The following is a 144,179-nucleotide window of genomic DNA, read 5'->3' on the forward strand; positions in this document are numbered from 1 at the left end:
CACTCACTTCCTTAGGTCTTTTCTCCTTTTCCTCCTGCACAACTTCAAAACACCCATTTACAACCCTCAACTTATGGTTTTCAAGGAATATAGGCTGTATGTACTCAGTGTTTTTGAGGGGCAGGGGTTCAACATCAGTTAGGGAAATACCAAAGCTTTCAAAGACATAGGTAAGGAGGTTACCATATCCCACCTTCCATCCCTTAGGAACACAGTGGGAAAGGTGTTGGATCATGATGGAGGGAAAGTTGATTTGGATCTTTTTGGCTAGGCAATAGATTAGGACAGAGTCAAGCTTGTTGGCACTATCTCTCTTTTGAGAACGAGGGATAATGTCATTGAACACGAATTTTAACAGGATTTTGTCAAGAGGGGTTAGGTCATTGTGGTTTATGTAGGTTTCCTCCGGGTCACCTCCTAAGTACTCCACAATCTCATCAATATTTGCATCAGGAAGAGGGTTTCTTATCATATTGTTCTTAAAATAGATATCATAACCAGTGTTGGGCACATCAAACAACTCAGCCAAGTACATCGCATCAAATTCAATGTTTTTCTTAAGCAACAACAATGAATTACACCTTTAGAATATTTAAAGCTTTTACAGAAATCCTTCATAGCATCAACATACAAACTCCGATTGAAGCATTCACCCAACAAATTTACCCAATTTTGAGCCTCAAATAAATCTAGCAATTCATACAACTTAACAGATCTACACCAAGGTAAATTGAGTGCCAAACCTGTCACAAAGTGGTCACTGATCTTCTCCAGCTTTTTCATGGAAGCCGGTTTGTCTCGAAAGTTGACACCCATCTCCGGAATGTTCTCGATTTCTTCTTCATGTCTTCAACTTTACTCTTGCGAGAAGAATTAGATTCAGTGGGGGATTCATGCTTGGAGGCTTCGGGATTTTGAGATTCCGGAATGATTTCCATGGTGATGTCTTGGGTAGTGTTTGTGTTTGCTTCGGCTTCAACTTGGGTTTTTGGTGAGACAGACATTGGTGAAAAGTTTTGATCGGAGTGATGAGAGAGAAGGTAATTTTTGTGAGGTGTAAATTTTGGTGAGGCTGACATGCTTTTATGGTGGAGGTAACTTGAGGGAGTGAATAAATGAGGTGTCGTTTGGGAGGTGAGGTGAATTTAGTTGATTTGACACTCCTATTTATTGCTTAGGGAAACGTAAACCGTGTTTCAAGAGAGTAATGGATGTGGGCAACTTTTGAACAAAAGATAATGATGAATTTTGATATATTCATCCGAATTTAGTGTTTATATAAAAAAATTGGAATTTTGAAGATCAGATAAACACAACAATTTTATCTTTTGAATTTAATTAATGAAATCACTTGCAAATACAACTTGATACACGGAACAATTCAACAAGGCTCATGCAATCAATTTTGGACTTCTAATATCTATGACTTTTAAATTTACATGCCCATTAGTAAATGTTTCTCCTGCTCACAACTTGCCTTAACTATGTAATTAAACATATAACACTTGTGCACAGTATACAATAGTTTAAGCACGTCAGTTTGAGTTTCATACCTGAGGGAACTTGATGCATTTTTCTTAGTATAACTTAATCATCCCAAGTTCCATTCTCATCTTCTCATGCCTTTCTCTATTCAAGGGCTTAGTTAATATATCTGCAGTTTGATTGTCAGTTTGGCAGAAATCTAACTTAATTAAACCCTTTTCAACATTATCCTTAAGGAAATGATGCCTTATATGAATATGCTTGACTCTTGAATGATGGACTAGATCTTTAGATATGCAAATTGCACTAGTGTTATCACAATAGATAGTAATGCAATTAAATTTAATACCAAAGTCACGCAACTGTTGTTTAATCCAAAGGACTTGAGAGCAACAAGCAGCTGCTGCTACATACTCAGCCTCTGCAGTAGACAATGCAACAGTATTTTGTTTCTTGGAACCCCAAGAAACTAGACAAGAGCCAAGGAACTGAACCATACCTGAGGTGCTTTTCCTGTTGACTAAGTCACCAGCATAGTCAGCATCAGTAAATCCTCTAAGCATAAAGTCACCACTTCTAGGATAAAACAGACACAAGTTATCTGTTCCTTTGAGGTATCTCAAAATTCTCTTAACAGCCGTTAGATGAGATTCCTTAGGGTTAGACTGAAATCTAGCACACAATCCAACACTAAAAGAGATGTCAGGCCTACTGGCTGTTAGATATAGCAATGAACCAATCATACCTCTATAAGTCGTTTGATCCACACTTGTTCCTTGTGGATCCTCATCAAGTCTCGTTGTTGTTCCCATAGGTGTGTGATTTGTCTTGGCATTCTCCATGTTGTACTTCTTCAGAAGTTCCTTGATGTACTTCTACTGGTGAATCATTATTCCTTCTGTTGTTTGCTTTATTTGGAGTCCAAGGAAGAAATTCAATTCACCCATCATGCTCATCTCAAATTCACCACCCATTAGCTCAGCAAAGTACTTGCACAAACCATTGTTAGTAGCACCAAATATAATATCATCAACATAAATCTGAACTACCAACAAATCAGTTCCTCTAGATTTAAGGAAAAGAGTTTTATCAACCTTTCCCCTTTTGAAATCATTTTTCAGGAGGAACTTTGAGAGCCTTTCATACCAAACTCTTGGTGCTTGCTTAAGCCCATAAAGAGCTTTATCAAGCTTGAAGACATGATTTGGAAACTTAGGATTTTCAAAACCTAGAGGTTGTTCTACAAACACCTCCTCATTTAAGAAACCATTTAGAAAAGCACATTTCACATCCATTTGATAGAGTTTGAAACCCATAAAAGAAGCAAAAGCTACTAGGATTCTAATAACTTCTAATCTAGCTACTGGAGCAAAGGTTTCATCGAAATCAATACCTTCCTGTTGGTTATAGCCTTTCACAACCAACCTTGCCTTGTTCCTTACAATGGTACCATGCTCATCCAACTTGTTCCTGAACACCCACTTGAGCCCAATGATCTTCTTTTCCTTAGGCTTTGGCTCAAGGTGCCAGACTTTGTTCCTTTCGAACTCATTAAGTTCCTCTTGCATGGCTACTATCCAATCAGCATCTCCCAAGGCTTCTTGATGATTTCGAGGCTCTAGGATGGACAGAAATGCTTGGAACGCACAGAAGTTCCTCATTTGCGATCTGGTTTGAGTTCCTTTCCCAATGTCACTAATTATGAGATCAGTAGGATGGGAGCCTTGATACCTGAACGGCTTGGGATGAAATTCCCTTGCTGGAACTCCAATTTGAGGAGCTTCTTGTCCTGTTCCTTCTGCTTCTTCCTCTTCAGCTTGTTCCTCATTCACCTGTTCATCTTGGTGAGGAACATCTTCATTCTCTTGAGGTTCTTCCTCTGCTACAGGATGCTTTTTTTTGGCTTGCCTTTGATCTTCTTCTTCATCTTTGTCTCTGATCAAACCTATTTCAAAATCATTATCTTCATCCTGTTCCTGTACACTCACAAACTGGTTAACTTCATCAAATATTATGTGAATGCTTTCCTCAACACACATTGAGTTCTTATTGTAAACTCTATAAGCTTTGCTATCAGAGGCATATCCAAGAAATATAGCCTCTTCACTTCTCTCATCAAATTTGCCTAGATTTTTCTTACCATTATTATGTACAAAACACTTACAACCAAAGGCCCTAAGATGAGATATGTTTGGTTTCCTTCCCCTGAAAAGTTCATAGGGAGTCTTATTGATGATGCTTCTGATTGTTACTCTGTTAAGAATGTAACATGCTGTATTCACGGCTTCAGCCCAGAAGTTCCTTGGCAATCCACTTGCAATCAGCATGGTTCTAGCCATTTCCTCAAGGGTTCGATTCTTCCTTTCCACCACCCCATTCTGTTGGGGAGTTCTTGGAGCTGAGAAGTTATGGTTCATGCCATTTTCCCTGCAAAACTCATCGAATCTTGAGTTCTCAAATTCAGTTCCGTGATCTGATCTGAGATGGACTAGTGAGTGACCACTGATTTTCTGTATCTTCTTGGCAAAAGCAACAAACTCGTCAAAAGTTTCATCTTTACTTGCAAGAAAAATAACCCAAGTGAATCTGGAATAATCATCAACAATAACCAAAACATATTTCTTGCCACTCCTGCTTTGAATTCTCATGGGACCACACAAGTCCATATGGATCAGTTCCAAAGGCTTTGTAGTGCTCACCATTTTCTTCAATTTAAAAGATGAACGGACATGCTTGCCTTTCACACATGCATCACAAACTTTATTCTGTAGGAACTTGATAATAGGAAGTCCCACAACCAAGTCCCTTGACCTTAGTTTGTCCAGTAATGAAAAGCTAGCATGTCCAAAACGTTTATGCCATAGCAGGGGATCATCTTCAACAACACTCAGACATGTAAGGTTGTTCCTTGGGATTAAGTTGAGGTCTACAGTATATGTATTCCCTCTTCTTGTTCCTTCTAGAACAACCTTTCCTGATTTGTTGTTGATGATGTTGCAAGAATCAGAAGTAAAACTTACAGAGTTTCCCTTATCACAGAATTGTGATATACTGAGTAGATTGTGCATTAAGCCCTCGACCAGGAACACATTATCAATGGAATGAGATTTTGATCTTCCAATTTTTCCTTTTCCAATGATCTCGCCCTTCTTATTGTCCCCAAAGGTTACTGTTCCTCTAGGGTAGTCTTCTAGTGAGAGGAATTTTGATTTATCACCTGTCATATGCTTTGAACACCCGCTATCGAGATACCACGAGTTGTTCCCCCTCACTAGAACCTGCAAGAAAACTAATCATTAGAATCAGGAACCCAGGTTTCCTTGGGTTCCTTTGACGTGGATGCAATATTAGTTTTCTTGACCCACACTTGTTTCATATTCCTTTTATTAGCTTCTTCTCTATTCCAACATTGACCATAAAGATGTCCAGTCTTACCACAAAAAGTACACATTTTCATGCTAGGAAGCTCAACATATTTCTTTTGTTTACCTTTTCTCTTGGTCATATAACCAAGTCCTTCTGTTCTTTTTCCTTGAGCTTCAGCAATCCATTTGGGTATAACTTTTGGGTCAATACTCCTATCCTTTCTAGCATTCAGTTCATTTTCAAGTTGATCCTTTTGATTCCTTAAGGTCGAAAGTTCATTTTTCAGATTTTCAAAATCAACATTGAATTTAAGCAACTGATCACTTGAGGAACTGCTAGAACTGATATCAGAATTCATGAGCTTATACTGAGTTAATTCAACATTCAGAAGAATACTTTCATTCTTGATTCTATCAGCTATCTCTTTTATGTGTTTATACTTAATATTCAGCTCTTGCAATTTGCTTTGGGACTTGGCATAAGCTGTTTCCAACCAAGTGCCATGTTCCTTGCAAACTTTAAGAGCCTTCTCACACTTATTCAGTTTCACACAAGTTTCTCTAAAGAATTCTTCTTCTTCTAGACACAAATCTATTAAGACATCTTTAGAAAGAGTTTTAAGCTGTTTAGGATCAAGAAATACCTCTTTGTGGAGTTCCTCAAGGTTAGCCTTTTCATCATCTGATTTGGCCATCAGACACAGATTGGCTGTCTCCTCTTCTGGTTGGTCATCCTCATCTTCTTCACTGTCAGAATCACCCCAAGCTGCAATCATGGCTTTCCTCATGTCCGACTTTTGAAAGTTTGCTTTGCTGAATTTTTCTTTTCCTTGCTTCTTGCCCTTTCCTTTTCCTTTATCATTTTCCCAGAGGGGACAATCTCTGATAAAGTGATATGTGGATCCACACTTGTGGCAGCTGTAGTCAGGTTTGGCATTAGAGTTCTTTTTCCCGAAGTTCCTTGAGGTGCGGCCTTTCTTGAACATCCTTTTGAACCTTCTAACGATCATGGCAGCTTCATCCTCGTCCACTTCTGAGTCTTCTTCCTCCTCTGCTTTCAGAGCCAACCCCTTGTTCCTCATGGTTTCAGTGTTGACTCCAAGGTGCAGCTCATGGGTCATGAGAGAGCCAGCAAGTTGCTCGATGTTGAACTTGGTGAAGTCCTTAGTTTCCTGTAGGGCTGTTGTGGGGAATATTTCAAGCATTACGATAACCCCAAACTTGAACCCCACTGTGATCATACACTAAAGTACGGTGGCGTTCCAAAGGGAAAGAAAAAGAGCAAAAAGAGTCGCCAACAAGTTTTAGGAACTTGTAAACCTAAAAGACAATCCAAAGGACCATCAACTACTCCATAAGGTCTTGAACCAAACAGGGTCCGGGGATGAGGGTACGAATCCAATCTACAAAAGAAAGGACCCGCCCTATAAAATAGGCCTCTACTTTGTTCTGCTCGTATTCATGTGCGCTTTCCGAATAACATACAAACATTATATTAAACCTAACCTGTTTATCTATGTTGGTTGAAATATTAATGCACAAATAAAACTATTATTGGCGATCACTTGAGTTAAAATCACATTAGCCTAAACCAAATTAATAATTATCTTATTAAGCGTGATTTCAAGTACAAATTCCCTTTAAACCTGCATAAAAGGCGTGATCAAGCAATAACAATAAAATATATCAAGCAACATAAATAACAAGGCAATAAATAATAATAACGATAATAATAGCATGATAAGGCATAATAAAGCTTAAATATAATAGCAAGATCCTAGGCATGATACTAACAAGATTAATAACAAATCCTAGCATGTCACTAAACAATAAAGATCAAAGCTTTAAACCTAACATGGTACTAACATGATAACATGATACTAGAAAGCGTTAAATAACATCCTAACATGATACTAGGAATCATAAAACAATAATAAGCATGCAATCTACATTGTGAAAGAAATAGGAAGTAAGCTAATCTACTTACTTTGAAGCCTCGTACCTCTTTCTAATAACAAAATACACAAGTTAGTAAACTTCAATGAAAATCAATAAAGAATAATTAAAGAATTAAATTAAAATCAAATTAAATAAAGTTTTGACTAGTTTTGGACCAAACCCTCAGAAATTATCAACCTTTCACGTCTAGGGCGAAGGCAACTTCGAACTTGGCTAAGAGATTCTAAGTCTTGTGAATGCGGAATATTATATGTAAAAAGCTAGTTTAGAAATAGGGAGAAAGAAAGAAAAGAATTAAGTAATTCTTGAGAGGGAATAGAGAGAATTGATGATGAGAGTTGATAGAGAGAATTGATAATCAGAAACAGAGGTCGAGGACCCTATTTATAAGAAAACAGTCCGGAAAATCATAGAATTTGATAAAGAATAAAACTCCACGCTGTCGCCAGGAATTAACTCTGTCGCGACGCGACAATGTCTGTCGCGAGGCGACAGACTTGTCGTTTGGCGACAACCTGTATTAGCGCGTTTTTCTTCACGTGGAATCCGATCTTTAATCAACTTGATCTACGGAATCCGTACAGAAGATAAAATATATATTTTTAAGATAACAAAACGATATTTTATTCCAAATAAAAATCTATTAAAAATAATTAATTATTAAATCTAACAATATTAGAATTAAAAGGAACCTTCTAGAAACTTCTAGAAAACTATAATTAATCCTAATAATTTTAGGAATAATAATTAACATTGGGCCCTCCTCTAGATCATTGGGCCGCATTTAAAATAATTAACCAGGCCAGTTTAGTATTTTGGCCATAACTTCCTCAATATTCATCGGAATCGATCTTATAATATATCGTTGGAAAGATCTTTTCGAGCCCCATCCAACTACACTATTATTGGACCTTTATCATGGACCAAACTTAAACTGGTTCGGCTATTTTCAAATAAAGTCATTTTCAAAAACAGAGAGAAAAGAATTTAATTAAAACTAAACCGCAACACTTGACTTTCAAACCTCTTTCACCTAATTCGATAATAACACAACGTGAAAGGCATTCATCACTGGGTTTGGTTTTGGGGAGACACAAATGGGTGTCTATAGAAGCCCCTACTTTGATTGAGTTTGAAGAAACTTATGTTCCGAAAAACGAAAGTCAAAGTATCGATAGGGACGGAGAATGATTCAAAACGTTCTGCGATTCCAAATCATTCTTATAACGCCGATACCTGCAAACTAATCATTAGTTAAAACAGATAAAAGAGTTAAGTAACGCGTATCTTGCACCGTCGACCACACGTCTCTGAAAGTAACCATTTGCTGTTGCTTCCTATGTTGTTTGTGACAACACCCACAATGCCTCGTGAACGCCATCGTTGAAGATAATCATATGTCGTCGCCTTCAATATTCTTGGTGACAATCCTCCACAGTATTTCGGGAACATTGTCGAAAATAACTGTATGTCGTCATCTCCAGGGTGTGGCCGTACGTCGCCACGGCAGTACGTCGCCGCTATAGACAATCTCTTCCTTACCTTTAGGGACCGTTGAAGTTGACCTTGCTTCGCCATCTCCACTATTTGTGACACTACCTCGCCACGGCCGTGCTTCGCCACTAGACAACTCCTCTCTATGTTGGGACATCGCCAAAGAATCATTCTGCTTATTGACCCTTAATATGTTGTTTATTATCGGTTTTGTATATTTGTGCCAGTACTTTGGTGCTTTTGCCTTTGTGAACCATTACTTTGGTGCCTCTATTGAACCAATATTTCGGTGCCTGTTGAACCAATATTTCAGTGCCTTATTTGTTGAACCAATATTTCGGTGCCTTATTATGAGCCAATACTTAGGCGCTTTAAGCTAAGTGAGACGATCTTTCATCAAGTCGATCACTCAGTGCATTGCAATCAAGCTGACTAAATCATGTCAATTTGCTTAAAGGGGCTAACTGGCGTACCAAGGAACCCAAATTACTAAACTAGACCCACAAAACCATAAGGAGGGGCCCAGCACTCTGTCGCCGCTCCAGCGCTGGCCAGAAATGCCTGTCGCGAGCTTTTACATCTGTCGCCGCGCGACAGAGTCTGTCGCCTCGCGACAATTCTGTCGTTTGGCGACAGAATCGGGGTTTTAAACCCGTCTTCTCCTTCATTTCTATTTCGCTGCTCTGCTTCTCACAAATTCACGAAATCTTCACTTCACTCGTTCTCGCTCATTTCTCAACCAAATTCGCTCAAACTTGTTGCAAATCGAAGCTTTTCTAATCTATTTTCCCGATCCATGTAAGTTTTGCTCAAACTCTACTCGGTTTTTGACGAATTATGCATTCTTATTCGCGAATTTTCGAAAAATTCGAAAAATGTTCTTGCTTAATTTGCTTTGTTTTTTGAATTTTATGCCTTGAATTTGTTTAATTATGCTTGTACATTACCTTGGGAGTATTTTGAGACTTGTTTGACTCAATTTGGTGAAGAAACGAAGGATTCACCATTGTTGGACCTCTTGAGGTCGTGAATAACAATGTGAGTCGTTCTTTGCATTTTTACTGCTTTTACTTGTACAATTTGCCACAATATTCATCATATGTTTGCAAGAAATTGTTTATTTGCTGAAGGAACATTTCCATGCTTATTGAAATTTTGCTCTGTTTTAGTACTACGTACTCTGTTTTTTTTTTGTTTTTTTTTAACATAGTATCATGCGGCCTAGGCGAACTTTAGATACTATAGAGCCTTAAACTTAATTACTTTTACATACTTTAGCATGGCTAGACGACGTGGTTCCGGTTCTCGGTCGAGGGACACGCGTCGAGAGGACGAGCCCACCAGCGAGGGCGAGGACGTGCCTTCTACTTCCAGGCTGGGTCTCATGCCAGATTGGGACGAGCGCACCCTGTTTCATGCGCCGGTTCATTATTTGTCGGAGCGGATCCGACGAGGTCTTGCGAGTGGGAGGACCCGCAGCCATGGCTCGGGTAATTCTACCATCATTTCTCTGTACGACAACTACATTAGTCGCGATGAGGGTCTTCGTCGTCTTTGGGAGTCATGTGGATTGACTCCTCTGCTGCAGGCCACCCGGTCCATGTTTTCATACGACGGAGGTAACCTCGTCGTTCGGGCTTTGGTGGAGTTCTTTTGGGACACCACCAACACTTTTCACTTTCCCTGGGGTGAGATGACAGTCACTCCAGCTGACTTCAGCCTCATTACGGGGCTAGAGTTTCAGTCTACTCCTCTACCTTTCGATGCCGGTGTCACTGTCTATTCGCCGGAGGTTCAGGAGTTATTGGGGCCGATCGTTATTCGGGCCCAAGCTGAGGCTCAGTCGGGACAGCTGAGTTCCCGATGCATTCGTCGCTGCACGCTGGCTGCAGCTTTTGAGGATGCTGCTACCACCCGAGAGCAGCGGGTGCGCATCTTCGTACTGATCTTGCTATCAGGGACGTTTTCCCCTAATCGAGGTAGTAGAGTACTACTATACTACCTGTCTGCTGTTTGCGAACTCCAGTTGGTCGGGACATATGACTAGGCCAGCATGGCCTATGCGGATTTTCTACTGGGCTTGCGGCGCTCCTGTCGTCACAAGGCCTTGTCTGGAGAGATAGCCCTTTCCAGTTTCTAGAGGGTCGTAGAGGTACATTTCCTTTCCTTTTTGAGGTTTTGACTCTAAATTTAGAAGCACAATCTTTACTAATTTTCATTTGTTCCGTATAGATCTGGTTCTACGAGTACTTTCCTTCTCTTGCACTTGCGAGACCTTCTCCTCGCGTGCTCCCTATCGCTGCCAGTTGGGGAGGCCGCAGAGGTCCGCCGGAGGTGCTGCGCCTTCGAGAGATGATTCTCACGGTTGGTTTCTTCAATTCATACCTTTTCTTTTATCGTCTTTTGGTGTTAGTATCTTACTTAGTAATGTTTTCAGGAGCCTAGCCCGGTCTATCGACCTTGGGCTGCTTTCCCTATCTCTGCGCTGGCGGCGCAGTATACAGCTGAGCGTCGTTACTTTCTGGGGACGTACGACGCGGTGGTCTACCTAGGGGAGAGGGTAGCCATCCAGCACTCCTCAGATACTTTTGTTGTTCCCGCCCCTCCACCTAGGCATATGTTCCACGATGCCTCGCAGCGGGATCGTGCTGGCGGGCATACCCGGGGTACTCCTTGGAGGTCTTACGTTCTCCTTGAGCAGAGCTACGAGGAGGACCTGCTGCCGTTGCTAGCGCCGGCTCCCGTCCTTTCAGAGGAGGCAGCGGTATGCTTTCATCTATTTAGTTTATCTTTCTTTAGGTAGCCCCCAAGTATCTTTCTAATCTTTTCATTCTTAACAGGCTGGCCCTAGGGAGTTCATCCCTCCGAGGATGTCCATACGCTACCAGGGTACGTATGGGCCGATCGAGGAGCTTATTCCGCCCACTCCAGAGGGAGAGCAGTTCGTGGAGCGGTCTATTCCTCGTCACCAGACTCGAGTAAGTAGTTTCTCATATATCATCTTTATATTTGCTTCGTGATTGTTATTGACTTAGTCATTTTGACAGTTTTCTCGCGAGGTGGTGACGGCTATGGCTAGGTGCATAGACGCCTTTCGCAGCCAGCTTGTTAGGTTGCAGAACCGGGCTACCTGTCGTAGCAACGATGCTGAGGAGGTATTGCTTTTTACTTTCATCATTTTTTGACTTTATTTTTTCTTGCTCTTGCTAACTTTGATTTATCTTTGCAGGGGCAGCCTATTCCTTCTCCACGCACTCAGTCGAGACCCGAGCCTAGGAGAGAGACTACTAGGTCCGACTCGAGGCGTCACCGGACTACTTCAGGTGGCCGGGGTGGTCGTTCTGAGGCCGCAGCGGTAGAGGACTCGGCGTCATCACCTGAGGAGGTTCCGACTGGGCCGACCGTTCGAGGTGGGATGGGTGGTGGGACGTTTGAGTTTGGCTCGTCGTCGCAGCAGCCTTTGCAGCCTCAGCCTCTTTCCGTCGGGTTTCAGGGTGAGGTTAGGTGGCCTGGCCCTGAGTTGTAGTTCGCGCCACCTGGTGGTTCAGGGGGCGATGATGGACATACTCCACGGAGTAGGACATTTTTCGATACATTCGGCATCCCTCGCGACTTGCGACCTCCGGCGCCAAAGTTGTACCTGTGTTTACTTATTTTTGACTTTTGTAGGACTTTGTCTATCTTATTCATATGACTCATGTATTAGACACTTGTATATATATGCACTTTATTATTTATTAACATTTTATTTGCCAGATTTATTATTATGTAACAAATGTGTTGTGCATGTAAGTGTGTGAGAAAGTGTAATTTTTGCGCGAAATTTCCGTCATTTTTAATATTAGTGGAGGGTACCGACTCTCTCCCCCAAAAAAGAAATAAAAAAGAAAAATGAAGGAAGAAAATATGATAAGCCTAAAATTAATTAAGCTTAATATGATAAATAATAATAATAATAATAATAATAATAATAATACATGATAATAATAATAATATTAAGGGTGTATAAATAGGAATAGAACAGTAAGTCAAGTCAAAGTCGAAACCAAGTACGTAAAAACACGGTTTCCTACGCGTAATAGATGTCGCTGCAAAGAAATAAACCGGTGCCGCGTAATTTATCCTGTCGCCACGCGACAATTTTGTCGCCTGGCGACAGACGCGCTTTCCTGTTTCCTACAGGATTTGAAGTCTGCCATGAGAAAAAAGTTATAAATAGCCCCCGAATCATCCGTTTACAGCATAATTTAACCAGTTTATTAATTAGCTAATTAACTAAAAATCATGCCTTTAGCTAAAAGAACTTTTTGTGGATACATGGATGAATGGTGTCGTCATTTAACTGCTAAAGATAAAAAAGCATTAGATATTTGTCATATGGGGGGTATGTTTGGAATCAAGGGGATGAGTCTTGACATTGATTTTATTTATTCTGCCATAGACTATTGGGATATTGATACTCATTGTTTTAGATTTTTCCATGATGAAATATGTCCTTTACCGGAAGAATTTGGAGCCATTATAGGTTATTATTCCACAGGTCTTGCGGTAATGCCTAGAATCAATGAATATTATTATAAAGATTTTGAATGCTTTTTTTATTTGAGGGGTACGGCTTTAAAGCATATAGTGCATGGGAATATAGTTGATTTGACAGAATTTGCACATTATTTTTATGATAATCCTAATCCTGATTTCCGTGTCTATAAGAGAAGGGCTTTTCTTTATTGCTTGTTTAACCAATTGCTCTTAGTTAGTGGTAATGATAATGAAGGCCAAGCAATGATTATATCTGTTATAGAACAAGTTGAATCTGGGAGAAATCCAATGCCGCTAATTGTTGGAGAGACTATGCTATGGTTAGATGCATTAAGAAAGAATCCGAGAGCACCGTTTCGAGGTTCTCCAATTTATTTACAGGTATAAAATAATGCTATTTTTAATTTTCCAAGAATTAAAGAATATTATTTTTCACTGTAATACTAATTAAATACATATTTTACAGATATGGCTCATGGAGAGGTTAAAGCTTATTAATCCCCCTAACGATATACACACATATGTTCCAAATTGCATAGTCCGGCGAAAGAAACGATTTTTGAAAATAGGTCGCCGTGAGTGGAGCAAGGTGTTTGCTGCCGGTGACTTTACCATAAGCTGGATTGTTCCTTGGTGGAGGATTGAGGCAATGGTTGGTTGCAGTAACCAAACATATTGTCGTCTCCCGAGCTTGTCAAGATTAACCTTTTATTTTCCTTGTAGAGTTATGAGACAATATGGTCTTGCACAAACTATCCCTATAGGAGATCTCCGCCGTCCTTATGAATTTCCTGTGTCACAAGAGATTGAGCGTTTTGACGGATACTGGAGGGGTAGGCCCTTATGGGAGGTGATTACCCACAAGGAGCCACCTTGTTTGTCAAATAAAGTGAAACAATGGCTTGATGGAAGATTCCAAAAATTTCAAGTCAAAATTGAGAAGACCAATGTGAAGGATCGTCTAGGCGACAAAAAGGTCCCTGCTAAAGAACGTCTAGGGGAAAGGATTGAATTCAAAACTCCTATTATGCCAGGAAAGAGAAGTGCTAAGAAAAATCAAGGAAAAAGAAAAGTTGACTCTACAAAGAAGGAAGTTTGGATAGAGAAGAAACATGGAGTTCTAGCGGAGGGAGAAACCATCTATACTAAGATAGAGTGTAGGTCTTCTAATGGTTGTCTCCTAGCAAAGGTTATGGATCAAGAGGAAGAAAATGAAGACACAAATTGGAAGAGAATCAAGAAAGAGAAAAAAGATTAGAGCATTGCTTTTCCTTTGATTTATTAGACAAAGTTAATTTGTTTTAGTTAATTTTTCAGCTTTTATTTTATCAATAATGTACTTTCTTTATTAATTAACAAAATTCCAGCTTTTATTTTAATTAACTTTCAATTAAAGCAATGAAAACAATTACAATATTTATTTTTCGGAGAATTAATTCGAGTACGGAAGTCGAATAAATTTCCAGAACATGCGAAACTGGTCTAGACACTCGCAGAAAGTTGGCGCTGCTATCTGATTCTCTGTCGCTGACGATTGGGCTCTGTCGCCTGGCGACAGAGGCTATCGTCTGGCGCCAGTTTTGAAATTTTGCAGGCATGCGTTTTTTACTTCGGGGATACAGAATTTGAAGAGATTAAAGTGGCCGCACCCTGTCTGAGTTGCCTACGTATCCTTTGCTTAAGGAATCAGGCCAAACGTAGCTCTCTTGAGTATTTCACTCAAGTACTTATGGGTAGTATTTCTTAAGTTGGTCAAGGTTTGTCATGTTTGAAAATTCATTACCATCCATGTCAGTTAATTTAGCCGCGCCTCCTGACAGGATTGTTTTGACAATATATGGTCCGGGCCAATTAGGCCTGAATTTGCCTCTTGGATCTAAAACATTTTTTCTTAATGCTTTTAATACCAAGTCCCCAACCTTGATATTTCTAGTCTTGACCTTTTTATTGAAATGTCTAGCCATGCGGGTTTGATAACATTGAGTATGATGTAGAGCTTCTAGTCGCTTTTCATCGAGTAGGATTAGCTCTTCATATCGTGCTCTAGTCCATTCGACTTCATCGAGTTTACTTTCTAACGCAATGCGTAGAGAAGGTATTTCTAACTCTATAGGTTGTACGACATCCATTCCATATACTAAGTTGAATGGCGTATTTCCTGTTGATGTTCGGATTGACGTGCGATAACCCCACAGTGCGAAGTGAAGTTTATCAGGCCAATCCTTATAATTTTCAGTCATTTTTTCGATGATCGTTTTCAAATTTTTATTAGCGGCCTCAACTGCTCCATTTGCTTGAGGTCTATAAGGTGAAGAATGGTGATGTTGAATTCCATATTTTTGTAGCAATTCTTCACATTCGGCTTGAAAGTGAGTTCCATTGTCACTTATCATTTCATATGGGACTCCATATCGACAAATTATGTTTCTTTCGATAAAGAGTGCTACATGTTTGGCAGTGAGCTTGGCATATGATTGTGCTTCCACCCACTTTGTGAAGTAATCTATTGCAACTAAGATGTATTCGTGACCTCCTGTTCCGGGAGGTGTAATCTTTCCAATTATGTCTATTCCCCATGTAGAGAAAGGCCATGGTGAAGTGTAGGTGTAGATAAGAGAAGGTGGGATATGTTGCAAATTTGCGTAAATTTGACATTTTGGGCATCTTTTTACATATTGATGACAATCTCTATTCATGGTAGTCCAGTAACATCCTTCTCGCATTATCTTTTGGACTAGCATTTTTCCATTAACATGTGTTCCACATATACCTTCATGGATTACTCTCATAGCTCTTCGGGCATCCTTTTTGTCTACACATAATAGAGCTCGACCCTTAGGTACCCTTTTGTGTAGTTCATTTCCTATGAGTACAAACTGGGAAGCTAAAAGTCTTAATGCTCTTTTCGCTTTTTTGTCAACATGCAGAGGATATTCTCCTTTGGTGACATAATTTAATATATCTATGAACCATGGTTCTTCTTCAGGTTCTTCTTCTTGAATCACTTCATCATCTTCTATAGCTTGAATATATGCTGGTTTATGCCTTTTTTCTATGGTTAAAGGCATTTGCTCAATTTCCTTAGGTATTCTGACCATTGAGGCTAGTCTTGCCAAGGTATCGGTGAATTGGTTTTCCTCTCTAGGTAGGTAAGTGTATTCCACTTTTTCCAATTGATCGGTGAGAGTTTCCAAATACGTTTGGTAAGGAGCTAAGCTTTCACTCCTAACCTTCCATCTTTTGGAGATTTGATTAATAATTAGGGAGGAATCTCCAAATATCCGGAGTTTCTTCACGCCTAAGGCTAAAGCGGTTTCGAGGCCTACCACACACGCTTCATATTCGGCTGCGTTGTTGGTGACGTCGAAATCTAATTTAATGGATATAGGGACATGTTCTTCTTTAGGTGATACTGACAAGACTCCTACGCCGCATCCCTTTTGGTTTGAGGCTCCATCAAAATATAGAGTCCATGTATCATCCTCTGTCATCATTAAATTTTCATCTGGGAATTGATTCTCTTCTAAGGGTGCCGAATCTTCTATTGGGAAATCTGCTAGAAAATCCGAGACCACTGATCCTTTAATCGCCTTTTGAGGCATGAATCTTATATCGAACTGGGCCAAATTTACTATCCATCTTGAGATTCGCCCGTTAAGTGTAGATCTTTCGAATAGGTATTTAAGGGGGTCCATTCATGAGACTACGTAAACGGTATGCACGAGCATGTAATGTCTTTATTTAGTTGTGGCCCACACCAGCGCGAGGCACAGCTTTTCCAATGGTGTGTAGCGTGTTTCATACTCGAGCATCTTCTTACTTAGGTAATAAATAGCATTTTCTTTGCTTTCTAACTCTTGTGCAAGCATAGCTCCCATTGTTTCCTTTGTGACGGTTAAGTATAGTCTTAAGGGTGTTCCAGGGAGTGCTGGAGCTAATACGGGAGGATTCGAGAGATAGGCTTTGATCTTTTCAAAGGCTTTTTGACACTCATCGTCCCATATGATTGGTACATTTTTCTTAAGCTTCTTGAATATTGGTTCGCATATTGTGGTTAACTTGGATATGAACCTACTTATGTATTGCAACCGGCCAATAAATCCCCGGATTTGCTTTTCGGTTTTGGGTGGTGGCATGGACATGATTGCTTTAATTTTGGTGGGATCTATCTCTATTCCTCTAGAGCTTATGACATATCCCAAGAGTTTCCCTGAGGTAACTCCAAAAGCACATTTGGAGGGGTTTAATCTCATGTTGTATTTTCTTAGTCTTTCAAAGAACTTTTTTAAGGCCATTGGGTGTCCTTGGCGGTCTTTTGATTTTACAATCATGTCATCCACATAGACCTCCACTTCTTTATGCATCATATCATGGAGTAGGGAAGTTGCTGCTCGTTGGTAAGTAGCACCCGCGTTTTTTAACCCGAATGGCATTACCGTGTAGCAATAAGTACCCCAAGGTGTTATGAATGTTGTCTTTTCCATATCTTCTTCGGCCATGAGGATTTGATTGTATCCTGCGTACCCATCCATAAATGAGAGAAGTGCATGATTTGCTGTGTTATCTACCAAAATATCAATGTGTGGTAAAGGGAAATCGTCCTTTGGACTTGCCTTATTTAAATCTCGATAGTCGACACACATTCGAACTCTACTATATTTTTTCGGAACCGGGACAACATTGGCGACCCATTCGGGGTATTTGGATACCCTGATAAAACCTACAGTTATTTGTTTTTGTACTTCTTCTTTTATTTTAAGAGCCACGTCGGGTTTCATTCGACGTAACTTTTGTTTTACAGGTTTCATTCCTGGAATTAATGGTATTGTGTGTTGAGCTATTTCTCTATTAATGCCTGGCATATCTTCGTATGACCAAGCGAATATATCGATAAATTCTTTAAGTAGATTAACTAAATCGATTCTTTCTTCTTTGTTTAGTGTTAGTCCGATTTTAACTTCTCTTTAAATGGTTGGATCTTTTGAGATATCAACCGTTTCTGTATCCTCAATTATCGGTGTCTTATTTTCAAGTGTTTCCATTGCTTTAATTATTTCTTTATCATTTTCATCATTAGTTAAGCAATGCTCGTCATCTTTAGATAAAGAAGAACAAGAAGAATACGGGGAAGAAAACATATTATTAAATTCAGAAATCATTACATCAAATAAAGAAATGTCCGTCGAGACTTGATTGCTAACTATCCTAGGAGTAGAAATAGAAGATAAGGGTGCTATAACTAAAGACTTAGAAGACTCGATAGGGGAAGACTCTAACTTAGACTCTGACTCAGACGATTCTTCGAACATTGGTCCTTGTCCTGTAGTCATTGAATCTTCTTTCCATTTGTAGTGGTTACCTTCACCGTCTTGCGCCATCCACGCTCTTGACCTTTTATTGGAGTGATAAATTCGGAGGGGTCAAAACTTTCACTTTGGAGAACCGCTTGGATAAGTGAAGAATTATCCTCCGTGTATCTTGATTCATTCTTTTCTCTTCCAAAGAGGAGTCCCATGACATTAAAGTCGAAACAAGGAGGTGCTTTCTCCTTATAAATTGGAGCTGGGATCTCGTCTAGGAAGCAACAATCCAAAAAGATTTCGAACCCAGGTTGTCTTATACCATTTACAACGAAGGGTTCGGGGAATTCATGATAAGGATAGTCTTCTCCTTCTCTTATAAATTGTCCATTTAAAGTGAGAGGATATTGATCCATGGGTATCTCCCTTTTTTGCGTGCGGGCATTTCTTCGTGCTCTTGATTTTTCCTGGGCCCGCTTAAGGTCTTCGCGAGTTGGTTCAAAACCAAGTCCGAAAGTATCCAATTTAGGGAGGCCAGGTAAGCCCATGTGTTAGCTATTCCTTTCTTCTTTCCTAGAGTCATTCCAGGAAAATGTCCTTGCTTTCTTAGGATAGCATTCGTTGTCATGTTTGAGTGGAGGTCGTAATGAAGAGGGGTCCTTTCATCTTCCTCTATTAAGGAGACCTCTTCGCTAAAGCCCCACAAATCTTCATCATTTTCATCATGTTCCACATTAATTAGTGGATTTTCTACTGTTTTGATTCTCATGGATGAAGCATCAATGGTAATTGGAATGCCTCCAACTATGGCCTTTACTTGTTGATGAAGAGATGAAGGGACGGCCTTTAAATCATGAAGCCAAGGGCGTCCGAATAGCAAGTTAAAAGATGCCTTGATATCTACTACTTGAAATGTAGTGGCATGCTCAATTGCACCTGCCGTTATATTCATGGTAATTGTCCCTAGTGCTTGACGACGTGAGTTATCATAAGCTCTTATGCCCTGGGTTGATGGGGATAAATCCTCATCTCTTATTCCCAACATTCTTGCGGTTCTGAGTGGGCACACATTAATTGCTGAACCGTTATCCACAAGAGTCATGGGGACATTCATTCTTTTGCATATGACTATGAGGTTTAGAGCTTTATTGTGTTTGTCACCTTCCGGTGGTAGATCTTTATCCGAAAAAGTGACTAAATTGATTGGACTTGGAAGGTCACTCGTGAGGAAGTTAGCGAGTCCCTCAGGAGTAGTGTCCGAATCTATGCCTACTTTAGCCAACGCATCCATGAATGCAACTCTATGTTCCCGAGATGTGGCTAAAAGTTTCCATACATTCATTTCCACTTTAGTCTTTTTTAACTGTTTTACAACATCGTTGTCTTCTATAATAGGCACGGGAATTTGCTGAATAGAAGGTGTAGGTTGTGTTGAAATGGGAGGTTGTATTCTCCCGGACCTAGTGAGGACATCTATAGGTGAATCCTCCTCGTCCCAAATGTCACTTACTGGGTATATTGTTGATAAAGGAGTTTCTTCAATGTCTTTAAGGTAAACATCTTCATCGTCACTGTCCCATACTCCATTAATCATGGCATCTTGTGGAAGTTGAACTAATTTCTTCTCATCAATCAAACGTTGAACCAAGTCCTTAAACTTGAAGCATTGTTCTATTGTATGTCCCCCTGATTGATGATATGAACAATAATATTTGTCTATTCTTTTCAGTGATTCAAATGGTCTTGGTTCGAGAGGTTGAACTTTTCCATTCTCGAAGAGCATTTTGAACATGTTTGTGTATGACGTCCCAATTGGAGTATATTTTCTATTATTCTTTTTGGGAGCGTCAATTACTTGGAGAGAAAAAGGTTTCTTTTGTTTAGGTGGGGGTCTATTTTTAAGTAACTCATTTTTCTCTTTTATAGCCTCAAAGGTTTGTGAGATCAACTTTTTCAATTCTGTCAATATTAATGTCAATGCCACTACTTCTTGCTTGGTTGCAGGTTCCTGGCCATGGAATTCGAGAGCATCTTCGAAGATTTCTTCTTCAATGGTCTCGATAGGCTCTATGAGGCTAGATGGATCCTCTTGGTTTTCTTCGTCGGAAATAGCTAAGGAATCCGACAGCGGTGCGGTATTGATACTTGGTTTCTTACTTGCAAGAGGCAATGGGAGCTTGTTACTATCGATCAAGTCTTGAATGGCTTCCTTTAGTCTCCAACAATTTTCTGTAGGATGACCTCTACCTTGGTGATATTTGCAATGTGCATTTGGGTTCCAGCTAGCCGTTCTCCTTTCGACAGGTGGGTCCCCAAATGGTCCAATAGGAGTTATAAGACCTTTTGCATGTAAGGGATCAAATGCGGTGTCATAACTCATACCAATAGGAGTATAATTCTTCCTAAATGGTTTCTTTTGTCCTTGATTATTATTCATTGCCAAAACTTCATTTAGAGGAAAAGTGCTAACATTATTTGAGTGGGTAGATTTGGATGAAAAAGGATTATCGTTCTTCTTATTTTTCCAGCCACTACTTGAGTTGTTATTAGCAACTTTTTGTTTAGCAAGGTCATCTTCAATATTAATTCCAATATCATATACAGCTTTGAAAGTGTTTAAGTTGCTTTGGTACTTAAGGTGCTTAGAGTATTTTTCTTGGAGGTTCTTAATGAACATTCTAACGGATTCTTTTTCACTAGGCACTTCAACCATTTTTGCAGTAGTTTCCCTCCATTTATTAAAGAAGGAGGTGAAACCTTCATTTTCTTTTTGTTTTAGCATTTATAATTCTCTATGATCGGTTTCAACTTGTATATTGCATTTATACCTTTCAATGAAAGCGCTCACAATGGATTCCCAACTAGAGGTTTTTTCTTTATCAAGTGAAAAGTACCACTGTTGACATACAGCCTTTAAGGAATACAGAATAAAATGCTTTTCTATCTATCCCCTTAATACTCATTACAGTTTCAAAAGCTCTTAAATGAAAATAAGGATTGTCCATAGCCTTGAACTTAGGGATGTCATTGGGATTGAACTTTTGTGGGAGAAGGTCCTTATCCACCGAGACCCCTTGGGAGCTAATCTCTTGAAATCTAAAGTCGCTGGACAATTTGCCCAAGCTTTCCTGGATTAGGTCCATTTGTTTTTGTTTTTCAGGATTACTTATTTGCAGCGATAGGTTTTGCAACATTTCAGCCAAGTTGGCTACCTGTCCTTTGACTTCATTAAGTTCTTCTTGACTAGCCATTGCCTTCTTAGCTTTCCTTTTCCTACCGACTGGTTTGTCAAAAAGTAAGACTTGAACAAAAGTGTTGTCCTTGATTAAACGCCCTTCCTTTCTTGACCACGCGCTGTAATTTAAACCATATTTGTTTTAATACTCGACTCTAATTGACTTGACTTTATGTTCAAAAGATTTAAAAGAAAAAGTGAAAAAATGGGGTATATATAAAAAGTGAAAAAATGGGGTATATATTTTAAGGGAATTTAAAAATTGGAGGATTAATATCCGACTTACCCCCCTAAAAAAAATGACGGAAAACACGCATTCAAGACTCTCTAGACATGGTCATAATGTGACAAACATGTTATATGTGTGCTTTATGTGTATGTGAGTGACATGCTTTGACTACTAGTGTATGACCATGGGACTTTAAGTGCCTAAACTCAATTAAAGATTTAAACATGGTTTGTACCATTAACAAACTGATTAATCCGATTAGTAGACTGTTAATTAGACTCGTCGTGATGACTCGAGCAAAAGAACTGGACTGTCGCTAAAACAACAGGACTGTCGCCACGGTTTAGAGCCTGTCGCCAGACGACAAAATTGTCGCCAGGCGACAGACGCTAAACTGCAGCGCCACAGTCCAAATTCCTGCGCCATTGCTGGAACATTAATCTGGACTGTTTCTAGTAATTTTACTCTAAATGGACATGCCTAAAGTCATGCTAAGTCGAATTAATTAACTTATTAACCTTTAATTAATTCAAAATTAATGAATTAGACAAAGTCCTTTTAGTCATTAGTCAATTTATTTAGTCTTTAACACAAGTCAAACAAACGGTTAACACATATATAATAAATACAAGCAAGGGTGCACAAGTAGTTCACATAGTCACAATATGATGAGTTTGCAACCTAACCATGGCTCTAGTTCTCTAAAGTTCGAGGATATGGGTTAAGTCAAAAAGGTCCATGGTTAAGAATCCATATGCATTGCACACAAGCCTACCGGGAGGGTTGGAGCGAATGGACAGGATTCCGCGAGTTCGTGATGAAATCGAACTCGACTCCATGGTTTGGTGGATTCACAAACATTACACGTACCCAAATCTGAACTTTGCACATGATAGTGGAATATTCCATTGGGTGGGTGAAGCAGGAACCCCCAGAGGGTTATTTCCATATGTAGAACACATAAGGGTTCAGAAAAGTGAGAAAATGACTCAATCAATAAGCAAAATCGAGCCAACAACACTAGAAATGGTCAAAACAAGAAGGCAGACCCCTGGCTCGGTATTGGAAGAACTTGGCGCCAGACTACAGGGACTGTCGCCGCAAAAAAGCTTCTGTCGCCAAGCGACAGAACTGTCGCCAGGCGATAGAAACTTTTTACCGGCGACAAGCCCTGTTTTCTAGACGCTAGTTCCTACATGCCTTGGCAAGTTTCTGTGTTCTTCGAATTTTCCAGATTTCGCATCATCTTTTCGATTCTAGTCATGAAAGATATTTCTCAAATTTCCTACGTGTAAAATTCCTATGGAATGACTCATGGGGTGCTTCCATGAGGACCTTTTAATGCATATGACAATAATGTTAATCAAATCACGCACATGAAATACTTAGAATTTTTCGAGTCTCATCCGCTCATTCTAAATAATTGCCAAAATTAAATAAATTTCAGGAATATAAATAGAAATCCTCCCCAGTGGAGTCGCCAAAAACTGTAGGGAATATTTCAAGCATTACGATAACCCCAAACTTGAACCCCACTGTGATCATACACTAAAGTACGGTGGCGTTCCAAAGGGAAAGAAAAAGAGCAAAAAGAGTCGCCAACAAGTTTTAGGAACTTGTAAACCTAAAAGACAATCCAAAGGACCATCAACTACTCCATAAGGTCTTGAACCAAACAGGGTCCGGGGATGAGGGTACGAATCCAATCTACAAAAGAAAGGACCCGCCCTATAAAATAGGCCTCTACTTTGTTCTGCTCGTATTCATGTGCGCTTTCCGAATAACATACAAACATTATATTAAACCTAACCTGTTTATCTATGTTGGTTGAAATATTAATGCACAAATAAAACTATTATTGGCGATCACTTGAGTTAAAATCACATTAGCCTAAACCAAATTAATAATTATCTTATTAAGCGTGATTTCAAGTACAAATTCCCTTTAAACCTGCATAAAAGGCGTGATCAAGCAATAACAATAAAATATATCAAGCAACATAAATAACAAGGCAATAAATAATAATAACGATAATAATAGCATGATAAGGCATAATAAAGCTTAAATATAATAGCAAGATCCTAGGCATGATACTAACAAGATTAATAACAAATCCTAGCATGTCACTAAACAATAAAGATCAAAGCTTTAAACCTAACATGGTACTAACATGATAACATGATACTAGAAAGCGTTAAATAACATCCTAACATGATACTAGGAATCATAAAACAATAATAAGCATGCAATCTACATTGTGAAAGAAATAGGAAGTAAGCTAATCTACTTACTTTGAAGCCTCGTACCTCTTTCTAATAACAAAATACACAAGTTAGTAAACTTCAATGAAAATCAATAAAGAATAATTAAAGAATTAAATTAAAATCAAATTAAATAAAGTTTTGACTAGTTTTGGACCAAACCCTCAGAAATTATCAACCTTTCACGTCTAGGGCGAAGGCAACTTCGAACTTGGCTAAGAGATTCTAAGTCTTGTGAATGCGGAATATTATATATAAAAAGCTAGTTTAGAAATAGGGAGAAAGAAAGAAAAGAATTAAGTAATTCTTGAGAGGGAATAGAGAGAATTGATGATGAGAGTTGATAGAGAGAATTGATAATCAGAAACAGAGGTCGAGGACCCTATTTATAAGAAAACAGTCCGGAAAATCATAGAATTTGATAAAGAATAAAACTCCACGCTGTCGCCAGGAATTAACTCTGTCGCGACCCGACAATGTCTGTCGCGACGCGACAATGTCTGTCGCGAGGCGACAGGGTCTATCGCGCGGCGACAGACTTGTCGTTTGGCGACAACCTGTATTAGCGCGTTTTTCTTCACGCGGAATCCGATCTTTAATCAACTTGATCTACGGAATCCGTACAGAAGATAAAATATATATTTTTAAGATAACAAAACGATATTTTATTCCAAATAAAAATCTATTAAAAATAATTAATTATTAAATCTAACAATATTAGAATTAAAAGGAACCTTCTAGAAACTTCTAGAAAACTATAATTAATCCTAATAATTTTAGGAATAATAATTAACATTGGGCCCTCCTCTAGATCATTGGGCCGCATTTAAAATAATTAACCAGGCCCAGTTTAGTATTTTGGCCATAACTTCCTCAATATTCATCGAAATCGATCTTATAATATATCGTTGGAAAGATCTTTTCGAGCCCCATCCAACTACACTATTATTGGACCTTTATCATGGACCAAACTTAAACTGGTTCGGCTATTTTCAAATAAAGTCATTTTCAAAAACAGAGAGAAAAGAATTTAATTAAAACTAAACCGCAACACTTGACTTTCAAACCTCTTTCACCTAATTCGATAATAACACAACGTGAAAGGCATTCATCACTGGGTTTGGTTTTTGGGAGACACAAATGGGTGTCTACAGCTGTCACCTTAGCTCTCCATCTCTCGTCCTGTGGAAGACTTCTGAGAACCTTCCTAACCTGCTCATCTGTAGGAATCTGTCTACCAAGGGAAACCAGCTCATTTATGATGTTAGTAAAACGAGTTAGCATCTCCTGGATGGTTTCCTTAGGTAGCATCTCGAATCTTTCATACTTAGACATAATTAGATCGATTTTTGAGCGTTTAACCTCATTAGTTCCTTCATGAGTAATCTGCAGCAAATCCCAGATTTCCTTAGCGTTCTTGCACCCCATAACACGATTGTGTTCGTGAGGTCGAAGCCCGCAATGGAGCAATTTCACAGCCATAGCATTGATTTCCATTTTGTCAAAATCCTCTTTCTCATATTCAGACATGGGCTTAGGGATTACCTCATTCTGAGCATTTTTCTTGGTGACTTCGAAATCACCAACTTCAATGACCCTCCAAACTTGGTAGTTCTCTGCCTTGACAAAGATCTCCATACGGTTCTTCCAGTAGGTATAGAACTTCCCGTTGAACATAGGAGGTCTCTGAGTTGGGTATCCTTCCTCGAGCTTTTCGTGAGTATTCATTTTCTCCAAGACCTTTCTTCTTCAGGGTTTCCTGATTCTATTAGAAGTTAGGCTCTGATACCAATTGTTGTTTCAATGAATACTACAAGAAGGGGGGGTTGAATTGTAGTATGAGAAATTAGCTAAACTTTTTGCGGAATTAAAACTAAGTAAGCTAAAGGAACAGAAAGATAAACTGAAGGAACAAAAGTGCAAGAGAGATTTTTACGTGGAAAACTCCTTGGCCCTAATCAAGGAGAAAAACCACGACCACTTGGGATTTTAGGAAAAGAATCTTCACTAGAATAGGGCAGTAAATCCTATTACAAACTAAAGACTCTTACTTCAAGTTCCGCAACGAACTTGAAGCCCCGAGGAACAAGTCACCCAACTTGTTACTCCTTCTCTTCTCTTTCTCTCTTCTCACTTCTCTCTGCTCTTTCTCTTCTCTTTCTCTTCTCTTTCTCACTTCTCTTTCTCACAATACAGAAGTTCACTAAAACTTCCCCATTCCCCAAATTACAACACAAAAGAAAGAATTTAAACTCTAGTATAAGAACATTAAGAACACTCAAATAGACTTATATGGAATTGGACTCTTAACTCGAATAAAAGATGAAAACTTATGTGAGCAAGGGTGAGTTTTTCCAACAGAAATCAAGAGCTATTTATAGATCACAAAACATGTTTGGAAAAACTTAATTGTGCAGCAAGACACTACGCCACTACTCATACCCACTAAGAAGATCATGTCCCTAAAATTAAGGGACCATGAACTCCTCAATGTGCAAGACCATGTCTAGAAGAAGAACATGGGAGAGTAGGCCGTAAGTTTTAGAAAACGTGGAGATTTTTATTTTCAGAAAAGATTTTGTAAAATCAGAAATAAAAATAAAATCTTCTTTTTTGCTTAAAAAGATAAACGTTAGAAAATAACCACTTTCCTAAATTTTAGCTAGCACAATATTATCTTCTTAGACCAATTCCACACAAGAAATTCGAATGTACTAAGTATCTTATGCTTACATAAATCCTAAAATACAAAAGTATATTTAGTCTTCATGTTTCTCTGATGAAGCTTCTACTCCGAGGCTTCTGTTCCTTGTAAGGAACTTCTCTTCTCTGGTGATGCTTCTTCTCTGAAGCTTCTGTTCCCTGGGGGAACCTTCTCTTCTCAAGTCTTCATTTCTGAAGCGCCAGTTCCTGTGAGGGAACTCTTCTTTTTGGATAACTTTGTTTCTGGCCTTCCTGTTCCTCATGGTATCTTTGCGTCGACACTTAATTCTCCTAGTCTTTGCACTGATCACACACTTAAACAATCAAGCCTTTATTAGTATGTAAGTAAGTGAGGTTGTGTCATCATCAAAATCATTAAGTCCAACACGTTGATTACGCATCGAACGGGTTTCCAACTCTACCTCCCCCAATAAATTGAGGTTAACTGACACGGGAGCTAACCGTGCCAGCGACAAAATCACACATAGGTGGCGAAATTCCAGCGCATAATAATAATAATAAAAAGGAATGTACAGCGTCCTGTACTCCGTTAGAAGTTATGATCAAATATAAAGTCACATAACTCCCCCCATATGTTCATACTCAAGGTATATACGTTCCAAGAGTTTTGGTGCGTAATCTCTTCCACTTTACGTTATTTACATATTATTAGACTTGGTGATGACTCTCAAAGCATAATAAATCATTCAACAATAATTATTCAATCCAGCAGACATACCTATTTAATTCTTGAATATTTAGTGACCACATATTATTTATTATTGAACCCTTTTTAATTCTACCTCGGTGTCAAAGACACCTTAAACGCATAAAGCGCCAAAAATCCTATCCCTCGGTGTTAAAAACACCTTAAGTGCACAAAGGCACCAATATACAATTTATTCCTTGTATACACAGACACTTATATAGCTCCTTCCTCATGCTTAAAGCATCAATAAAAATTATATGAACCATAATAAAATTCCTTTTCCATAATCCAAACCAAATTAAACATATAGTTTAATTAAACATGCATTCTAACATGCCATAAATAAAAATGTAGTCCATATAATCATGCCAAAATATAAATTTTCCAATCCATAAACCATCACAAATAATTCATGCTTCACAATTCAATCACCAACGAACACCAATAATTCACAATTCCATACATAAACCTTAGCATGATACTACTTGTAATTGATTGAAATCAAGCCTAGCATGATTCTATATCATCAAAATATGCTAAGTACGCGAACGTACCTTGAGTACGATCTTAAAATCGCCACGACTAATAGAAATTGGTTACTTGAAGTCTCCTACACATTAAAATCATAATAGAGTATTAAAATCCATTCTAAACAAATTTCCAGCAATATATACTATTTTAAAACCCCTCATAATTTAATTAAAATAAGCTGAAATTATGTTTAAAACACCATAATTAAGTCCCAATTAATGGGTAATTAAAAATTCCTTCAAGAACATAATATTAAGTGTTCTACATAAAATTCCAGCACTATTTTTAATGAAAACTTGCTGTAATTTATCCTTAAAACACTTTAATTGAAGATCTAAACATTAATACATCATATACTTTCAATAATACATGAATCAAGAACCTAGGGTTTCAAAAATTGGGGCTTTTTAATTAAAAACCAAATCTGGAAATTAATTAACATAATTACTATAATCAAACATCAAAATTAAATCCCAAAACTCATAAATTACAATTAGATCTAAGCATAGATTAAATTGAAATAAGAAAGCTAAGGTTTTTTTTTTTATCATGCTCGAAAAAAAAAGGGGAAAAAGGGGGAAGAGAAAACGGCAACCGATCGGCGGCGGCCACCTGCTGCCGGCGGTTGACACCTGTTGACAGCGGCGGCCACTTGCTGCCTGCTGGCAGCGGTGGCCACCAGCTGCCGGTGGCTGACATCGGTAGGGGAAGGGCAGCCGAAAAAAAAGGGAAAGGGGAAAAGAAAAAGAAAGAAAAATAAGGAGGAAAGAGAGAGAAGTTTACCTTGGGTTTTCTCCACTCTGGGCAAAGTTGATTTGCCTCACAAGTGGGATATTTATACCCTCCTCTACTAACCCTCTTCCCTAAACTTTCCTCTTTTAGATTTTCCTAATTCCTTCCTTAATAAAACTTGTTAAAATTAAACTTTCTTAAAATAAAACCCCAACTTTTATAATTAAAATAATAAAATAAACTTTCCTTTTATAATAATATTAATTAAAATACTATAATTAAAAAAATTACAACTATTTAAATACTTTATAAAATACATACTTTAAACAAAATATGTATAAAATACGAGGTATTACACACCTGTTTACAAGCACACAACATACAACATGACCCTCAAATAAATAACTAATTTATTAATTTAGGTTGAATACAAATCAAACGGGTTTCCCCCTTAACCTACCCCAATAAAGGGGTACTAATACGGGAGCTAACCGTGCCAGTATAAAATATCCACTCGTACATGGAAGACATCCTGCTCATAATAAAAAGAAATATACAGCGTCTTGTACTCCCAGTAGAAGTACTGTTTAAATATAAAACCCCATAACTCCCCTAATGTGTTCATACTCGAGGTATATACGTGAAAGGAATGGTGTCCTTCGAACAAGTGTATTATTCTGATAGCGGGTTCAGAATTATTAGAAAGCTAATACATTCAGTAAGGTCAAGTGATTGGAATGCCTGGGTGGAGGCCGCTTCCGATCAGTAATATTAATATAATTGATATTACAGCTTAATCTTGACTGAACCCTTCGGGTCACACCCAAGCACAATATACGAACTGACTCGACGAATTAATTCGGAAGAAATTAATTCGTCGCCCGAGTGTTAAATATTTAGACGTCGGTAATTCGAGCTTGGAGCGTCGAAACCGATCGTCGAAAGTCGAGTCAAAATAATAAAAAACGAGACGCGCAAAAATAATAATAAATCGACCATATTCCCAAAAATAATAATAAACCGAGCATCCGAATGCTAGGGGCAAAAATGTCCTAGCAAAGGTGGCTAGCAAGCACCAAACCAAGCCTAGCATGGCTGGCTGGTGCGTGCTAGCAGCAGCTAGCAGCCGCAGCACGTGGTGCGTGCAGCAGCTAGCTGCCGCGGCTAGGCACGCTAGCACAGCAGCAACCGCGCCGCGCCACAGCAGCAGCTTGGTGCGGGGCTGGGTGCGGGCTGGGCTCGGACCGGGCTCGGGCTAGGCTCGAGGCTTGGCTCGGGCCATGGGGCCGTTGATTAAGGGAAAGCATGGGAATATGGGAGCAAGTGGGTGAGGACATGTGGCACAAGGAGAGTTTTGAGTGGGGAGCAAGTATGGTCCCCTACTCTCCATGTGGTCCTCACCAACCCATCTCACATTGTAATGCCACTTGTAGATTTATTATTAGTTTGCAATTTTATTTTAATTTAGCTTTAAATTAATTTGTGGAATTTCATGATCCCACATTGATTGGATAGAAATTCCCACTCATACTTTCCTCTATAAATACCAACCTTGGGATTTGGAGTAAAGTGCTTGAGTGGGAGTTAGAAAGAGCATTCCATAATTTTGGGAAAACTCTTAAACTCATATAACACTCGGGTTTTGGTCGGACCTTGCTAAATCCAAGGTAGCGGACCTTAAAGTTGTGTTCGCCTTTTTGTGGGTGGATACCGTCGGAGGCACGACGCTTGACGTGCTCGTAGCTTTCAAGTAAGAGCCCCGGGTTTTGGGCGAAGCTCGCTTCGAGGGTAAGATTCGTTATCTTTTCTTTGTGATTATTTATTTATACATTATGATTTTATTAATTGCGAGTGGTTCCTCGGGTCGGGGTTGTTTCCGCGGTGAGTCGGACTCACCAAACCCCAACAGCGGTATCGGAGCCCTGCTCGTTTATTTTAATAATCATGTTTTTCAAGGTTTATTTTGGCTTATTTTTCTGGTTTAAGTTACTAATTAGATTAGTAGCTCGGTTTTATTTATTTTAATCACGTTTTTAATGTCGAGTTTGGCCCAGAGCCTAGATTTTCGCCCAAGACTAGTGAATTTTGGGTGGAAAACATGTTCTGGAAAGGTTTTTATTCCATGGGGACTGTGATTTTAGCCAAATTCTGACCAGAAATGCCTTTTTCGAGGGGTTTTTCGTTTTTGACGAAAAATTTTAATTCTTTTCTAACCTTGAAATTAATGGCATAAATTGTTGATTATATGGTTGATTATTTGCATTATTTTATGCATTTTTATGTCCCCTTAAAGCACACTTACTTGGTAGTATTTGATGCTTAAAGGTTGATTTATTTTCACATAATTGCAAACTAATTGCTTTTTAGTGTGAAAATTTTATTTTTGAGGCTTCCTAAGTGTTAAAGATTCAATCTTTATTTGTGATAAGTGATTGAAACTTTAAAAACCACTAAATTCCATGTTATTTTGTGTTAAACTTTGTTGTTTTAATCATTGTGAGTTGATTGGAAACATAAACTTTCAATTTTTGTGATAGAAATTTGGTTATCTTCATGTTGGAAGATATAATTTTCAAGGATTCACAAAATTTAGATGTTGGAATTTTCATTTGAACATTAAAGTTCATATTTTTCCAACTTCCCTTTACTTTGTCAAATTCTCAAGTTTAATTTAAATTGATTAAATTGAAAGTGAGAAATTGCCTCAATTTTATTTTGCACCAAGCTAAATGATAAGTCTATTATATATATATATTTATTCCCCGTCCCACGGTCATATTTGTGCTTATTTGAGCTCTACGGAGCTATTTTTATTACTAATATGCATTTTCTAGTGTTTTTGTAGAGTTGGTATTATTTTGTAGGAATTTGAAGAATTATGACGATTCCATAGCTTATTAAACCACTACGAAGATATTGGAGTTTGATGGTATTTTATGACCGTATGTTTTAAGCCCAAGACCGAGTTGGTTTGGTGATTAAGGGCTCGATTAAATGAAGAGATCCAAAGTTTCAATGTTCAATTAATATCATGAACCAAATTAGTGTCGCAACCCAAGTGTAAAAGGAAGAAGAAATGGGCCCAAAGCAAAAGAAGCCATAAGGCCCAGCTCGTGGCTCCATCTGACCGGGCCCGATCGGGCGGCCCAATGCCCGATCGGGTGAGATGTCCTCCAGCAAAGATCAGCGTTATTTCTTTGTATTGGGCTTTGTTGTTTGGGCTTCGTTGTTTTGCTCCAAATTCACGCAGCCTTTGTTTTGTTTGTGGGATTAGAAGTTTAGTGGAGATCAAACTTCTTTTTTTTTCCTATTTAAGTGGAGTAGTAGTACGTAGGTTTTGGGTGGGTTTTCCGTTTTCATTAGTTAGTTTTTTGAGCTTAGTTTTAGCTTTTAAATTAATTAGTTTTAGTTAGTTTTCTTTTCTCTTTCTCTATCTAACTTTTCTCTCTCTCCTCTTAATTAAACTCTTAGTATTACTTTCTCCCTTGTTTCTCTCTCTAAACTTTTGATTTATGCAATTTTATATTTCTTTCTTTTAGAACTATCTCTTTTCTCCTTGTATTTACTTATTTTCCTTGCTTTGATCTTAATCATGTCTCCTTTAATTGCTTTGTTTACTTTAGGTTTAATTATGTCCGAGTAGTTTAATTCTAGGGTTTATGGGGATCCATAATTAATATGAAGGGATAATTTGTTATTATTGATTATTGGTGTTGCATGATAATTTCTTATCGAATTGTTTTAATTCTTTGCAATTAGATTATGAATCGAGCAGATGTAATTTAATTGTAAAAGTATAGCAATATTGAATTGATGAATCGAGCAGATGTTAATTTGATATTAAAGGCTATTTTCAATAGGAACTTAGATCTAGTAAATTGCGAGAGCCTGTTAGATCTATGTTGATTAATAAATTGCGAGAGCCTGTTAATCATGTTATTTGTGCAATGTTAATTATTAATTGTTATGTTTTATCCCGGAATATTAATTATTGGTGAACCTGTGACCCTAGGCCTTCTTATTATTGATTTTCTCCCTGAACTTAATCTCCGTAGTATAATTTCATATCACAAACAACAAATTGGTTACCTTAATAATTTAGATTATATTTAATTAATTAGGAATAGAAAGACTAGTTTCCCTGTGGATTCGACCCTACTTCCCTATCTACTTTAGTTAGAGGATTTAGGTAATTACTTTTGATTAGGTGATACGACTTTAGCCTGTCACTAAACCAATTTAATTAAGAATGGTTCTTGCAATTATTTTGGTTATTTGCGCTTTGAAAATTTTATTAAGTTAGACTTGTTCAAAATTTTATTTTGCTCACTAAATTAGTTCTAAAATTAATTTAGAATTAATTATTTTTGTCTCGTGAAAAAGGGATCAATTCCCGAGGCCGTGGCACGCAAAACGAGGCAACGAACCACCATGGCGAGCCGGGCTGCACAGCAGCCCGTATGTGGCTGCCAAGGTGGCTACGCCGCCTTGCTTGCGGCCACACGCGCGGCTGTGCCGTGGCAGCAGCTCGCGGCCGTGTGCCGTGGGCCGCGTGTTCGTTTTTTTGGCGTGTGCGTATGCTTGGTGCGGTGAGGTGACTAGCAGTAGTAGGCTTAATGTTAATTATTTTGCCGTTTTATTTATTTTAATTAATTTTGTTTATTTTAATTAAAATTTTGAGAGGCTAGGCCACAGTTTTGAGCGGCATTGGCAAAATTTCATTTTTGACAAGTTTGGGTGCTACCGACATAATTAATTAGATTAATTAAGGGAAATGCGGAATTTAGTGGGAGCTTCAATTATTAATGACGTCAATTACATAATCGGTTAAACAACTTTGACTAGTTTTAATTAGGCGTGTTAATCGGATTAACCACCTAGATTAGTTACTAGTGCGCGCGTTGTTTAAATGCATTTTACTTGTTTGATTTTGTAAATTGCATGGGCCATTCACAAATAGTGAATGGATGAATAGAATATATATATTCTCTCTTAAAGGCTTTATAAAATGGCAACTAGTGGGACCCGACTAGGATAGAAAATACGGACTACGTGCCGTTATGTATTTTTGTAAATCTAAATACGGTCTACGCACCGTTAATTATTTTTGTACTTTAATATTTAGATTATTCCTAGTTGTAGACACTAGTTTTTGCATAGTTTGGTTAAGTCTTGAAGACGGCGTATCTTGGAAGACAAATCCTTAAATTGCAAACGAAGACCTTTTGAAGATTTGAAGAATTCAAGGGGTCATGCTAGTTGCCAATATGCATCTATAATTTCGCTTTATATTTTATGCTTATATATATGTGAATTATTCGTTAGACGCATGTTTAGGTTTTCTTGATGTTGCGATGATTAGTTAAGTTCACTTAAATCAACCAACATAGAAATCCTAGGTCCCTAATAATATTGAGTCAAACTTGCCTTTCCAAAACAACACTTACTAACTGGACGATGGTGATGGTAGGTTACGCCAAAGCGAGGTGCCATCACTTCTCCAAGGGGCGTAAGGCACACCGGGTGTGCACGTTGGTTTTGGTTTAACTCATCGGTATGAGTGAGGAGTCCTCAGATACCGTGGCAAAAGAGATACATCGTCAAAGATGCATTAGATGCGACGATTGTCTAATCAAGAATGGCTTAGAGCCATTATCAAGGCAATGCTTACCCTAGAAGATTGAGTGTTTAAGACAAGCCAAAGCATGCTTAACCACTCTTTGTTTCTTCGGATCTTGGAATCGCCTTATTTTCGCCAAATAGGGACATTTTTTTTATGCGTAAATAAGACGTTTAATAAGGTTGAAGTTTGCATGAATGCTATTAAATTTCAAACTTATTATGTTCTTGATAAATGGTTATACTTTGCACTTATATTTATATTATTCTAAATCAAATAATATTGTTTCCATGATTGGTAAAGGAAATCCTTGAGAATAGTTCTCAAAGAAAGGAAAAGCATTTTTAAAATACAATTCTCATAAATGACTTTTATAACTAAGTCCGAAAGGATGGTTAGACATCATGTATTCAAAATACTAGGTAGTTTTGATAAAACATGAGGTATTGAGTTGCAAACTCAAGATTGTCAATGTTTGACAACCAATGTATCTTTTCGCATCACAATTGAGTAGGACTCATTGATGTAGTAATTCGAGTAAGAATTAATGGAAAGATGGAACTTTGTTTAACGGCGCACTAGGTGCTTGATTATGCCTAATAAAGTATAAGAGTCAAGGTACTTAAAGAAATGATTCTTAAAGTAAGATTATGAGATATTGTATGATAAGAAATATAGGAAAGAAGGAACGAAGAAAAGGAATTAGATTTCATTTCAACTCATGAGTTCATGTTATTGTAGTTTACTTAGCAATTTATTATCTTCACAAGTATCGGATACTGCTTGAGTGTTCCACTATGATAGTGACCTCAAACTATTGAAGTTAAGCTAAGTTATCAACTTACAAGCTTAGAATGAAGCAAGAAGAGCTACATCAGTTTAAAGGTCGTATGTTTGTTTAAAGACCTTTTAAGCCAAAGGCTGGAACAAGTAATGGTTATTATGTTCCATAATCAGCAATTGATCCGTTTACACACGGAAAGACTCACATTCAAAGTAATGAGCAATAGTTGCGAGATTTATTTGAATGGGATGGTTATCCAAGCGTTGAGTTAAGAATGCTTGATTATAAACAAACATTTCTCTAACATGATAAACTCACTAAGTTCAAGTCATGGGCTTGATTTGCGTTCCAAACATCTTTAGCAATGTCACATCGACAAGAACGTACTCAAGGCTCTGTTAGATAGGCTCTTGATAGTTGCTCGAATTGGAATCGTTCTAAGACAAGAAAGTCTTACTTGTTGAAACCGACAAAGCAGAGAGCTATTGTTCTTGGTATAGACAATTGACTCCGAAGGCTAAAGAGGATTCAATTACTTCAACGTTTCACAAAGAATTTGAAAGGATATGGCTATATTCATCAAATGTGAACAAACTTGACTTGAGTAGCTCAAGAGTTCAATGAAGTACAGAATCGACTTGGCAAGATATCAAGACGTCTAGATTAGATCGAGCGATGTTTGCTTGAGCCAAGCGTGACTATCTCAAAGTTATGAATGGAAATTTTCATAAATAACTCCACAAAGAACATGGTGTGTCTTCACGGAGACCTCGGTGTCATTTGAAAATAACTCGAACGATGATGGTTCACAACCCTTCCTATAAAGTTCTTAAAGATTTGCACAAATGACTAATGTTACACTAAACAAAATGTCGAAGCTAAGAAAGGACGCCACATTTAGTTATGGATAGAAATAACTTCTAAAAGTCTTTTCAAGTATATGTCTAAGGCTCTTAGTCTCAGTGGGAGTTCACTAGCTCAGTGGGAGCAAAGTGGCTCAGTGGGAGCTAGGTGACTCAGTGGGAGCTGAATGGCTCAATAAAGACTAAGATAGCTCAAGTAGGAGCTAACTGTTTGTTTCACAACGAACTTTTACCCAAAGACAATATACATGTCTCTTTGTAAGCATTCAAGTGAGACTACGGGTATTACCTCCACATCCTAATTGAGAACAAAATTGTTTGTTGCTCTAAGTAGTGTCAATCTGGAAAGTAACACATTTCCAAAACGACAAGTAGGAGGAAAATGAACTCGATGACCATCAAGCTTAGCAACAAACTAGAACTGAGAATCTCGGAAGACCTTAAAGGACTTCGTGATAATGCCGTTGCTCCGGCGTCGCGATCTTGATCGTCGGCCACTGAGCGAGTTGAAGAGCCGGGTCATATTGTTGGGATGACCCGCTTGAACTACCCCCGAGCAAGTTTCTGGCCCTCTTTGCCGCCATTAGGAGTGGTGGTCAAAAATTTATTTTTTTGGAAAATGAAAAATTTTGATATAGAAATGTAGAGGATGAAGAGAGGAGTAAAAATATGTAAAAAGTTTTGGATTTGGGTGAGAAATGGAGGAGAAATTTTAGAGAGAAATTAGAGGAAAATATGAATTTAGAGAGAGAAAGTGTCGAAGAAAAGAATGGAAGAAGGAGGAAAGAAGAAGAAAAGAAAACGAAAGAAAGAAGAAGGAGAACCCGGGTGGTCGCGCCCGGTCGGGCGAGGTTCCGCCCGATCGGGCGATCTAAATGATGCTTTTTAAATTCTTTCTCGCGCCCGGTCGGGCGCCTTCACCGCCCGATCGGGCGATCTTCAACGTCCAGAGTTCTTCTCTCGCGCCCGATCGGGCGCTTCACCGCCCGGTCGGGCGATTTTATTCGATTTCAAGTTCCTCTTCTCGCGCCCGGTCGAGCGTTCCTTCGCCCGGTCGGGCCAATTAAATGTCCGTATACGTCAACTCTCGCGCCCGGTCGGGCGAAGCTCCGCCCGGCCGGGCCCGAGAGTAAGGTTTGACGACTCAACTTTCTTCAAATTTGGCTAACTCTTTTCCTCTAAACTGTACCAAAAACTCATGAAATTCATTAAATTCCCTCCTCTCTCCTCTCATAAGAAAAAGAAGAAAAACAAAAATAAAAACAAGTAAAATACGGGTTGCCTCCCGCAAAGCGCTGGTTTATCTAGGTCCCGCACGACCTTCTTACCATAGTATTCTCAAGGTGAGCTGGAACTAGTCAGGTGTAGTAGTTCAACTGCACCAATCGTAGCCCCGTCATGATAAATCTTAAGCCTCTGACCATTCACCTTGAACTCATTACCATGCTCATCAAACAACTCTACAGAACCGAACTTGTTAACCCTTTTTACAGTGAAAGGACCCGACCACCTTGACTTCAACTTTCCTGGGAACAGTTTAAGCCTAGAGTTGAACAACAACACCTTATCACCCTCTTTGAATTCTCTCGGAAGGATCATCTTGTCGTGCCATCTCTTAGTCTTCTCCTTGTAGACTCGCGCACTATCATAGGCCATCAACCTAAACTCATCAAGCTGGTTAAGTTGTAGAAGCCTCTTTTCTCCCGCTAGCTTAGCATCCAAATTGAGCTCCTTAATAGCCCAATATGCCTTGTACTCTAACTCCATCGGAAGATGACATGCTTTACCATACACAAGTCTATAGGGAGTGGTACCTATAGGGGTCTTAAATGCGGTTCTATATGCCCAAAGGGTGTCATCCAACTTATCGCTCCAATCTTTCCTAGATTTTGCTACCACCGTCTCTAAGATGACCTTAATCTCACGATTAGACACTTCGACTTGGCCACTAGTTTGGGGATGGTAGGCTAACCCTGTCCTATGGTAAACACCATACTTCTTTAGGAGGGTATCTAACTTCCGCTCATGAAAGTGGGATCCTCTGTCACTGATTATGGCTCTAGGCACTCCAAATCTAGGAAAAATAGTCTTCTTGAAAAGCCTATGGACCACCTTGGCATCATTGGTAGGAGTGGCAATGGCTTCTACCCACTTGGATACATAATCTACGGCGACTAGTATATAACGGTTCCCTCTAGAAGGAGGGAACGGTCCCATGTAATCAACACCCCAAACATCAAAAATTTCAACTTCCAAAATCCCAGTTTGAGGCATCTCATGCCGCCGCGAGATGTTGCCAGTCCTCTGGCAAGAGTCACAAGCCTACACAAAAATGTTAGCATCCTTGAACATGGTGGGCCAATAAAATCCTGACTCATATATCTTGGCCACTGTTTTAGAGGGACCATGATGTCCTCCATAAGGTGAAGTGTGGCAGCTAGTGAGAATACCATGTACCTCCCATTCGGGGACACACCTGCGAAATAATCCATCTGCACACTCACGAAACAAAAAAAGGATCATCCCAAAAATAATGTTTAACATCATAAAGGAATTTCTTTTTTTGTTGATAGGACAAGTCAAAAGGTAGAGTACCACCCATTAAATAATTTGCAAAATCGGCATACCAGGGGTGTTGCTCTACAACTGCATACAGGTTGTCATCAGGGAACGAATCATCTATAGGAAGAAAATCCTTACCCTCATCATACCTGATTCGTGACAAGTGATCTGCCACTACGTTCTCTGCACCCTTTTTGTCCCTTATTTCAATGTTGAAATCCTGGAGCAAGAGAACCCACCGGAGTAGCCTAGGCTTTGATTCAGCTTTGGCTATCAAGTACTTTAGAGCTGCATGGTCAGTAAAAACAATAACTTTAGAACCAACTAGATATGATCTAAATTTTTCTAAAGCATAAATAACAGCTAAAAAATCCTTCTCCGTGGTGGCATAGTTGACTTGAGCCTCATCCAAAGTTTTACTAGCATAGTAGATAGCATGTAAAACTTTGTCCTTCCTCTGTCTAAGCACGGCTCCTAGAGCAAAGTCACTTGCATCACACATGATCTCGAAAGGAAGATTCCAATCGGGAGCACATCTGATGGGTGCCGATATCAAAGCCTGCTTAATCCTGTTGAAAGACTCAAGACACTCGTCAGTAAAAACAAAAGGGGCATCCTTAAGCAAAAGTTGAGTCAGTGGTTTAGCAATTTTAGAAAAATCTTTGATAAAACGGCGATAAAACCCCGCATGACCTAAGAAACTCCTAACTCCCTTAACATTAACTGGGGGAGGTAATTGCTCAATCACTGAAATTTTTGCCTTGTCTACCTGTATGCCCTTATCAGATACAATATGACCCAAGACTACTCCCTCTGTCACCATAAAGTGACACTTCTCCCAATTTGAGACCAAGTTGCATTCTTCACATCTTTTAAGGATTTTAGCTAAATTAATTAGACATGAATCAAATGAAGAACCATAGACACTAAAATCATCCATAAAGACTTCCATGATAGACTCTATGAAATCAGAAAAAATGCTCATCATGCAACGTTGAAAAGTAGCAGGTGCATTACATAAACCAAAAGGCATTCTACGATATGCAAAAGTGCCATAAGGGCATGTAAATGTAGTCTTTTCCTGATCTTCAGGGTGGATCGGAATTTGGAAAAATCCCGAATACCCATCCAAATAGCAAAACAACTTATGGTTAGCTAACCTCTCAAGCATTTGATCAATAAAGGGGAGAGGGAAATGGTCCTTTTTAGTGGCGACATTTAATCTACGATAGTCAATACACAACGCCACCCTGTAACAGTTCTAGTGGGAATTAATTCATTTTTATCATTTTTAACTACAGTCATCCCACCCTTCTTAGGAACCACCTGAACAGGACTTACCCATTTGGAGTCAGAAATAGGATAGATAATACCTGCATCAAGTAATTTCATAACCTCTTTCTTGACTACCTCTTGCATATTGGGATTCAACCTCCTCTGGGGTTGAATGCAGGCTTGTAGTTGTCCTCTTAGTGTATCCTGTGCATACAGAAATCTGGGCTTATACCCTTGAGATCATCAATACTGTACCCTATTGCCTTTTTGTGGGTTCGGAGAACCTCTAGAAGTTGGGAAGTTTGTGGGTCATCAAGTGCAGTACTAATGATCACAGGGTGCATTTCCTGCTCATCAAGAAAAACATATTTTAAATGAGAAGGGAGAGGTTTTAGTTCAGGTTTCTTTACCTCAGCAGGTTTCGATTCCTGAACTAATTTTACTACCTTCTTATTCTCTTTATCATCAAGTTCTTCTATGGCAAGAGCTTTCTCAATAATATCCACCTCCTTGCTCCAGACACTCGCATCACCTGCAGACAAATTACCACAAAGTATTTCTTCCAAGGGATCCCTTGCAAGAATCTGTGTCAAGCTATCATCACAAATATCATCCATTATATCGATAACATCAATCAAACAACAACTTTCCTCAAGCATAGGACCTTTTAAAACCTTCCCTAAATTAAAAGTAATATTATCATCACCAACAGATAGGGTTAGTTTACCATTTTTAACATCTATAATGGCTCCTGCAGTATGGAGAAAAGGCCTACCTAATATAATGGGTATTTGTGTATCCTCAGCCATGTCTAAAACAACAAAATCAACAGGGATGAAAAATTTACCAACTCTAACAGGGACGTCCTCTAAAATACCTAGGGGATATTTAACAGAACGGTCTGCCATTTGCAAAGTAATATTAGTAATTTTTAATTCACCCATATTCAATTTAGAACAAATAGACGATGGCATTACACTAACAGAAGCACCCAAATCACATAATGCTTTATCTATGAAGACATTACCAATATGACAAGGGATAGAAAAACAACCAGGATCCTTTAATTTAGGGGGAGATTTATTTTGTAATAATGCACTACACTCCTCAGTAAAAGCTACAGTTTCTACTTCATTAAAGGCCCTCTTCCTAGTCAAAATATCTTTCATAAATTTAGCATATGCAGGAACCTGTGTAATAAGTTCAGTAAAAGGAACCGTTACCTGCAAATTTTTAACAACCTCCAGAAACTTACCAAACTGCTTGTCCAACTTAGTCTTAAGTTGGCGATTAGGGAATGGTAATTTGATAACTGGTGGTGCTTCCCTACTCTTCCCCTGGGGTGCATCCTTCCCTGAGGTTGTACCCTACAATGAATCATCAGAAATATTAGTATCAGGAATTTTACCCTGCAGCCCTGCAGGGGAAGTTGGTACAACGGAATCAGGATTAGCAATATTAGTTAAATCAGGTTCATCCTCTTTGGGCATTTGGGGCCCATCGTAGTGTGAACCACTCCTTAGGGTGATTGCATTAGCATGATCCGTAGGTTGAATTCCCTGCGTTGGTAAAGCTCCCTACTGGCGAGATTGAAGGGTAGAGGACAATTGGGCTATTTAGGTGTCCATGACTTTATTATGGGCTATAATAGAGTCAATCTGTTGGTCTCTACTCTCCATATGTTTTAGCATACTGGTCAGCATTGCCCTAATTTCTGATAAAGCAGGGTCAGAAGATGTAGTAGGGGCTTGTGATGGGGGTTTCTGGTTAGCATGAGGGTGATAATATTTCTGCTGTGGAGGGGGTGCTTGTTGTGGTTGTTGTGGAGGTGGAGGATTTTGAACATTGGTGCTACGGTAAGATAGGTAGGGATGGTTCCGGTAGCCAGGATTGTAGGAATTGGAGTATGGGTTATTTTGCTTGTAGGTTTGAAAAGCATTAACTTGCTCCATTGAACTCCTGCAGTCTTGTTCATAATGACCTACACTTCCACAATTTTCACAGAAAGCATCATTAGCATTATTAGAAACAGCAGAAACATTAGCAACAGAATTAGGATTGTTAGTAGTAAGGTTATCTAGTTTCTGGCAAATAGAAGTAAGCTGGGCTTGTAATAGAGTTACTGAATCAACATGATGTTTGCCCTTGTTAGCATAACCTCTAGCATTCCCATATTGGGAATTATGGATTGTCATATCTTCAATAACCTGACCTGCATCATCAACATTTAAATTCATAAATCTACCGCTAGCTGCGGAATCTAAAATTATCCTAGATGCATTTCCTAAACCATTGTAAAAAGCTTGAATCAATTGCCACTTTGCCAAATTGTGGTGGGGACACTCCCTCTGCAGATCCTTGAATCTTTCCCAAGCTTCATATAATGCTTCATCTGTCTCTTGGGCAAAATTATCATCAACAAAACTATTATTTGGCGATCACTTGAATTAAAATCATATTAGCCTAAATTCAAATTATTAATTATCTTATTAAGCGTGATTTCAAGTACAAATTCCATTTAAACCTGCATAAAAGGCGTGATCAAGCAATACCAACAATATGTATCAAGCAACATAATAATAATGACACAACGAACCATCATCATAATTATAAACTCAATAAAGCGGCATAATGATAATAGCAAGATCCTAGGCATGATACTAACTTGATTAATAACATATCCTAACATGCCACTAAACATTAAAAATCAAAGCTTTATCCCTAACATGATACTAACATGATATTAGAAAGCATAGGAAGCAACCTAAACATGATACTAGAAAGCAATAAAGACATCCTAACATGATACTAGGAATTAATAAAATCTAAGCATGCTTTCTAAAAAATAGAGTAATAAAATTACTCAACTTTGATGCCCCGTACTTCTTTCTAATGACAAAATACACGCGCTAGTAAACTTTAATAAAATATTAAAATAAAAAAAATTAAATAAAATAATTGAAATAGGGATTTGGGACCAAACCCTCAGAAGGTATCAACCTTTCACGTCGAGGGCGAAGACAACTTTGAACTTGGCTAGGTGTGTCTAGAACTTGTGTATGCGGAATTGTGTTTGAAAAAGAAAAGTTTAGAAAGCAAGAGGGAGAAATAATAAGCTATTGCTTAAGAGAGAAAAGATAAAGAGATTTGGTGATTGTGGATGATTTGAAAACGGGGATTTAAGACCCTATTTATAAGAAAAATAGTCCGGAAACAATCAAAAAAGAGAACGATTTCAATTCGGAGTAAAACAACTCCTGTTGCAAACGACAAGGTCTAGCGCGGACCGACAAAACTCACGCGCTATGACAGCCTTGTCGCAGCATGCCATGTGTAACACCCCCAAATCTCCCTCTACAGAAATACCAGTATAATACATATAATTATACCGTAGAGATAGACTTGGGCGTATTACCGCCGCGTGATTACGCAAGGCTGACAGGCTAAAGTCGTATCACCTAATCAAAAATAATTACCTAAGTCCACTAGCTTATGCAGATAGGGAAGTAGGGTCGAATCCACAGGGAAACAAGTCTTTCTACTCCTAATTAATTAATATAGTCTAAATTATTAGAGTAACCAATATTTGTTGTGATTATAAACTATACTACGAAGATTATGAGTAAAGAGAATAATTAAGGAAGAAATCAATAATAATAAATCCTAGGGAATAGGTTCACTAATAAACAATATTCCAGGGTAAAACACAATAATCAATCATCAATGCATTAATTAATCAGATCATAAAGGGCTTTCGCTACGTATTACAATCACAGGATTAATTTACCAGTATTAAATCTCATCTCTCGAATCTCGACCTAACCATTTATAAATTAATCTGCCTATTGAAACTAAGCCTAAACATCAATTCTCATCTCTCGAATCTCGAATCAATATTGCTAAACTCATACAATTAAACCTGGCCAAATCTAATTGCATAGCATTTAAACAATCAATAGGAAATCAATTAAGCATTAATAATTAACCATCATAAAATTACCCCTTCATATTATTTATTAGATCCCCATAAACCCTAGAAGGAAAACTACTCAGACATAATTAAAACTAAGCAAAACATAATAATTAAACAAGACATGAAGAAATAGAATGAATAAAATACTGAGATTAATTAAGAGAGAAATCGTACCAAGATGGCGGAATTACAATAGAGTTGAGGAACAAGAAAGAATAAAAGTCTAGAGAGAGAAAGTTAAGTAGAGAGAGGGAAGAATAAAAACTAGAATAAGAGAATAATGAAGAAGTCTCTAATCTTGCCTAATAAAATTGCCTTAATACTAAGCAAGAATTATTCGCTAAAACAAATTAATCGGAACTAAGAATCCCTAAAAGCCACACGCGCCCGGTCGGGCAAGGGGCCACCCGACCGGGCCAGCCTTTTTCTTCACTCTGACGGCTTCTCGCACCCGTCCGGGCGCGTCTCCGGGCACACTGTTGTTTCGCCCCGCCCGGCCGGGCGCGCCTTCGGGCGGAGCACTTGGTCCGGGCACAATGCTTGGGCCACCAAACGAACCTCGATTGGGCCTCTTATCCTTGGCCCAATCCGAGTTCCCTCCTTGGATCTTCATACTCGAGCCCTTAATCACCGATTGGTACCTCCGATCGGTCTTGGGCTATCGAACGTGGTCGCGGTCTTCCAATACTTGTAGATGCTCCTCGAAAAACCCGGGAAAATGCTCCAAGTACGCAAATTCCTACAAAACTCAAGCAAAACTACCAAAGCACTGGAAAACACAAATTAGTAATAAAAGTGGCTCGTAGGAGCCAAAAACACTACTAATTACGACCAAGGGACGGGGATAAATATATATATAAAATGAACACATCAAAGGCTACTCAAACTTACTAAAATAAACTAATACTTTGCAGCGGAAACTCAACTTTTTTTTTATTAATACTTATAAAAATAGTAACATTGTTATGAGTACTCAAAATAAACACAAGACCAACATTCCTAAACTATGTGAAGCAAATTCCGGGACTCCCATATGCTCATTCATGACTCCCCCTGAAAATAGTCAACACTGCTTACCATTACGGTAAACAGGGCGAACCAAAACAAATAGAAAATACGGATTATCAAAATATGCTAAGTACGATAAGTGCAAGATAATGTAAACTCAATTTATTCGCAAACATGATTTAAAACCAATTTCCATTAAATAATCCAATAATTCCAAAACTCATGATTCAAAACCAATTCCAATGATTCAACATTCAAAATAATTGATAAACCAATTCCTTTAAAAATCCAATTCCTTTTTGAACCAATTTCTTTAAATCCAATTCCTCACCCAAGTGTGCACACCCCCCAAGATAGTCTCCTTATATTACAAGACTATTCTTGAGGAAAGACTAGGTCATACAAAGATGAACGGGATAATTTCAGTAAAATTGAGGAGAAGAAAAGAAGAGAATTGGTGTGAAAAATGTGAGAGGTATGAAGGGGTATTTATAGGCTAGTATGAGCATGAATTATGGTAGGAAAATGTAGGAAAAATTATGGTAATTAGGGTTTAAGAGATTACTTGGTGAATTGAGTAAAGAATTAAGGAAAGTTTGGATATTAAGGTGATTGTGTATACTTGAATATGGAAGGTATGTATGTCATGAAAAATAATAAGGAAATTAGAATTACTTGGGGAATAATCAAGAGGAACAAAAGATAAGAGAATATGATGATTGGATACTAAAAAGATGGAGAATTAGAATTAAGGAAAATAGGAGATTCTCTTACTAGTATTTAGGAAAATTTTGCTCGGTTTAAGGAATAAAAATAATTGTGTAAATAATATAGAATAATTAAATAAATAATTAATTAATTAAATACCAATTATTCACCAATAAATAACTAAGAAAATCATAGAAAATCCGAATTTCCTAGCTAAATAAATGGGAATTTTCGGCCATTTAATATAATAAATAAAATATAATTCTGCTTTAATTAAAATATCCGAAATTGTAAATAATCCGGTTTTTAAGATAAGATAAATAGATAATAAATCTTATCCAAAATAATGATTAGTTTTCAAAAATTCTTTTAGCGCCAAAATTCAAATATTATTTTGGCTCCAAATAATAAATTTACTAAAATACCCTTTTTATATAATACTTTTTAACTAATTAATTAGAAAATACGTATGAAAATACGGGGTATTACACTTAGTCTTCTCTCAAAAAAAAAAAACACTTAGTCTAATTTTGCTTCGTAATCTTCACTCTTCGTTGGTCTAAAGTCACTTCATCGGTCTTCTTCAACCTTTGACTAGATCGCTCCTCTTCAACATTTTCCTAAATTGATCTTCTTTGTGGCCTTCTCATTCATCGTTGCCTCGCCATTCATCAATTCTGACCAGATCGATATGGTTTTTTGTGTAATTTATCATTTTATATGTTTTTAGGTATATTTAAGCTTGTTGGGAAATTATGGCAATTGTTGATTCATTGATTTGTGTAGTTAAGTATAGAAGAATTGACAAAATTTAATCAATGAATAAAACGTAAGTGAATTAATTGGGTACATCATGTTATTATACTGTTGATGATAGTCTCCATTTCTAAAACACCTAGAAATCACCACAGTTCCAAGGTTTTATTGAATTTCATTAACTTAGTGACAAATTAACTAAATGCTATCAATATTGGATAACAGATATCCGCAATATCCGATCTGAAAAATTTCGGATATTGGATATTGGATATTCGAATTTTCGGATCAGATTCAAATAACAATTACAGATATTTTCGAATTTGGATATCCGATCCGAAATGTGATTTTAGATCGGATATTCGATCCGTGAACAGGCTTGCTAGGATTTCCACTGGTAATACTTTTATGGATGGTAAAAGAATGTTGTTTTTGCGGTCTTGTTGGGAAAATTTGCTCTGCTTGTTAAGGGTTGTAAGGTTAAATAAGTTCAACCTTGCTTGTGGTGGTGGTCCATTTTGGGGTGTGACTATGGTTCCCTAGAAGTTACAAGTAAGTGGGTGACTGAGTGTTTTCGAGTGGTTTTGTTTGATGGTAATGTGGTCCTCTAGGGGTGGTTTTATTGGTGCAGGATTACAGTTATCCCTGCATTTGGAGTTTGCAGGAGAAAGGAGTTGTTGAGTGGAGAGGTTTGTTTGTTTGTCCTGTTGTATCTTGGTTTTGGGAAGATAAGAGTACTCAATCGGTTACTATCATCTCATTGTTAGTGTTTGTGATGGCAAATTCATCCATCGCTGCTAATCTAAATCTTGAAGGAAGCTTCTCCTCTTTAAAATTTGGGGTAAGCAAAGTCCTCCAATGTCCTGCACTCACGGCTGGTAGAGTTGTAGGAAGAGAACCTGCATTCTCATGCAAGGTTTCTCAAGGTAGAGTCATAAAAAATTATGACTCAGCTCTTTTGGTTGTATTTCTAGACTCTAAGGAAGTAGTTACATTCGAAAGTGGAATGGTTTCAACGATCAATTTTATTACAACAGGGTTGCAATCTTTCTGTTGGTGTTGGTCTCAACAACTTTTCTTTTGATTTTGTTTTTGGGGTTTTGCAAGCTTCAATTGTCATCACTAGGTCCATCTCGAGTTTTTCGGTTAAGTTGGCAAATCCTGCCACATAATGAAGTTTCGGTAATTGGTTTTTCTGACTCTGAAGTTAATGGTGTTATATTGGTGGTCTACAAAACAACTCCATATCTATCAGCCATGTTACACAAGCAAGGTTGCTCGTTTGATGTAAGTGTGTTTAGTTTGGTGTATTAGCTTTGTTTTTATTTACTTTTAGCTCTCTTAGGTTGTAATTTGCTCTTTATTTATGAAGTTGTAATTGTTAAAAAATAAAAAGAAAAAAAAACTTTATAAACATAAAGTAATTTTATTAAATCTACGAGAAAATAATTATATTACATACTTTGAATGCGCACTTTAAAGACTACATCATGATAAGATCTATCGTAACTTCAATAAGTTATACATCGAAAGAATATAAATTAATTTACAATAACTGAATTGAATTTACCTTTAACATTGTACCTTTCATGCCTTGGTCAAAAGGTAGAACCCTGGTTTTGTTATGAACCTTTGAATTAATTGAATTTGGTATATAAATCAGGGAAATTTAACATTTCTAAACAATTTTGTAAAATAAAAAAAAAAAACAAGGGCCAACAATTGCATTACATATAGTGAACTAATTGAGCTACTTCATTAGATGATTGAGCATTCACAAAACATAAACAATTAAAAACCTTAAAAAAAATAACCCCAATTAATTTAAACCAAAACCATAACTCCCTAATGGCCTAATTAAAAATCTACCAAATAATACCTACCACGAAAAGTAGTTCAACTAATTATATTCAGCATAATTTAAAATTTTTGTAAGTTTGGGATCAATATAAAGTAGTAAGCCTGAAAATCCCCCTAAATACGAAATACTAATTGCTTTGAAAATAACTAAATGACATAAGTAACCCCGACCACACAGTCACAAAGAAAACATTGTCATCATAGAATACAAAGAAGTAAACCCTAAACCCCCCCAATACCATTAAAAAAATGTAAACAATCATACCATAAACCAACAATTAGTAACGGAAACCTAAAATCACCAAATCAAAACGAAGGAATGAATTTAAAGTAAACCACTAAAACATGATACCTTCTTCTTCAAAGGAAATCTCACGTTACCACACCACAAACACTGATGGAGAGGGAGAAAATTACGAAAGTTCGAAACTGGTATGATGATTATGAAACAAAAAGGTACAATTCAAAATTTATTCTAGAAACCATAACGGAGCAATGTAGCCTCAAACCGGAGTATACACTTGGCAAATCAATTCCCCCTTCAAATTGGCATGCAAATTTCGGTTAGTACGCCAAATATACAATAGATAGTCGATTGAAACCCCTCTACATGTATGCTTTTTAGGTTTTTAGTGTTTGCTGAGCACCTTACTATATCCAAGATCCACACAACTCTTGAAAGCTCAAAACATCTCCAAAGTGTTGACATTATAGAGATACATAATCATTAGAGCGTGTCCATGACAATATGCTGTAAGCCATATAAACATAATAATAAGTTCAAATATTTACATAAAATATCCAAATCTACACAAAATTTACTTGTAACAAGTGGATAAGCCTGCCTATGTATTAAATAGGATTCTTGGCATCAAAAATTGGATACCAAATGAATTCAATTGAGTAATGGACAATTCAACAATTGTTCACGCTTCTATACTTGAACGATCGATATATATCTTGGTGACCGGGCATATCTCCAACACCATTAGCCGTACTCCAAGTAAAATTGTAAGGCAAGATGAAAGCTATTCTTGTTTCATACTATGAAAGTCTTCTTCAAACTCTTTTGACCGCGTTTTCTTCTAGGGTTAGCTCCAATTATGCAAGAGAAGGCATTGACAAGTTCAGAATCCTCATCACTAATTAGCATCTGGGCTGCATTTGGGTTGGCAAGGAGTAGCTTTGCAACAAGATATCCTGCAATTGACCATGTCTGGAATAATCGGGCTTGCTTACCAATAAACCTTGCTCTTTTTGTGTCATAATATTCTGGCCACTTGTCTTGGGATAAGCGTTTCTCGGCTATCTGAACAGCCTTAGCTGCTATTTCAGGTCTATTCATCTTGATACATGCAACAGTAAGCTGTGAAAAAGATTATAAATTGTCAGAAGTATTATTATACTCTGTACTATGTTTTTCTTTAACTTATCCAAACCTATAGAATCTGAATGCAAGATTTAAGCAGCACAGGGACAATTTGTATACAAACAAAAAATAATCTGAATTGATTTGTCATATTCATGGATACAAGTAGAAAAAATCAGTGTTGGTTATGATAATATTGAGTTTATGAAAATATAAATAGTGACTAATCAAAAAAACATTTTATACATCAATCCTACATGCATCAGCCTTATCGTAACAGATTGAAAATGAAAAGGTCAATAATTGTAGATATCAGAACTAGATGAGCACATAACTCTTGATCAAAGGGGTTTATTTGTTTACTAACAAGTCACCAAGGATAGTGCATATCTCCAAACAAGAAATAGCAGGAGGAAGCCTATGACCTAATAAAATTTAGATGTGATATTGCTTATTGTTGTTAACCAAATTGATTATGACGCTAGTCTTCACCTACAATGAATGTCATAAATTAGACTAGAAAATTAGCTAATATACTACTCCCTCCGTATTTCATTACTTGCTTCACTTTCTTTTTGCGGCCGTTTGTTATTACTTGCTCCATTTTCTTTTTTGGAAACCTTTCACAATATCTTATTAATTTCTTCTCTCCTAGTGAGCCCCTCAACTATCAAACTTTAATATTTCTAGATTCTCTCTCCTCTCAACTATATTACTTTATTTTTCCACCAACCCCACTAAACACCGCGCATGGAGAAATGGAGTAAGTAATAAAATACGGAGGAAGTATAAATTTTGTGCGCCAAGTTATGTACACAACCAAACTAGTATTGTGGTTTGTTTAGTTAGTTGCTACCATATTAACACATCTGTTTCACATTGGCAAAGTATTCAAGAGTATCTAGTGCCAAACTGTTTTGAAATGGTTTGTTCGAACGAGATGCCATAAACGGTATCGAAGTTTTCATTGAGTATACATGTTTTTAACAAGCTAAGATTTAATTTCCTATATCTCTCCAAGTAACAGATGGGATATGTAATATATTTACAACAAACATTTACATTTTTGCAAGGATATTTTGCATGATTATGTACAAGTTTTAGCTAAGCTAGTCATATGTAGAGTGTGCATGATGCTGAATATTTGTATACATGTGTTGTACTTGCTCTTTATTCTTATTATGTCAAAAGGAAATATTTACCATAACCCTACCCCCCTATCTGTCTTCCATGTCAGCCATCTAACTAAGCAGACACCACCACTACTACAAAAGGAGTGTTATGAGCGTCAGCTCATAAATATAGTATCCGCATTTTTTAGACGCTTTTTATGGTCGTCGATGAGAAAAAGCGTCGGCAATTCTATCACGTGTGTTGCACGTGTAGTTTCCAAACCCACAGCTCTGAGATTTGGGATTAAAATGAATTACCCAACAAATTCACAAAAATCCCTTTGTTCCTCTTCTCAACCCTAACTTTTTCATCTCATGAGATTCATTTAATCTTGGACTTCACTTATAGATCTTGTTCTCCTTTCATTATCATAGCTTCTCTACTCATTTGTAGTTGTATTGGATTTCAGCATCTCTGTGCCGATAGATAACGATAGATAACATTGAGGTATATCTGTTCTTATTTATTCGTTTTTTCCTATTTAAAATTGAGTTCTTGATTGGTTTTAGAATTTTCATTTTCAATAATGTTACAAAATTATGGGAAGATATTGGTTTGATTCATGAACAATACAGAATTTAGGGTTTCATTATGTATATTGTGTATTTCAATTTTTTGTGCTACCGTTTTAGTTTAAAACAACTAACCATTATTCACAAATTAGAACTTATACGAATGAAGATCGTTGTTTGATTCTTAAAAAATAAAATAAAATAAAATAAAAGGGGAACATTGTTTGATATTACAGTTTGTTTAACTGTTCTTTTTTTCTTTTTTTTTTTTTCTTTTTTTTTGATGAGTCGCGTTATTGATGTTTATGTCTATTCTGATTCTTCCTAACAGTTTTCATGTTGTTTTCTTGGATGATGGCTATTGTTGACTTATTGGGTTCAAAGTGAGAATAGAAGATTATATCCATGTGAATTGATTGAAGTTCTAGTTTTTTTTGGCGTATTTCAAAACAAAATAATATGCCATTGTTCTAAATTTTTTGTAGAAGATAAGATAAATTGCCATTATTCTAATATTTTTGAAAAAATTATCAGAAAAATAAGAGGGGGCAAAAGTTAATGGATCCTACAGTAGCAAGCTTCAATGGGGTGTTCAATAAATTCAAAGAGGAAGTTGCAAATATCAAATCTAATTGCATCCTCTTTTTGGCTGACAAATAACCCTTCTACTACACTCTGTTGATGTAATGTTGATAAAGGCTACACTTTTGAGAGCTTATGCAGGAGATAGGCCAACTTGAAAGACCCCTTACCACCTTGGAGGGTCAAGGTTTTAGCCTCAAGGGTATTCCAACCCTTATTCGATGGGAGAATCATGTTTCTGCTACGCGTTTGGAAGACCAGGAGGCTCACATTGAATCCAATATTAGTGCCCTTCTCGGTGAGTCTAAAAGTGATCAAATGTACTTTGTTTAGTTGTAGTTGCAGAATTTTTTAAGCTAGACTGAAATAATAAACTTGCTTAGGTAATGGTTGTAGTCTTAAAAAACAAAAACATAACTGATGTCTGGTAATTAGGCTATTCTACTGAGTAAGGTTGTTACTAGTTAATAAATGTTTAGAATTTCCATTTTATCCTACCTTTATACTATATGTATTGATCATAAAACACTTGTTATTTATGAAAATCAAACTGTCTTTTGGGTAGCAACATTTTCTTCAACATTTACTTTTTGTGGAAGGTCGTATCTGTTTATATCTGGTTGTGTTGGTGTTTTATAGTGAGAAGAGAAACCATAGCTTGGAGTTTTTTTAGATTTGTCGCGGCACTATATTGTTGCTGCTGTTATTTTATCGTTGTCCTGTAGCTGTAGTTCTGTTTGTCCCAAAAATTAAAGACCTGCAGTCGTTTTTAGTCTCTAGTCCCTTCATGAAAGTTATAGATCTCAAAAAGTTATCCAACCTAGGCTCAAGAATTTCTCAATTTGGAATTTTGTGCTAGGAGTTATACCTTCTGGAACTTTTCTGTGGTCTGCTGACTTGATTCTATCGCAGCGGGATTGTTATTTTTACTTGACGCCTGTGTGGGTTGTTGCGTTGAGTTGGGTGGGCTTGCTAAAATGAATACTCTGGCTTTTCTTATTTGTTTTATTCTATTTTTCCTCTAGTTAATTATATAAAACTGTTATTTAAAGAAGAACTATGGTTGTGTTCTTGCATTGAAATGATTGATTTTGGTGCTTTACAGAATATGAAGTGACTTAAAAGGATTCGTTAGTCGTTACATACACTGAGGCAATTTATCAGCAAGAGGTGTAAAGAGTAAGAGGAATTTTTCAGTAAGAGGTTAAAAGAGCAAGAGGTGGCTCCTTACTTGGGTTCTTCACAGGTTATCAGTCCCCAATGATAATTATTATTTCATATAAATTCCCATTATTAGAAAAAGTTTCAGGTTGATTACTATTTTCTTATTAGCACATATGCACACTCATATAGATAAGCTCACTATACTTTCCACAACTTCACAAGTAAACTAGTTCTTTATTGAACACACACCGACAAGGTAAAGGTAGTAATATAGTAGTTTTGCCATGCATATCCTTATTAATTACTATAAAAATATCCATTGAACTGAATATTGACTATATGATTTCATGTGCGAATTTAAAAGACGTTTATATACAATCGATTGAATTGGAGATTTTGAAGTAAATTCCTAAAGAAAAGTTGTGATTTTGAGAAGTAGTAAGTAATGAAGCAAAGAGAACCAAACCGGAATGACAGTTTCTTGTTCCTTTTAATTGGATGTTTGATAGATTTTTTTTTTTTTAGTTAGTTTAATTTTAATCAAATTCAATTCATCTTTGGTTGTTGCTTTTACCTAGCAAATGTTACTTGTAATTTTGTTGGTTTTAATATGATTTTAAAATTTAATAATTAATTCCTCCTCTAGATCTATGCATCAAATATAGTGTTAAAGTTCTTTTGGTTTGCTTTCTTCCATTCTTTTTTTTAAAGGCGTACTAGGGACTGTAATTAAGAGGTTTTGAAGAAGTTTTTTCTTCACTTGATCTCCCTGATGCTCTTGTCTTGCTGACATAATATAGCAGCCACATTGGCAGCGTCATGGCTGGTTGCTTGGCAACAGGTTGGGTGTTGCACGTACCTATATGCTGTTGCTTTTATTATTAATTGTTGTTCTGTTTTTGGTCTTGTTTGATGTTGCTGCTGTTATTGTTTGATGCTGCTGCTGCACGCATTGAGGTGTTGTTGCAAACTCGCTACTGCCTTCCTTTGTTGACTGAGATGCTGCCCCAGCTATCTTCATGCTGCCCCAGCTATCTTCATGGATGTGTTTATGTCCTATCTTGTGTGTGTGTGTGTTCGTTGTTGTGATTGTGTCCTATCTTGTGTTATTTAGACTTAAATCAATAAATGAAATCATTTTTGTGAGCTTATAAAACTACTAGGATTCTACTTTGACAAAGCTAAGTTCGTCAAGGGAATGCATCTCCGGGTCTTCTAAACAAAGCATCTGAATTCTTAGGAAAGGCAAAACATCAGGTAACAAAGTCACATTTTTCTTTATAACTGAAATCAGAACTGAATCCAGAATTGAATTCAGAACTGAATTCAGACCTGACTTTTTGGAAGTTTGAATTCAGATCTAAATTCAGAACTAAATCCAGAACTGATTTTAGAACTGAATTCAGAACTGAATCCATTTATACTGCTTGTCTGCCCTGATCCCCTGCTGCTTGCTGTCCTGCTCCCCTACCTAGGCTGAATGCCTGAGATGTCTACGACTTATCTTCCATCTTTTGCTGCTATATCATGCTGCTATATTTGAGTCTAAAACCATGATATAAAGCATGATGGAATGGAATATTATTTTATTTATAGTTCTATACTAATGAATGTGTGGGATTTTTTTGCTAAGGTTGAGCAAAGATTGAGGCTGCTTTAGATATTATGAGCTGATCTGATAATGTTCATAGAATAGATCAGCAATATAATGAGATTTGGGGATTCATTTACTACATAAGAAATAGCTCTTGAGTTTTTAAGGGAGAATGAATACTTTACCTAAAGAACCTGAATCCAACAGAATGGTTTTGTCTTGTTTTTTCTCAACACTTACTAGCTAACATGTCAACTTCCAATTTGTTTCCCTTTGTTTAGCTAACATGTCAGCTTCCAATATGTCAGCTAACTTGTCTTCAGGGGGGAAATCATTGATGTTTCTTTCTTGGCAATTTGATTTTTTTAAAATAAAACGCACATATGGTTTTCAATTAATGATTGATTATACTGTTATGATATGAATGATTAGCATTTTCAAGTCCTATAAGGTCATCTTTGTGCACATGTTATTTGATAGTATCTTATCTCGATAGATGATTAGGATCCTCTTCTTATATTTCTTCAGGCACTAGTATAATTACTAAGCAAAAATGTGAACTTCACTTAAAATGTTGAGTGCTTTTCCTGTGTTCTGACAATAAGTGTTGAAAGCATAAGTAGCATGAGCAAATACATTATCAGGCTCATAGCAAGGCTCGCCTGCAATAAAGGGGAACAATCCTCTTGTCAACTCCATCTCTTGCAGTACAATAAGTCTGGTTTGTTGTATTATTAGACAAAACAGACCCATACTGATATAGACTGGCTTCCCATTTGCATGGAATAATCCCCAATTCTTTTTTGAGGTGGCCTCATCCTTTGGCATCCCCCTTAGACTGCCAGCCTGATGTTTGGGTAATGCTTGTGTGTATGTGTGCTTGTGTGTGTGTGTGTGTGTGTGTGTGTGTGTGTGTAAGATTGCTGTTATAAGACTGCCAGCCTGACGTTTATAAGATTCCTGTTGTAAGTGTTGGCATTCTCAAAGGCGTTTGTGTAATACTTGTGTGTGAAATTTAAAAATGCTTGTGAGTTTGTGTGAAATTTTGAGCTTGTGTGTGTGTGTGTGTGTGTGTGTGTGTGTGTGTGTGTGTGTGTATAAGCCTATATTGTGTAATGTACTAATTTATACTTTGTATTTTTTTTTGAAGATTGGAAAAGGCAATGTAGGTGCAACAAGCTAAAGAATAGGCCGGGACACTTGAGCATCAAAACAAGCGACTAAATCGTTTATAACGCCGTCATCTATCTATTTTGGTTTTTAGTCTAATTTATATTAGTGATGTATTTATTTAGGGATGACAAGCTACTATAATATGCGACTTTTTATTATTATTATTATTTTTATTAATTGTGTTGATGTTTTCTTTTATAAATTTGGTAATTAACTACGCACTCTTATTATTGTTGATTAATTATTATTTTTTTTTAATCTGATCTAGTTATATAGAATATTTGTTTATTTTAATTTTAATGTTATTAATTTAATTTATGATAAACTTAAATAACTATAATGTATATATGATGGTAATATTTTAATAAAAGGAAAAAAAAAAAAGCTTAAAAAATTCTAGACGCTTTTTAATGTCTACATATTTGCACATTTTCAAATTTCAAAGAGTTTCCCGCCATACCATAGGCTGACACGAATAAACGCAAGACAACAAAAAGCGTCGCTAAATTTGATTATGTGGACAGCAAAAAGTGTCGCTAAAAAACTACACATTTGGGATAATGCGCGAAATACGTAATTTTCGACGCTTCGTATATTAGTTTGGACACTAAAAAGCGTCGATAATCTCGACGCTTTTTTGTGTCCCTGAATAATTTTCGACTCACGGATTTTCGACGCTTTTTTGCAGCGTCGAGAAATAATTTTTCGACGCATTTTAGCGTCGAAAAAAGGCCTAAAAAGCGTCCAGAAAACACACTTTTTGTAGTAGTGCACCTTCTCCATCCACTACCCAGTTGATCCAACCTAGCAGTCCAACTAGCAGCCCACACAACCTTCAAAGCTTCTCCACCCATCTGAGTCATACCCACGGCCATTCCACCACCATCATCTTTCTCTCTTTTTGTAGATTTGTTGCAAGTATATTTACACATCATCTTTCTCCTCACTCTCCATCTCTCTTTGACTGGGTCTGTGATGATTTCTTACTCATGAGAAAGTTGGGTCAAGTAGTGGTAGGGTTGAAAGTAGGTGGCACCATCTCCCTATCTTCTTTTTGTGTTTTGAGAATGATGTGGCATGGACAAGCAATGGTGAAGGTTGAACTAGTGGTGGTAAAAATGTAAGGGTTTTGAGTCATACTCTTTGGGGTGGGTTGACTGTGACTATAGGTGGTGGTAGTTAAGTTATTTTACCAAATGTAAATTCTCACTACAACCCATGTTCTTTTGATTTTGTTTTTTGTGTCTGAACTTTTTTTAATTTTTATTCTGAACTACATCATGTTCTTTAATGGAAATTAGAAATGTTCTTTGGCCTTCCATATGTATTTGGATTTGAAAAGTATTTTCTTTTGGGTTCATCTTCGTATCCTTTAGCCCATATGTTCTCTTGAGTTCGTGTTCTTTTGTTTTGGCTCTTATGTTCTTTTGGGTTCATGTTTGCTTATTATAACTTTTATAATTTTTGGGGTTCATTTTCGTTGATTGTAAGTTTTTAACCCTTATAATCTTTCAAGTACTGATGGGTGTGTATTTAATCATTTTATCTCTTGAGGGGGGTCATTTTAAAATGGGTTTGTCGAGTTTTGGGTGGTTACATTATGCTAAGTAACAACCACTTATAATATGGAATGTAAATTGTCATATTTATCAATATAAATATAAATAGATCAAATCAGTTCTGTTCATTATAAAGTTCTGAGAGTATTCTTTAATCATTCAGGGCTTGGGATGAACAGAATACGGCTAGTCAGCACCTTCATTTGATCCTATTTGATATATCACTTCCACTTCAAGGTTAATCCTTGTATATTATACTTTCACATATTGTATTTCCCAACATTAATGACATAGCAAAATACTCCCATTAGCACAGTAATAAATTCTGACCTAGCATACACAAGAAAGATAATGGTGTGTCATTAAAATGGCCTAGCATACACAAGAAAGATAATGAATGAATAAAAATGCTGACCTGCCAAAGCAATGTCGGCCAGGAGCCAGCATTGTGATAGGACCAGGGCCTGCAAAAAAGGAGGAGCTATATGAGGATGTACAATATTAGCCATTGAAAAGTGAATAATGTAATACAGAATATTACTCCCTCCATTTTGTTACGTATCTCCATAAATCAGGGAAAAGTAAAAATGGGGATCACGCATGTGGATACTTTTGTTTTAAAGAAGAGCGAGATAGAGAGCAATCGGGCCTCACAAAGTAGGTCGTAGATGATAAATAATAAAAATTAAGTTTGTCATAAAAGGAATAAAGTAAAACAGGGGAAGTACATAACTTCCACAGCCTTTAGAATCGCACGCTAATATTTTCCTCCCGGTAATAATTCCCAATTTCCATAAATCCCTCTACACAAATCTTCCAACCCAATTTTTTACAGATTTATCTATGGGCAATGCTTGTCTTAAATCGGTGTGTTAAGACAAAATAATACTTCCATTGTCAATACTTGCATCATTTTGAATGTACACGTTTTCCAACGTACTACTTTGACCATTAGTAATCTTTAGTTTTGGTTAAATAGAAAATATAAAAATATACATAAATTTTGAAAATCTAAATTGAGATTAACTCAACAACAATTAAAGTAATGAAATTTATATATACTCCCTCCGTCCCCAAAAGAACGGCCCATTTGGCCTAATTTTAGTCCCAAAAAGAATGACCCATTAGCATTAAAATACCCACCAATTTGCAACAATATTTGTGCAAAACTAGTTTCCCCATATAAAATTTTGTTTTTCCATGTACTTTTATTGCTATCTCTCTCTACTTTTTTATAAACGCCATGTAAATTTATCTTTCCAATGTACTTTTACTTCTTTTAATTTAACTTAATTAATACCCGTGAAATCAACCCAAATGGGTCGTTCTTTCGGGGACGAAGGGAGTATATATGCATTAGTAAAACATGGTCAAAGTTAGAACATGATGCAAATATTGAGAAACGAAGGAAGTACAGGATAAGGAGTATACAATGCATAAGCAAGGTAAGAACCGTACGTATTCTTGGGATCACAGCCAGTGATGATTTGCCATTCCTGACCTTCAAGAGCAGGATAACATATCTTCAACGGCATGTCTGCCACAAGGTCTGTCCATTTGGCTTCAATGAGGTCCAAAATAGCATGGGATTGATCTTTTGTTGCAAGGCCACTTACCACAGACCAAAGGTTACCCAGAGAGAAAAATCGAAAATCCATGTGCGCTGGTTGCAAGTTACCAATTAGATAACCTCCTTTACCTGGCATCCATTCCACTAGCCAAGGAGAGATCTGATCAGGGTATATATTAAATTTGTTGACTGCGTCATATGAGTATTCTTCAGTCTTGTAACGATAAATCTCATTAAGTTTCTTCATATCAACCCAATAATATTCTCTGATATGAAAAGCTAATGCAACCAAACGATTGTTCAAAGCACGTATAAGGTCTGCTGATCCATCTTCTGGAGCAAGCATTTCACGAGAACAGCGTAATGCAGAATAAAAAAGTGCCTGAAAAGCAAGAGTGTAAAGATAAATGAAGTGATAACTTTACGATTAGAAACTAGTGAAGGAGCATAAGAAAAAGGAATTCAATTGGAAACTACTTCAAGTCCAGTTTCCTAAAACTCTAATAAAAGTTCCACCCCTATTTTCTCTCTTCTATCTTTTCATTTTACTTCTCACATGTACCTATCAATCAAACTTGCAACTCTTTAGGGACTTGAATTTCCTCTCCAATTAAAGCCATATCAATACATCATACACGTTCATCAGGCTTTCTATCATTGTATGGATCTATCACTTTGGAAGGATCAGTCCCAACTCCCAAATGCCGTGCCCCTTCCTAACCCCCATATCATCATAAGCCCCAGAGATAAATGACATATGTTCAGTATGAATGGGAGAAAACAAAGATTTTTTTTTTCTGCATACTGTTCCCTAACATTACCGTTTATCTTGACTACCTACCGCCCTCCAGCAGCTCATACTCTGTCAGTCTGTCCTCCCTTTCCTATGCTTCCAAGCTCCATCAGATGATAATAGAATTTCCTCAGCGTAAGAATCTAATTATCACATCAAGACAGGATTGTTTCTTGCTGGACCAAAGACATTCCTCATACCCAAATGCATAGCTTCTGCATTTTCTTTCACCCACCTTCCCATGGAGTTTCTCTCCTTCCCCACCTTTTCATCTTGCTTGAACAAATATGTTACAAATTATTTCACCCACTTTCCAGTAATACCCATACCAAATTACTCCCCAGTAAACTGTTAATAATTAGGAAGGTTATGATGAATTGATGAAAATATCACTAATCAAATTAAGGAAAAACTAGTAAAATCTGATTGTATTTATGATAATAACATGGTGGGAATCGCTGATTAAAACCTAGCCAAGATTTGAGAAGTTCATGCTCTCCGAAGTATTGATTTCTCTATATACACTTACCTATTCAATGTGTCTTCCTCTCTCTTAAACTGCTAGCTATCTGATTATTCAAGCCATTAATAACTGGATCATAATGGCACTACCTGCAGTGACCTCCTCCTTATATTAATTATTAGCTTTTTGGAACTGCAAATTTTCTACCTCGTCCTCAATATGGATAGTAGCAGGTGAAGAATAAAGAGATGAAACAAAATTTAAACCCCCTATATGCTTGTTCCTATCTTGTTTACTCATGTATTTATATGATTTACAGCTTTCAATAATCCTATTATTTTGATGCTTGAAAGAGATTCATGTTAGAATTCCAGAAAATTCCTATTTCTCATTGTTATAGACCAGATTTCCGACTTCAAGATTAACACAAAGAACAGTAATTCAAGGCTAAAAGCTTGAATAATTAATTGCTAATGATTTCGAAATACAAACTAAGAAAGATAACAATAGCTTTAGGCTATACATCTCAAGGTAGCTTGAGGTTACTACTCTCATGAAGAACTCACTGAACTCACTTAATTTCAAGATAATTCAACTACTAAGCTTACTACTACATTTATACTCAAGCTTCTAAGGAACAATTAGCCTTCATGTGACTACTTAACCAAAATAGCTAAACCAACCTAAGACATTGCTACTGCTTGTTGCTTGCTTTCCCTAACTTCTCCTTAAAGAGTTTTGTCATCTTATTCTTTGTTGTGGTTGACCCAAGTTTCCTCCTTTTTTCCTACTGTTGTTCCTTGTGCTTCGATTGCCGCATCTTGACCATTGACTTCCTGGTGATCCAACACACTCATTCCCTTAGTTTAATGCATGTTTGTTTGTGTTGGATTCCTTGGTACCTAACAAGCTGATTTTCCAACGTGTTTATTTACTCGTTTTGTCATTTTGTCTATCTTAGTTTGGTGAACAACTTCACCCCCTCTCCGACATAGTTTATTCCTAGTCTTATACTCAATTGTATCATTTGTGAATCCTAGTGGAAGGACCCTTCCTTGCACTACACTAGTTTAGGTTTGTTTGACCCAGGTGATAAATTTACTTTTTGTCAGCACAATAACCTATAAATCTGATTCATGACTAAGGTAAGTGTAGAACATGACTTGATTTCTAAGACGATGAAATCCATCTAGACTTTTCGAAGACAAAAAAATTTCCATGCTATCCTATATTAATTAATCTACACATTTATATTACATTATGGGGGTACAAAATAATTCTTTAGGTGCTATTGTCCAGCGTACATCACATATTGTATTTTCTCCCAAGATTTCAGAAATTTTCTAGGCTTCAAATTTTAAAATTAAAGGCAATACAAAATATATAGCTAAGCTTGCCAGTCTTGCCTGTTCTTGCAAAATTACAACTCTTTTCCTGAAACAAAATATTGGTGACTAAATGTCATAAAATATAATTTTCAATAAACCGAAAAGTCTTTTAAAAAATCTGCTTTTTCTTACCTTTACGATAAGTCTACATGTTACATGAGCCTTTAATGACCAGTGCACACAAGCCCCTCTCCGTAGATACTAGAGCTTCATGTTACATCACTAGATTCTTGCTTGTGCTGCTAAGTGCACACAAGCCCCTCTCGATACAAGCCATGCACCTTTGCCAATATCTAGACACGAGTGTGCCGCACACTCTTACACCCTAACCTATGGACAAGACCAATTTGGTAAATTCAATATTTTGCAAAAATTGGAATTTGTTTTCCATAGTGTGTCTACATGGAAACATAATTCTTCTTTAATCCTCCAATATTAACAATGACGAAATGACAATAGTATGGTGCTTGTTCTATGTAAGGCCTCATCATCGCAGGTGTTTGACGATACTAAAAAAAACTCCATGTGAAAGAAAAGTTGTAAGACTTGTTTGAACATAGCTAAACAAAAAAAAAATTTAAAACCCACCTATTCAAACTAGACATGTAAATCTTGAAAGATGTGAACAGATCAACAGAAACCACCTTGGTTTCCCATTAGGAAAGAGAGACAACTCTGATGAATCCAAGAGGGGAAAAATGCTAATAACAACAATTTTGTTTACTCACTAGTCATTTTTTTCCTGTGTCAAAGGTGATAGATGTTAGCCCATTAACAATCCGCCAACACCCTAACCCAGATCCAAGCTTAGCCCAAAGTCTCGACCCGATCTGAATTTGCCTAAAAGTCCCACCCAATATGACTAGACCCAAAATGACCCAACCTGAACTTGACCCAACCCAAACTTGACCTGAAGTCTGACCGAACCCGATTATCTATAACCCAAACATATCCAAAACCCAAAATGACCTGCCTGAACAATCCGATTTCCAAATCTAGTACACCCCACCCCCACCCTAGTCCCCTAAAAAATAGAGAAACACAATAAAATTCCTTTTGTCATTGTAAGGTAGCGTCATTCCACTGGTGCTATATCCTTTCTCAACCATTTGGATGACTTTCCCAACTCATCTTTCTACCCTAAGATCTTTTATGAAAGCCCAATAAGTGCAATGTAGCAAACACTGAATCTTGATTAATTATTCTGATGTAACAATTTTATTGTCTAGCTTCTCTCAGATAAACATTATGTATTTATTTCACATTACAAAGGAGAGTCATAATCTAAGCCCGCAATTAGAAAAATTTATCGGTGCATTAAGATAGCTTTGAAAGTCCTTTATAATCTTTTTTCATGATGATACCCATTTAGTGTGCTCAATCATCATGGCACATAATTTTAGGAAATAAATTGATGGTTAGGTCCTCAAATGTTAATTTGTTAAAAAAATGGATGTGATGAAAGATAATTGGGCATTAACTTTATTAAATGACAAAGAGTGTAGGACCCAAAGCTTTAGTGTGGAAATAGTGAGGTAATAAATAAATAGTGACATTACCATTTTTAAAATTACATTAGGCATTCCCCTTGTGAGGAAGGCTTTTTAATGATTATTTTTTCTTACCTTATAAAAGTTACCAATATTTGAAATGGCAAACTAAATTAGAACGAATGAAAAAGGAGTGTGGGAAAATTGGGAAGGAAGAAATAAACTGCTGCTTGTAAAGCAGTAAATTTATTTTGTGTAGACTTTTACAAAAGCATACAAAGTGAAGCAGCAAATATTTTTTTTGGCGAAGGATAGAAAAGGCAATGCAGCAGATGGCGCATTAATACCTGTATTTCTAAAGGATGCCCATGAATTCCCATGCGACGGTCTATCATGCATGAACCATCAGTAACCAACAAGGTCGGGAACATATCAAAGCCATCTGCAAGACATAATCTTAAAATCATCTTCATTCCAGTCTGCACATCAACTCTTTCCTGAAGAGACAGATCTCCAGAGCATTTTCCATAGGCACGTAAAAGTATAATCCACCAAAGCCCTGAAAGATTCACATCAAGGGATGAGAAATTTTTAATGGTACACTATAAATGAGAGTCACAGCAAATTGTGCAACAGAATTATCACAGAACCAGAATCAACAGGTGCCACACGCCCAATTGCTGCTTCTCCAAAGTCAGGGTCCAGAATCTCTTCTATGGCAAATTCATCACCATCCAAAGGAACAGTGCGAACCTTGAAACTAGCAGGCATCAATCCTTGACCAGGACTATGGCAATCCATTGTTTTCTCCCAGCTCTGCCAAGACAAAAGAGAAGTGACTGTATGACAAACAAAAAAATGAATACCAAATACAATAAAGGGTAAAAAAAAGGTATCAACTAATAGTGTATAGTTCAATAATTCTAACCAGCAGACAGCAGCTTGCCAGCTTACCAAGTCAGTCATATTTGGCCTAAGTAAATGGAAGACCAAACATTGCTTTGAGGGTATTAAGGGCTTGTGGCCAGTCATCCCTCTAATCTTTCTCTTATCATAGGTGGTTAATCCATTAAATTATTTCTTCACCAAATGAAGATCTCTTGGGTGTACTGCGGGTCCTAGAAACAATATGGAAGGGATTTCTATTTATCTTATGTTGATAACAATAAATGGTTTACCGATATTCCTGTTGAAACAAATACATGTTTTCCAAATATTACCATCACAACTTTAAAATTATCTAGTGTAGCTGAGTCAATACAGACTCCACTTACCCTGACATTTCTGCTTCCCTTCTTGGGTATGCTGCTCAGAGTCTTCCAATTACCCACTGAGGAGCTGTAAGAGGTTTGATAATAGGAAGCAGACTTGTCTTTCATGTAAACATTTTATCACTCTTATCAAGTCTGTCAAGAAACACTTCACATTTCTTTCTTCGACGGGTTAAGTTCAATGAATTATGAGACTTATCAAGTTCTCATGGTCTGGAGTGGGTATTACCACATTACAAATCCATATTTGTGGATTAGTGAAGACACTCTTACTAAAAGGAAAAAAGAATTATTTCTTTTCCTAGATGACAAGCTGTTTCTATCTTCTTTATGTACACTAATGACCAGGACAGAGGCACACGCAAAGTACACATTGAAAAAGTCCTATTATTTATGTAAAGAAAGAAGAATTGAGCATTTAAAAAATTTTCTACACTCTGCAACAGAATGGAATTTCTGAAATGAAATAGTGGGCCTTACTCCTATTAGATGATCCCTAACAGTATACTGCAATGGAAACAGCTGGAAGTATGCACATGAGGACTTCCCAGAAAGTTATAAGTGGAGGTGGTGTACATTTAGTAATTAATATACATTCCGAGTAGAGGATTCACAAAGGCAGTGACAGATATGATGTCCCTTCATGCCTGTCCAGATTATAATGAACCCTCAGTCAACCAACTACGTGCATTCAAAAGCATCTATTATATGCATGTGCCAGACCAAATGAAAAGCATGTTAGATGTCAAGTTTGACAATGAAGTATTAATTGACTTTAGTTCTCAGCTGTGAAGGTTATTGATAATTGACCTTGAAACTACTAGTTGTGATGAGCCATGAAATCATTCTTCACGAAGATGCAGCAATGGAATTAGTGAAGAAAGAAAAAAAAATAGAAATATTTATTTTCCCATGAAGTCAGCTTGCCCATACACCTTCAGATATTCAGAGATATGAATCATCAACCTTACAATCCTAAGGTAGGACAACATCATTACCAAGTAGGCAAGCAGCCCATAAGGAAAGAAAACAATATCAAACAAATTTTTATGCAAGATTTTCCCAAGTTATTGATGTCAGGGGAAAAAAAAAAAAAAAATTTATAACACTTGCCAATCTATGATCCTAAAAGGTTTGAAGAGTGTGCACAATCCAAAATACAATGGAGAAAAACTGAAGATAATTATTCGGACTGGGAAACATATGGAAAAACCACCACACAAACCAGATATAAGAGTTACTTTTACCTACAAGACCAACTTTAAACCACATAGCACAATAGTAGGCTGCTTGTCAAAGTTTACTCACAAGTCACAACAGTAAGAAGTGAATTTTATGAGACTTTCGCACCCAATTCTACATGATAATATGATATCATACATGACGTTCTAGTTTTAGAAGCTTAGAGCATGGAAGGTACAGCGGATGAAGTAAAGTCTGCATGACTTACGAGTTCAGAGAAATTTCTGTTCAACAACACCAAGGATCAAATGTATATGGTAAAAAAAAAATACTTTAAAGGATCAAAAAAGCTCAATGTTTTGAGCATTAAGGGAACTGCCATTCAATATATTATGTCAAGAAGTATGACAATGGGGCTATTATGATTTGTTAAAGAGGTTCAAGAAAATGAACTGTAAGACCAAATATTTAAAATTCAAGACCAGGAGACCAGACATCCAAACTAGTTTTCGTCCCAGACTGAATCGTTTGAACTCGTCCAACACCCGGACCAGACAACTTAGACCATATTTAGAAAAAAAAAAAAAAAAAAAATCAATATCTTCACAGAATTTTATAGCTTTATGAAAATAATAAAAAAAAATTATAAGAAATACGATTTTATATTTTAGAGCCTATTTTGATGTCCAACATAAAATAACTCATAATACATAGCATTTTTTTTTTTTTTGAATGGTCATAATACATAGCACAATGAAGTTAAAATCTAAACATTATAAAGGTTTTTATTAACAATTATAATTAAAAAAAATAAAATAAAATAAATTGTTTAGTCTAGTTGTTTTTTAAGGGCTTTAAATCAGACTTGACTGAAGACGGAAAATTTAAAATTCTTGACCGGAGACCAGACCAGTTCTCTTCGGCCTGATCCGGTTTGGTCCAAATATCCAGTCCAGACCGGCTTTTAAATACCCCTTCACTCCACTTGAATTTGACGACAACTTACACCGGGATGGTTAATCTCAAGATACAGTCGAGAATGTTCATACAATTTCATTGGCATGTATCTTACACCTACTAGACCAGCTTTGGCATTTTTAGCTAGCTTCTCTTAGAAGTTCTATTAATTTCACTTTGTGACTGCTAAGAGACTTTTGAAATAGTGCAGGCACTTTATAGAGCACTTTTGCCTATGCATTTACTCTTTATAATGGAGTATTCTAATGGCTTTCACAAAAGCTAGACCCAATTACATGTTAGTCTTATCAGATTATTTGGCTAAGAACATAAGGTCTATCCTTGAAGAACCTTGAGGAGTAGCTACAAATACTTTTTTTTTTACTACAAATCAGCAACAGCCATTGTATAGAGCACTTTGCTGGAGATTAGTAAGAGATCAGTGAGGAAGAAAGCTATAATGACACAAACAGAGGCAACCAAGGGAATGATAGTAGTATTATTGAACAGAGTATCCAACAATAAAACCTTCTTTTGAGAGGAAGGAGCTCTCCCAAAACAACTTTCTTAATTAATTTCTTTGATACATTCCCCTTTCTCCAATTACCTATTAATACCCCAAAATTAAGCCATAAACAAACTTAAGCACACCCTAAGCATGCCAGCCTACAATAACAAACTCCTAACAAACTTTCGCTGAGATTACAAATCTACCCTTTTCCCAAAACTGAATTTAACCACCTGACAGCTCAGCAACTTCTAACTTCTGGTTATTTCTTGATCCTTCTAGCATAAGTGAAGCGAATATCCGGTTTACGCTGAGTCCTTGCACACTTCCAATGAAAAACCTAATGCATAATCCAGGACACCCTTTAAAGAAGTTCTCGCGTAAGTTACTGTTATATTTGGCTTAGATTACAATTCACACCTAGCAAGAGTTTCTGTGTTTTAATACTTACCATACTAATTAGCCTGAAGAATTATCTTGATTTATAATTTTGTTTATTACTTAATCAGCTCATAATCTTTCTTTATTGTGTAGGCTTATTTTAAGTCCATTAGTAATTAATAAGGTTTCCCAACCTATTCAGCAGATTGTTTCTTGTCTAGTAGGAAAATAAGTTCAAAGTAAGACTTATGAACATGCAAAAGTCATTAAAAAGACACACACAAAGTAGCCTACTATGTTGTACTATAGTTCTCGTCCTTGCCTCTTACTATCAAAATTTTGCACAAGGAAATTTTTGAGCCGACAAATAAATTGCTAGAGATTCAAGATGAATAACAGATATTCACCAAGGAAATATAAAAGATAACACCAGAGTAAGTTCAGGTGAATCACAATTACCTAAAAGAAATAAAATATTCTTGAGATTAGAACACACAAAAGTTTCCAATCATCAAAAAACATAGAAACTGGAGATGACGCACACGTAAGATCAAAACAAATAGGTCTACAGAAATTCAGCAGATTTCCTTTGTGACTATCTAACTGCCCTAGCACTGTCTGTTTTGATAAATGTACAGCGTGAAATGCCAACTTCTAGAATTGTCACATCAATTTACAAGATTGACAGAGCAAGTTGATAACATGATTACACTCACAGTGTGTATCCAAGATTCCAAGGATTCATGAGTATGAGAGGGAAGATATTCAGAAAAGGGCACTAAGGTAAGGCATCAAATATGGCCTGTACACATTGGCTAGGGCCAAGAAAACACTAGCATTCTGACAAATAAAATGCATTGGGAAGTAAGTAAACCTTAAAAACCAAGAAAAAAAAAATGTGCAAAGACAATTAATAGTCTCTCTAATGATGACCTCACAGGTCAATTGAGTAAGTTACAAGTTTGCATACATGTTGACCTCTGATAAAGAAGCTTACAGAAGTAGTGTGGTCAGCTGGTCATCAACATTGAGTAAAATCACAAAAGATGCTGATGCCCAACATCAACAACTTCAGATTCATTTAATGACTCAAGCTTACTGAAAGGGAAAAGATCCAACAGAATTTAAGTTGGAAGTCTTGGAATAATAAGATAGCAGCATAACTAACAGCTATGATGAGAACAACAGCAATGATAACAGCAATAAATAATATGAAGGGTATCATTTCTTGGTTTAACTTGAGGAGTAAATGTACCAATTTCATTTGATATTTTAAGTTGGGAACTTGACCAGCTTGTATATATGGCTTCTTGTCAACCACTCAACCAGGAGTAAGGACAGTAAGGTTGCTTCCTTGACTTGGATATATCGTTAAAAGGCTCTATTTATATATCCGAAAGCTGCCTTGCACAGCCAGCACAGAGTTCCTTCAAGCATTGATAATTCTTTTAAGAGCATGTGCATAGGGGCTCTTGGAATAGCTCTCTGAATGACTCTCCAAGGAAAGATAAAATCAAGAGTCAACTCTACCCCAATAATGGACACTTCAAGTGGCTCTTGAGTAGCTCTCCATGGACAGTGACTTAAGGATGGCTCTGGCTTCTTTTTTTTACAAAAGGGTGGGGAGCCTTTTGGAGAGCCATCTCTACCAATGTACATACCCTAAGAGGTGACAAATAAGCTAAATGATGATCCTGATTATCCTGTGTGGTCCATCAATAATACCTCAGAACATACCTTAAGTGAGGTCTATGATGGATTAATGTATGTTGCTCCTAAGTCATAACTATACATTTGGTGCCATCAACTTCAAATTCCGCAACCACAATAAAAGAATAAAGATAAGAACTACTGTTCTAGTGCATAGAAGAATCATTGGTGAAAGCAGCAAGTAATGACTAAAGATACCAACAAATATGCTTGTATACACTACCTCGGTGAATTCTGATTAAGATACACACCTGAAGCTGAAGTGTGTGAAGGAGGAAGTTGCGCACAATGTCATACTCTCCCTTCAGAAGAAAAGCCATTGCAGATGGTATAAAGTCTCGTATAAAGACCTGATCATAATTTAAGGCATCAGAACTTGTAGGATCATTAGCAGCAATTGTTCCGACAGGGCTACCACAATAATTGACAACAGATTCTCGTAAGAGCTCCCATGCTTCCTCCTCAATAGGGTCGACTGTGCTCTTGTCCCTTGCAGTTATTTCAGTCTCTGCCGAAACTAAGTTCCTACCAGATACAATATTTTCTTTTTCACCTCGCAGCTGCTGAACATCTTCTATAGTATTTGACCCATTCACCAATTTATTAATGGGATGTAGGTTCTTTGCATTATCAGTATACCAAGTTCCATTACCATCCAACGAAGCTGACCCTTTAACACTTTCAGCAGATTCACAGCAGACAATCGAGGACCTAGATCGGCAACGTGTTGCAATTTCATACAAGCCACCACTTAACCCTCCATACCGAAATTTAACCATTTGCATACTGGAGCATTGCACAGCTTTGGCACATCTTAAACCCCAAACACATTTTCTATAAGATTTTGAAAATACCGATGAATCACAATTGCTGATGTAATTTCTGGTGCCAAGACGATAAGGAGAAATTCCACAAAAATTTTGCATAATACCCTCAAAAGTAGCCATTGCAGAAAAACCCAACACAAACTTCAAAATCCTCCAATATTTAGACAGCTGAAAGAACACACCACCAATAGCACATCAAAATCTGTCAATAAAAACCATAACATACTCCTACTAATTGGAATTTAAAAATCTAATGTTTTCCTTTAATCTTCTCCCTCCATCAATAATTAAAAAATACATTGCTACATCCCCTATTTAATTAAGGATTCACCGCGATTTTACGCAAATAATCCTTAACAATAGTTGTCTAATTTTCATACTATTCATAAGAAATCAAAATTATTTTACAATTAAATATGGCCCAAGACAAGACAGGAAGAAAAGCTCCATTTTCATAGTTTTATCCCAACATTCAAGGAATTTTGCAATATATTAGCAACCGAAATTGATTCAATTATTAATTAGTATTTTGTCAACATAGAATATGAATACCATAATTCTAGCATTAAAGTTACTACATTATTAGTTCAATAATCAATAATATAACATTAAAAAGCCCTAAATTGAATTAAATTAACGATCAAAACTAGATTGTGAAACTCATATTCGATGATCAAGGAAGACATCTTACCGACGCTTTCAATGGAGAAGAAAAAGCTCAAAAGCCACTTCAATGGAGGAAAGAAACAGGGAGGGCTGCACGTGAAAAACTCCAGTAATTCTATATCCAATCGTTTTGATTCAAACTTTTTTTTTTTTAACTGGATATCTAGATATCCTTCACGAGCCGGACCTGGCCCTAATCTTGTTTATCAAATTGATCCATGGGGTATATATGAACCAATCTCAACTCTTTATTAGTTTTGATCTAATCATCTAAAATGATCCTTTAGTAATGGCATTTCTGTAATTTTGACAAATTCGTATTTAGAACATATAAAAAAATTTAGAAAACAGAAAAAATTTAGAACATAGGTAAAATTTTAGAACATAAACAGAAAATTTTAGAACATGAGAAAAATAATTTAAAAGAAAGCAAAATTTTAGAATATAAGCAAACGAAAAAGTTAGAACATAAGAAAAACAATTTAAAACATAAGTTGAAAAAATAATAAAGTAGTAACATAAGTTAAAAAAATAATTTAGAACATAGGAAAAAATTTAGAACATAAGTTGAAAAAATAATTTAGAAAATAGGAACAAATTAGAACATTATCTAAAAAATAATTCAAAACATAGGAAAAAGTTTAGAACATAAGAAAGGGTTCTTATATAAGGAGGGGTTCTTACCAAATCCCTATATATACATATATATATATATATATATATATATATATAGAGAGAGAGAGGAAGGCTCATGTAAGAACCCTCCTCTATATAAGAACCCAATCTTATATAAGAACCAATCTCAGCCCTTTATTAATTTTGATCTAACCATCTAAAATGATCCTTTAGTAATGGCATTTGTGTAATTTTGAGAATTTCGTGTTTAGAACATAGAAAAAAAAAATTAGAACATAAGTAGAAAAAATTTAGAACATAAGCAGAAAATTTTAGAACATAAGAAAAATAATTTAAAAGATAGCAAAAATTTAGAACATAAACAACCAAAAAAGTTAGAACATAAGAAAAATAATTTAGAACATAAGTTGAAAAAAATAATCGTAGCATAGGTAAAAATTAATAACATAATCTGAAAAAACTAATTTAGAACATAGAAAATATTTAGATTATAAGCTGAAAAAATAATTTAGAACATAGGAACAAATTTAGAGCATAATCTAAAAACAATTTGGAACATAAGAAGAAAAAAATTTAGAATATAGGAAAAACTTTAGAACATAAGCTGAAAAAAAAAATTAGAACATAGAAAAAAAAAATTAGAACATAAGCTGAAAAAAATAAATTAGAACATAGGAACAAATTTAGAACATAATCTAAAAAACAATTTAGAACATTGGAAAAATTTTGGAACATAAGTAAGAAAATTATGTTCCAAAATTTTTTCGAATATAGGAAAAACTTTAGAACATAAGTTGAAAAAAATTTAGAACATAGGAAAAAGTTTAGAACATTATTAGGGTTCTTACATAAAAAAGGGTTCTTATATAAGGTGGGGTTCTTACCGGATCCCTCCCTATATATATGTACATATATATATATATATATGTACATATATATATATATATACATATATATATATATGTATACATATATATATATATATGTACATATATATATATATACATATATATATATGTATACATATATATATATATATGTACATATATATATATATATACATATATATATATATATACATATATATATATGTATATATATATATATGTATGTATATATGTATATATATATATATATATGTATATATATAACCCAAGGGAAAAATGATGAAATTATTCAAGCAAAGAAAGAAACAAGAAAACTAGAGAGGATGGAAATATATTCTAACTCACTTTTGTAGAAATATATTTAAACCCCTAGATCACCGTAGAGGACGAGTGATGCTCTCGTAAAGGTTTCAAGAGATTAACCTATAACTCTCAGAATAATACAAACAAGGCAAAGCATGAAAAAAAAAACCAAAATAAAAGAAAAGCAAACAAATGTTCATGAAAGGACTTTTCCAAATGTACAAGCACAAATGAATGCAATTCTTTCTAAACAAGTAAGGGAGTGCACGTTCTAAGATACCCGAGGTTGATTGAAACATATATATGCTAAGCATAGGAACTAATTTTCACAATCCACTTTCATCCCAAAAGGTCTTACCGCGTTCTCCCTACTAATCTCATATCTTCCCCTAGTGAGCATCTCAAAAGTTCCACGAGGAACCAGAAAAAGAGAATATTTTGGGCTACTCGACGTCTTGACTATGCATTCCCTCTCCTTAGGCTATGACTCATAATTCCCTCCCTCGATAAGTGACTCAACCCCTAGGTCAAAAGGTCATCTAATGGTTGTAACGTAAGGGCAAATTAAAGAGGGTAAAGGGTAGGCTAAATTTAAAATTTGGTGGTTTTCCTAATTAGTGAAGCAAAGGGTGATTAATCCTCAACACCATACTCAAGTAAGCACCAACACCTCCAAGCCTATTCAAAGCTAACATCACAAACATATACAAAAAAGCGTAAGGGCGCTTTCCCCTAAGCTTAAATGGAGCATTGTCCTCAATGCTCAAAATACTGAGAAAGACACTCACATCAAAATATTTATGCATTTTACATTTTATTCACCTTTTTTTTTTCCTTTTTTGCTTAATAGTGCTTTGTCCTAGCCTCTTTTAACTTTGGACGATTTTTCCAACTTTGCACTCACTTTGTCCTCGTCTTTTTTAACTTTGGACTGCTTTTTCATTTATTCACTTGTCATTATTCACAAAATATACACAACACAAACTTGCTTTCAAGAGAACCAAATATCAACACTAACATACCACAAACTCCTGAACTCATTTCTGGTTTATGTAGACTAATTTGGGCGTGGGTAAACTTACGATTTGTGCTAAATATCCCTTGAACTCTACTTGGGAGAAAGGAATGAACGAGGTTTATGAGTCTTCCTAAAACTCATTATTGACGACTCCTACTTGTATCTTATAAAAAAGTGTGATAATAAAATCAATTCTAATACATGGTCCCCCAAACAGTCAAGAATTCAAATCCTAATACACTCTTATAAGTGTAAAGTCCTAGGCTTTTAAAGGGTCATGGGCATCTAAGGAGAAGGATCCCCTACGATGGGCACACCCTCCTATATCTCACAATAATTTTTTTGATTTTCCTATGATTTTTAATGATTTTTTTGGTCCAAGCTATCCAAAAGAAATAAAAGGCACGTTTTGTCCTCTTAATTACTTTTTAAAATTGTACTAATTTATTTTTAAGAAACTAATGGTGTCATGGAACCTATATTATACTATATTATGTAATTTTAACTTATGGAGCTTTAATTAAAATGTCTTAATTTTATCTAGAGATGACTTTAGAAAAAAGAGTTTTTAACAAACTTTAATTCTAAATGTTTGTTTTAAAAAACTTCAATCTTATTCCAAATATGACTTCGAAATAAAGACGTTTTAAAGGACTTTGTTTTTATTTTAAGACGACGTTAGAAATAAAAAGTTTTAACAAACTTTATTTTCTTTACTTTAAGACGATTTAGAAATAAAATTTGTATAATTCTGTAAATCTTTTATTTCAAACCCTTTTGTAACATAAAAATGAATTATAACTTTGCATACTAGCTAGTTTATTTAATAGTTAATACAAGGTTATGGACTCATTCCAAACATGAGGTTAAGATTAATTGTTTAGTTGTAAAAGGTTGTAACAATTATCCATCTTAATAAAATAAGCTTACATCCCATTATAATCACCCTATGGATTAATTGACAATCAAATATAGTTAAATAGTTTATTGTTACCTTTTATTTGGAAGTAAAGCTTTGATAAGTGTCGTGTTTTATTTGGCCAATTCCATTAAGCCTAAACACATAATCTCTAAAACCTTACAAAAACTACCCTTGAGTGAATTTAAACCTAAAGTGAGATTACATAGTGAATCTTTACAGTTTCATTCCAAAAATACCTTGACCCACTAAAAAGTCATCAATAGGGCCGTTTCAGAAATTTCGATGGCCCGGGGCAAAGACAAAAATTGGGGCCCTAATTCACATATAGAATTTTAAAATAAAATAAAATTTGGGAGGGCAAAAAAATACATATTTTATTACGCATAATAATCTTTAATAACATCAAATTTCCTATAGATAAAACATTGAAATCAAAGCCTAAGAGTTCATATGAAAATATTTCTACGAGCCTTTCTAGAAGCAAAGTCACTAATAATAGTTTCTACATTGATATGTTCTAACATATTTTTTTCAATACATAAAGTAGCTAAACCATTCAACCTTTCTTGTGACATTGAAGATCTCAAGTAGGTTTTTAGTAACTTTAACTTTGAAAAACTTCTTTCAGCAGATGCAACTGTCACCGGCATAGTTAAAAGGATTCGATAGGCAATAGAAACAATTGGATAACAATCTGCAGCTTTGACAAACTCAAGGATTTCAGATGCTGACATCAAATTATTTGGCAAAGTCATTTGTAATACTTTCAATTCAGAAAAAAGATCATCTGCATCAACATCCGAAAAATTATTATGAGTAAAGGTAGTCATAAAACTTGTGCAAGATTTTCTTAAATCGTCATTATCCAATGATTTCAAAAAAAATACATATTTTGTTTCCTTAATTCATGATCCATTATATTTACACACACACTTATAATTTACTTAAATAAATAATTCTTTTCAAAATGAAATAAATCATCTTAATAAATAAAATAATCAATACATTTATATGTATATAGGAACCAAGGTGAATAATAGGAACTAGGAACCAATCTCAGCCTTCAATCGTGCTTCATCTGATGGCTCACATCTCACCCGCTTTCATTAATGGCATTTTCGTAATTTCGCGGATTTTCAAACTTTTTTCCAGTTTTTTGACTTTTAAGACGATTTCATTTACTACATGACTGATTTCATTTACTTTTACTAACTTTTCATTTACTTTTTAGAAATGACATTGGGAATCAGTTGGTAACATTCAAATATTACGAAAATGCCATTAATGACACGGCAAGCATGTGAGCCGTCGGATTAACATGATCTAAGGGCCTAGATTAGTTCCTAGTTCTTATATATATATATATATATATATATATATATATATATATATATATATATTATATATATATATATATATATATATATATATATATATGTATATACATATATATATGTATGTGTATATGTATATATATGTGTGTGTGTATATGTATATATATGTATGTGTGTGTGTGTGTATATATATATATAGATGGAGTGGTTATGGTTGACTCCCATAACTGTTGCGGTAATGCTTTTTGGCGCCAACACCACTTCTTTGAAAATTAAAATCATCTACTAACCTTCTAATCCGGTCCATATGTTATCGGGTCTTAGTGTTATATCAGCCCAGATAATGTTATGTTTTAGTCAAATTCACCCAAAAATCCTTTACTAACTCTAGAAACTTCTTAACTTGGTCAAAATCAAGAAAGTCAAATATTTAAGATTTAAGATTTTTTTAAAAAAAAACTATCCTACATTCACCTATAATATCTTCTTTTTATATTTCCAAGTTCCAAGTAACTCTAGATGATTCTAAAACACAATTTCAAACAAAAAAAAATAAAAATAAAAATAATAATAAAAATAAATAAAGAAAGAATTCTTGAATTGAATTTAGCCTGATCCACATTCAAAATCCCACCTGTACATTTTTTAAAAAATCTCTATAAAATTGAGTTATTTTCTCTAAAATTGAATATTTTCCATTAAAATTTCCTACTCGACCCCATTAAAATAATCAAATACTTCCAAGTAACTCTAGATGATTCTAGAACTCAATTTCAAAACTAAGATTTATAACTTGAATTTAGCCCAATCCACATTCATTTGCTTAACCTAAACTTTTGTTTTTTTTTTTTTTTTTTTGAAAGGTGCTTAACCTAAACTTAATGAAAGTGAAAAGACAATTTTACCATTAAGGAAAGGAAAGGAGGACAGAGGGAATAGGTTAATAACAATATTTAAGTAATTTTACAATTTATCTCAATTTAATTCCAAATTCATATCAAAGTATCATATAACGAATAACATCATTTTTATCTTTATCCCAACCGTGTATTTCCCATCCTTATTCCACATTTTTGTCCTCATTATCTCCATCCTTGTTGCTAATTTCCCATACTAAACCCAGTGCGTTTTTTGTGTAGCTGGTCGCACGGTGCGGCAAGGTGCCAAATTGGTAACCCTTAAAGTAACCCCTCAAGTAACCCTGCAAGTAACCTCACTTAAGTAACCCCTCTGGTAACCCCCCAAGTAACCCCAAAGTAACCCCACTTAAGTAACCCCTTTAGTAATCCTTAAGCTACCCCCAAAGTAACCTCTAACCGGACCAAGTAACCCCTGACCGGACCTAGTAACCCCCTTAGTAACCCCTAACCATGTAAGTAACCCCTAATCCTACACCACCTCAAAGCCTTAAAACTCCACCACACCACCACCACCTCTCGTAGTCACTACCCCACGCCACAAGCAACCACGCGCATTGCCACCAACTCCGATCCCAAAAACCACCCTAACTACCAGTGTAATACCCCGTATTTTTTAATGTATTTTATAAATTATTTATTTAATTATATAATATATTTTGGGTCAAACCATTTTAATTATTGGATTATAGATAAAGCAAGTGTTTATATTTGGGTCAACAAGTATTTCATCCAAATGTAGCCCATCTTTCTTATGAACCCAATCATCCTATTTTCACTTTTGGGCCACCTATTTCATCATTTAAAGTTCATTATTTTTATGAAGCCCAAACCTACCCTAACCTACTCTACACTATAAATACTCCATTTATCCCCAAAAATTTCCCACACAAAAAGGTTAGTCTTATTTTCTTCTCTTTTGTTTTATTAATTGTGAAATTATAATAATTGATTTATGGATTTTGATTTTAGTGTTTGAAATTAATTTAATTAGTATCAAATTGTATTGTTGATGATTAAACTTTATAATTTCAGATTTAATAAATGTCATAATTTTCAGTTTTGTAAATTTTATAACCTAGGGTTTTTAATTATTGAAAATCATGATTTTAGGGTTTTCATGAACAATTGATTTAGGGGCTTTTATAGTAATGATATTTTGAAATTTTGGTGATTATAACTACTAATTAGTTTAACTTAATTCCAGATTATTTTGAACACGTAAATTCGTGTTTTAATTTTTAGATTATCGTTCGATTAATATTAATCCCGTTTTAATCCCGACCAGGTTCTAAACTCATCCGATTTTGATAAAAAAAAGTAGTGTTTTCCATGTGGAAACAACGTTTTAAGAAAGATTCACTGCCTTTGGTAATGAGTACCACCCTCTCGTGGCCAAATTCAGCCTCTAAATATGATTTTCGGGTAGTTTTTGGTTTTTAACGAAGTTTTTTTAAAAAATTTTATCCTTGAGTTTAAAGGGTAAGAGATAATTTAATTTTTCTATGGATAAATTAAGTATAAAGATGTATTTTGATGAAGTTTTGAAGTGGTTTTTGATTAGTTTAAAATGCTGGAATTTTATTTAAAGTAGTATAATTGTGATTTTAATAAAATGGTGTGATTACCTATTAAAAAGGAGTTTAATTAGGGGTTTTTAAATAATTTTCAGATTATTTTAAATGGTTTAAAGTGAGTTTAAGTTGTTGGAAATTGTATATACATGGGTAATTAATTTAGTATTATTGTCCCTTTATGTAGGAGGCTTGATTCGGAAATTGTTGTAGTATTTTCGGCCACTTTATGGGCTTAATTGAGGTACGTTCGTGTACTTAGCATAACTATGTTGATGTAGTATCATGCTAAATGTGTTTGATTGATTACAAGTAATATCATGCTAGGTTTGGAATGAAAATTATGATTTGGATGTTATTGGCGATTGGATTATGAAGCATGATTTATATGTGATGGATTAATGAATGGAAAATAATAGCTTGAAATATTATTTATGAACCACATATTTATTTATGGAATGATAGAGAGCATGTTTAATTAAACTAATTGTTTAATTTGGTTTGGAATATTGAAAAGGAATTTTATTATGCTTCATATAATTTTTATTGATGCTTTAAGCATGAATAAGGAGCTATATAAGTGTCTATGTACACGAGGAATAAATAGTATGTTGGTGTCTTTGTGCACTTAAGGTGTTTTTAACACCGAGGGATAGGATTTTTGGCGTTTTATGCGTTTAAGGTGTCTTTGACACTGAGGTAGAATTAAAAAGGGTTCAACATTAAATATTATGTGGTCACTAAATATTGAAGAATTAAATTGGTATGTTTGATTGATTGAATTATTATTGTTGATTGATTTATTATGCTTTGAGGGTCATCACCAAGTCCAATAACATGTAAATAACGTTAAGTGAAAGAAATTACGCACCAAAACTCTTGGAACGTATATAGCTTGAGTATGAACAATGGGGGGAGTTATGGGGTTTTATATTTAACCATAACTTCTAATGGAGTACAGGACGCTGTACATTCCTTTTTATTTGCGCAGGAATTCCGCCAACTTTGAGTGGTTTTGTCGCTGGCACGGTTAGCTCCCGTGTTAGTTAACCTCAATTTATTTGGGGGAGGTATAGTTGGAAACCCGTTCGATGCGTAATCAACGCTAAATGAATTATTTAGTGTCTAGTTAAAGTGTCTTGTTGATTGTTATGTGTGCTTGTAAACAGGTACATTGAGGTAAGTGTGTGTTAATAGGTGAAAGCATGTTAGTGTGTTTAATTATGCTTATATACTCAGCTTTGCTGATTGTGTGTGTTTGTGTGTTTGGCCATGTCTTTATCTTGGCCCTATTGTAACACCCCCAAATCTTCCTCTACGTATATACTATATTTATACGTATACAAATACCGTAGAGATAGACTTGGGCGTATTACCGCCACGTGAAAACGTAAGGCTTAACTAATTACTCAAATTGCAGCGGAAAAATAACTAATTTTTATTAATAATAGGAATAACCATAATAACTGTTTCAAAATAAACTAATAAAAACTTGTCCATATATAAATAAAATTAATTCCTAACTATGTGATCCCAATCCCGACTCTAGTATGCGCACGAACAACTTCACACCTGAAATCAAGACTGCTTACCAAAATGGTAAACAGGGCGAACCAAAACAAAAAGGAAAACAGATTAGCAAAAACGCTAAGTACGTATAAGTGCAAGGCATGTAAATACTTTTATTAGGCAAACATACTTTTGAAATAACCCATTAAATTTAATTTGTCACAAGTCAATTTCCAAAATTAAACTTTCCAAAAATAATTAAACCTTCCAAGGGTAGTAATATTCATCAATAAAAGCTTTCCAAACCAATAGATTTCCAATTTATAAACTTCTCAGTTTTTGATATATTCCTAAACCAATTTTCCTTACCTAAGTGTGCACACCCCCCAAGCAAGTTATACTATACTCGAGGAAAGACCAGATCATACAAAGCTCATGGTCTTACTTAACCAGTCCCGGGTAGAGGGACAATTAAAATACCAAATACTCAGGCCCATGATGAGCTGCAAATTAATTAAATCAAGTATTATAAATCAACAACTTTTATTAAATCGATCAGCACTTTTAACCGTTAAACCGTAAAATTATATATTTCAACTTATCATGAAAATCGTTAACTTAAAAATTCATACGTTTATTCAAACAATCATTCAAACAATCATTTACCAAAACACGCATTTTATCAAGGACTTAGCCACCTATACGTACCTTGATCACGAGAACAATATGGTACGACTACTAAACTTGACCACGATCGAGGGACTCCTCCTACACAAATAAAATAACCTTAATTAATATAAGGTTAACAAAACTAACACGAAACTATAAATAATACTCTATTTGTGCATAAACTACCGAAATCTTAACTTTATCAAATTGAAATAAATAGCTTATGTTATTACTAAGAATAATAACATTAGTATGAAAGTGTAACGTTGGTATCATTAGTATCATAAATTAATAATATTGAAAATAATGATAATACTCATGATGATGATGGTGTAAGGGAGTAAAGAGTCATCATTATAGTACTAGAATTCTTGCTGCAAAAAGGAGGCGAAAGAAAGAAAATGCTAAGTCCACCTTCTAGCAAAGCAAGTCACGGCAGCAGGACGATTTAGAGGCAACAAAAAGGTGGTGGAAAAAGGTAATGTTTGGTCGGCAGAAATGGTGGTGCGGTTGTAGTGTTTAATTGAGCAAACAAGAAAGGGATAGAGGAGGGCTTGAAATTGAGAGTAGAGTAAAGAATTTTCTGATTTTTGGTGTGAGGACTTGTGAAGGGTTGAGGGTCTATTTATAGTGTTTAAAGGGTAGTAAGATAGAGTTAAAGGGGGATTGAGATTAGCATGGGAACATGATAAATGTAACTTTGTTAAATGAATATGAGTAAAATTTAGTCTAGGTTAATTTATGTGGAAAAGAAACTAATGAAAAATATTAGAGAAAAAAAAAAGTGTTAATTGGTTAGGGAAATAAGGAAGTAAGAAGATTAGGAGATTTAATCATATAAAGTTAGTTGAAGATAATCTACCTTCAATTCTCACGGCCAATTTTTTTTTTTTTTTTTTTTTTTTTTTTTTTTTTTTTTTTTTATTAATAAAATCGAACATCATTCTTGATTAAATAAAATAATTAGATTTGATAATTAAATCAAGTTAAAATATATAGATAATATCAAAACTAAGATTTGTTGTAATTCATGAGATAATAATTAAGCTAAAGTTGTTGAGTATTATTAAGATAAAATCCGGAAAATAAAATTAAAAACGGAATATAACGGTAATTAATAAAGTATGGACCGACCAAGATCATAATTTAGAAATATTTAATTATTTCTATTAATTAAAGAAATTACTAATTAAGAAAATATTTCCAAAAATTAGGGGTATTACACCTATAATGACCCATTTTTAATGGAGAGTAGTGGGGACAAGTAGAGATAAATTTCTCAGGTTGAAGCATATTCATGACGGGGCATGAGTGAAGAGTGAATCATGCTAATTTACGATGTGTTTTATGCTTTATTTGTTTATGATACATTTTGTGTGGAGTAACGCAAAGGTTTGGTTTTGGAACGGTTTTGAATAAGAGCCTTTAATGGTTCCAAGTTGTAGTTTGATTTTATTTGACTTCGTTTGTTTTGGTTTTAAACTTTACTTACGTTTGGTTGTCTTTAAGTTGACTTGTTTTGAACGGATTTTGATTCTAAGTCTTCCGCTGCGTATCTTTGATAATTGCCTTAGCCGTTTTCACGGTGGCGGTAATGTCTTAGATATTCCTAAATCGTATTTTAAAAGAGTAATCTGGGTATTTAAAGGAAAGGAATTTCTAGGGTGTTACAACCAGCAACCACCAACCACGCCTAGCAACCCACACCACCAACCACCAGCAACGCTCACCAACCACGCACACCAACCCACACAAACAACCACCAGCAACCCCCACCAACCACGCCCACCAACCCACACAAACAACCACCAGCAACCCCACCAACCACGCCCACCAACCCACACTCACTCCGATCCCAAAACCCACCCAAACCACCAGTAACTCCGATCCCAAAACCCACCCAAACCACCAGCAACTCCGATCCCAAAACCACCAACACCAACCACGCCGATCCCAAAACACAACTAAACCGGAAAAACAAAAAAAATTAAATCTAACAAATACCTTAATTATTAACAATGACTTTAAATTTCAATTCAAATATGCTAAAAAGGCCAAATTCGACCATGAAAACACTAGATTTAGAGTTTTCATGGCTGAATTTGGCTTTAAAAACCACTAAATTGTTTCCGGCTGCGAGTACGAGGAGCAAGACGACTAGTACAAGGAAGTCGACGACGATCGGAGACGGAAGTCAACGACGATCGTTGGAGCAGGAAGTCAGTGCTTCAAGATGAGAAAATGGAGGAGAGGAGAGGAGAGAGAAAAAAAATTTAAAAAAAAAAATTGTGGCTGGTCGTACGGTGCGGCCAACTACATATAAAACTTTGTGTACTAATCTGCTTTTGATGTTTGATGAAGCTCTACTACAAGCTACAACCGGCAAATTCTCATTAATCCTAGCTAACACCCCTTGACAAAAAGACACGAATGGGTAGTCAATCTTCCCACAATAAAAATATCCATTCATTCTCCCCAACTTAAACGTGGGGTCCGCTCAAGGCTATTTTCGTCAACTTCTTTTATTTAAATTTAAATAAAACCAAAAAAAATAAAAATCATCCCCCGAAACGTCCAGTCTTTTGGAGACACCATCGAATCGACCTTCACTCTCTCTCCTAATCTCAACCGTCCATTTTCTAATCCAACGGCTCTCTTTTAGTCAGGTAGTAGTTTATTCGACAGTAGTTTTCTTTCTTCTTCCACCACTACTAAACCCTAAAAAATGGATATTTCTCTTTCAGCCTCCTCTTCTCCCCTGTTCTTCTTCTTCCCCCTTTTTTCTCCCTCACAACAAAATTAATTTGCCAAAAATCTTAAAAATATATCAAGATTATCCCATTTCTTGTGACAAATCCTCGATCCCATCTTTAAAAAAATATCTATTTTCGAACTACTTTCGTTCACTAATTTCTGGGTTATTTAATTTTTTTTTTTGGATAATTTATTGTGAGTGTTATGATCTAGATGGCCGATTTGGCAAATTTTCGTTGGTAATTTGGTGTTAATTGAAGTGAATTTAATTGGGTTGTTAGTTATTACATGACTCATGTGCTGAAAAAATCGTCAGAATCGAAGAGTTGATTGGTTGATCGAATCGTTGATTTGACTCAGTGAGTTAACTCGGAGAGAACGAGGTTTGAAATCTGGCGCCGATGCCGTCAGTAGAGATGCGGCGTTCGACGAGGGTGTTTGTTCCGAAGGCGAAAGACGGTGAATTGGTTAGGGTTTTAAGGTCAGGGCGTCGATTGTGGGTTGAATCTGCTGATGTTAAGCAGCACAGAGGTGGTAAAAATGGGGATGATTGGTTTCCATTGATTTCCAATGATAGTGGCAAGTTTAAGCAACAGAAGATTAATGGTTGGTCTGATCCAATGGACGTTGATAATGATGCGAAACCGATTCCGATACCGAGACCGCTGCCTGAGCCGGAGCCGGAAATTAGTCATAGAGTGCCTAGTTTAAGAGATGGGAGTTATTGTTTTAAGAATAGAATGTTTAGGAATGTTTATAGTAGGAAAAGAAAGCGTTGTAATGTGAGGAGTTTGAAGGGTTTTGGTGAATCTGATAGTAAGAAGTTTGGTTTGCATTTTGTGAGAAGGCAAAGGAGAAAAAGTGGGCAAACTGAAAAGAAGCAGGCAGATGATGTAATTGAAGGGTATTATGATGAAGGGTTGTTGTCGATTTTCGTCGATTCTTCTTGTGATGGATGCTGCTTGTTTTCGAGTGTTTTGAGTTCGCTTCTTGGGTATTTGAGTAAAGAAAGAGTTGGTTTAAGTGAGGTTTCGACGTTCCTGGTTTCGAGTCCGGTTTCGCCTGTCTTTGCCTCGTCTGGCATTCATTTCTTGTGGGTATGTACTGCATTTTTGTTTTGATTTTGAGGATATTTTGAATGCTTAACTTTATGATTGGTGTTAAAACTTAGGAAATTTAGTTGCTACTTCATTTAAGCGTTGATTGAATGTGTATAGTGATGTTTAAATGTTTAATTTTCTGCCTGTGTAATTGTTGTTGTCTTTCAGAATTGTGTGTTAAACAAGAGCAAAGGTGTATGCCGAATTTCTGGGGTGAGGCAGTTTATAGCAATGTTTACACTTGACTATACGGCTGCTCCCTTGTGTTTTCTGCACCTACATGCAACAATGTTGTTTAGGTCGGTGCGCCTGTCTTGTTTATGTTGGTACGATTTTGACCGAAAAAATGAGAGTACTGATGAAACCCTTACATTCGTCAATGACCAGAGTGAGAGTCCCCCTGACAGATTAGTTGCCCCTGCTAAAGATGAGTCCAAGGATATGAAGTCTGTAAATTCATCTCCTGGGGCTAGTAAGTTATCCATTCGAAATGTGCAAGGTAGGATTGGGGTTCTTACACGAAGTGCTTCAAAGAGGCGGAGGCGGTCGTTAAGGAGTCGGAGGGCTAGAAACCCATTACCTTTTGTTTTGCAGAAATCACCTGGACCATCAGTATCTAATCATGCTTCCAAGAAAAAAGCCCACCCTTCACAACCTTTAGCTTGTAAACAGGAGCTTCGGAGGTCTGTTCGAAAGAGTTCTGTGAGTGAAATTCCTGTGCAAAAGCCCGACCTATCAAGCTTGAATGTGGATCCTGATTCACAGTGCTGTACTGCTAATGTCCTGGTTGTAGAAGCAGACAAGTGTTACAGAGTTGAGGGGGCAGAGGTCAGATTAGACACCTCTGCATCAAATGAGTGGCTTCTTGCCATTAAAACAGATGGGACAACAAAATATTCCTTAAAGATCCAGAAAGAAATGAGACCCTGTACAACCAACCGTTTTACTCATGCTGTGATTTGGGCATCGGAAAATGGGTGGAAACTAGAGTTTCCTGACCGGAAGGACTGGGCAGTGTTCAAGGAACTATATAAGGTATGTGGGGAAAGGAACATTGTACCAACGTCCCCTGGTGTAAAAATTATCCCTGTACCTTGGGTATGTGAAGTGACCAATTCGTGGGATTCCCCTGGTGCCTTTGTTAGACCGGAGTCATACATTCGAACAGCCAATGATGAACTATCTAGGACTTTGTCTAGGAAGACAGCAAGCTACGATATGGATTCTGAGGATGAGGAGTGGCTAAGCAAACTCAATAGTGAGCTGGAAGCATCAAATCATCTTTCTGAAGAGAGCTTTGAATTAGCAATTGATTCTTTCGAGAAAGCTTCTTATTGTAATCGGGAGGATGTCAATGATGAAATAGCAGCTGCTAAATTGTGTTTGGATGCAGTAGCTATTTCGGATGTAGCTGAGCAGGTACATAGATATTGGATGAAGAAGAGGAAGCAAAAACGTGCCCCGCTGATTAGAGTTTTTCAGGTACATGCTTTAACACAATATTACTTTGTACATGTATTTTGACAAGTATGTGCTCAATACAGGTTACTTCCCTTTATACACTGAGTCAAAGCTATTTAGTTGTTCAGCCTGTGATTAGATTGTGGTGAATTATGAATATCTAGCCAATTGCTCTGAAATTTGGATGTGTTGCTATTCTTGGTTATTTGTTTCATCTACACTAGCAACTATGACAAATTCTGTAATTTCAAATACTCCTTCGTGTGTGTGTGTGTGTGTGTTCGCGCGCTCGTGCGCTTTATTCCACCAGGCTCAAATTATATTGATCATCCCAAAGCAATTAGAGTGAACCTGTATCTGTGTTATTTAACCTAAGATTATCACTTCAGTGCAGTTCTTGCTCATAATGTAAACATGGAATGCTGCACATAACATTTTTTCTGTTTCTGGAGGATTTTCTGCTGTTTGAATATATTTTTGCAAACTAATACGAAGTATTTCATCCATTAACATGCTAGTTTTGGATATCCCCATCCGGCCCTTTGTAGTGTCTGTGCCGTTAGGGAATTATAAAGACGAAAAAGGGAAAAAAAACTTGCCTACTTTCATGCTTGTCACTTCGTCAGTTTGGCTTACCCCTTTCTACACTGCATCCTCCACCCTGCAGCCCATTCCCCCCGCCCCGCGCGAATTAAAATATGAAAGTGAAACGTTGATGCATCAGTTTGGCTGCTTCCTATCTCCCTAATTCATAAAGATTAAAAAAAAAAAGAGTTTGATGTGAAGCCTCTCTGGACTGTTAGTCAGATAAACAAATGTGAGTTGGTTTTTCTGCTGCAAATTAGCAACTCTTATCTCATGATGTATCCTCTGTTCTGTTAGTCAGATAAACCTCTCTGGAATGTTAGTCAGATAAACAAATGCGAGTTGGTTTTTCTGCTGCAAATTAGCAACTTTTATCTCATGATGTATCCTCTGTTCTGTGTTTTCTTACATGGAATTTCGTTATGACAGTTAAACCAACCCACGAGAGCACAATTGATCACAAAACCTGTGTTACGCAAGAAAAGATCTCTGAAACGGCAGACTGTTCAGCCTATGCATCGAGGTCGAGGCAAGGATAGTAATGTTCTTCAAGGTATTAAAATCACTTCATTGCTACTGGCAGTCGAATTTTCTAGCTTTTATATTAGAACTCTATTAATTTATTCAATGTTTAAATTTTGATTAGTGATAGCTGCTGAGCATAATGCTGCAGAGGAACAAAGCGCGGTCCTTAGAATTCAGGAAGCAATAGCTTCGGCAGACAAATCTGTGGAGCTAGCCATACTTAAACGTCAGAGAGCACAGCTCCTGATGGAAAATGCAGATCTAGCAATGTATAGAGCCACAATGGCTCTACGAATCGCCGATGCTGCTGCTGAAATTTTAGACACCCAGCAAGCTGCTGATCATTTCCTTGAGTGAAGGATAACAAGATTATAGGTCTTAGAGATGCTAATTTTAGAAGGCATTTTTTTCCTTTTTTTTTTTTTAATTTTCTTTTATTTGCATAAAAGAATTGCAGCCTTCGACTGCGGCTGTGTTTTTTGAGGCATTTGAATGGCCTTTGGAAAATGTATTGTATTTTTGTATAGTATCAATTTTTTTGTTGGGGGCTGTTTTTTCATCTTCTTATGTACATTGTATATCTTTGTGATGACGCCCTGTAGTCTATATGTACAATGGATTCAGTTGGTGTCTTTGAAAAAGAGAAGGTAATGATCATCGAAAAAGTAAAAAAGTTGGGGGTAAAGTGTGGTTCGTTTCTTTGTATATTTTCATCTAGCTTTAGAAAAAATAATACTTCAGCTAATCTTCACTGAGCCTGTGAGTATATTTAGTTAACCTTATTTATGTGCTCTGCAGATTCTAAATTTTTTAAAATTTTTTTAGATTGCAACAGGAAAATCAAGTGCAAATCAAATAAAATATTACTCCATATAAGTTAGAGTGATTTCCCACAATAATGTAAAAAGAAAACAAATTACCTTTACACATCGTTTTAAAAATAAATTCCCCAAACACCGTCCACGTAGGATTGGTGCGGCGTTTTATTTTGGTTCACCATAAACCGCTAATAACATCGGTTTTTTTAGAAGCGCTACTCGTATTAGCGGTTTTATTTGTGGCTTTTATAAATGCAACCATTTTTTTAAGTTACCCTTCCTTTTTTAGCGAAAAAACTACTCTTGTGGTTTCTACTTTCTAATATTTCTTTTGTGTTTTTAAGTGTTAGAGTTTGACCGGATACATAATTTTAGACAATTTAATTAACTTCATTAAAATTGAGTATAAAAACTCTTTAATAGTGAGCAAAAGGAGAGGTATTATGAGGTTGAAAGTAAAACTAGAATGAAAAGAAGAGATCTAGGGGCTTATTATCAAGGAAATTCAAGTTAGTCATGGAGAAAAAAGAGAGGATGTGGTTATTATATAGACATATTTATCACCTTAATAAACAAAAACAAATGCAAATAAAGTACTCCCTCTGTGTTTTTTTAAGTGTTACGGTTTGACCGACATATAGTTTTAGGCAATTTAATTGACTTAAACAAAATAAGAGGTAAGTGAGGTAGTTGGAGTATTGTTGTTAAACGTCGCTCCCCTTTTACTAGGCAACGCTCGCATTTTTCTTAAGATTTTCCATTTTTACCCCTATCAAATAAATACACACGACTCACTTCACGGCACTCACAACTCTCATACTTCACTCGCATACTCTCATTTTATCTCTCTAATTTTTTTTTTAAATTAGGAAAAAAAAAAGCCACAACATTGATCACAACAACAATAAAAGTACTAATACTAATTATTCAATTAATCACAAAATGAATAATAATAATAATAATAATAATAATAATAATAATAATAATAATACAAAGATTACAAAAAAAAAAAAACAAAAAAAAAAAAAAAAGAAGAAAGAAAACACAAAAACAACAACAAAACCACCATACATCCGCCCAAAAATTTAGGATCTACCTAGGTGGATCCTAATTTTCTAGGCGGATGTTTGATTTCAATTTTTTTTTTTAAAAAAGTACAACGACTTACATAATCCTCCGACGAAGGTTCCGGTGTCGGATGTGGTAGTATCGGGATATTTTGTTACCACGTGGTAGTAGATGGACGGGTCGGGAATGATATTATGCCATTATACAATACAATTTACACAAAGGGCAGTATTGTCCTTCCATGTCAAAAAGGGAGCGTTAGTATGTAAAATGGGAGCGACGTTTAGCAGTTCACAAGAAATATAGTGAGATTAATAGTTTATTGAAAAATAATGAATGTGAGGTGAAATATATAATAAAAAAAGTAGTAGTGGGTTTGGGTGGGGACCATGAGAAGAGAGAGATATAATATTTTAATGTAGCTTTTTGCCAAAAAAAAAGTGTAACACTTATTAAAACACGGCCGGAATTGGTAAATGTAACACTTATTAAAACACGGAGGGAGTAACAACTTGTAATATACACCCTTTGTCTAACAAATGAATAAAGTATGTATAGATTCCTTAAAAGTAATGATAAGTGTTTGCCAACTCATTAATTTATTTTGTTGATGCGCATAATTACAAATTAAAAAGGGAAAGAAAGTATACATGTACACTTGGTGTATGAACCTTCCAAAGGAAGGTTTGATAGTGTAGACACCTAAAAATGTCTTCCCAAAACCAAACCCGATGATGAACAATCTTTCATCGCCGGTATTGGTCGGGTTGAGTATTTAATCTTTAGAGTACTTAAATCCATGTTCTATCCAATATATTTCATAAACCAATTCAATTTCTAGCTCATTTCCCTAAACCATAACATATTTTCCACTTTTCGTATCTGTTTTGGGTGTTTTTGTCCCTCGGGAGAGTTACAACTCGAAGACTGGCCCGGTGCGGCCTGTACCTGCAAAACAAACAGAGACACCGGTTGGGTGGTGCTCCGCCTCCGACGATCAAGTTAGTAACTTGAAGGGAGAGAAAAAGGTGCGGAAATTTAGGTGGGTATCTGCTCGGATTCCAAGCTCAGATGTCACTATCAAAGGGACATTTTGCAATAAATGGTAAAACGTGCCCTCCAAAAGAGGGGAATCTCCCTATTTATAGGTTCCTCGGGATTTGTGCCCCTGATTAGGTCACTGAACCCTAATCATTGGTGGGTTGCGCCGCATTGCGGCTTTCTTGGGATTTAGGCCTGAAGGCCGCCATTTTTCCCCCAAATTTCTGGAGTGACACGTGTCAGGCAGGGATAGGTCCACTTTGGACCACTGGGACTGACACGTGTCATCCTCTGAGTGGACCACGTGGTGGGGTAAAATTACCCTAAACAGTATCCACATCACAAATCCAAGCTAAACTGATTTTATGGCTATATAATTTTGATCCAATTATTATTTGGTTGGATAGGCCTTTCAATAAGCTTTCTAACAATATATCATAAGCCCAATTCCGATTTAAAACAAATAAGTTATGAACCAAACACTATACTCGGCCCAAACCGACACCCTTCTACTAAAACGATCATATCTTAAAAACTACAAATTTTTTTGACCTGATTCTAATTAGGTTAGAAAGTAGAGTTGATAAGCTTTCCAATGATATATTATATACCTTATTCCGAGTTACGGATCAAAAGTTATGATGATTTTAAAAACGGGTAAAAAATGGAAGTACCGCGCACAATATAAATGCATCGTGTCACGGCGCCTGATGACGTGGTACGGTGCCTGGTGCCGTGACACGGTAGTTTACATCGTGTCACGGTGCTATTTTCGAAGCTTTTTCGCATGAAAATCCACCGTGGCACGGTGCCTGCTGCCGTGACACGGTATTTCTCACCGTGTCACGGTGCTTTTTCCTTGTAATTTCCGCGTTTTCCCATACCGTGACACGGTGTACTGTACCGTGCCACGTTGGACACTGCCGTGTTAAGGTACGTGTGCCGTGTCTCGTGTCTTTGCCGCGTAAAGCCTTCACGCGTTTTCACTTCCCGTAGGTCAAGTATGTCCCGCGTCACTCCAGTTTTCCTCGCGTCACACTAGTTTCCCCCGCGTCGCGATAGAATCTACCGTGTCGCGGTAGCCTTTTTTAGGGTTTTTATCTTTTCAGGGTTCCGTATGTTCCCTCTGCTCATTTTCCCTATTAGTAAGACCCTCATTTCTGCAGTTCGGGGCATTAATAATCATTCTCTCTCACCTTACACCAAAAATCATTCTCTTCTCCCTATTTAACCTAATTTCTAGCCTCCTTATCCTTCCATAATAATTCCCCTAAGCACTCCAAGAGTCCATACAACACCCGAGGTTCTGTCCTTAAACCAAAGCGTGAAAGGTAGAATTAACTGAGGGTTTGGACCAAATCAACTCTACTTTTATTTAATTTAATTTCCATTTGATTTATATTTTTTTTATTGAAGTTACTAACAATTTATTCATGATGTAGCAATTTAAAGGAAGCCTGGAATGTGAGTAATTAATTTAATTAATTGTTTTATTTTATATTGCTAATATCATGATTAGGGTTATATTATTTGATTTGACTAACGCTATTTATTGTTGAATTGCTTCCAATATTAATGTTGATTATATTGTTATTATGATCACGATATTGCATGTTTAAAGGGAATATGTAATTGAAAATCACGACTAATAAGATAATTTGGACGACCGGTTTAGGTTCCTTTTATCTCATTATTTAATCAAGTGATCACAAATATTTTAGAATTATGTGTGCATTAATATTCAATCAATTTAGCTTAATAATAGTTTGGAGCAAATTGGATATTTGTTTGCATGCCTTTGAGATAGCAGGAATCACTTTTCACTATAAGAATCGAGTAGAGGCCAATACGGGCGAATGTGACTCCATGACTCACTTTGTACCATCATCCCCGATTCTCCTTTCGTGGTTCCGAACCATATTGAGTTAGTATCATGGATTATGAATGGGGTGTAACCTTCATGGGTCAATCGTTGTTGCCTATCGTTGTCCCTTAATCGTGGTTTCCTTAAATGATATGTGAACGGTTTACAAGTTCCTTAAAAACTTGTTGGCGGCTCCTTACTTTGCTTTGTCCCTAATCGTAATGCCAATTCCCACTTCCTATGAGTGTCAAGCATATTCACCACATGCTTTACGTAGGCGCACTTCGAACGACGCCTACAATTTGGCGATTCCGGTGGGTAGGATTCTTGGTTATTTATCGATTTGAGTGATCGGTATTTAATTAATATAAGTGGATGAGACTTGAAAGATTCTTGTATTGATTCCTGTGATTAATTTGGCATTTTTGCATAAGCATAGACGTTTTAACTTTACATTCAGGTCTGTCCCGTAGGAAAAATTGAATAACCTGATCGCGAACGAAGAAAAAAAGGGCACCAGTCTGTAGACACCCATTTGTGTCTCCCCAAAACCAAACCCAGTGATGAATGCCTTTCACGTCAAAACATAATCGAATAAGGTGAAAGTGTGAAAAGTCAAGTGTTGCGGTTAGTATTTATTAAAAATCTTTCTTTCTGTTTTCGAAAACCCACTCTATTTTATAAAAACGTCCAATATAGTTTAGTTTGGTTCATGATAAGGGTCCAATAATGGTGTAGTTGGATGGGGCTTTAAAACCCTTTTCCAACGATATATTATAAGCCCAATTCCGATGAATAATGAGGAAGTTATGGCCAAAATACTAAACTGGACCCAAACCGGATTTTACCTACGACCCAATGATCATGAGGAGGGTCCAAAGGTTTAATCCTATTCCTAAAATAATTAGGATTGATTAGAATCTTCTATAAAGTTTCTAAAATATCTTAATTATCCTTTTTTGAAAAGATAAGATAATGGAATTTGATTTGAATATAAACTTTCCTTTTTTAAAACTTTCCTAATTCTATTCGGATTTAAAGATGTTCAAAGATAGTCAAATATTATTTTCGTGCCTCATATTTTCTATCCAAATTTTATATGGTTGGATATATATTGAAATTATCTTTCCAATGATATATTATAATATTAAATCCGAGCTATAACGAAAAAGATATTAAAGATATACGAAACTCTATCCAAAACTGACACCCTTTCACTATTTCGGCCATATCTTTTTATCTACAAAAGATTTTAATCTGATTCTAACTGCATTAGAAAGTAGATCTTAAGAGCTTTCTAACGACATATTATATGACTTATTTGGACTTCTGGATCAAAAGATATGATAAAAACAAAATCCGCAAAAAACTGTCTTGTCGCGAAACGACAAGCCTGTCGCCTCGCGACAAGATAAATTTCTGGCGACAGAGTGGAGTTTTATTCCTTATCAAATTCTATGATTTTCCGGACTATTTTCTTATAAATAGGGTCTCAAACCTCCGTTTTTATTCATCAATTCTCCCAATCAATTCTCACTCAATTCTCTCATCAAGAATTACTTAATTCTTAATTACTCTCTCTCTCTTTCTAAACCAACCTTTTTACAAGATACAATATTCCGCATTCACAAGACTTAGAATCTCTTAGCCAAGTTCGAAGTTGCCTTCGCCCTAGACGTGCAAGGTTTGATATTTTCTGAGGGTTTGGTCCAAAACTAGTCAAAACTTTATTTAATTTGATTTAATTTAATTATTTAATTATTGTTTATTATTTTCATTGAAGTTTACTAACTTGTGTATTTTGTTATTAGAAAGAGGTACGAGGCTTCAAAGTAAGTAGATTAGCTTACTTCCTATTTCTTTCACAATGTAGAAAGCATGTTTATTAATGTTTAATATTCCTAGTATCATGTTAGGATGCTTTTAATGCTTTCTAGTATCATGTTAGGATGTTATTTTATGCTTTCTAGTATCATGTTTAGGGTGCCTCTACTCTTTTCTAATATCATGTTATCATGTTAGTGCCATGTTAGGTTTAAAGCTTTGATCTTTATTGCTTAGTGACATGCTAGGGTTTGTTATTAATCTTGTTAGTATCATGCCTAGGATCTTGCTATTATTATTGAGCTTTATTATGCCTTAACATGATTGTTATTATTATTATTGCTTGTTATTATGTTGCTTGATATTTTATTGTTATTGCTTGATCACACCTTTTATGCATGTTTAAAGGGAATTTGTACTTGAAATCACGCTAAATAAGATAATTATTAATTTGGTTTAGGCTAATGTGATTTTAACTCAAGTGATCGCCAATAATAGAATTATTTGTGCATTAATATTCAACCAACATAGATAAACAGGTTAGGTTTAATATAATGTTTGTATGTTATTCAAAAGGCGCACATGAATACGAGCAGAACAAAGTAGAGGCCTATTTTATAGGGCGGGTCCTTTCTTTTGTAGATTGGATTCTTACCCTAATCCCCGAACCCTATTTAGTTCAAGACCTTATGGAGTTGATGGTCCTTTTGGATTGTCTTTTGGGTTTACAAGTTCCTAAAACTTGTTGGCGACTCTTTTGCTGTCTTTTCTTTCCCTTTGGAACGCCACCATACTTAAGTGTATGATCACAGTGGGGTTCAAGTTTGGGATCATAATGCTTGAAATATTCCCTACACAGTCATATTTCCTGACTACCGCACCACGACAGAGCTTGCCGTACTGCCGTGTCGTGACGGTCCTGAAATATGTCTAGTGGCTTATTTCACTTCTCACAATCGGCTTCCTTCGATTTTTTTTGAAAAAACGTGTGTGTTCTACATACGTCTTAGCCCCGGGGGATTTAAGCTCTATTAACCCAAAAACGCTCATGACAATTAGGGTTCATGTGAGTTATTAAATCCACCCAAACCATGGAGTCGAGTTCGATTTCATCACGAACTTGCGGAGCCGTCCATTGGCATACTGATAAGTGGTTTATTTGAGCACTTATTGTGTTAATTTAAACCCGATTTTGCATCCATTTCCCATCTTTCTAACCCGTTTTTAAATGAAAATATTTTGTCTCGGCCTTGCCCCTTCTTGGTTTGTGTTTGTCCATGTTTTGCAGGTCTATGGACTCAATTTGCCAAGCATTCGGTGCATGGTTTGTGTTCAGGGCAAGAAAATTAGAGAATGGAGAGGGCGCTACAACTGGAGCGGGCGTGCACACCCCAGGTTCGGCCGCTCCAAACATTTTGACAAGTTTCTTCCAAAACTTCAAAAGGGGCACCCTGTGAGGAGCGGGCGTGCACTTGTGAGGAGCGGGCGTGCACTTGTGAGGAGCGAGCACTCCTGGCTGTGGAGCATGCGCTCCTCGCTGGGAAATCCGCTTTTTTTTTTACGGATTTCCCTGTGTGTTTCGGGGAGTATAAATACTTCCCTTTTAATTCATTTGTAACCTAGACAGAACTAGCCTAGTTTTTAGAGACTCCTCTTAGTTTGAAACAATACTCTTAGTTAATTTAGCTTAATTTTCATCAATTCAATCATTGTAATAGTTGGTTTCAAGATTATTTCTCAAGATTGGAACTTTGTATTCAACAATTTCAAGCTTCAATTAGTAATTTCCTTCTACTTTTCTCCATTCAATTTCTGATTTTACTTGCTTTTGCATGTTGTTTAAATCTTCTTAGTTTTGATAATTTGTTATTGGATGATATTTATTTCAATTGCTAATCACTTTTCCCCAATTATTGAAGAAGTTAGAACTTAGAATCCTAATACTTGTTTGCATGTTGATAAACGTGAGTAGTGAGTAGTCTTTTTGCTAGGGGTTGGGTGAAGCTCAACCTTTTGGGTTTTAAGCAAATGTGGGAGGAGAATTAATGTTTGTATTGCAATTAAATTGATTATATGAGATTGCTTGTTAGCTCTTCATGATAGGATTAGCTACCCTTGAGTTAGGAACTTGATAACATGATATGCCTAGTTTGACATGGAAATGTAAATTGAGTATGTCATTACTTATTGCAATTTGATTATGTATCATCTATTGCTAAACTAATGAGGAATCTAAGTTTAGTAGTGTGAGTTGTTTTCTAATTGCATGAGGTTAATTTTACATATAGTCCTTGCTATACCTTGTCTATTTTACTCCCCGTTTGCCTAATTGCCTTGGTTGAGTGGATCCCGTTCCCTAGTGTCCTTAGTGCATTGATATAGAACCATAGTTTGTTTGTCTACTTGACGAACTCCAATTCACCATAAACTTTGAATTAGCTTAAGTATTTAGATTTTTAGCAACCATATCCCGTTCCTTGTGGACCGAACTCTTACTTATCATTATGCTTGGTTTGTAAGGTGTTTGTTAATAAATGTGTTTGATTGAGTGTGGAATGTGCGACCGTTCTAACGCCCATCAAAATGGCGCCGTTGCCGGGGAGCGGTGTTGTTGATTGCTAATTGATTACTTGAGTCTAGTTCACCATAAAACAACAAAAATTCAAAAAGATTGTTTCTTTTTGGCTACACTTGTAGCCTTGTTACTAATTGCGTTTGTTGAGAGTGTATGCGCAGAACTCATAACGGAATCTTGGTACCTTACGATCCCGAGATTGAGCAAACTTATAGAAGGAGAAAAAGAGCGGGTTCTAGGCCGTTTACTACTCCCCCAACTGGAGAGACCAATTTCAAGGAGGATCGAGATCGAATGGGTGACGCTGAACCACCACCTCTAAGTAGCATTGCTCCACCCGTTACTCAAGCCAATAACTTTGAGATTCGGCCCGCGATGATAAAGTTTGAAAGGAGGCAATATAGTGGAGCAAAACATGATAGCCCTCTTGCACACTTGAACGAGTTTGAGAAATACTGCAACATGATCAAGGTAAATGGGGTAACTCAAGAATTTGTGAGACTAAAGCTATTTCCTTTTTCTTTGATAGGAAGGGCTCTATAAATGGCTTGAGAAGGAGGTGAGGCCTAATTCCTTGAGAACTTGGGACGAGGTCACCACGGCTTTCTTAGGGAGATTCTATTCTCAAAAGAAGACAGCCGAGGCAAGGGTTTTGATCCAAGGTTTCCGTCAAAAGGCTAGTGAAACCATATACGAAGCATGGGAACGATACAAGGAATATCAAAGGGAGTGCCCTCATCATGGAATTCCGACATATCAAGTGCTTCAAATTTTCTATGGGGGCTTGAGCCCACAAGGAAAGACTAGCTTGGATGCGGGAACGGGTGGCACGAATATGAACAAAACGGAGGAGCAATTCATTGAGATAATTGAGGATGTGGTGAGACACCACATGGATTGGCAAGAAGGAGAGAGGGAGTTTTTAAGCAAAGGAGGAAATGCGGTTTATTCCGTCGATCACCTCAACGCCATCAACAATTTGACGTCTCAAATCGCCAACCTTGGCAAAGAGATGACATCTATCAAGGCAAAACTTGAGACTTCCACTCAACCCTCCTAACCTAAGGGTAGAGGTATGAATCTAACTCTTCTCCTTCTACATCTAATAACATGCCACATGGGTGTTTGTTTTGTGAAAGTTGTGGGTCATATGACCATGATACCTGTTCTTGTAATTATGATTCCCAACCCCAATCCCATTATGAAGATGGTAATGATAATGAAAATGAACAAGTCAATGCTTTGTCTTATGATAATAGACCTAGGAATGATTACCATAACCAAAACCAATGGGGTAATAGGAACCAAAGGGACCAAAATCCCCAAGGTAACTACAATCAACAAGGTGGTTATGGTAACTATAACCATAATAACCAAGGGAATTATGGGAATCAAGGCCAATATCACCAAGGGGGGAACTCTAATAAAAGGAATAATTGGAACACCAATAACAATAGAGGTTTTTCTAACCAAAATGCTTCCAATTCAAATGTGAGAGGTAATAGAGCTCCCCAAGATAACTATTATGCTCAAACACCGCCTAGTAAGTCCAATCTATAGAGGAAATGATGGAAAGTCAAACCAAAATGTTCGACACTTTCATGGCCACAAGTGACGAGAAGTTTAATGAAGTACTGACTCATAATAAAATGCTTAAAACTCAAATTTCATAATTGGCCAATGCTTTGAAGAAAGGGGCTAGCACTTCCAAACTTCCACCCTAAGGACTAGATCCTAAGAGACCCGTAAATGCCATATCAACTAGGAGTGGGAAGGTTTTGAAAGAGAGTGTTCCTAAGAAAAGCAATGAGAGAGTGAACATGAGTGAGCATCCCCTTGAGAGTGATTTTGAGCAAAAAAGAGAGAAAAATCAAGAGAGTGAAAAAGGAAAAGAATGTGAGAAACAAAAAGAGTGTGAAAAAGAGAAAGATTTTGAAAAAGAGAGTGAAGAGAAAAGAGAAAAAGAGAGAGAGACTAAACAATTGCAAAGGCTACCATATCCTTACACATTTGTTAGAAACAAATTAGATGTGCAATTTGGAAAGTTTCTTGAGACATTCAAGCAAATTCACCTTTCAATTCCTTTTACCGATGTTATCAAGCAAATGCCTAATTATGCTAGGTTTTTAAAAAACATTTTGAGTGGAAGGAGAAAGTGTGAATTGGTTGAAACGGTGAATCTCACCGAGAATTGTAGTGCAATTATCATGAACAAAATGCTACCAAAATTGAAAGACCCCGGTAACTTTTCTATCCCTTGTGCAATATATAAGATGCAAATTGATAATGCTTTATGTGATCTTAGGGCTAGTGTGAGCCTTATGCCATATTCGGTATATCAAAGACTAAAGATAGGGAAACTTCTACCCACCAACATTACCCTACAATTGGCCGATCGTTGTATTAAATTTCCAAAGGGTGAGGATGTCCCTCTAAGGGTGGGAAAGTTTGTAATCCCGGTGGACTTTGTTGTGTTGGAGATGGATGAAGATGTTAACATTCCAATAATTCTAGGAAGACCTTTTTCTTGCTACTTCAGGTGCTTTGATAGATGTTAAAAGTGCTAAAATTTCACTAAAAGTAGGAGATGAGGTAATAGAATTTGATTTGAATGAAAGCATGAAATATCCAAGCTCTAATCTTGATAATTGCATGATGATTGAAACTATTGATTCTATTGTGACTTCTATGCATGAGCACTTGCTCACTACTAACGATGCCCTTGAAAATGTCCTTTTGAACAAGGAAAAGATAAATGACCAAGGCAAAGAGATGGCATTGTATGAAGAGATGCTTGAAGGAAGTACGGAAGCAAGCATTGAGCAAGTGTGCATGGGAATCACAACACAAGATGCATTGGAAGTAGCTACCTCAAGAGAAGGTAAGGGTGTTCCAATGGTAGAGTTGAAGCCTCTACCATCACACCTAAGGTATGAGTTCTTGGGCCCTAATTAAACTTTTCCGATTATTGTGAATTCTTCTTTGAACGAGTGCCAAAATCAAATGTTATGTGGTGTATTGAGAAACCACCAAGGTGCTTTAGGCTATACCATTGATAACCTCAAAGGTATTAGTCCCGTTTTATGTATGCACCACATAACACTTGAAGAGGGTGCTAAGCCTTCCATTGAGAGGCAAAGGAAACTCAATCCTCAAATGGGGGAGGCGGTGAAGAAAGAAATCACCAAACTCCTTGATGCCGGCATCATCTTCCCCATTTCAAGTTCTAGATGGGTTTCTCCCGTTCATGTGTTCCCTAAAAAGGGAGGAATGACCGTATTTGAAAATGAGAATGGTGACCTCATTTCAACTAGAACGGTGACCGGTTGGAGGATGTGCATAGACTATAGACGTCTAAATGCATCCACCAACAAGGATCATTTTCCTCTCCATTTTATCGACCAAATTCTTGAAAGACTAACCAAGCACAAGTACTATTGCTTTCTTGATAGTTATTCGGATTTCTTTCAAATCCCTATAAACCCAGATGACCAAGAGAAAACAACTTTTACTTGTCCCTATGGAACTTTTTCATATAGGAGGATGCCCTTCGGGCTTTGCAACGCACCGGCAACCTTTGTGGTGGTGGAAGGGTTTTGTTGTTGGTTTGGGTTTTGTGGGTAATGGTTAAGGATTTTAATTGTTTCTTTAATTTTATTGCTAATTTTTGATGGTGATGGTGGTTTTCGGTGGCCACAGCGGAGATTTTAGGTGCTTGGTGGGGGTGTTTTGCTTAGGTTGGGGGGTTTTGCCGAATTGGGCTTGGGTTAGGGTTGTAGATCTAGGGTGGGTTTGGGTTAGGTGGGCTGGTGCTATGCGATGGTGGTTAGTGGAGGGGGTAGTGGGTGGTGGTACGGGTTATGTGGGTTGGTGCTGTGCGGTGGTGGCTGGTGGTGGGGTAGGCATTTTTTTTTTGTTTTTTTATAGCATTTTCCGACGGATTTTTCGTCGGAAGTTTCCGGCGGAATATAGTTCGTCAAAAATTTCCGACGGACTATCCCAGGCCCGAAAATCTCTTCAGACGGACTGATTTCCGTTGGAAATCCCATCGGAAAAGTGGTTTCGACGGAATTCCGTCAGAAAAGTGCGTTTTTCCGACGAATTGTATTGCAACAACTAGTTCTGATGGAATTTCTGTCAAAAACGGGTTTTTCAACGGAATATTTCCGTCGTAATATGGCTGTTTTCTGTAGTGAAAGAAGCTAAAAAGGGAAGCAAGACACTATGTATGGGATGATCCCATTCTCTACAAAAGAGGAGTAGATGGTTTGCTCCGTAGGTGTGTTCCGGATGAACAAGTGCAAGGTGTGCTCAAGATGTGCCATTCTGATCCATGTGGAGGGCATATGGGAGCCAACAAAACAGCATTGAAGGTTTTGCATAGCGGTTTGTGGCGGCCTCACATCTTTAAGGATGCTTGGGGATTTGTGAAGACTTGTGACCGGTGTCAATGAACTGGCAACATATCCAAGCGTATTGAGATGCCTCAAGAACCGATTCTTGAGCTAGAAGTATTTGATGTATGGGGTATGGATTTCATGGGGCCATTCCCAACTTCTTATGGAAATCAATAAATCCTTGTGGCGGTCGACTATGTATCAAAATGGGTGGAAGCCATTGCCTCCCCAACTAATGATCACAAGGTAGTCATGAAGATGTTCAAAAAAGTCATATTTCCAAGATTCGGAATTCCAAGGGCGGTGGTAAGTGACAATGGTTCACATTTCGTTCATAGTGCTTTTCAAAAGATGCTAAGAAAACACGGGGTTCACCAAAGATTCGGCCTTACCTATCATCCACAAATTAGTGGGCAAGCGGAGGTGTCCATCGTCAAATAAAGTTGATCCTCGAGAAGACGGTTGCAAAGAATATGAAGGATTGGTCGGAAAAGCTTGATGACGCTTTATGGGCGTATAGAACGGCATACAAAACCCTAATAGGCACAACTCCATATCGTCTAGTGTATGGAAAATCTTGTTATCTACCGGTGGAGCTTGAATACCAAACTCAATGGGCAATCAAGAAGATTAACTCCGACTTGGCTAGCGTGGGAGAGCAAAGATGGCTTGATTTGCATGATCTTGAAGAGCTAAGATTGGAGGCCTATGAGTGTGCTAGCAACTACAAGAATCGCACTAAGGATTGCCACGACCGGAACACTGAAAAGAAAGCATTTCTAAAAGGCGATAAGGTACTCCTCTACAACTCTAGGATGAAATTGTTTACCGGGGAACTTTTATCAAGGTGGAGTGGTCCTTTTGTTGTCAAGGAAGTGTTTCCTCATGGAGCCGTGGAAGTTTGGGATTTGGACGGAAAGAGATCTTTCAAGGTGAATGGGCATCGCCTCAAGCTTTACTACGAGGGTGCCTATGTCGGTGTTTTAGAATCAACTCAATGTAATCTTACCTCCTGAGTGTGGAGGTCGTCAAGCTATTGACGTTAAAGAAACGCTTTCGGGAGGCAACCCGAGTAAAAATAAAAAAAAAAGAAAAAAAAGAGAGATAAGAGAAAGAAAGTGAGAAATAAAATAATGAGTGGATGAGAAAAGAAAGAAGAGTGTTGGTGATATATGATTTTGGCTAACATTTGGTTGAATTATGTCCTTATGGTTTTGATGTAGGGAAAATAGGCAAAAAGGAAGCAAAGAAGAAGCTAATCGAAGCCATAAGCAGTGAGGAGCGGGCGCTCCTCAGCCTTGCACGCCAGCTCCTCACAGGATGCCTATTAAACAACCAAAACATAAGGGTGAAGAAGATTTTGGAGCGGGAATTCCTAGGATTTGCGCGCCTGCTCCTCATTGAATAGGGCAGGAGCGGGCGTTCCTAGGAGCTGCACACCCGCTCCTCACAAAGTTTCAATTTGAAGGGAAAAAAAACAGAAGGTTTGAGGAAGATTAGGAGCGGGCGCTCCGAAATTCTACATTTAAGATCTTTCATTTAAAGATTGTTTATTTTACCAAGAATTAAAACAATATTTTTTTTTCAAATATGGGGCACAGGGAAGCATGATATACAATTCATTGGAACATATTTTTGTATTTTTTATTCTTATTTTTTAATTTTTTTTGTATTTTTCATATAGAAAAGCAATAAATACTATACTAGAAAGCAATAAACCTAATCTAAGAAAACACACAAAAAATAAAAGAAAAAGGGAAAAAGAAAGATACCAAATCCAAAATATCCCTTAAGCCAGAATCAGACAATGTCCTCATTGGCTTGGGAACTAGCCCATGGCTAATCCTCGTCATCCTCATCCATCGAGCCGAATCCTCCACCGCTACAACCTGCACTAGAAGAGGTACCACCAAAATAGTTAGGGTTAAAACTCCCCCCCCCGCCGGTCCCTCAAAAGGAATGTCCTGGCCATACCCGTGGAAAGATGAATAGTCAGTATAAATACCATGGGCAGTGGGATCTCTATCGTATCTCTGGGGTGGGGGCTGAAACCAATCAGGGTAAATAGCATCATCGGGAATGTTACCCCGACGAGCATAATCATCATACATAGGATACAGGGCTCTACCCTGGTTCCTCTCAATACCCTAATCGAGAATCTAGGGAGCCAACCATCCTCTTAAGGTCGCTATGTGAATGCTCTATGTGTCCTATGGCCTGACCTATACTCTAAAGGTCCCAAACTGGGTCAGAATCGCTATGAGGAAGAGGTGGGGCCGTGTGAGACATGCGAGGTGGTGAAGGCACTACCTCGGAGTCAGGGTGGGGTGGTGGAACTGGTGGTACTTGCCCCCGGGCTTGGGCAACTAAAAGGTCATATGTGTAGGACTCTTGCCCAGGGGGAAAGGCTGTAACACCCCAATAATTCTCTCTTAAAAACCTGTGAGAAACCAGTATAAAACCTGAACAAATTCAAGAGAATTACTGGTGTGCTACCGCCACGTGTTCAAACGTTAAGGCTATCTTAGAAATTAGCAGCGGAAAACCAAAACAGTTTTAAATAAACCTCAAAACAAAGTATTTAAATCAAAATAAGTATTACAAGTTGGAACCATTAAGGCCCTTATTCAAAACCCAAAAGAAATAATAAGTGATTAAATTCAGTGTTTAAACAAACTTAAACCAAGAAAAATAGTGTCAAATAAAATCGAGTTAAGATAAAATCAAACTTGCAAAGGAAAAGAAATGCAAGCAACCAACTCTCTACTCAAGATCCCACAACCTTGATGAATGCTGCATGTGAGAGAACCTGCGGTTATTCTGCTCCCCAATATTACAAGTGTAAAAATTGGATCGTCACAGGGTCATTGAAAGGCGAAGGCCATGACCAAAGAAGGACACACACACAAAAGCACGCAATCAGCAAAGCTGAGTACATACAAGCTGCAAAGTGAAATAAGGAAATACCTAACATGCTACTATGATGTGTGTCATAAATGGCACACATTTGACGAGCATTTAGGTCATTTCTATTATCTTTTCATAGCTTTCATGCTTAATAAGTGCTTAGTTTTATGCTTTGTTGCTTAGTTTTACCTTTCTTCTCTTATTTTGTAGCTTTTGTGCTTTTCGTTGGTTTTCTAGTCTTTTCTTCTTTATTTGCTCTATTTTCGTGGTTGTAGGTATTGGACGAGGTTCGGGTCGTGATTTTGGTGATCCATTATGGTGGAAGAAGCTTTAGGATCAAGTTCATGGAGTTTGGGAAGCTCAAGATGCAAAGAAGTGGAAGTTCCAAGTCTTGGTTCTTCTCTTGTGCTCCTTTCAAAGGAAGTGTGTGCCCTCAATATTAAGCCTTAGCTACTGCCTACCTTGTCCTCCATCACCATCATAAATCATGTGTGCACCCCTTGAGCTTGAAGAGTTGAAGATTCGAAGAAACCCAGCTAAGTGCGGCCGCACGCGCAGAATGTGCGGGCGCACACGAGGGATGTGCGGCCGCACACCATGGTTGTGCGGGCGCACATCATGGTGGTGTGGGCGCACATCCCCTGTTGTGTGGCCGCACCAACGTGGGTCTTTTCCGATCGGATTTCGACAATTTTCTCTCTCTTCTTATACCTATTTGAACCCAATTTTTGTAAGAAGTTTCATAAGAGAATTAGATCATATTCTTAGCTTAGTTGAGAGCTTATCTCTCTAGATTTAGGGGTTAGTTTTAGGAGTAGATTTTAGAGAGAGAAAGTGAAGAATTTCAATGGTGATTGAGAGATTGAAGATCCAATGGTGACAATTGTATTGGAGATCTACTCTATTATCAATGAGCATTTCTAAACTCTATCTCATTTATTGTTTTGTTTAGTATTCATGTTTAGATTGTTTGATTTTGATTAGATTTTGATGATTTGATGTTTGATGTTTGATTAGAGTAATTGTTCTTCTTTGATTGTTGATTCTTTGTTTGTAGATTGTTGATTTCTTAGTTGTTTGTTGAATTGATGATGTTTCTAGAGTAGTTGTTTGGTTAGGGATTTGGTGAAGCTTATAGTATGTAATGGATTGATGTAGATTGGGGATTTTGATGGAGTTGATAATGTGATTAAATTGGTTAATTGATTATGTGCATGTGTGTGTTTGATTTAGGCTTGATCACCCTAGTTATTCACACTAGATTGCATTGTAAGTTCACATTGATACGGACCATTGATTTGTGGCTTGCATTTACACGATTGAGGTGTCTTGTGATGTTTCCTAGTTAGAGTTTATCGTAGTTGACGCTAGTTAGACCTCTAGGAGAATAGCTTGATATGCTCTTTTGGTTGCATAATTGATCTTCCCTCACATTGCTTGACTTAGTCAACTTCCTAAACCAATTTTCTTTGTTCATTGCTAATGTAAGCGAATCCTAATCCCTAGCATTTTATTTGTTTGATTTCTTTGTCTTAGTAGTTGTTAGTGTCCTCTTTTACCCTTTGTCTTCGACCTAGCTTAGGCACATAATTGGAAGCACTTAGACATTACCGTTCCTTTGGGTTCGACCCTTGACTTACCTCTATACTTGTATTTAGGTTTGTTGAGTGTTTATAAATTTTGTTTGGCTTAGGAGGATTAGTTCAACGACCTAATTTTCCCATGTCATACTAATGATCAATCATACGCATCATTAATAACAAACTCGACACACGACTCGATTATCTAATTTATTAAGACTTTACTAGTTACTAGTAGCTAACTCATTTCAATTTATTCATTGGATTTAGCAATAGACAAGGTTGTCCAACCCATGTCCCATTCGGAACATCAATAAAGAAAAACCCCATGCCTCCTTTCGGAAACATCAATAAACATCCAACGACCACGGGCGCGACTCCGTGACCGTAGTTAGTATGAGATCTCACCTAACTCCTAGTTTTGAAAAATATTTGAAATAAGAGACTCGTAGATCAGACGGCCTCGAGAAAAGTACACGGCTAATAACCCATGTACCCCAACCCCTGGTTCTCATTACTCCAGAAGTGCACCAATCTAGAGTTTTATTGCCCATCCACCTTGCACTTTACGTGATTTACAGGTTTAGACTTGGTGATGACTCATATGCATAAAAATTCAATCAATCCAATATCAATTGAATCAAGTAAAACAACTTTTCAATTTCAATTCTTGATTTATTAGTGGCAAGCAACATTTATTATTTATTCCTTTACTACCTCGGTGTATAAACACCTTGAGTGCATAAGGCACCCCAAACTCTTAACCTTGTCTTATAAGACATGAATCATTCCTTTACTCATCCTATTTCATCAAATCATGAATGAGTAATAATTAAGTCATTTCACCAATCACATACCTTTGCCTCTAAGCGCACCTTGCATAATTAGTACATAAGCAATAATTGCAATAAGGAATAGTGCACATCAAATGAAATTCACAATGTATAACCAAACAATTTAACCCAGTCATCCCTATACATGATACTAAGTTCTCGATCCATCCTTAAACATGCACCTAAAAGCAAGGTTTTGTAACTTGTACGTACCTTGAGTAAACAATTCGATTGGCCACTTTAGAAACTAGAAATCACCTTCTACAAAGTCCTCTCCTAAACCAAATAATAAGAAATAAATCAATACCAAAGCAATTAAAATTACAGCAATACTAAAGCATTTAAAAACCTCTCAAACCATTAAAATAAAGCCTTTAAATTACTCCCATTAGCCAAAACTAATAGTGCAACACCCCAACTACAAGTTTATGTGTTAAAATCATGAAAATATAGTGTTTTATATCAAATTACAACAACTTTAAAGTGGTTAAATAAATCTGAAAATTTGGTTTAAGCATATAAAATAATCCCATAAGCATAATTATTTGAAATAGTCATTATGTAGCAAATTAGTGTGTTAAAAACACAAAAATACATCAATTCAATGCAATTAGAGGCTTCAAAATAAAAGATATAAAATCTGAAATTTTTTATTAAGATTAGAATATAAGGTTCAAAGCTTTTTCAATCACAAAATACCCACAATAAATATTTTATAGGTTTAGAAGCATAAAAACATGAAATTAACACTACTAATCCATAAAAATTGAAACTTTATTAAATCTGAAAATTTATATACAACCAAAATAATCATATTTTGACATACTTTGAACATAGAATAATTAAGTAACTTGTTTAGTACATAATTAAGCCTTTAAACATGAAAAATCAACACTTTAATACCCTAAATTCATACATAACCAAATCTGAAAATTAATATAGTAATTTAAACATACAAAACCCATAGATTTATAATCTTTGTAATTTATACATACTATTAAAGCCTAATATCAATAATTTCATAATTGAAAACCAATAAAAATTGAAGCTTTAATTAAAAATAACAAGGAATAAGAGAAGGAGAAATAAGGGAAAAGAGAAGGGAGGAGGCGAACTGGTGGCAGCAAGGCGGCGCGCGGCGTGCGGCGGTGGCTGCTGGGCGGAGCGGTGGTGGCTGCTGGGCGACAGCAACTGGCAGAAGGTTTTCGTTTTTTTTTCTCTGCTCGTGAAACAGTAGGAGGAGGAAAAGAGTGAAAGCTTTTCTTTTTTTTTTTTTACGTGAGAGGGAGGAGGAAAGTGAGGGTTTTTGAGGGTTTTATTTGGGCTTTGGGTTTCCTAATTGGATTAGGAGTAGTATTTGGGTTTTGGGCTATGTTAGAATTACTTGTAAATTAGTAAAAATACACTAGTTTATTTAAATCCTTTCATAAAAATAATTTATTTAATGAAATTGCCATAAATATAATTACAAGAAATATATATAAATAAATTATAATTAAATTAAAATATGGGGGATTACAAAGGTTGTCAACTCGAGACTAGGCAGAGGAAAGATAGGCAATGGTTGCTCATGTCCTGTCCTAATGCACCAGTGGGGGACTCGCTGGCTATCCAAACGTTCCCAACCCAAATCCTCAAGGTACCTAACAGTCATGTAGGTGTCCGATCCACCGTTAGTGAGACCGTGAGGTCCACTCTCTACAAACCCAATCTTCTTAACTGCTATCCTAACAATAAGGCCTCCTAAACGAATAGGGGTACTAGCCTGGTTACTAGCCGAGGCATGTCTACTAAGATGATGGATGATATATCTAGCTAAGTTCAATTTACCGTACCCAACACACATAGTGTCCAATTATAACTAGTTCATTGGTTTGGGCGTTATGCGGCTCGTTCCTACCTAGAAAACATACACCCCCAAATCTTTGCTAGATATTAGGTACGGAGTGGTGGATAGGCTTTGCACTAGCATGTTGGGCGTTAGGCGCCGGCAAACCAGTCAAAACATTATAGATATCTTCCATTTTATATTGTTCATGATAGTGGTGAGGTAATTCAGGATTTAAATCAAAAATTGTACAAAATCAACAAAAATTAAAATAATATTCCTATTGTTTAAACTAAACATCAATTTTGGTCCATTTTTATTATTTACAACAGACAAAGAGGAAAGAAATCACACGTTAATTCACGATACGTAGGATAATGCATATCTACAAATTTTCTCATTCCTATATCGTTAAAAAAAACGTTTAACATAATCATATAACCCATAAGATTTAAGAGTGGGGCGGTGTAACCACCGTGAAGGAATTACCTCGCGCCTGTAGAGTTGCTCAAGTCGTTCTTTTTGCTCTGGAGTTGTAATTCGTATGGACGACCATTGCGGAAGTTGCAATCCCAGATTACTTTGCTGACTTGAACTCGAACTCCTCCCGAAAATCGTCATTGACCTCTTTGATGCCATGTTTTGAAAAATGGGTATGAAATTTTTTTTTGATTGGAAATTGGGGAATTTGGTATAGAAGTGTAGAGGATGAAGAGAGGATTAAAAATATGTAAGAATTATTGGATTTGGGTGAGAATTGGAGAGGAAAAATTTAGAGAGAAGTTAGAGGATTTAAGGTTTTTAGAGAGAGAAAGTATGGTGGAAAGTGGACAAATGAGAAAAGAAAGAATGAAGAAGAAGAAAAGATAGGCGTCGGATTCCAGCTGAAGTTCCCGCTCGATCGGGCGCCCTCTCGCCCGGTCGGGTGATCTGGTCTTTCAAAATGGAACAACTCTCGCGCCCGGTCGGGTGCCCTTCGCCCGATCGGGCGATCCAAAACCCATAAAATTTTTGACTCTCGCGCCCGGTCGCGTCGGGCGCCATCTCGCCTGGTCGGGCGAAGCAAATGTCCGTATTCATCAAATCTCGTACCCGGTCGGGCGCCCTTTGCCCGATCGGGCGAAAATTGCTGATAATTCTACCTTACTCTCGCGCCCGGTCGGGCGGAGCTTCGCTCGGTCGAGCTCGAGACAACATATTAAGTACGAGAATTTTTTTCTCTTTACTCCAAATTATACTATCTTTTTTCAAACCTGTACAAAAACTCAATGAACTCATTAACTTCCCTCATCTCTCCTCTCACAAGAAAAGAAAAGAAGACTTAAAGGCAAGAAAAATACGGGTTGCCTCCCTCAAAGCGCTGGTTTATCTAGGTCTCGCACGACCCTCTTACCACATGTCGAGAAGTTAAGACCCTTGTCCTATCGCCTGGTTGGGTGGTTCCTCACCCGGTCGAGCGGTTTTTAGACCACGACTCAGCTTCCTGACACGCCCTGTAAGGCGCCAATTCACCCTATTGGGTGGATCCTCCTTGGCTCGAACCGGTGGTTCTTTGCTATTGTTCGATTGAGAACCCTTTTTGATCGTTGGTTGCCTCTATTTGTCACTTGATTGAGCAATTGCAACTCGATCTGGTGAAACTCTCACTATAGGCTCAGGTTCTGCAACTTGCTTAATTGTCTCCACCTTTTCATCTTCAAAGCCAAGACCTTCACAATATAAGGCTCTCTCTATTGCATCTACTTCTTCTTTCCATCGATTTGTTGTTCCTGTAGAAGATGCAACACACGATACCGCCTCCAAGGGATCTTGAACAAGATCTTGGGGCTTATTAGAACAATTTTCAACCACATCAATATTGAAACACTTCTCCTCTATCATGGGGATTTTAGGGGCATTAGTAAAATTAAAAACAATTTTATCATCCGCTACTGATAGCGTTAATTTACCACATTTCACATCTATGATTGCTCCTGCAGTATTAATAAAGGGTATACCCAAAATAATTGGGGTTTGCACATCCTCAGCCATATCAAGAACAACAAAATCAACAGGTATATAAAATTTACCTACTCTAACTGGAACATCCTCTAAAATACCTAGGGGGTATTTAAAAGAACGGTCGGCCATTTGTAGAGTAATATTAGTAGATTTTAATTTACTCATATTTAGTTTAGAACACACAGATAATGGCATGACACTAACACTAGCACCCAAATCACATAATGCATTATCAATCATTAGATTGCCAATATGGCAATGGATAGAAAAAACTACCAGGATCATTTAGTTTAGGTGGAGATTTATTTTGTAGTACAACACTACATTTTGCAGTAAAAGCGACAGTCTCTACCTCACTAATGGACCTTTTCCTAGTCAATATTTCTTTCATAAATTTTGCATATGCAGGAATTTGTGTAATTAACTCTGTAAAGGGAATTGTTACCTGCAAATCCTTCACCATCTCCAGGAACTTACCAAACTGCTTATCCGAATTGGTCTTCAAATGACGATTGGGGAATGGAATCTTGATAATTGGCTTTTGAACATTGTCAATCTTCTCTTTAGTTGCAACCTTCCCTGGAGATTTACCCTGCAATGTGACATCAGAAGTATTAATACTACCCTTTAGCCCTGCAGGGCTAGGATTAATATCCTTTGGTATTAAGGAATCAGGATTAGCAATTTTTGTTAAAACAGGTTCATCATCTTTGGGCATAGGACGCCCATCATAGTGTGAACCGCTCCTGAGGGTAATTGCAAACGCCTGATCATTAGGTTATACTGGTTGCGATGGTAGGGCTCCTTGTTGGCGAGCTTGTAGAGCAGCAGATAACTGTGCGATTTGAGTATCAATGACTTTATTATGGGCTATAATTGAGTCAATAATTTGTGTATCCATACTCTCCATATACTTTTGCATACTAGTTAACATTGCTCTAATTTCTGACAAGGCAGGGTAAGAAGATGGGGGAGGAGTTTGTGGTTGGTTTTTCTGACCAGAGTTGAGATGGTAATATTTCTGCTATGGTGGTGGTGCTTGTTGTTGTGATTGTTGTGGAGGTGGAGGTGTGGGGTTTTGCACATTAGTGCTCCGATAGGAAAGATATGGATGGTTCCGGTACCCAAGGTTATAGGTATTAGAGTATGGGTTATTCTGCTTGATGGATTGAAAAGCGTTAACCTGCTCCATGGAACTCTTGCATTCTTGTTCCCAATGACCTATAATTCCACAATTTTCAGAAAAAGCATTGTTAGCATTATTATTAATTGTAGAAACATTAGCTACGTTAGAATTAGCAGTACTAAGATTATCTAGTTTATGACAAATAGAGGTTAATTGAGCCTGTAAAAAGGATACTAAATCAACATGGTGTTTTCCTTTGTTTACAAAACCTCTAAGATTCCTATATTGGGAATTGTAGATTGCCATATCTTCGATAACCTGTCCTGCATCATAAACATTAAGGTTCATAAACCTCCCACTAGCTGCATAATCCAGAATTGTTCTAGAGGAATTTCCAATCCCATTGTAGAAAGTTTGTATCAACTGCCACTGTGCTAAATTATGATGGGGAACTCTCTCTATAGATCTTTAAATCTTTCCCAAGTAATCATATAACGTTTCATCCGGCTCTTGGGAAAAGTTTTGAATTGCACTTCTCAATAAGGTTGTTCTCTCTGCAGGGTAATATTTATTATAAAAATTCAACACAAGAGTTTCCCAGTTCGTAATGCCAAGTGCAGTTCTAGTTAAACCATTAAACCATAATTTTGCTTTTCCACATAAAGAGAAAGAATCTCCCTTATTTGGTCTTGTGTGACCCCAGCTTGCCTTATGGTATTGCAATATTGATAGTAGTCGGCAATATGAAGATTTGGGTCTTCACCCTTAGCTCCACTAAATTGCTTCTTTTCTATCATCGTGATGAACTGGGGCTTGATCTCGAATTGTACTCCCTCGAGATCCGGATTAGGAGAAAGGTGGGGAAAATCCGTTAAGGACAGCCGCGAATAATTGCTGAGCTTTTTAGGTGGTTCTCCTCTCATCTCTAACTCTAGTTTTGAAGAAGTTTCTGAATCACTAGAATCAGATGAAGGGTCTCTAGGGATAACACCACCGGAACTTGCTAGTATTTGCTTGTATATATTCTTCTGTCTATGGAAAGAGCGTTCGATCTCAAGATCGAATGGACTGTAACCTGATCTGGAACACCTGGGCATAAACAATGAACTAGACGACAAATATGAGAATTGTGCCAAAGAACTAACGTTCTCTGGGACAAAAGAGAATAATCTAGACTACAAAAAACAATCAGAAATAAAAATAAAATCGTTTCCCCGGCAACGACGCCAAATTTTGACAGGATAAAGTCGTATCACCTAGTCAAAAGTAATTCCTAAGTCCTTAAACTAATGTAGATATGGAAGTAGGGTCAAATCCACAGGGAAACAAGTCTTTCTGTTCCTAATTAACCTAAGCAATCTAAATTATTAAGTAACAAAATAATATTATGGTAAAAGGAATCTAAACTACGAAGAGTAAAAGTAGGGTAGAATAAGAATAGAGAAAATCAATGAATAAAGGACCTAGGGCATATGTTCACCAATAAATAATATTCCAGGGTAAACATAATAATCAATCATCAATGCATCAATTAATTAGATCATAAAGGGCTTTCGCTACGCATTACAATCACATAATTTATCTATCGGTATTAAATCTCATCTCTCGAATCTCGACTTAACCATTTATAAGTTAACCTTAGCTGCATATTAAAACTAAGCCTAAACATCAATTATCATCTCTCGAATCTCGAATTAATATTGCTAAACTCATACATAAAAAATCTGCGCAAATCTAGTTGCATAGCATTAAATCAATCAATAGGAAATTAATCTAGCATTGACAATTAACAACAATAAATTACCCCTTCATATTATTTATGGATCCCCACAAACCCTAGCTAGAAAGAAAACTACTCACACACAATTAAGTCTATACTAAACAAAGCAATTAAACAAGTCATAATGAAAGAAAATAAAATAAATAAATGAGATTAAAAGAGAATAAATCGTTATCAAAGTAATCGCAATAAAAGAGTTGAATTAAGAACAAAGTTAAGAACAAAGTTGTAGAGAGAGAAAACAATCTAAAAACTAAGTAGAGAGAGAAAGTCCAAGAAAAAAGGTCCCCGTATCAAAACGACTTAAAACGTATTTATGCTAATCTCCTAAAATCCTAATTAAAAACTAAGTAAAAATCGCCGGAAATTAACTCTTCAAAACACGCGCCCGATCGGGCGAGGCATCGCCCAATCGAGCCTGCCTTTCTTCCCATCAGATGCATCTCTTGCGCTCGGCCGGGCGTGAGATCGGGCAAAGGTGCTGCGACATATATTCCGCCCCGCCCGATCGGGCGCACCTTTGGGCGGGGCCCTTATGTACCGGGCGACACTCTTGGGCTAACTTGGACTTCTTGATTGGGCTCCGATTCTTCGGCTCAATCCGGATTTCCTCTTCGGGTCTTGAATACTCGGTCCAAATGCCCCAGTATCACATATACCAAGCCCTTAATCACCGGTTCGACGACTCTAACCGGCCTTGGGCTACGAAAGATAGTCGTGCTCCTCCAATGCTCGTAGTAGCTCCATAAAATCTCGGGAAAATGCTCCAAAAGTGCAATTCCCTACAAAAGTCAACCAAAACTACGAAAACACTAGAAAGCACCAATTAGTAATAAAAGTGGCTCTAAAGAGCCAAAAACACTACCAATTTGACTATGGGACGGGGATAAAATACTATATAAAATAGACACACCAGCGGGCGGGGGACAGGGGTGGGGCTGTGAGGGGTAATGGTGGCTTAGGGATGAAAATTCGGTGATTAGTTTGGATTTTACACCAAATGAATCCAAACTAAGTTAATTCGATTTTGGATTTTTGAAACCGAATCCAAACTGAATTAGGATTCTATCCAATCCAATCCAAACCGAAATAATTTGGTTTTTAGAAATTGAATCCAAACCGAACGAAATTTCAAGCAAAATCTAACAAGCAAATCCATACACCACTGTTAGATATTCAACTAAAATTAAAACCAAACATGCAAATGCATACACTACCATTCGAAATTCAAGCAAAATCGAAACCAAGCAAGCAATTCCATACACACAACCGTTCGAAATTAAGCAAAATCAAAACCAAACAAGTAAATCCATATTCCACCGTTCGAAATTCAAGCAAAATAAAAACCTAACAAGCAAATCCATACACCACCATTCAAAATTCAAGAAAAATCAGAACCTATCAAGCAATGGACCATCGGAGAAGAGTGAGAGCGGACAAGCGGTGGTGAGCGACCATAGGATAAGAGTGAGAGCAGTTGAGCGGTGGCAGTGGTCGCAAGGGCATTGACTTAGCAACTAAAGAGGGGAAAAATATTAAGGTGTTGGTGCATTGCCGCAAGGAAAGAATGGTGAGGGACGAGCAGTGGATGGTGGACGGAGATTGAGTGAGAAAAGGGGGGAAAAATTAGGGTGAGGAAGAGTGAGGAAGCCTAAAAGGGAAAAAAGGGGAAGGTGGGTATAGGTTTACATATGAAAGGGAATATGGACTAGGTATAGGGATTCATGTAAATTTGGTTTGGAAATTCAGTTTTCGGTTCTTAGAAGCCCAAAACCGAAACCGATCCGCAATTCGTATTTTTAAAAACCCCAAATCGATCCAAGCTGAATTTCCAAAATAACCGAGCCCAAATGTTAATTTGGTTTGGATTTGTTCGGCTAGCAGATTCAATCCATATTACTTTTACCCCTAGGGTGGTTGCACTAGGGTGTTTTTTTTTTTAATATATTTTGTTTTTTTTTTCTTAATCAATTAAATAATTTAAAAGAGAGCTAATCAAAGGTTGCCACATGGCATAATCAACCTTAATGACTAAATTTGGGCACTTGATGACATTTTGTAAAACTCGAAATACACAATGAATTTTAAAATTTTAATGGTTATATAATTAATAAACAAATAACTCCGGATACAAAGTGAAAAATCCTTTTTTTTCCCACAAAATCATAAAAGGCATTACCTACTTGTTTAACTTGATTTAACTACTCCCTCCGTCCCTAAATTACATTCCTGTTTGGAAATTTACACGGGAATTAAGGAGGGAAGAATAAGATAAATAACAATCTAATCTAATATATATAAATAAAGTAGGCATTTTTGGAGAGCATTGGGAGCGCCACATAAGAAAAGGTTTATTTTCGACCAATTAAAAATTAGATTTCTATTTTATTTTAGAATTAAAAAAAATCACTCGCCATCTAAACAAAAGTGACGAATGAAATTTTAAATTTTTGCCACATAGGTAAAAACAACGAATAGTAATTTATTAGGATTTTAATTATTTAAAAACACTAAATTTTATCATTTTTGTTTGTTACAAAACTAAAAATTATCTTTAGATATTAGGATTTATATTATTTAAAAAACTAAAAATTATATTTTGATATTTAAAAAATAGAAATTATCATTTGATGTTAATGGTTTTATGTAAAATCTGATGATATGATATTTTCATACAAAAATTTTAAAACTTATAATGCAAGAAAACAATTAAGATATCACCAAAAAAATATTTATATACAAAATGTATATGAAAATCCGTGCATCGCACGCCACATAAGCAAAAGTAATATTTCGACCAATGAAAAATTAGATTTATATATTAATTTAGAATTTATATTTTTAGTCGCCATTTAAGAAAAAAGTTAACAAATGAAATTTGAGAATTGAAAACAAAAAATAGTAATTTAAGATTTAAATAATGAAAAAAAACAAAACTTATCTATTATATTATCTTTTACATTAGAATTTATATTATTTTAACAAATAATTAGAAATTAAAAAATATATTTTGATTTAATGATTTTATCTAACTATCCGATGAATGAGATAATATTTATTTCAATTTATAAATTCAAATTCTATATACGTGAAATTTGAATAAGAATAATTTAAAACTTAACAAAATATTTTATCTTAAATTAATGTTAAAATAATAGAATAGAAAATAAAAACAAAAAATATTAAGAAATTACAAAAAAAAAAAAAAAATATACAAAAATGAAATATTTAAAAAACGTGCATCGCACGGGCTTACATCTAGTATATATAAAGGGGAGTTTTTTTCCGAGTTTTTAGAGAGCCACGTATGATCTAATTTTCTTAGTACGCCACGTAGGATTATAAATCTTAGTACTAGCCAATTAAATAAGAGATTATTATAATCTTTTTTAATTAAATAATTCAAATGCCACGTAAGCAAAATTGGCAAATGAGATTTTTAAATTTAAATTAATTAAATATAAAATATTATCTTTAGATATTAGGAATTTTATCTAAATGTATAACTAATTTTATCATATAAATTAAAAAAAATAAAAATCAAACATACCGTGCATTGCACGGGCTTCATCTAGTAATTAGATAATGCAATGTGAAGTACAAAGATAAATTAGTTATTACTCATGACATGTCATCAATCTTTTGCAAAAAAAAAAAAAAAGGACTAATCACATGAGGAAGTACTAATGTAGGTTTGATATGTATTTGCAAATACATATCAAACCTTAATACATTGAAAAGTATTGTAAAGCACATGAGGGTGAGAGAAAGGAGGAGAGAGATGGGCACGTGGGACCAGTTTTTAAATGTACCACTGAAAGTTTATATAATATCATTGAATGTGTAGTGATACTATTTCTACACGTAGTTAGTCTCACTGAATGAATATACAGTACCATTGAATGAATATATAGTACCACTGAATGTTCAATGATACTATTTAATCATCTAGTGATACTATTAATCACCCAGTGGTACACTTAAATCCAGCACATGGGGGTGAGAAAAAGGAGGAGAGAGATGGTTAACTTCCATGCGAAATGTCTCTTATGCCCCTTGATATGTATGTTCAGGTACCTATCAAACCTCCCTTTGGAAGGCCTCCACATGCTCCTATTTGAAAAATTTTAACCAATCATATTCATCTATATACTATACTAAAAGACAAGCGCCTCAATGTGAGACTGACAAATGTCACTCCCTCATTTGCTTGTCTTATTTATATGAATATTTTTAATAATTATTACTTACATATTCAAGCATAATTTTTTTTTTTTTTTTTTTGTCAAACTTCAAACTTAAATCTATCAATAAAAAGCAAGTTTTATACTTACAAAAGATCTTCATGATTTCCTAACAAAATTTTGTATTTTATTTTTAGCAATAAATTATAGTTTGCGTATTGTATTCTTATATGTTACTCAACAAATTTTTTAGTGTAACTATGTATCTTTACTTACTCTAATACTACAAATAACTTATAATATCTTTCCAATATTTACTTCATCTATGATTCACCAATGTCATCAAGTTACAAATAAATAATTTGAATAAATATGATTTAAGTGGCATAAGGAAACAAAATATTTCGTACATTGAAAGTCTAATTTTGTTTTCTACTGAAAATCAAACAAAAGTACTGGTAGACTTTAGTTTAAAATCAAAATATTTTGTATATTGAAAGCCTAATATTGGAGCTGAACTGAACTAATGAGATGAAATAAGTATTTTATGAGATAAGGAAATTAGGAGCTGAACTGGACTGATTGGAGCTGAATTGAACTTAACTGAGCTAAAGTGAACATGCCTTAAATATATAACAATTATTGGCAATAATTTTATGATGTTCTATATATAGTAATGTTGTTAATTAGAATATTCTAATTTACCTCAACCAATTAATACATTATATTATAAGACAAACAAATCAATCAATCACTGATTCGCGATCGTTTTTCGATCTTATATTTGATTTGTACTATTATCTCTAACAAAGGCTTGATATATTTATTGCATATTTTTGGTTAGTTTCTGTTATATTAATAATATTGAATTCAAAATATATTTTATTCACTTTGATTGATTCCAAATAATTTATTACAAAAAGTTGATCAATATAGCCAAGAATATGCCAAAAATTAATATACTACCTCCGTTTCTTATTACTTGCAACAAATGAATATTTTATATCTCACAAATAATACCCATTTTTTGCGAGTAATAAGAAACGGAGGTAGTATAATGTGTAAGATATAAGGTTATTATTGTGTCTATTGGATTGGTGATTGCGACGGGTAAAACAAATATTAGATTATATATATATTTCTTTTGAAGCGGATGATATGTCAAGAAATTATTTAGTTTTTCTTGAAAACTTTTGTATACACCCGATTTACACTAATATTACCGTATATCGAGCAGTATAAGGGTAACTTTTACCTAATTTGAGGGTAACTTTTTGCCTTTTTTTGGGTAACCTTAAACATAATACAATTGATTTTATGCATTTATAATGGTAATTTAATTACATAAATAGACAACAAGAAAAGTTTTATAATGGTAATTTAATTACATTCAATCACTAATAATTGATTTAATCATTTAAAATGTGATTCTTTACTAATAAAGCGTAGATAATTTTTATTTGTATTGGGTTACTTTTATGCATATTGAGGTAACTTTTATTCATTTCAGGGGTAATTTTTTATCACTTTAGCCTATCTTTATAATGGATGTACAATAATCATTGTACACCCGAATTTTTTAAAAGTTTCTATCTATTTCTGTTATTATATAGTTGTGTGGAGTATTATTCATTTATTTTTCTATTAATAAAACAACATTAATAATTAAATTGTTAGTGAAAATGAACCCTTCATTATTAATTGAATTATTTTTGTATTTTTACTGTGAGATTAATTATATGATTTATAAACCGTGCATCGTACGGGCACCATACTAGTGATTTATTAAAAATAAAATGAAGGAATATAATTTTGGAATACCAAAATAGAATGGAGGAATAATTTATGGACGAAAATTGTAATATCTCAAATCTCAATTTTGAAGGATGCGCAGGGAATTTACGGGAGCAACTACAAAAACTGCAATATCTTATATAAGCAAAACGTTGTAAGCAAGAATGATTAGAGAGAAAGAAATGCATTACTGGATTCGAGCTTCTTCTGCTGATTTTGCAGGCACTCTCCCTCATGCCCGAAGGTACATTCTTATTCATTTTCCATCAAATTAAGCAACTACTTGAATTCTCTCTTTTTGTTTTTTTTGGGCATTTCATTTCAATTAATTGATTCTGGATTTTGGGTTGCTGAATATGATCAGTGGGCATAGCGCTGTCAATATTGGGAAATCGAAAGTCGTCATTTTTGGAGGTTTGGTTGATAAACGCTTCCTCAATGACATCACTGTCTATGATGCTGGTACTTTCTTTTTCTCTTTGCTTTTGATTGTTTTTATACTGTAATTGGGTGTTATTTTTGGGATTTAATTATTGTTATCAGATGCTTGTTTTCTTCGATAATTAAGCTAATTTTGTGGGAATTTTTGTACGACTGACTTTTTAATTTAATGTGGCCAATTAGAGTAGATAGAGGGTGGATTATAAATTGAATATGGAGTGTGAGTAATCGATTATTTATAAATAATTGCTATCCAATGGTATGATAAGGTTTTGGGAATTAATTATGAACATTTACCATTTATAAAGATTAGTGATGTTGAGTTGAGGATAGTGAAAGAGAAAAGAGATGGGATATCAAGATATTTGAAAAAGTTATGTTTGTCTTGGTTATTAAATTATTATGATCTTGGGTTGGTAATGAGAGTGCTCCATACGTAGCTACCGTAGCTCGTAGGCCTATGGTTGAGCTTGGAGGCAAAGGATAGTGAAAAAGGTTTAACGTGGGTTTAATATTTTCTTGCTAAACTCAACACTTTTGGGTTTTATGTTGCAAGGTTGGGGTCCTTATCCAGTTATCCTTGCTTATATGGATAGCCTACATGTTGAAATTCATTGATAAATAAAAGTTAAGAGTGAAAAGTATCAGCTCTCACAGTTAGCATAAGGGTCCTTAACATAAGGGTTGCATTCTTAATATCATCCATATCTTTACTGTAAAAGACCCTCTGAATCTTCCAAGCAACGTTTGGATCCATGTCTCTTTCAAATTCGGACAGATTATGGAGTTTGGTATCTTTGTCACACTTTCTTCAGTTTGATGCCTTAGAGAAGGTAGTTGATGACATCTGGGAAAACCACCACCACTGTCCTTTCGTTATTTCCTCAAAAAATCTGACCAACTGTTTCATCTTGACTTGCACGGTGTTGAGTTGTTCAACAACTATATGTCTACACCCAAATATATGCCAAGGTCTCTCTATTTGTTGTTCTGTCCATTGTCTGCCATTATCCTTATGCAAAGGTGAATTTTAGTCAGCATTGTGTAATAGACTAACGATTGAGTGATTTTACTCACACAAAGAAGACAGAAAATTAAAGAGAGAAAGGTTGAATCTTTGATGAAAAGGCAAAGGGTTTGTACAAGCTAGGAACTTTAGGCTGCCAATCTCTCTTAGCGACTTTAATACTCTCAAAATAGTGACTTGAGGTTACAACTCTCCCAAGGATTCACTCCAAAAATCTGCCTGCCTCTTCCTTTCCCCTCTCTCTCTACTTATAATAAAACTAAAGGCTGTTAATCTAAATACCTATTAATACTAGACTACCCATAATGCCCCTCAGATTAGTTTATTACACAATGGGTTCCCTAGGAAAAAAAAGTGAAGAAAAAAAAGTTAATGAATTGTGTTACTACCTACCTAATTGGGCTAATTCTGTTAGAGGCATAATTGAACAACACAGCTAATTTTCCCTAAAAAAGTATCAGTTTCAGTTTGAGGAAATATTTTCTTTCTTTACTCTTGGGGGTGAGAATAGCTTTTTCTCTTTGTGATCTTGGCAAGTCATGTATCTTTTGGAACCAGTGTGTTTAATAATGCATCTGCATCGTTGAGGCACAAGGGGTGAATGGGTGATTGCTATTAAGAGTCCTCAAGGTGCATCAGGTACAAGCAAAACACCTCTTGGTACTTATTATTTTAGTTTGTTGTAGCTCTAGAAAAGAATTCATGAAGCCTAGTGCTCATATAACACTTGGTATGGTATTATAATTTGTTCTTATGAAAATCTTAGTGATTTGATAATACTTTATTCAATATATGATTGTGTAAAGCTTTATTTAATGCATGACAGTGTCATACCAACTATTCCTTCTGCTGGAAGTATTAGTTCCATATGACTGTAATAGTTTGAAAAAGTCGTCTCCTTTCCATTAATACTAATGTCATATAGCTGGGAATCTCAATTTTCTCTAGCATTAATTGAGTGATGGGAAGAGATTGAAAGGTTCAGCTAAAAGTGGCCTTAAAATCATGCATAATCTTTAAATTCAAGGTGTTGGTGCAATGTGACAGCCACATGGAGGAAGTATATTTAAAAATGTGGAATGTGGCATTCTTTTTATTTATTTTATCTGTATATGAGGCTTCTGTTATCATCTTATAAGGAATATTAAGATCTGCTGTTCGTGTTCTATTTTGACATTGTCTTTTCACTGATTCAGAGAATAAGCTGTGGTTTCAGCCTAAGTGCACTGGTGGTGGTTCTGATGGACAGGTTGGTCCAAGCCCCAGGGCATTTCATGTAGCTGTTGCTATCGACTGCCATATGTTTATATTTGGTGGGCGTTCAGGTGCCAAAAGGTTTGTGCACTTTGCTTTGTGTTTCAAGCCCGAATTTTCCTTTATTCTTCTAAATGTTGAACATTTATATTTCAGGCTTGGTGACTTTTGGGTACTGGACACAGGTAACGTCTTTATAATCATCCTAGGATTCTTTGGTGCATTAGTTATCTACTTATTACCCCATTAATTGTGATTCAGGCTTTACATGTGACAGCAGAGTTTGTATTCCCTTTTAAAATTTTGTACTGCCTAATCATTTCCTAATGAAACTATTTGGTTCAATCAGATATATGGCAGTGGTCAGAATTGTCAGGTTTTGGTGACTTACCTCCAGCTCGAGATTTTGCTGCTGCCGCACCTATTGGAAATCAGAAGATTGTCATGTGCGTTTTAATATTTTGTTGATGTCCATTTGCCACTTAAGTGATGCCATTTAATCCTGCCTTATTGTAGGTGTGGTGGTTGGGATGGTAAAAAGTGGCTGTCAGACGTGTATGTTTTGGACACAAGTAAATCACTTTTCTGTGGCGATGGTTTTCCTCCCCACCTTCTTTGGCTATAGCTAAGTTGTCAATATTTTTGTTGACGTTGGCATTATTGTGCTGTGTCACATGAACAGTATCTCTTGAGTGGACAGAGCTGTCAATCTTGGGAACAGTGCCTCCTGCTAGATGTGGTCATTCAGCAACTATGGTTGAGAAACGACTGTTAGTTTACGGGGGAAGAGGTAACATCCATTATTCTCTTCATTTGCCTATGATATGTACTTTCTTCTCAGGACTTCCTGTCTTTGAATAAGGTGGGGAAAAAAAAAATTTGCATGCCTGAGAAGACTTTTTTTGGACAGGAAAAAAGTCTGCTCAGGCGTGCTAAGCAGACTAATATTTGTTCTTGTGAAGCTTTTGTAAACAAATAATAAAAAAGGCAACCAATGGAATTTCAATATCAATTGTGATGTTAGGGTCTTAGGAGATCTTTTCTCAAAGATTTTAGTTTTTATTTATTTAAAAATTCTGTATTTTTCTGTGAGGATTTTGTCCCGTGGCTTTATTTCTAATCTCTGACCCTAAAAATCTTCATTTTTTTTAATTATATTTGTTTTATTGTAATTTATTTTATTTTTTTGTGTGGAGATTGAGCCTTTTTAGTTCTCTTAGTTTGCTATGAGGTTTATGCTATTGAATTGTGGTTCAGTGAAGGCTTGCAATTATGTTACTGCACGTTTACTAACGATTAGGTTGTACATTGAGCCACTTCCGGATTGTGATTCGAAGTGAACTTCTCTTTTCCTTGCTAACACTTAATGTTGGTATTTGCAATGCTTTAAAAAGTACCTAATTGGGTGAGCTAACCAATAAAAAAAGAAAAAAAAAAAGGAAATATAAGAAAAGAAAAGCAGGGTACCTAGAATTGGAACTGAAACCGCTGCGGAACTGTCGGTTCTAGCACCAAAGCCAGAGCCGGAGTTGGTGATTGTTATTGGGGTGACAAAAGAGAGTTGGTTTCCATTTCGCAAATATTTGGGACCAAAACCAATTAGGTATCAGGTCAAAAGAGGTTCTAATACTGTTGGTACCCATAACGGATAAAAATAGTATATATGTCCTAATCTTAAAACAATGAAAGCCTACTTTTCCGGGTACTAGTAACCATAATTGATTTTTTTTTTTTCCCTTCCAAAAATGAACAAATAAATAAGCAAATTTGCAGCAACTCAATAAGTCTATAAAGTATTCCAGTTTCAATTTTGTCTATATAGCCGTTCCCTTGACAATTCTCATCACTATATCTATCTCAGTTTCTTAAAGGTCCCAATATTTCTCTAACAATCCCTATCAATAGAGCTTGTTGGAACATTACAGATGAATCAGTAAAGAAAATCTTAGGACAAAAGTAAAAAATTTATCCTACTACAATATATTTATAGTACATTTGTCTTCTTTGAAGATTCTTTTTGTAATTGCGGTTTGTTGGAGTTACTTAAAAATGCCTATTTATGAACTTTTTGCAGGAAGCAGCGGAATTGTGGGCGATTTTTGGGCTTTAAAGGGGATCATTGAAGAAGGTAACTTGTTGATTATTCTTTTACTTCCCCAAATTGCAAGTGTCATGTGACACGCATCCATACTTTGTTGCTAAGTAACCTCATAAAAGGGCATCATATGAGGGGCCATAGAAGATAATCATATTTGAGTTTGTGGGATGGATGATTAACTAATTAAGCACACCTCTACCTTTTTAGAGGCTAGTGTACTCTATTAGCGAACCCCTACCTTAATGTTATTAATTAAAAGGAATAAATGATGTTAAGTAATGCTTTCTGTGATTCGTTCTAGAATTGGACATTTGTTTTTCTGTTGTTTGTGCCAGTCTAAAAGCAATATTAGGTAACATTTAGTTTTATCTATAGCAAGCTACATATACTTAAAGTCTTAAATTCATATTTTGGTAGATAAGGTAGTAGTAAGCCCTAAGGTCTTATGGAATTACTGCTGAGGCTTCTCTCAGGCTGTCAAGTGAGTCATGTGGGATTTAGGCATAGTAAAAGAAGGAAGGAGGTAGGGCCGTAGGGGTGAAGGAGAAGCTCCACTGTGCAGTTGTGCCCTTGGTGGGAATTGTACTTGGTCATGAAGTAAACGAACCTGACTCCTTTGCATTACACTAATCTAAGCTTGGTATTTATATTAGCTCATGCATCTAGATTAAGGTGAGTTGCTCATTCCTCATTTTGATTGATATTTCTGTATTTTTTAAGTGAAATCTGATTGGATATGAATCATCTTATTGGCATCTCATGCATTAGTGCTTTAGATAACTGCATCGCTAAATTATTCCTGGCTTTTTTCCTTGTTGTGCAAGGAAGAAAATGAAACACCTGGTTGGACCCAACTGAAGCTTCCTGGACAGGCACCTTCCTCCCGATGTGGTCATTCTGTCACATCCAGAGGGCACTACGTAAGTTCTGAGCTGGATGAGTCTTTTGTATTTAATCTTGCTTAAAATTTTGAAGGGTGTAATTTAATATTTTTGTTTCTTTGTTGTTATTCTTCTACAAAATTAAATTCCATATAATTATATTATAACAAAGATGTTTTGTTACTTTACCATAATTACCATTGTTTTAGTTTACTTTCCTTTCCCCTTTTGCTAACTATTTACCACTTTTGTTAATAATTTATCCCTTTTGCTAACCATCACTATCTACTCTTTCTCTATCAAGTATTGCTTTTAACCCTTCCCCTACTTCATTATTTTATGCCCCCTAAAATCTTATAATAATCCAATTTAATGGATGGATGGTGATCAACACATTAAGATGATCATTGTACAGTAATTAAGAAATCAATTGCCTACATGCACTCTATCTCATTTTTATTTATTTAATTATGGTTCTACCTTCTACCTCTTTGAATGTTAAGGTCCGAATGCTAACCATGTATTTTTATGTCATTTACATTTCAGAAAAATAGTCATATGTGATCTTGTTTGATTAATTTCAATGTGTATTTTCGAATTACCAACGTTTTTTACATTCAAAAGGTGTGATTTGGAGATTGTAAAAGTATAAAGGCAGGAAAAATAACAAGAGAATTATCCGCTAGTATTTAGGTAATACTCTAGAAAAATGCTAATTAAAAATACAACCGGTTTTAAGAATTAGTGAAAATTTAAAACCACAGGTTATTATAAAAGGCTACCAGAGTACCAGTTAATTATAAATACTGGCTTTTGGAATTGGTATTCTTTTGAAGATTCTGGAAGAAGCAGAGGCACTAGTCCAAGCTCATACCCATCTTTCTAGATTTCGGAAAAGAATGCATTACTTCACCAGCATTACGCCTTTATCTCCAGTAGTTACATTCGTATGTTGTTCAGCTGGTTTGTGCATTTTTATTTAGTGGTATCCTGAAGATGATGCTTTCATAGCTTAATTATTATAACGCACATAAGAGGGAAACATACATTAAAGGAGGATAATATTGTCCTTAATGAGCGTTTATTTGGAGAATGGCAGTATGCATGTAGTACCTACAAGGCTACAAATCTACAATTAACTATTTTACATTCATAGAGGTGTTCTTGGTACTTTTGAAGATTGTGCCTGTCAATTCTCCTGGGTTTCAAATCTACATTTCATGCCCTGTCTTCTTGTTAAATTTCTAAGCTGCTTTTGACCTTTTAATTTTACCTTCTTTTGAATTTTTATTTTATTTTTTATTTTTTTTGAGAAAGCAACTAATTATAGGTTTTCTTGCCATTTTGTCAATCCCAAGTTCTTGATGAGGAAGATGAGATATGAAGAGGGGCAAAGATTTAGTATCGGGGATGTTATATTGGATATGTTATCATATAGCATTAGGAAAATTTACATTAAACCACCTTTTATAACACTTTAATTGCAAGAAACCACCTTATAAAATTTTTTTTGCAAAAACACACCTTAATTGTAAAATTTTTTGCAATCACACACCTTTTCCCGGAAAATATCCATTGACTTGGTTTTGAGGGGTTGACTCGACCATGAGACGCCCTAAAACCGCTAACCCTCCCTTTTCCCCAGCCACCCACTTCTAGTGGCCGGCGACCACCTCCCTCCTTCGTCGCCGACGACCTCATCCCCTCCTTTTCCCAATTCCCGTCCTTAAACCTAACCCTCAAGCCCTAAACCCAATTCTCGTACCTTCGTGAAGTGGGTGGCTGGGGAAAAGGGAGGGTTAGCGGTTTTAGGGCGTCTCATGGTCGAGTCAACCTCGGAATACAAGGTCAATGGGTATTTTCCGGGAAAAGGTGTGTGATTGCAAAAAATTTTACGATTAAGGTGTGTTTTTGTGAAAATTTTTTTATAAGGTGGTTTCCTGCAATTATAGGGTTATAAAAGGTGGTTTAATGCAAAATTTCCATAGCATTATCATTTATCATGTATTTATGTTATACTTGGGGGTGGGTTTTCATGGGAACATTCTCATGGTGACTCGGTGAGAGAAGGCAAAATGAACTAGAGATCTACTTTGGAGTGCCTTAGCTTGTTGATGAATCCCAGCTGTTAGATTAAATTCTGAACCCAAAAGTACAGCTGTGTTTTTTGCCCCTCTTTCCCAACAATGCATTGTTACTTTAATCCTAATGGCCATTGGAATCACGGCTATTGGAGACTTAGGTCAAAATCAAGAGTTAGGCTAGGGATTATCCTCCTGTCCTTTTCGTGCTTTGAGTTTGGATCAGTTATCTATATCCAATCTTTAACTTGATCATTATGATTTTAACAATATTCTTATTAGGACTGTTGGCTATAAGGTTGTAAGGTATCGAGAATGTCTATAAAACCATGGGGTTAAACTCTTCTCCTGGTTTCATTTTAGGCTTAGTGTTTCTTAATGTGTGTACTTAACCTATGTTACTCGGACTCGGGTACCCATGTCCGACACGGGTACGTGTCCAAGTGTCCGACTCGGCTATTTTGTGAAAAAATTCTATGATTTTCAACTAAAATGAAGTGTCCATGTGTCATACCCATGTCCGAGGGTCGAGGGTCCGACACGGGTACTTGAGGTAAAATGAAGAGTCTGAGTAACATAGTACTTAACTACTTGTTTTATTTTGTATAATTGAGTCAAATTCTTATGTACCTTTATTTTATTATATTCCTCTGATTTTTTTAAATATTATACTACTTGCCTTTTAAGGAACTTTCACAAATATTGCACCGTATCCATTTTAGGAAAGAAAATGTTTGTGTTCACACTACAAATACTCTATATACCGTTACCTTTAATAACTTGATTCTTTAGCTTATGTTCATAATCACATGGGTAATTTTGTACTTTTACCTTTCTCTATCTTCCTTTTACCCACTACCAAAAAATATTCCATCTCTTATGGTGCAATATTAAAAGAGCGGGGGAAGTATGTAATTTGAGTATTTCACCTAGGAATCAACATTTAGTGTCACTTTTGCATATTGTGTGTATGTAAATCACACGATATACATCAATACATGTAGCAAGAACCTTTATATATGAAAAGCATTGATATTACCAACACATACATAATTTTTCTGCTAGTTTTTTTTATTTTATTTATTTTATTTTTTATTTTTTTAATTTATTTTGTAATTCCTTCTTCTTACTAATAAGGAAATTTTGATTTCTGGTACCTCGAAAACCCTCCCCGTCAGCCACCCTTCCCCCTCCCCGTGCCGACTGTCGGTGCCCAAATATTCCCTCGGCGCCGGCGAGCCCACCTCCTCCCTTTCCCTTCTCCGATCTCAGCCGTAATAGCCCTCCAAACAACCATCGCTCGCCGAAACAACCCCCTCCCCTGTTCGCCTGCCCCTTCCTTCCCCGAAACAACCACCCTCCCCTTTTCACGCGGCCCCCAAAACCCTGAAACAACCCGTAAAACCAAACCCGTTTAGGGTTTTTAAACAACCCAGAAAACAGGTGGTTTTCTAGGTTGTTTCAGGTGGGTATTAGGGTTTCGTGGGCTAGCTATTGTGTGCGGCGGTGGAGGATATGGTCGGTGATGATGGTTGTTTTGCGGGGGATGGCTGCTGCGTGTTGCGGGGGTAGTTTTGGTCGTGGTGGTGTGATGGAGCGGAGCTGGTGCGAATTGGAGGTGGTTGCGTGCAAGGGGTTAGTTTTGGTGGTGGTGGTGTGGTGGCGAGATGAGGTGGCTGCGTGCCTGGTTGCTACGTGGCTAAGGGGTGGCTAGAAGGTGGCAGGACTCCACTAACGGAAAACTTAACGGAACATGAACGGAGGTACCAAAAACTATATTTTTTAAATTTGATGGGTACCAAAATAAAAAAAAAGTTTTAAACAGGTGCGAAAATTCAATTAGGTCCATTTTCAAGGTAGCAAAATTCAAAATTTTCTACTAATAATTTATTTTATAATTTTGAAAATCATGCAAGGTTCCAACTTTATATTTTTTGTGTGTTAATTTAACAAGAGCACATAGGTAAATAAACATTTTGTTTCAAAAAAAAAAAAAAAAAAAAGTAAATAAACATTTTAGGGGGTATAATTTGTCCAAACACTAATCACAAGAGTTATCTCGATCTTTTTAAAAAGGTTGGGTATTACAATGATGTAAGACATGGGCGGAGTGTCAACTTAGTTGACTCCTTTAGCTTTCAATTCCGTATACTGCCTTGTCTCTTGGCTTAAATGATGGAGATATCAAAATAAAACTGCTATTGCTTATAAGATGCTTAAAAAACTTAATCCTTAGGATCAGCTGCGCTCTATGTGTTCTGATATAGGGATAAGATTGAATCATGCACCTTAGTCTGTATATGCTGCTTAATCTCAACAAAAACGGCACATACCTTCCAACAAACAGTGTGTCCTTGTGGTTACTTTGATGCTAATTCCAAGTTTTAATTATGCCTTGCACTTGTCTGAAAATTAAAGTGATTATTCAGGCAGCTTTGCAAATGCTTATTATACTCATTTGCCTCTTTTATAGAAGGGAGGAAAAAAAAAAAAATCAAGAATACTTTGCTGTGTTCCAAGAGTAATGGACAAATTATTACATCATTAATTGTATATATGCTACAATTATATAAGAATTTTCTAAATCTCAAATGGCATCCTATGTGACTTTTAGTATTGGCTTATGTTTGGTGTTTGAAATTGGTTTTGCCAATGACAACTATCTTAGCATCATTAAAGTTGTGATGATTTATATAGTTAAGGAAAAATATAGTCATGTGTGATCTTGTTAGATTAATATCGATTTTATACGTTCATAATATGAAAATTTGTCTGATTTATACAAACTGGTAATTCAAGATACTAGTGATTAAAATGATGGATCGAGAAGCGTAAAATGAGAAGTGTTATATGTAAGTAAAAAATAAAGGAAGTTTATCATTATTCACATGGAATTCTTGCATACTTTTGTATTTGATGATGTGCCCCTTGAAATAGTTTCTTGTGTTATTTCTTTGAAAGGTTGTTAGAGGGTATGCAATTTAATGTATTGTTATTATGTTACTCTTCATTTGCTTAAACTATGAAGCTTACTGGTATGATTTGTTTGTTTGTGTTATATCAGCTATTATTATTTGGAGGGCACGGGACGGGTGGCTGGCTTAGTCGTTATGATATTTACTACAATGACTGCATCATCCTAGACAGAGGTGAGTGCTTTGCATACTAGTAATTGTCTTAGTAAAAAAAAAAATGTTTTATGTCCAAGTAGGAATGGCTGAATCAGTGGCGTATTCAGAATTCAAAGCACGGTGTGCACAATTATAACATTTGAACACGATAAACCATCGTATAATTCTAAGCAACAAAAGTTTATTATAAGTTACTAAGTTATTCAATACTAAGTACAAGATATATAAAACCTTTTAAAAATTTCTAAAATAACCTTCTTTAAATATCAAATTGCCCATTATAACTATTACATATGAAGTATTTAATTATTTTCTTTCACATATATTCCTACTTTTTAATATGAGTCTTTTCATAATATTTTATATCAATTTTGTTTGGTAAAATCTATGTTACTCAGACTCTTCATTTCACCTCACATACCAGTGTCGGACCCTCGACATTCGTGCATGGGTATGACACCAGACACTTCACTTTTACTTCAAAATCATGAAATTTTTTCACAAAATAGCCGAGTCGGACACTTGGACACGTACCCATGTTGGACATGGGTACCCAAGTCCAAGTAACATAGGGTAAAATTCTTGTCATTATAATAATTTAACAAATGTGCATCGCACGAGATTTAATCTAGTACCGTACTAAGTACAAGATATATAAAACATTTTTAAAAAAATTAATTAAAATTCAATACAATTGTATAGTAAAAATGTACAATTTACAAACTTGCCCTTTTACCCACCCTTTCGCGTTATGACTTGTTTTCCACCAGGTATGCACTTGCATACCCTTGGTGTGTATTGCATCCGCCCCTGGGCCAAATGGCATCATTTAGTGTTTGATATAAAAAAGAAAGAAAGAAAAGGATTAGGCATTCATTAGTATTTGACTTGATGATAACTAAAGCTTATATTCTCTTTTCACTTATGATGCTTTATCTATATGTGATTGGATCATTTAGTTTCTCCTCATGCTATTATATCAAAAACCTTAAAGTTCGTTGAGTGTACAAAATGTCTACAGGATGCGTGTTGACACATTAAAAAGATAATGATTTGCATGATGACAATGCGCATTGAGCATTTATAATTGGGGTGGTTTTTATTTATCATTAAAGCTTGTAATTCTTCTTTCAGTAAATCTTTGTGTGCTTTTTAATAGATGATTTCTTAGTCATCTAAAGGGAGTATGTTGCAGTGAGGGAAGACTAGGATGTCTAATATCATAAACAAGTTTAGATAGTCATCCTTCATCTCTCAAGGAAAGGCCTGGAAGCATGAATACAACATGATGCTAATTATTCAACCTTAATTCAATGAAGAGACAAAATTCTAGACCATTTTCAAAAGATCCTATCATTTTTCTATCAAAAAATGCCAGCATGGTTAGGAAAGGAGCTTTCTAATGGTAGATGATCTGATGCATGTCGTGTTAATAGAACTCCCTTGAAGAACCAAGAGGTGTTCTAAAACAAATAAATAATTCCTTTATTCTTTAATTCTCAATAACTAAAAATTAGATAATGTAATATTGTTTATTAAAACAATTTTAATAAGATACCACATGAATATGTTTTTCCTTATATATGATTCACAAATGACGAAAGAATGTGAATAGTGTAAAAGCCAAACTAGGTCAAGTAAAAAAGAACGGAGGAAGTAGTAGTTAAATAGACTCACAACACTCATGTTGCCGTTGTCATCAAGCTGGCAAGTCAAGAATTTTAGCTGGTAGTTGACTGATTTGCAAGAAACAGATGCATCAAATTTTGGTTTCGTAACCTACCCTACTTCCTCAATACAAATGTTGCGCTCTTGGAGAACATTTGGGACCAAGAGAAAACTACCTTCACATATCTATATGTCGCATACCAAAGTATGCCCTTTGGTCTATGCAATGTCTCATCAATATTTCAAAAGTGCATGACATCGGTCTTCTCCAAAATGCTAAAGGAAGAAGTATTTATGGATGACTTTAGTGTTGGTGGCTCGTCTTTTGATACGTGTCTTGCTAACTTGTGAGAGTGCTCAAGAGATGAGTCATGTCTTAAATTGGGAAAGTGTCATTTTATTGTCGAGGAAGGCATTGTCATAGGGCATAAAGTGTCAAAAAATGGGATTGAAGTTGATCCGGCCAAGCCGCCAAGGTGTCTACAATTGCCAAGTTACCCCCATCTACCTCCATCACCGGGATACGTGGCTTTTCGGGCATGCTGGTTTTTACTTTATCAAAGATTTATCAATATATAGCAAAACCCTCGACCAAACTCCTTCAAAATGGTGTTGAATTTTTGATTTTGATAAAATTGTTTAAAGGCCTTATAACACACTCGAAGAAGCATTTTTCAAAACACTTATTGTGGAAGCTCCTAATTGGGACTTGCCATTTAAACTAATGTGTGATTTCGCAGTTGGTGTCGTTCTAGGTCAAAGGACAGAGGGAAGGTTGTATGCCATTTGCTATAGTAGTAGGACTCTTTATGATGCTCAACATAAATATACTACCTCTAAAGGGGAAATGCTGGCAGTTGTGTTTGCAATTGAAAAAAATTAGATCCCATCTTACTTGCTCATAGATCATGCTGGGATGCTAAGCCTTGCCTTATTTGTTGGGTCGCCCTTCTTTGATATTGAGATGAGAGAGAAGAAGCGTCAGTTAACGCCTTACGGATATTGCCAACTATCTTGCTAGTGGGGTAATTCGTTTTGGGCATTCATTTCAATGCAAGATAAGATTTTTGTAAGGAATTAGGAGACACTATTGGAATGATCCATATTTATTCAAAAAGTGGGGTGATGGGATTCTCTGTGTGTGCCGATCATGAGATCAAGAGTCTTGGACCATTGTCACTCCTTGCCTTGTGGGGGGCATGGTGGGGTAACCAATACGGTGGCTAAGATATCTCAATCTCTCCTTTAGTGGCCTACAATACACAAAATGCTCATGATTTCATCATGTGTGATCGATGTAAAAGATGTGGTGGGATCACAAGAAGAGATGAGAGCAAGATTAGAGGTGAAACTAGTATAAAATAATCCAAAATCATGTAATTATAACCAAAGACCAAGAAGAGGTAAGAGATTAAGAAAATAGGCCAAAACTACAAGAAAAGGTGATAAAGAAGCGAGATTAGACTAAATTAATGGTTAAATGAGTCATATAAGTGGTCTATAATCATAGTTAAATAATGATAAGTCTTACTAGAGTCCCAATTTATTTTATTTTTATGATTATGGTATTTGTTTTAGCTAGCCATATCTTATTTTCTTTTCCAAACCAAGGTCTAAAGCAAATATCCTCCTTCACAATTACTGAGCTAAGGATGTGAATAACTTATTATCAATATATATACGCTTAGTGGTAAGGGTGATTTTTTTGTTTTGTTTTGTTTTTTTTTTTTTTTCCTATCTAGATGTTCCAATATCAATGATGTGCCCCTGATCACACAACTTCTCTAAGGTTCACTGATAGGCTCATGAAGTGCGCACCAGATTTTAACTCTTATAAAGCTTGCCTCACTCTATTCTGCTCACTGAGGCACAAAAAGGGATATAATGATCCCTATCTTAGTGCAACTTGAGCCTTTTTATTCATTGCTTACAATCCCTCATCCTACTAATGAGTACCCTTCTAGTGTGTAGACCTTGCAGCATGCCTTTATCCATGCTTAGCTTTGGTGACAAGTGCTAGGTAGGATACCTCTGTTATAGATGTCCTATTGAGCTAACTTCATTAGTCATGATTTATATGAATTCATTGATTTTTGGAGACATGCTTCATGTATCATGCTTAGAATTCTGTTTAGTTGTAAAAAATCATTTATTGTGTGTGTGTTTTATTTCAACTTGTAAGTCTTTCTTAGACTTATACAGGTTACTAGTTCCCTATTTGTGGTCTTTTTCTATGATTGTATGTTTTATGTCATCTAATTGTCTTGGTTTTGTGCAATTATTATATTTTATGTATTTATCTGTTTGTTTTCATTACTTTCTACTTAGGTAGATGCTTTTTTTTAAATAATACTCTGTACAAGCTGATGTATGACGCATCTATGCTACTGAATTTTATGTTTCCTCTGACATCAACTTAATTTTGTTTATTTATGCATGGTTAGTGTCTGTTCAGTGGAAACAACTGCCTACTAGCAATGAGTGCCCACCAGCAAGAGCATATCATTCCATGACGTTAATTAGTTCACGCTATTTGTTATTTGGTGGCTTTGATGGGAAATCCACTTTTGGTGATATTTGGTGGCTGGTTCCCGAAGGTATTCTATTTTCTAATTAGTGTCTCGATTTTAGGTCCTTGTCAATTTCGAACAGTTGCTGCTCACTCCTAAAAATTTGCAGCAATATCCAGAGTATATGATTTCTGTAACATTTAATTAAAATATTCAGTTTATATGTAGTTTCTCTTCTTTATAAAAGGAAACTTCTACATGTCAATACTTAAGTTTGATCATTCATGTAACGCCTAGCTGAAGTCCCAAAATTTCCCTGTAGGTGTATATGATAGTTCCTCTCCTGTATTGCCTCTTCAAAACATTTAACCTAATAGCCATCTTGGTGAGACCTGGATATACAATGTGCTTCATTTTCTTGTATGGTACTGTCTATGTAATGAAATTGTAGATCTGGGTGCAGCATTGTTTGTAATCTTCATTTAGAGATCCATTTAGTGTTTTAATACCCTGAATCTTGCCGTTCATCTTTTGAAATCTAGTGCCCGAAAGGCACCAATATGTCTCTGTTGCCGTGTGAAGAGGCTAGATTGTGCTTTACTTCTTTTTTGTTAAGGTACACTATCACACATAATGAGCATATGAAAATATTGAAATTTTTTTATATTGAAATTAGTTCTAAAGAGTGTTTTGAGTCCATAATTTAAAAATCTTGCTAATTAAATGGCTTGTTATGTTTTCTGCCTAGATGATCCCATTTCAAAGAGGTCAACCCCATCTTTGCCCAAACAACTTCATGAAGACAAAAAAGTAGCTGCGTCAGATTCATCATTGCCGAATGTACTGAAGGTATAATGCACATCTTCTTATTCCATGCTGACTTTTAAAACTGATGAGTTGGGGCTTGTTTTTAAAATTTATTATAGAGTATAATAATTGGTCTTCTGCCTTTACAATTGGCGTTTTATAAAAAAATATTTTTTGTGAGTGTCACCAAAGAGTCTTAAATTAAGGAAAATTTGACATTTGCTACCTGGGTAAGCACCTTGTGTCACATTTGCTACCTGTTTTATTTTTTATTTTACTTTGCTACCTCCAAAAGTTATAAGTGATAGCTTTTGCTACCGCTTAACAGAATCCGTTAGGTATGGCCCATTTATCATTAAATAATGATTAAATTTATTTAAAAAAATAAAAAACTTAAAAAAAAAATCAAAAAATATCCCAGCCACTCTGCAGCCCCATCAGCCACCCCTCTCCTCCATGCCGGCTACCGGGCCTAAATGATCTCTCGGCGCCAGCGACCCCACCCCTCCCCTTTCCCACTCTGCTTGTAAGGCAAGAACAAGCAGCATCAGGCAATGACGGAATTTCTTCCCATTTACAATTGGGATTCTGCGAAATCACAAAATAAGAGAAGAAATTGGTATACTTACTTCCAAATCAGAGGGATGAATTGAAGGTTGATTCCGGCATTTTCGAACTCGGTTCGTAGCACTGTAGCATCGAAAATGGATTGAAGATCCATTGAAGTGATTTGATAGAGGATTTTGATTGAAATTGAATCACAATTGAAGCGATTAGGGTTTTGGAAAGGGGGAATTTTTTTTCAATTGTAGCGACGTGTATTCGGAGACAGAGTCCAAGCATTCATCTTGTATCAGTGGGGGCATTCATCTTGTATCAATTGCAGCGATGTTACTCGGCTTCCATTGATGGTGGTAAGGAGCTGCTAGTGGAGCGCGACTTCTTGTGGTGGTGCTACAGGCAGGATTGTTGGTTTAGGCGGTGCTTGCTGCAATGTTGCGGTGGGGTTGAAGTGTGGGCTGAGCTTGGTGATGCCGGTTTGATGTGATGTCGCTGATTGTGTGAATGGTGGTGATGCTGGAGGTGCGGTTGGCAGGGGTTTGTGAGGTCTTTGCATGAGGAGCTGGGAGCAGAGGAGTGTTGGTGAATGGTTAGTGTGGTGTAGTTTAATAAATTGGTGTGGTGATGGATAAATTGGGTCCCACTTAACATCAACATTGACAAAAACCGTTATCTGGTAGTGAAAGCTTGGTTTTAAAAAGCGCGCCTTGCTCTGGGAAATGGGCTTAAGCTAGGCGAGGCTCAGTCACCTACGGAAGGCGTGCAGCTCGTGCGCCTCAAAGCGCCTTTGGTAACGTGCACCTTTGCGCCTCAAGGAAAATAACTAAGATTTGAGTTATAAATTGAAGAATGGTGGACATTTTTTCTAATTCAGACTACCTTAACTTTACATATATCATTATTTAATTTATTATGAATCTTTTAATTGGTATTAAGTACAATCAAAGTAAAAAATGATTGAGATTAATAAATAAATAATTACATGCGCCTTGCATAAAAGGCGCGTGCCTTCGCCTTGCGCCTCGCGCCTAGGCTGCAAGGACCATTTGCGCCTTGGTGCGTCTTGCGCCTTTTAAAACTAATAGTAAAATATATAGTTAAGGAATTTGGTTGGTAGTAAAGTAAAATAAAAAATAAGCAGGTAGCAAATGTGACGCTAGGTGCTTTCGCTGGTAGCAACTGTCAAATTAACATCATTGGAAAAAGTTTGGATGTATCTATTGGTAGCAGTAGTATCCAAAGTTCTCTATTAGTATTGTTTCTGTTTAAATTATAGAGGGTGTTGATTTTATGGTGCTGTATCAATGCATTTTCAGCTTGGATGTGCATAGAATATGTGGTTGTTTGAAAGTTGAAAGGATTATGGCATTAATCACCTTCAAATTGTTTCTTTACCACCAATAGATCTTTTTACTTACCCAAATCATACAATCTGTAAGTACTTCACTCAGAGGGAGTATAAAGCAAAGATACAACCTTAATAGGATTGCATTTTTATAGGTCATACCTACTTTGGTGTATTACATATATTTTTGATGCAATGGTGTATTACATATTTAGATGCATCACACATTGAATATGGTTTGGTATAGTGAGCTGAAACAGTATATTACCTGACCTAAGATCAAGGAACTGGTAGGTTTTGATCTTGTAAATTCTCCTCAGTAAACAACATGCATGATGTTCTTATCATGCTAGCTAGGGAATGGCTGGTTGTGATCAGTGAAGACAACAGATGTACTAGGTTGCATTATTTCATGAAACTAAATGTTTGTTTGATAGGTACACCATATATAATTTTCTTGTTTCAATTGCTACCTTCTCATAACAAGTTCCAATTATATGATGCATATTTGAGTATAAACTTCCTGTTGATTTATGCCGATATTATATAGAATGGTGCCTTTTGTGATAGTTTATCTATTTGTCGATTGAATTTGCAGATCTTTGTTGACATTTCATTTTTGACCTTTTCAGGGCCTTAGGTGAAATAAGTATCTAGCCCTCTTATATTAGAACGTAAACACTATAATCTGTGAAAAAGCATTTGAGCACAAGATCGATTTGATTGTGTTTTAATTGTATTGTTATTAATTTCCTAGTCACTTTCAGATTTCATCTATGTCTCTAAGGCCTCGTTTGGTTGCATATGGGAATTAAATGCCTATAGGAAGTTATAATACATGGGAAATTTTATTGCCTAGGAAATACTAAAATTGTATTTGGTTGATATATAGGAAATTGTAATTCCCATGAATTAGTTTTTTATGTTTTGTTTGGTTAACTTATGTAATGCCCATGTATTATTATAACTTGAACTACTTTCCCAAAATTTTGAGGACAATAATGTAATTTCATCCAAAATACATGTGGGAAGTTTGAGTGACCAAGGTAAGGTTTGGGAAATTAATTCTCATGTTTTGTAGGAATTCCAAATTTCTTAGGAATTTTCACTTCCTACATTTGTGCTAACCAAACAACTACTCCTAAACACATTTCCCATGTATTTGTATTTTCCCCATATTCATTGAAATGCAACCAAACAAGGTTTAAGTTCTACGGAGTACTAACTTTTACTTTCTTTCATCAATGTCAACCTTTATTTCATAATTTATCATCTCCACCCCACCTTGTGGAACTCAATAGCTTGCTTATAAGGACTCTCTTACTCTCTAGTCTCTCCTCCTAACAGGAATTTTAATTACATAATTTGTCCCTTTCTTGAGTTCTTCGATTATATTGCTACAAGTAATTAAGTAGAAGCACTCGGTTGATAATCCTAAAAAATATGAATTTGTCATTTTGATAAAAGCATGGTTATCGAAATTTCAGTTTTGTAGCTCTAAGTTGAAGGTCTGCTTGCTGTAGTGAGAAAAGGCCTAGCATTCGGTTTTACCGATAACACTTCCGATCTTCAGTCAATTGTACATTTGTACCAGTTTATTGTGATCCTACTTGATTGTGTTGAATTTGAATTTGTAGGAAAATCTACATCAAGAGTCTGCAATCTCAGAACTACAAAAAAGATTCAAATCTTTTTCTTCATTTTCTAGATCTGAACATCAGATTTTGGATGAATCAAATGACAAGGAACTACATGAGTTAGCCTTAAAGTTCATGGAAGGAAGCATGTCTAGTAATGATGCAATTTCACTTAATCAGGTAAATTTGCTACATTTGGCTATGAGAAAAGATATAAATTTGAAAAGCTGACATTGTTGCTTAGTCTATGTAGTTAACTCAATTTCTGTTGTACTTACAATAATAATAATTTGGAGCAAATAGGCACTTCAGTTGCTTCGTGATTACTGGAGGAACACTGAGCCTAACTTCATTGAGTTCCGACAGCTTGGGCCCTTGCTTCGTGACTATCAACGCTTGATTAATCATCATCGTCTGTAAGGCCTTCTTTTTTTTTTTTTTTTTTTGGTTTGCTGAATTATGATCATTTAGTTTCTTAGATCTTATACTTCAGGAAAAATTTAGCTAAATATATCACGACACAGTTGATGGTAATTTGGTTAAAGTTTCTTTCCTTTTTGTGTTGGGTGTCTGAATTTTTTGATACATGGTAAGGAGAGATATATAAACTAGGAAAAGTGGGATAAACAAAAGCAACAAACTGTTGATGATAAGTGGATCGAAAGTATCTCCTAAAATCCTACGTCTAATTTACTTTATCTACTTTAACAGTTTAACATTGATTTATATAAAAATTGCATATAATTTCATAGTTCTGACTTCCTAAAATAAACCAGGCATATTTTATAATTTTATTTATAGTTATTGATTGATTAGCCGACTCCACTTATGGGATTAATGCTTTGTTGGATTGATTTATTTACAAATATTTTATTATAATCTGGCATTTTTGTTGATATAATATTTACATTGATGACAATCCTTTTTTTTTTTTTTTTTTTTGAGAGAGAAATGACAGTCCTATTTTCCAGAAAACAGAATATTTTGATTAAATTCGATCTTTTTACTTTTTAATCTATATCAACAACTTTTATATACACCCGGGTACACATAGAGGTGCGTGAGTTTTCTTACAATTAAGTGTGCTGTAAAATTAAATCCTAGATGCAAATAATGGATTTTGTAGATGGGTAGGAATATTTTATGCCCTCGGCCCTCATTTTGTGAATGAGCAGCCTCCTCGTTTATTTCATATATATTTTGTTTTTTAATGATAAAAAAAAGGTGTTATAAAAGGCTCTAACTTAATAAAAAAAAGTGTAAAAGGTAACTTGCTTATAGTGCTTTTTAAAGGATGTTAATTACAAATTTATCCTTTCATATACTTTTAGCTGTGTTAGAACAACAATGATTGGTGGCGGAAGGTGGAACTGTGAAAGAGGTGATGTTTTGGAGGGATTGGGAGGAGGAATAAAGCAGAGTGGTGGAGGAGAGAGAGAGAGGATGGCATGGGTGATAAATAAAAGGGGGGTTGGTGAGGGTGGTCGGTGCGGCCAGGAAGCCTGAGGGGAAAGGAAGGTTAAAAGGATAGTCTATATCGGTGTAAAAGATAGGTTGTTTTGGGAAAAGGGGCTGAATTAAGTTGGTATTTTATTCTGTTCTCTTATTGCATAGCAATTTATGCCTTTTTTTTTAACCGTATTTGCATGTATTGTTTTTTGGCTGTCGCAGGGACAGTATAAGCTCTGAATATAATCCAGCATCGCTGGGGTTTGTCTCCACTGGATGTTCTGTTGCCTACCGGTTCTATCATATCAAAGATGCTTCTCAGGTATGAGAATGACTTTACGTTTTTTTTTTTCAGAATGTGATTATAGTCAATATTGTTACGAAGTCATAAATAAAATGAAAAAAAAAAAAAAATTTCATGTGGTCTATTTTAGTTTGGAATACTTATTAATCATCTAAGTCGAGTCTGTTTCTGTGTAAGGATGTATCATTTTTCTATATTTGTTATAAAAATATTTGAAATTTCACTCTCTACTAGCAAGGGTCCGTTTGTTTGGTGGGTAGGGATTAGGGAGAAATCTTAAAAGGAAAGAAAAAGATCATTCAATTGAAGAAGACCCCCAGCAGTAGATAAATTACTTTAGTTTTCCTTCTCTAAATCCAGCCACCAACTAAATGCCTTCTTCCTTAACCACTAAGTTCCTGCAGTCTTCTAAGCACAACCGTCCCTCACCTTTACCACCATCAACATTACTACTTGACTGCTATACAACCACCAGCTCTAATGCCTATCCTCTTTCTTTGTCCGAACCATTCTTTTGTCCCTCAGTCAAGGAAACCCATGCGTCATCTAAAATTGAAGCTTTTATTTCTTGTTTTTAGGTAATAAACAACTTCAATGGACAATCACCAATTAACCAAATTTCTTTTAATCTCTGTTTCCAAAATATATATATATATATATATATATATATATATATATATATATATATATATATATATATATATATATATATATGAGAATAGGTTCATATGTGAAAATTCATACTTATATGAGAACTGATGTATAATTTAGAACACGTGAGTAAAAATTTAGAACATACGATTAAAAATTTAGAACATGCGACTTAAATTTAAATTTAAAACATATGGCTAATAATTTTGAACATGTGTGTGAGTAATAATTTTTAAATTCACACGTTCTACAGACCCCCACCAAAGGTCGATTCCTCAGTCGTTCGTATTGAACCAAGAAAGCCTCTTCCTATACCAGCTGGATCAATATTTGGTCAAAAAAAGGTTATTGAAAACAGGACCTTAGAGTATTTAGGACAATTGACAAATGACTTTGAGGCAATTGAGAGTAAAAATATTGAACATATAAGTAAAAATATATAACATGCGAGTAAAAATTGGAACATATGCTTTCGAATTTAGAACATATAACAAAAAATTTTAGAACACACGCACATTTTAAAATTTAGAACATATAAGTTAAAATTTCGGAATAAGTCATTCGAAATTTATAACATCTAACTTAACTAATTTATGGTTTAGAACATGTGAGTACTAATTTAGAACATCTGATTTAATTTAGAACACCTGGGGAAAAGTTTAGAACATCAGATTTAAACTTTAAAACATACGAGTAAAAATTTAGAACATAAAAAGTGTTCTCACATAAGAAAAATTCTCACAAGAGCCTCCCCATATATATATATATATAAACAAAAACAAAAAAAAAACAAAAAAAATGTCTCGAATAATGCAAAGTTAGACTGGGAGACTCAAAGATTTGCGACTGAAATCATCCTTAATATCCTCAGGAGAGACCAGATCTTGTATCTTGCCCTTTAAAATGTTAATTTTTGTAATTTTTAATTGAAAAAAAATTGTTTCTACCCGGTACTTGTCGCTAGTTCTGCAAATATTTTTTACAAAATTGTCTATTGTCATCAAGCTTGTTTACTCTTAACAATTATCTTTGGGTTAATGTTTCTTTATTATAAACTCTAAGACTACTCTAAATACTCTTTCTGCCTTAACTTGTTTTTCTTGATATAATATTCAAAAATTAGAAGCAGTAGTTGATGAATGAGTTCATTCAACAATAAATTACTGTAAGATTCTTGGATTAATTATCCTTATAAAACTAAAATGATTCTACATGAAGTTGATTCAGAAGTACTTTGTTAAGTGTGATTAGAAATTTTATGATGATTTGCTAGTAATAGTTATCTTTACTATTTTTCAAGTTGCAAATGGATGATATCCCGAAGTTGCTGGAAGAATACAAAGAGCTTCTGGGTGATTAATATTGGTTGTAGGTACCTAATTTGAAATCAAAGAATGAATTCAGAGTAGCTTTTGGCATCTCAGGTCAATACCAGTTAAATTTTTGTGCTATCATCAGTCGAAGGTATTACAGTGTTGTCCTCCTGGAGGTAGTAGTAGTTCCTTGAAACCGGAAGAGATTAGAAGCCATCTCCGACCTCAGTCGGAATGGTTAGAGCACCATGGTGATCGAGCACCCACATGGTTTATAACTACTTTTGATGTCCTTTTCTTTTATACAATGAATCCATCGAAACTTTACTCAGTGAACTTGATGAATTGAATATCTGTAATTTATTCTTTTGATGATATGCAATAGGAACAAATAATGTGCATTGAGGCAATGCTATGACTTCCCTCAAAAAAAAAAAAAAAGAAGGCAATGCTATGACCTGTATATGCAAAAGGAAGGAAATAGGTCAATCCATTTCCATGATACCTTGTTTTCTTCATTATGGGATCTGCTGAGATATTTTGTTTGAAAAGTTAGATGATCGTTGTTCTGGGTTATATATGCATATTTGCATAATACATTAGTACAATACATAACTAAATTGCATTTATCACAAAACAACGTTACAATTCCCTCTATCTTAAATTAGTTTTAATACTTATCATGACACATAAAAAAACACAAAACTATGTGCTGGTCAAACTATAACACTTAAAAAAACACGGAGGGAGTAGTGGGTTTGGGTGGGGACATAGAAAAAATTTAGAACATAGAAAAAATTTAGGATATAAGCAGAAAAAATTTGGAAAATAAGCAAGAAAATTTTAGAACATAAGAAAAATCATTTAGAAGATAGCAAAAATTTAGAACATAAGCAAACAAAAAAGTTAGAACATAATAAAAAAAAAATTTGGAACATAAGTTGAAAAAATAATAAATTAATAACATAAGCTGAAAAAATAATTTAGAACATAGGAAAAAATTTAAAACATAAGCTGAAAAAATAATTTAGAACATGGGAATAAATTTAGATGATGTAAAAGCCCTAAGATCGTTCCAACCTTGCATATAATTAATTCAACCTTTTTAAAGGTCACTAAATGCTAAAATATTGATGACATTTACATAGAGTCACTATATATAAAAACATGTAATTATATCAATTATGACGATATTTACACAAAGGTCCTTATATACAAAAATAACGTAATTATATCAATTTTGGCAACATTTACATAAAGGTCACTATGTATAGAAATAAGGTAGCTATATCGACTTTGAGTTTTGACACCATTATATACAAAATTAATGGTTACTATATTTAAAAATAAGGTAACTACATTAATTTTGACAACATTTACATAAAGACTGCTATATTATATAAAAATAAATGACTGAAACAAACTTCACAGCATTTCCATGATGTTAAGGTCATTAAAAATAAGGTAACTATACAAGTTCCCTCTAGGTTTTCCTTGGGAGGGTTTGCGTTCTAGCTTCCTTGGCTAGTTTTTCCTTGTTTCTTGAGGTTTTTCTCGATTTCGATCGAGTTTTCTTTTGTTTTTCTTTGTGCTTTTTCTTTTTCTCTGGATCTTTTCCTTTGTCAAGATGGGGGAACCTGAAAAAACCCTAACTGTGATGGAGAAGGAGGTTGATGACAATAACTCTGTTAATACCATAGCAACGGAGGATCCTAATGAGGCAATTGATTGGGATGACACTGGTGGAGATGATGATGACGCTCGCATTGAACTCGCTCTGGTAGGTAACCTCTGGACTAGTCGTAATGTTAATGTGAAGGCTTTCATTGAAACGATTAAAGGAGTTTGGCAACCTAAACATGGTGTGGACATTACGAACATAGGAAAGAATCGTTTTTTATTTCAATTTTATCATTGGAAGGACAAACAACGTGTTCTTGATGAACAACCTTGGCACTTTGATAGACATGCTCTTGTTCTTGATGAGACGGTTTATTCGGTGAAACCGTCGGATATTGATCTCCTTTATCTGCCAATGTGGGTGAGGGTTTATAACCTTCCCCTAGAAGGGAGACTTAACTTAGCAAATGTTGAAAAAATTGGAAACAAATTAGGGGTGTATGTTAAACTTGATGCAGATGCAAAGGTTGGAATTGATAAATCAATCAGAATCCGTGTTATGGTTGATGTTCGTAGACCTTTATTCAATCAGGTGCGTTTGAAGCTGAGAGGTGGAGTAGAAGAGGCCTTCGAGGTGAAATATGAAAAACCCCCGTTATTTTGTTTCTTTTGTGGAATGATGGGGCATGGAGTTAAGGATTGCGAGGAGTATAAGGAGGTGGATGAGCCAACTCTTTCTTTTGGAACCTGGCTACAGGCTTCACCATGGAAGTATTCTTTAGGAATAGGGGTTGAAGGGGAAGGGAAGGGCAGCAAGTGTGCAAAAACTCTGTTTGTCACGAAGCCAAAAAATCAAGGGAAGCTGAAACGTGATGATCAGGGGCAGGTTAATGAGGTCCTAAATAAACTTGTTGACGTGGGTTTAGGTGATAAGGGAGGGGAGGTTAGTATACAGAAGAAGATGCAGGAGGGAGGTGTCTTTATTTTTGAAAGTGGAGATAACTCAGGTGGGAAGGATGCTCAAAAGGGGAGTGATGGTTCAGGGAAAAAGAAGGCTGCCTCTTTAAACAAAAGCTGGAAACGCACTCAAAGGGACTCTGATCATAGTATGGATGGCAGTTGCAATATAGCTGGAGAGAAAAGGAAGACCCCTGATATTGATAAGGTCGAAGGCAGCAGCATGGTGTTGGATGGTGATGGTGAAAGAAATAAAAGAAGACTTACAGTGAACTCGACTAAGCAAGTGGCGAGCCCCGCGACTTGGGCTCTCGGTGAACAATGAGCTACATATTATCGTGGAATTG

The 144,179-nt window shown here is 36.1% G+C and overlaps 3 protein-coding genes, 1 non-coding gene and 1 pseudogene across 4 annotated transcripts; 3 read left to right on the forward strand and 2 right to left on the reverse strand.

Moving 5' to 3' along the window:
• The first annotated feature begins 41,971 nt into the window (after window positions 1-41,971).
• LOC145606437 (small nucleolar RNA R71) lies at window positions 41,972-42,072 on the forward strand (annotated as a pseudogene).
• Window positions 42,073-48,678: 6,606 nt separating this feature from the next.
• Window positions 48,679-70,460, reverse strand: LOC145603535 (neutral/alkaline invertase 3, chloroplastic-like). The gene is made up of 7 exons (XM_081659456.1): window positions 70,309-70,460; window positions 69,042-69,785; window positions 63,432-63,597; window positions 63,129-63,340; window positions 58,536-59,029; window positions 57,493-57,541; window positions 48,679-49,317 (listed from the first exon to the last, which is right to left on the reverse strand). Exons 2-7 carry the CDS (start codon window positions 69,735-69,737, stop codon window positions 48,991-48,993), a joined length of 1,944 nt encoding a protein of 647 aa, XP_081515582.1. The 5' UTR covers window positions 69,738-69,785; window positions 70,309-70,460; the 3' UTR covers window positions 48,679-48,990.
• Window positions 70,461-82,662: 12,202 nt separating this feature from the next.
• LOC145605946 (uncharacterized) lies at window positions 82,663-87,044 on the forward strand. The gene is made up of 4 exons (XM_081662014.1): window positions 82,663-83,903; window positions 84,075-85,388; window positions 86,382-86,505; window positions 86,599-87,044. Exons 1-4 carry the CDS (start codon window positions 83,208-83,210, stop codon window positions 86,832-86,834), a joined length of 2,370 nt encoding a protein of 789 aa, XP_081518140.1. The 5' UTR covers window positions 82,663-83,207; the 3' UTR covers window positions 86,835-87,044.
• Window positions 87,045-96,308: 9,264 nt separating this feature from the next.
• Window positions 96,309-96,414, reverse strand: LOC145606495 (small nucleolar RNA R71). Its single transcript, XR_014105356.1, has one exon. It is a non-coding gene; the product is annotated as a small nucleolar RNA R71 (small nucleolar RNA).
• A 21,769-nt stretch (window positions 96,415-118,183) lies between these two features.
• LOC145603717 (protein GLUTELIN PRECURSOR ACCUMULATION 3-like) lies at window positions 118,184-141,665 on the forward strand. Its single transcript, XM_081659683.1, has 16 exons — window positions 118,184-118,341; window positions 118,462-118,559; window positions 120,762-120,900; window positions 120,976-121,004; window positions 121,169-121,265; window positions 121,336-121,391; window positions 121,502-121,609; window positions 122,894-122,947; window positions 123,746-123,837; window positions 128,944-129,028; window positions 133,123-133,275; window positions 133,937-134,037; window positions 137,539-137,718; window positions 137,842-137,954; window positions 139,210-139,309; window positions 141,243-141,665. Exons 1-16 carry the CDS (start codon window positions 118,262-118,264, stop codon window positions 141,300-141,302), a joined length of 1,545 nt encoding a protein of 514 aa, XP_081515809.1. The 5' UTR covers window positions 118,184-118,261; the 3' UTR covers window positions 141,303-141,665.
• Window positions 141,666-144,179: the final 2,514 nt, after the last annotated feature.

Source organism: Chenopodium album, chromosome 22 (genome assembly GCF_948465745.1).
Source record: "Chenopodium album chromosome 22, dcCheAlbu1.1, whole genome shotgun sequence".
NCBI lineage: Eukaryota > Viridiplantae > Streptophyta > Magnoliopsida > Caryophyllales > Amaranthaceae > Chenopodium > Chenopodium album.

Coding starts and splice junctions, on each gene's coding strand:
- LOC145605946 (XM_081662014.1), top strand. CDS start 83,208: ATGCCGTCAGTAGAGATGCGGCGTTCGACGAGGGTGTTTGTTCCGAAG. Junction 85,389..86,381: donor CGCTGATTAGAGTTTTTCAG/GTACATGCTTTA, acceptor TCGTTATGACAG/TTAAACCAACCCACGAGAGC. Junction 86,506..86,598: donor GGATAGTAATGTTCTTCAAG/GTATTAAAATCA, acceptor AATTTTGATTAG/TGATAGCTGCTGAGCATAAT.
- LOC145603717 (XM_081659683.1), top strand. CDS start 118,262: ATGATTAGAGAGAAAGAAATGCATTACTGGATTCGAGCTTCTTCTGCT. Junction 121,005..121,168: donor CTTTTGGGTACTGGACACAG/GTAACGTCTTTA, acceptor TGGTTCAATCAG/ATATATGGCAGTGGTCAGAA. Junction 121,610..122,893: donor GTTAGTTTACGGGGGAAGAG/GTAACATCCATT, acceptor AACTTTTTGCAG/GAAGCAGCGGAATTGTGGGC.
- LOC145603535 (XM_081659456.1), bottom strand. CDS start 69,737: ATGGCTACTTTTGAGGGTATTATGCAAAATTTTTGTGGAATTTCTCCT. Junction 59,030..63,128: donor GGCATCCTTTAGAAATACAG/GTATTAATGCGC, acceptor CTTGCTTTTCAG/GCACTTTTTTATTCTGCATT. Junction 57,542..58,535: donor GGCTGTGATCCCAAGAATAC/GTACGGTTCTTA, acceptor CCTTTTTTGCAG/GCCCTGGTCCTATCACAATG.